The 117,922-nt window shown below is 38.7% G+C and overlaps 9 protein-coding genes, 2 long non-coding RNA genes and 1 pseudogene across 13 annotated transcripts; 7 read left to right on the forward strand and 5 right to left on the reverse strand.

Moving 5' to 3' along the window:
- The first annotated feature begins 7,031 nt into the window (after window positions 1–7,031).
- LOC121749636 (serine/threonine protein phosphatase 2A regulatory subunit B''beta-like) lies at window positions 7,032–17,259 on the forward strand. 2 transcript variants are annotated; one of them, XM_042144228.1, is made up of 14 exons: window positions 7,032–7,200; window positions 7,304–7,495; window positions 8,600–8,839; window positions 8,963–9,068; window positions 9,359–9,458; window positions 11,366–11,471; window positions 11,567–11,657; window positions 12,512–12,653; window positions 13,385–13,532; window positions 13,671–13,780; window positions 14,469–14,625; window positions 15,063–15,188; window positions 15,310–15,460; window positions 16,761–17,259. In XM_042144228.1, the coding sequence occupies exons 2-13, from the start codon at window positions 7,346–7,348 to the stop codon at window positions 15,448–15,450; spliced, it is 1,617 nt and encodes a 538-aa protein (XP_042000162.1). In that variant the 5' UTR covers window positions 7,032–7,200; window positions 7,304–7,345; the 3' UTR covers window positions 15,451–15,460; window positions 16,761–17,259. The 2 variants fall into 2 exon arrangements, with proteins under 2 accessions (XP_042000162.1, XP_042000155.1); XM_042144221.1 differs by having other exon boundaries at window positions 7,032–7,495.
- Window positions 17,260–18,187: 928 nt separating this feature from the next.
- On the forward strand, window positions 18,188–24,308 carry LOC121749653 (diphthine--ammonia ligase-like). Its single transcript, XM_042144238.1, has 12 exons — window positions 18,188–18,457; window positions 18,559–18,630; window positions 18,856–18,935; window positions 19,591–19,816; window positions 19,944–19,976; window positions 20,218–20,300; window positions 20,378–20,450; window positions 20,602–20,947; window positions 21,051–21,382; window positions 22,444–22,787; window positions 22,963–23,290; window positions 23,941–24,308. Exons 1-12 carry the CDS (start codon window positions 18,377–18,379, stop codon window positions 24,154–24,156), a joined length of 2,214 nt encoding a protein of 737 aa, XP_042000172.1. The 5' UTR covers window positions 18,188–18,376; the 3' UTR covers window positions 24,157–24,308.
- A 2,066-nt stretch (window positions 24,309–26,374) lies between these two features.
- Window positions 26,375–30,084, forward strand: LOC121749660 (ankyrin repeat domain-containing protein 13C-A-like). The gene is made up of 2 exons (XM_042144250.1): window positions 26,375–28,605; window positions 29,444–30,084. Exons 1-2 carry the CDS (start codon window positions 27,016–27,018, stop codon window positions 29,828–29,830), a joined length of 1,977 nt encoding a protein of 658 aa, XP_042000184.1. The 5' UTR covers window positions 26,375–27,015; the 3' UTR covers window positions 29,831–30,084.
- Window positions 30,085–36,090: 6,006 nt separating this feature from the next.
- On the forward strand, window positions 36,091–39,788 carry LOC121749671 (ankyrin repeat domain-containing protein 13C-A-like). The gene is made up of 3 exons (XM_042144260.1): window positions 36,091–36,260; window positions 36,393–38,283; window positions 39,133–39,788. Exons 2-3 carry the CDS (start codon window positions 36,694–36,696, stop codon window positions 39,517–39,519), a joined length of 1,977 nt encoding a protein of 658 aa, XP_042000194.1. The 5' UTR covers window positions 36,091–36,260; window positions 36,393–36,693; the 3' UTR covers window positions 39,520–39,788.
- A 4,567-nt stretch (window positions 39,789–44,355) lies between these two features.
- On the forward strand, window positions 44,356–46,941 carry LOC121799904 (glucan endo-1,3-beta-glucosidase-like). Its single transcript, XM_042199425.1, has 4 exons — window positions 44,356–45,189; window positions 45,285–45,597; window positions 46,325–46,595; window positions 46,675–46,941. Exons 1-4 carry the CDS (start codon window positions 44,435–44,437, stop codon window positions 46,701–46,703), a joined length of 1,368 nt encoding a protein of 455 aa, XP_042055359.1. The 5' UTR covers window positions 44,356–44,434; the 3' UTR covers window positions 46,704–46,941.
- A 5,050-nt stretch (window positions 46,942–51,991) lies between these two features.
- Window positions 51,992–52,718, forward strand: LOC121802778 (zinc finger protein ZAT12-like). The gene has a single exon (XM_042202474.1). It carries the CDS (start codon window positions 52,129–52,131, stop codon window positions 52,624–52,626), a length of 498 nt encoding a protein of 165 aa, XP_042058408.1. The 5' UTR covers window positions 51,992–52,128; the 3' UTR covers window positions 52,627–52,718.
- Window positions 52,719–67,523: 14,805 nt separating this feature from the next.
- LOC121804556 (cytochrome P450 78A9-like) lies at window positions 67,524–69,726 on the forward strand. The gene is made up of 2 exons (XM_042204156.1): window positions 67,524–68,459; window positions 69,094–69,726. Exons 1-2 carry the CDS (start codon window positions 67,524–67,526, stop codon window positions 69,724–69,726), a joined length of 1,569 nt encoding a protein of 522 aa, XP_042060090.1.
- Window positions 69,727–78,062: 8,336 nt separating this feature from the next.
- Window positions 78,063–78,160, reverse strand: LOC121758312 (annotated as a pseudogene).
- Window positions 78,161–78,794: 634 nt separating this feature from the next.
- LOC121786100 (extensin-like) lies at window positions 78,795–79,796 on the reverse strand. The gene has a single exon (XM_042184669.1). The coding sequence runs from the start codon at window positions 79,794–79,796 to the stop codon at window positions 78,795–78,797; it is 1,002 nt and encodes a 333-aa protein (XP_042040603.1).
- Window positions 79,797–85,036: 5,240 nt separating this feature from the next.
- LOC121805464 lies at window positions 85,037–87,508 on the reverse strand. Its single transcript, XR_006051484.1, has 3 exons — window positions 87,361–87,508; window positions 85,693–85,752; window positions 85,037–85,085 (listed from the first exon to the last, which is right to left on the reverse strand). It is a non-coding gene; the product is annotated as an uncharacterized LOC121805464 (long non-coding RNA).
- Window positions 87,509–91,177: 3,669 nt separating this feature from the next.
- On the reverse strand, window positions 91,178–93,649 carry LOC121805474. Its single transcript, XR_006051490.1, has 3 exons — window positions 93,502–93,649; window positions 91,834–91,893; window positions 91,178–91,226 (listed from the first exon to the last, which is right to left on the reverse strand). It is a non-coding gene; the product is annotated as an uncharacterized LOC121805474 (long non-coding RNA).
- A 6,022-nt stretch (window positions 93,650–99,671) lies between these two features.
- On the reverse strand, window positions 99,672–115,641 carry LOC121749682 (calcium-transporting ATPase, endoplasmic reticulum-type-like). Of its 2 annotated transcripts, XM_042144279.1 has the most exons (8): window positions 115,469–115,641; window positions 102,241–103,760; window positions 102,040–102,161; window positions 101,552–101,830; window positions 101,069–101,452; window positions 100,831–100,940; window positions 100,520–100,748; window positions 99,672–100,446 (listed from the first exon to the last, which is right to left on the reverse strand). In XM_042144279.1, exons 2-8 carry the CDS (start codon window positions 103,718–103,720, stop codon window positions 99,874–99,876), a joined length of 3,177 nt encoding a protein of 1,058 aa, XP_042000213.1. In that variant the 5' UTR covers window positions 103,721–103,760; window positions 115,469–115,641; the 3' UTR covers window positions 99,672–99,873. The 2 variants fall into 2 exon arrangements, with proteins under 2 accessions (XP_042000213.1, XP_042000205.1); XM_042144271.1 differs by lacking the exon at window positions 115,469–115,641 and having other exon boundaries at window positions 102,241–103,867.
- Between the last annotated feature and the right edge of the window lie 2,281 nt (window positions 115,642–117,922).

The raw sequence follows: 117,922 nt of genomic DNA on the forward strand, positions 1-117,922 counted from the left end.
AGACTCTCCCTTTTCCCCGGAAAGTTGAAGTCTAAATGGACCGGCCCTTACATGATCAAAAAATCTATGATAGTGGGACGGTTGAGTTGCTAGCTCCGGATGGGACGTTGTTTCAAGCCAATGACCACCGTGTGAAGAAATACTATAGTTCGGACTAGGTGATGAAAGAGGAAGTGACACTAGAAGAACCACCCAAAGAGTAAAGAAGGGGCAAAGTCAAGCTAATGACTATAATAGAGCGCTTGTTGGGAGGCAATCCATCCATTTATTTTTGATTAAGTTTTTAAGTACTTTTTGGTTTATTTTTCATTTTTGTGTTAATGAAAATTTTCGCAGGTTACTGGACTTTTGCCAGCGACCGCTGCAGAGTCCGCAGCGGCCCGCTGGCCACCTACTGGAAAGGTTCTGACTCGCCGCAGCGACCGCTGGTGGACTCCCAGCGACCGCCCTCCAAATGCAGTTTCCAGCGCGATTTTTTTGAATTTTTCGAATTTTCACCCTGTCTAGCCACTACGCGAAAATATTTCAAGGTACATTTTCTTTTTAGTAGTTTACTCACGTCCCTACCGACTCTACAAACTTATTTTACACTTTGTTGTAAATAAGTTTGGGGGGATGAAGTGGTGGACCGTGAGTTTAGGTTTTTGTTTTGGGTTTTTAGTTTAAGTTTTTGTTTTAAAAACCTGAAGTTGAATCCATGTCATGAACTTAGCATGAAGAACTTAGAAACACGCATGCTTAGGGATGCATTAGACTGAGTTGCCGATGATATTTAATTCCATCTATGTTTAAGTATGGTTTGACGTCTTGATTTGATGGTTTGGTGAAAAGGTGCATAATTAGTGAATTGCTTGTTTGCTTTGAATCATGCTTATACCTTGTGAGATTTGATCCTTAAATTCTTTCTTGTGTGATTATTTGCATTCATGTATATGTTTCTAGAACTTGCTTCTAGTCTGTCTAAGTTTACATAGTGTTTAAATTGATTTAGGAGGATGTTAGACCATCTTTTCTTAGCTACTTTTATACCCAAATTTTCGACCGTCTCAAAATTTTCCCTTTGGAGCCAATTTTGAGCCTTTAAGCCTATTCTTTGGAAGCTAAATAAATGGGGACAATTCATTGGGTTAGTTTAGTTTTTGATATCTTTTGTAAAGGAATTGGAGAGATAAGGAGGAAAGTATAAAAAGTAGTGTGCTTAATGTAGAAAAGTGCAAGTTGTGAAATAGAAAAATTCAAAATATGTGCTTGATCTAGAAATGATGTTTATGAGAAGAATAGAAAAAGAAAAGAAAATGAAAAAGAAAGAAAGGTTGTGAAAAGAAAAGAAAAATCAAAGGATTGGAAAGTGAGTTGAAGGAGAAAAATAAGTGTTAAAAGTGTTTTGGGTCTTAGAAAAGTGGAGTCAATTTAACTCTACTTGTGATATTTTTACTTTAAGTCACTCTTTAGCCAAATATTTCTCACCTACCAAAGAGCCTATATTACAACCTGAAGAGATTTGGCTAAGAAAATGTAGTGTAATTGATATTTCTCAATCCAACAGGTCCAGGGGATTCGCTAGATCACATCGTCTAGGAGATCATGAATCTATCAGAAATGGTCATTGGACACACTTTTCATGCTTCAAAAACCTCAACCTACTATACTATTGGCTAGCATAAGGAAGTAAATGATCGATCCCACGAGGACAGACGTGCTACGAAACTGCATTCGAGATGTTTTGGGAGGGGTTGGCTGCTGCCACGCAACAAGTGGGTCGAGTATTTAAATTACTAGACTTGGGAAATAAAAAGTAGACTACTCTATCTACTGGGTCCAGGAAACGAACACGTACGGCGCATGTATGACTCAGAATGAAAAAAATTAACTTGAGAAACAAAATCAAATAAACTGGAGACTAAACTGACTTTCCTAAAGTGGCCAAACAAACAAGCACAGAGAGTGGGGACCAAATTTTCCTAAGTGACTAGGTTTTGGAAAAGCTGCTGAAAGCACAAAAGACAAGCAGAAAGCACAAACATAAGCAGATCTAATCCTAACTACCAACAAACTTCATCTTCTTCAGGATTTCAAGGGGAAAACAGAATAAAACAGAGTAATAAACACCATGAAAACAGAGCAAGTTCCAGATCTGAATTTAAACAAGAAATTAAAGACTAAACTCAACAGATCTAAACTACCGGGCCTAGCAGATACGAGAATAAACAGTAAACAGCCATAACCATGCAGAATTTAAACAGCAAACTCCAGATCCACTACGATTCACAAAATCCCAACGTCTCCACAATCAGATCCACAACCTCCAACAATAATCCAACAGATCTCAACTCCAAACATCCAACAAACAGCAAAAACGAGATACAAAAACAACAAACAAACATCAACTCAGCAAGATCCAGCAAAAACCAACGGAAACTTCCATAATATTTAGAACTAAGTTTGATTCCAACAGATCCAAGTCAGAAACAGAAACTACTAAGCTAAAAACAGCAAGTACTTAAATATGAAAAGTAATCTAAAGCAGGAAATGAAATATTGTTTCTTCGCCCACGTAGGACGGTGTTACACAGCAGCAAAACGAACTAGAACCATCACGGTAGCGGGAAATCACCCCATATCCAAGTGCGTAGTAAACTGAAGTGTATTTTTGAAGTGAATGTGTGGAAATGGATGAGAGATGGATGATGGTTGAAGAGAAACATCATGCCTCCTTCTTCAATGTTGAGGTCTTTATATAGGTGAGGCTCTGATCCCTAAGGTATCCTCTCCATGAATTGATGCTTGTACCCCTGAGTAGGATCTTTTAAAGCCTGCTCTTGCTCCATTCTGCTTCTGTCGCCATCTTCTTGATTCTCCCAGGTCCGAGCAACGACTTCTAGTTTTCCACTTCAAATTCAACTCTTTTGCATCTGCCAGGTCAATCAACACAAACTCCTAGGTCCGACAGATTTCTTACGCACCTGAACTTAGAAACATACATTAGATTCCAAAAAGATGGAATTTTAACCAAAAACCAATGCATGAGACGAGCCTTATCACAATAAAAAATAAAGACCTTTCAGACTTTTGATGCTTAATCACATCTAGTAGATGATGGATTAGACTTTGAGCAAGCCTATGGTAAACTTTGCATGATGCATGACTTGAGTGCTTATACACTTTACCTTTATACACTTTGAGAGTGAGAGAAAGAATCACTTCCCATATTTGGAAGTTTGCCACATGTGAGTGCATAAATTCAAGGTGTTCCACGAGTTAGTAATGAAAGTGCACTAATAAGCCTTGCTTGATTTGATTGCGTTAATTCATGCTTAATCTATTCTTTCATCTTTTGAGGCAATTACGACGTCTAGTCCTTGTGCATTCCGTGTGTCTATTTTGTGTCTTTATTGTTTTGTTCGAGGACAAACAAAAATGTAAGTTTGAGGGAGTTGATACGCTCGGATTTTGTACTGTTTTAAGGCCTTTATTTGGTCTATTTTAATGTCAAAATCACAATTTATGTCCATATTTTACATATTTTCTCTATTTTGGTATTTTGACGTGTTTTGTGAGATTTGTGCATATTTTAACCTAAAAAGACAGGAAAAAGTCGAAGTTGGAAATCTGGAGCATTCGAGATGCCCAGCGGTCAACTGCAAGATTTACCAAACTTAGCAACTTTGCCTTATTTGATGGAGCTCGATTTTCCCTCTATAAATACCCCCTAAAACCTCTTCATTATCATTTTCTTTTTGCCATATAATTCTAGAGCATAAATTTGAGAGTTCTTCATTATGCAAGAGGTTGAAGAAGGAATCAAGAGAAGATCAAGGCTACAAGGATTCAACCTTCGGGTTTTATTTGCTTTAGTTCTTATGTTCTCATTGTTTTCCCTACAATCTATGTTTTTAGCTTATTCAATTATGTGTAACTAAATTAATAGGATTCTAGAGATGTGTTAGTAACGACTTTGGTTATATAATTCCGTTTTCTATTTAATATCCTTTTTGTTTTTACTTCGTTTCTTCCCTAAGTTGTTCTATAATACTTCATGTTTGAGTGACACATTCGATGATGATTTAATATAACTTGCTACATAATCGTGAGAGGAGGTTGGCGAGTTAGATCCACTTAGTAGACACTACAATTAGCTTTCCTTAAAACGACACTGTTAATTGAGAGTGATGACTTTTCAAGGGTCTTAGGAGCTTTTAGGAGTTACGGATGTAGGATTGACAACCCTAGTGTTAGTAATCTACGCTTGTACCACATGGACAAAACTTATGTGACTCGTTCTATCGAAGTATAAATTGTGCTAGAGTATTGTAGTTGGAATTTGTATAACCATAACTGTGAACACACATCCCTGGAATTCTCTTATCTCTCATACTTTTACCTCTTTAATTATTTGCAATTAGTTGTTTTATTGCTTTCAAATTGCTTTTAGTTTTCAAAATTTCCAAAATTCTCAGTTTTCCAAATAGTGAACGAAGCTTAGTAGAAGGTAGCCAGTCTGTGACTTTATTCCCCGTGTTCGATATCATGTACTGACATTTAGCTATACTATATATACTCTGTATACTAGCAGGTTTATTTAGTGCTAATAAAAAGTGCATCAATGATGGGCTAGGATGTACAAAAATATAGCAACTTGCTCATCAACTGCCAGGTTATTCCTAGGTCTTAGTCATCCAATAGTTCCAAGAATGTGAACTAGGCGCCTAAATGTATATCTATCCATACGTAGTTGTACATGACACGTGGTATCACTCTCATAGATCAGTATGTGAATGTAACATGATCGGTCAATCTCATTCACAGAATATGGGGTCTTTAAATAATATTTTCGATAGTGATGTGCAACAATAGCTCTAATCATAAGCATCATTAGATTCAATGTATCCATTATTTTCATATGCATACTAATTAGAAGGAAAAGATGTTTTCCTAAATTTGATTTTACTTTCATCATCCTTCCCAACAGACCCTGAGAAAGTAAAGCTAGACATAATAATTTTTTAAAACTAAAACAAAATTATTTCTAAGCAAGCCTAATATAAAACTGATAAGAATAAATAATTAGAACTACAACAATAAACTTGCACATGCTCACCAGGAATAATCAGAATTGAAATATTGTGACATTTAAAAGCTATGCACCAGAAGATCTCATGGATATAACACATTTTATATACATACAATACAAATACGTGCATATATGAAAACACACAATAGAAGCCGTCATATGCATATATATGACTCAGCGCACAATAAAATTGCAAAAACCTAGAATATAAATCATAAATTTCTTGATAAGAAGCAAAATCTTACTCCCCGTCCCATAGTAGATGTCACACTTTCCTTTTTAGTTTGTCCCACAAAAGATGTCACATTTCTTCTTTTGGAAAAAGTCCCATCTCACATCAATTATAAAATTATATTTTCTCTCATCACTTAACACACAAAATAACATCTCCTAAAATCCCGTGCCATCCCCCAAGTGTGACATCTACTATGGGACGGAGGGAGTACTTGTTATTGAAGAATTTGTACTAAAATTGGACTGACTGCAAATCAAAAGTGAAGGTGTGGAGGATAGAAAAGAACCGCGAATAAATAGAATAGAAGAGAGAAATTATTTTGTGTATATTTTTTCCGTGTCTTTTAAAATCCTCATATTTGGAAAAAGAATAACTAGGTTAGGCTAGGAAACAAAATCCTATTATTTTGCCGAACTTTCCACATTTTTAGGCTAATTTCTTTAAAAATCAAACAAACATTGGAATTAAAAAATTGAGGATTCAAATTACTTTCCCTGCCAGAATCCTGGCAACTAAACATGGTCTTTGAGATGTCCAATCATAAGTGAGCCATTTATATTTTAAGTAAAAAAATCTCTTCTGTTACTTTATTTTTCCACCTACTTTATTCTTTTAACTCATCTATTTTTCCCCTTTTTCTCACTTCACTTTTAATCTTTAAATACCACTTTAAGTGGCTCACTTATGGCGGGACGAGGGGAGTAGTATTTCTGACTTAGAAAGGAAAGTCTTGGAGAAAAATATATCAAACTCATTTCGCCACCAGCTCTCAGCGGATCAATGAGATTGTTTTGGACTTCCTCAGACACTTCTCGACGGTCGTTTGTCGTAACTCCGTTGCAAGCACAAATTTCGAGACAGATCGTTGGCTGCTCGACGACCACTGATATGGTCAGTTTCCTCCACTATTTATTTTTTACCAATTTTTTTTGCCTTTTTATGTCTATTTTGCACATTTATCACAAAACACGTCAAAATATCAAAATGTATGGAATATGCAATTAAATGGCATAATTTGCATGATTGTCATTTAAAATTGGCCAAATAAAGGCCCTAAAATATGCAAAATCCGTGTTAATCACTCACCACACCTTTGGTAACCAAAACATACTTCATTTCCAACCGTTTTTCATATCAATCGTAAGAACTGTGTTATATGAGGAATGAATCGTATATTAAATCGATTATTCGTCATGTTGAAATCCATGCGAGAAAGATCTCTGTTATGTCTAATTGCAGTCACTATCCTAGTTTCCGCATCGACTTTCTGGGCCTTATCATTATAATCAAGTCAACCTACCAAGCTCAGCAAGACTGCAGAGCATATTTTTGTGTGTCCAAAAATACTCTTCATGCCTTCAAGGGTGTTTTAGGCCAAAGATTAGCCTTAGGTATTAAAAATATGATTTTTAGATACAAGAAATACTACTATAAAAATCATTTAAAAACTATTCATATTCATTAGCTAAAGCGAGAGTATTAACGTAATTCACTCTTAAAATTAAGATAAGATACTCATATTTCATAATTGTCGTAATGAATTTGATGAAGTAGGTGAAGTAGGCAATTGATGGAGTTGTGCAAACCCCAATTGGTGATTTGATATCCTTAACCATAACCATAACCATAACCATAACCATAACCATAACCATAATAATGAGATTAAAAACAATAATAAAGACTAATGAGTGGCACGTGGGGATTCGCAATCACCCAGATTTGGGCTTACGCTTCAATTCAAGTTATTGGTTTGGTTACATCTTGCGTTAATTCACTTGTTTTAGATGCTATAATTGTCATCACTACTCCCCCTTCCCTCTCTCTCTTGCTCCAAGGGTTTGCAATATCAGCATCTATTCCGTCCCTCCGATCTCAGTTTCGTCCGGAGTCTAGGGTATGCTTACATCTGGAAATATTTTCACCATTCGCAGATTCTGAATCTACCAAGATCCGTCCGGGAAAGAAAGCTCGTTTAAGGGCTCTGATTGATGGTGCAGAACATCTGAAGGCATATCATAATTTGAGGAATTTTTTGAGATATGGATTTGGATTTCAATGGCGACGTCGCGAGCCTAGATGCCGAGCTCTTGCAGCTCGGAGAGGTGTCTCCTTTCGCTATCAAGGCCAATCCTTGTGTTGCGGTGAAGCTTTTCGATCAGTGGCTATCTCTCCCGGAAACCAATTCTCTGGTAATCCTTTTTATTATTTTTTTTTTGCTACTTCTTGTTTTACAGTTGGATGGTGACTGTCGTCGATATGGGTTAGTATGTTATATGCTCAATTTATTGGATATATTAAGCTTGGTTGGTGCATGTAAGGATTGACGTTCATAAAAGAGATGTCGTTCATCTCCCACGTTAGTCTATTTAAGGGAGATACAGACAAAAGGATCAAAGTAGAGAGCTTTCATGCGTAGTCTGTCTGCATTTGTGAGGCTTTCTCTCGTTGTAGAATGAGGTAAATCTGTTTGCAATATGTATTGAGCAATATAAATACATGGTGTGCAGCAAGAAAAGGGAAAGGAGAATATTGATAACACGTCCAAAATGAATGTGGGCTGCGTTTCAATCATTGCGTTTATCAGGGATCAGGGGGTGTTCACTGAAAAATCTTAGCTTAGATGGACCACAATGAGACCAGTGATGATTAGCTTAGACCTCTAAAATTGTAAAATGAGGTCCAACTAAACTAACTACTCTGGCTGAGTTACCGGTTTGTCTCACTTACATCACTTGAATTAGCAGTAGTAGCTTGCTAATGATAACCATGGTCTGTTGCTGTTGTTTCTAGATGGGTTTGTGCTTATATGATTAATTGTATGGAAAAGTTGCAAGTTATACTACATATATTCACAGAGTGTTAGATGATAGTTGGAAATTATTTTGATGCTTAAATAATTCCTAATGAATTGCAAAACATGGATACGAGTCATATGACTGATCAACATCTGTGAGAAAATATATGTGATCTATTTCTTTTTTTCCTCCATAACATAAGCCAATAATGTACCTGACTGCTTCAAGATACCTTGTGCAGTTTTAAAACCTATGTTTCTTAGATTGTTTTGCAATTCAACTTTCCTATTACTTTAGCAAGTATAAATTGAAACTGTACTCCCGATCATTAAGCTGCATGAATAATTTGATCCTTTAGAATATGCGAAATTTCAGTAGAAGTAAGTTAGCTGATGGCTGCTTACAGGCTTTCCTCTATGTATGTATTTGGGTTATTCGTCATTTCATAGTTGAAGTGATACTCAAATGTATGTATAAAGGTCATCCTCTGACATACAGGTAAAATCCTTGCTTAATAATGCTAAAGGAGTAGGTCCTGTGAATGTAGCTGGAACATCCTCTGGTACAAATGCTGTGGCAAGCAATACATTGCCTTCAATGTTTCCTGCTGGCAGTACGCCACCACTGTCACCAAGAAGTTCATCAGTTTCGCCCCGGCATACGAAGCAGAGAGGCCCATCTGCGTTTAGGTCACCCCTGAAGTTAGTGAATGAGCCAGTGAAGGAGCATATACCACAGGTTATTTAGTTGAATTTTTTATGCTAGTGATATTATTCAATTTATCTCCAGCTGTTTGTCGCTGGTTCTACTTTGTTTTGGTAATAGTTATTGATACCATGATAATACTTTTAATAAGTGCAGTTCTATTTCCTTAATGGCCGTCCTCCACCAAATGAATTGAAAGAACGGTGTTTGTTTAGAATCAATCAGTTTTTCTATGGTCACGTGGATGGGCTCCAAATGCATGGTGAGATTTTACACATTTGTTGCACATATTCTCTTCTAGTTTTATTGTTACGTTGTATGTGGAACTTACAATTCAGATGTGAACATATAATCTATAGGTGGTTGTCGTATATATATGTGTGTGTGTGTATGTGTATGAGTGCATGCCTCCAATTCCTTATTCTATTGACTTTGTACCCATCTGAAACATCAATATTCATGTCAAATAACTCTGGAACTTACAACCTGGGATATAAACACTTCACCTGTCAACTGGTTTTGTTCATAAGCTTACATTTTCTTGCGGATCAGAATTCAAACCAGTGACAAAGGAAATTTGCAAGCTCCCTTCATTCTTCTCTGTTGCACTTTTTAGAAAGATCGATACTGATTGCAGTGGAATCGTGACCAGGTAGTCGCTGTGTACCTTCCTCTTCTTTTTTCTTGATTTAAATATTCCTTCTTGTATTGGATATTTGTCTGCTCTTTGATGCATTCGTCAGAATGAGAGTAAGCTAGTGTAATACATAGAAATAATAATTAAATTACATCTGATGTTTGCATGACTGTCCAATTCACAGCATCTCTAAATTTTTAATTATGTAATGAAATCTAGCAATGGTGATCATTTTTCAAATTTCACTTTGAAGTAGAGACTCCAATCAGCATAATGTACACATCTTGTAGGCTGATCTATGTTAATACAATAGTACTCAGGATTGATCTGGATTTAAACCTTTGTAGCTAACAGCCTAAGACTAACTACACTTTGACTTCTTTCTTTGGATCAACTTGCAACTAAAGGGCCATTATTATCTCTGATACATCTATCTTACGTCTGCCTATACACTAATTATTATTGGGATTAAAAGGAACTTAAAAAAGGAACATCTTTGTCATATGCAACTATCACAAGCTTTCCTGTTGCATCAAATGATATACTGGCTTAAATATGAATTATCAACTAAAATGAACAGATAGAAACTCTATTAATTTAATGTAATTGTAGAAAATCAATTTCCATCAGACATCAGTTATTATCTTCATATCCTTTTCTATCTGGGCAGCACAATCAACATTCGTTGTCTTTTAGTTGACCAAGCTCAACCTTGACTTTGCAGCCTTATTGGCATATACAATTAATATGTTTTCAATCTGCAACAATGTTATCAATCTCGTATGGCGGCTTATGGCGGTTCGCCTAAAAACCGCCACAGGGATATGGCGTATTACTATGGCGGTCAATAATTAAATAAATAAAATAATACTTATATATTTATATATAATTCAGAAATTAGAAAATAATTAAAATATAACATTTAAAACACTTTAAACAATTAATAAAGTATAAAATACACATGCAATGTTGTCAAAAGTCGGATATGGCGGTGCTATGGCAGCGACATGGTGCTATGGCGTTTCCACCACTGAACGCCATGCCATAGTGCCATGGCGCTGCCATATCCGCTATTTGATAACATTGATCTACAAATATTTCTTTCTTCACCTTCGGTTTATGCCTCTCTTGAAAGTGTGTTTGTAAGACCATCCGGTCGCCTTGTGACTGTATGCTTGTTAGCATGAAGAACCACTCTCAGTATCTGCCTGCTAGAATAACAGTTTCTTCTCCCTTGAATATTGTCATCCATTTAAGATTTACCCAGACTACTGTAACATAAGAAGGAACTTCGATAAGCATATACTTTCCTTAAGAAAAATATAGCTACTTCAGATATCAGTCATTTCATGGTACCGTCTTTCATTTCTTTTCGAATTCATTTTTCCAACATCAAGTTCTGCTTCATCACGAGGAGCCAGCATGTCAAAGGGATTGATATTCTCCATCATTGCCACCTCTAGAAGGCTAAAGGCTCAGATTAGCCTCAACTTTGTGAGTTGTTACCCATCATCCAAACAGCTTTCATGTGCATCCACTGGTCAATACTGCTCTGGTGGCAAGTTTTGTTTGTATATGAAACTCAGTCACTTGAGAAATGTGAGAGCTAACTTTAATCAGATTCAAGGAGATGATGCAATTAGTTGAACTTGAGTTTTCCGATCTTAAGGTTATACCGAAGTGATATTTTACTGACAACAGATAATACCATATGGCAGAATTATGCAAGAGAACATAAAATACTATGTTATCTGATTACGAAATTCTGTAATGTTCTATTCTGAAGCACATTTTCATCAAGCATTCCTCTCTGAGCACTCGTGGTGGTTGATCTGTACAAGAATTTCTGATTTTTTTCTTCGTTGCTGTGCCTTGGTTAGTGTTACGTATCTACTGTTACTGAATTAATGAGATGCCAACAGGGATGCATTCGTTGATTATTGGATTAATGGAAACATGTTGACTAAAGATTTAGCAACCCAAATTTACATGATCTTGAAGCAGCCAGGTGTCAGATACTTGGCCCAGGTTACATGGCTGCCTTTAAGGCTATCATTCGTACTATTTGGTGAAAATTTGAGCTTGCTTATTGTTGTTGTTGCCTTGTTGTGTACTTGATGCAGGATGACTTCAAACCTTTGCTTCGGGAACTTCTAACTATTCATCCCGGGTTGGAGTTCTTACAGAGTACACCTGAATTTCAAGAAAGATATGGTATGTTTTGAACTTAAAACTTATCTCTTATTCTTTATCCTAGTTTATTTGGCTGACTGAATATTATGTGGTTTACTCTAACTGCTACATTTAGATATACTCTTGGTAGAATAAGCATGAGTGGTGGTGCTAAAAATACTGCAGAAGAGGTAATTAGAAAATGACAAGATATTGATGTCTAGTTATGTGGTCATATAACTTACAAATAATTATTGGGCTTATAAAGTCCTTAATTCCCATTACTATGGTCCGATAGGACTTCAAATATATCCAAATCTCCTGAAATTTGTTCACTTCAAGAAAAAAATTGTGTAATTGTCTTATTCACTTTGGTTAATTTTGCAGCCATGGCTTGAATTTTGAATTCGTAGCTTGAAAAACATTAAATTACTTCCTTTTTGCAATTTAAACCTTTTTATTTGGTAATATAGATCCAGTGTGCATGACAAAACATGGTTGTTTTTGGATATGTTCATCACATCAATTGACAATGTTTTGGCTTAGTTTGCCAACTAGTTTTGTCCTTTTCCATATTAATGCTAAAGTACTACTGGTTTGGTATACTTTGGTTATTGATTTGTATCTTTAAAATGTTACATTAATTGCCGAAAGGACTGATAGATAGAGTAAGACACAGATCAATCTTAATGATTGTTTGGTAGTTTGTACAGAATTCTTATGCTTAAGTGCTTCTTTTATACAAATATTTTGCTACTCAAAGAACGAGCATCAATTCATTTTCCGGGCCTAACTTTATACGACCTGCTGATTTTAAAGTTAACTTTGGTTTCTATTTTATTGACATAAGGTTCCCCTTTTGTTATTTGATTAACTTATTCTGTTGCTATCTCCAGCTGAAACTGTAATATACAGAATATTTTACTACGTGAATAGAGCGGGTAATGGTCGTCTATCGCTCAGGGAGCTCAAACGTTCAAACTTGATAGCTGCAATGCAACATGCAGACGAAGAAGAGGATATTAACAAAGTTCTGAGGTAGTTGAACTACCTTACTTCATTTTACATTAGATGAGTATTATTTTCTGAGTGGTTATAATATAATATAATGCAAGAATCTGACCGAATTCTTATGTTATTGGCTATACACAAACATAAACTGGCCTGACAAAATGAACCTGAATTTTTGGCATATGAGACGAACAAAGTAATTGCATATTGGCCGATTCCAAAGAATAATTTCATTTAGTTGAGATTAGTATGTTAGAGATTCAGAGAAATGGCATGATATCATTTTTTGCTGGAAAGAAATGATTCTAAGTGCAACATGCTTGTGTTACTGCTCATATGTTTGTTCTGGACTTGTTTTTTTATCTGCTGCCACTATTCCACCTCCGATAGAGTGGGGTTTGGGGGGGGGGGGGGTTTACTCATACTATGAATTGAGAGATTAACACCCAATTAATACTCTTTGTATTCCACTGTTGTTGATGCATTTCTTTTTGGCACCGAGATTAAGAAAAAAATGTTTATTGTGTTAAGTGGAGAGATAATAAAGTAGGAAAGAGAAATGTGTTAATTATTACCATATATAGAAACAACTCAACTATGGTGGAACATCCCAACATGGAAAAAACGACTCAACTATGGTGGGATGGAGGGAGAACTTGGCAAGAGATTAACTCCTGATACTTGGTTGATTCAATCAACATCTTTGGCACTACTGTTCGTCATTCATTTCAATTTGCTACCTCATATTTTTACTGCAGGTACTTCTCTTACGAACATTTTTATGTGATATACTGCAAGTTTTGGGAACTGGATACCGATCATGACTTTCTGATCGACAAAGAGAACCTTATCAGATATGGTAACCATGCACTTACCTACAGGATTGTTGATAGAATATTTTCTCAGGTTTGTTTTGTATTCTTGTCTTTGTTTTCCCCAGTTATTATTATTGAAGTCGTATTCTTTTCTGTGAGGAGAGACTAATCTCTATACATTAAGATGCTTCACTCAGCTCTCTAATGTTACTTACTTGAAATTTGCTAGGTTCCTAGAAAGTTCACCAGCAAGGTTGAAGGAAAGATGGGATATGAAGATTTCGTTTACTTCATATTGTCAGAGGAGGACAAATCATCTGAGCCTAGTCTCGAATACTGGTTTGTATCTTTATTTCTAGCCAAGCAAAAAATAGTAATAATTCTTTAATACTGAACCTGCATGTTAGTTATCTTCCAAAATGACGAGTTATTGAAACAAGTTTTGTTTTACGAAGAAACAGAAGCTTATTTAATTGTTGAAATGCATGATGTAGGGTCGTTGAATTCATAAGGGAATTTTGTAATCTATTATGTTCTTTTTTAAATCCCCTGTGTAAACCTAGTTTAGTAGGTTTTGAAACTATGCTAGGCTGCTCCTGTTATGCCCTACCGTGAAAACTCTGATAATGCTCAACTTCTTTTGTCAAGACCTGCTACATAGAGGGTACTGAACCTAAGAAATAATGGTATGGTATCTGAATTAAAAGCATATCTGCATGTACATATCTTTGAGTCCCTTTTAGTGGCTGATGATCAAGGCTAGTGACTTGATGTGAATTGTGAGCTTGTATTCTACGCTGGTGTATGGGAATTTAGGTTTGAAACTTTGAATGTTTTTTTAATGTTTTGATTGGTTAAATTACTGCAATCAAGCTACGGGGACACAGTTCCCTACGGGGAGGCCTTTTCTTGAAGTTGCTTGTTTATTTGTTATATGTATTGATTCCTGTTTAAGCCAAACGGGAGTGGTTGGAAGGTCTATCTGTGTGATCCTTATGAACTGTATGTTACTCTCTGGATCCCTCAGGTTCAAATGCATAGATTTAGATGGCAATGGGATTATTACGAGGAACGAAATGCAATTCTTTTACGAGGAGCAGTTGCACAGAATGGAATGCATGGCCCAAGAGCCCGTGCTTTTTGAGGATATTTTGTGTCAGATAGTTGACATGGTTTTTCCAGAGGTAAACTCCCAACAAGATTGTAGATGTCTTTGAATCTTCCATTTTTCCATTTCTGTGGTCTCTATATTTATATTTATTTTGTGCTTTATCTGTATGAACTATGAAGGAGTCATTGCCTAGTGGAATCAATTGTGCTACTTTAAGACACTATAATGTGAATTGTCATGCTCTTAGGTTTCTCTCCAGTTTCTAGAAGTGTAAAATGCATATTCCAAAACCTTTTTCTTATTCTTTTTCAAGCATTTGACATGTTTTCATGGGTATCTTGTTCACTTGTTAGCTTCCAGTATCTTTTTATAAAAATGTTTCTTTGTTAGCAAAAAAACTATTATAGTTGAACTTGTTTCTGGGGTTGGTTTCATGGTTGGTTCTTGGCTGTATATAAAGCATCGACCTACTTTGTCATCTCATAAAAATCAACCTGGTCTGTTTTGCAGGATGATAGTTATTTTACATTACGTGATTTGAAAGGAAGCAAACTCTCTGGGAGTGTTTTCAATATTCTCTTTAACCTTAATAAGTTCATGGCTTTTGAGACTCGTGATCCATTCCTAATTCGGCAGGTATAAGTCACACAACTTCATTGTCTTAACATGAAGGATTTAATTTTCAATATGTTCTGGACATCTGGTCATAAAGCTGAGGTGTAAGGTTTCTCCCTTTTCTCACCTAATTACTGGGCAGGAGCGTGAAAATCCAACTTTAACAGAGTGGGACCGCTTTGCACACAGAGAATATATTAGGCTTTCAATGGAGGAAGATGCTGAAGATGCTTCTAATGGAAGTCAAGATGTTTGGGATGAATCTCTTGAGGCTCCTTTCTGAGCTCTGCTTGGTAAGATCTCTATTGATGTAAAAGGATATTTTTGGGTTCTGTGAAGCAGATGTGATTGTTTCATACTCCCTCCTCCGTTCACAAAAAATAGACAAAGTTGTGAATGACACGAGTTTTAATGTGCAAATGATAAAATAATAGAGACGTCCACAAAAAATAGACAAAGTTGTGAATGACACGGGTTTTAATGTGCAATTGGTAAAGTAATAGAGAGATAGGAAAAAGTAAGAAAGATAGAGCCAGAGAGGGAAAAGATAGTGGAATGAGTGTTAGTGGATTGTGGGGTCCACATTATAAATGATGTGTAAGATTATTATTTGTTGAAAACTTTCCATATTTAGACTTAGTCTTATTTTGGTGGACAGCCCGAAATGGTAAAACTAGTCTAGTTTTTGTGGACGGAGGAAGTACATGTTGAGTACAAACCCATGCAAACTATACAAATTCAAAGTATACTAACAGTACAAGATTTTGTGCATTGTCATACTGTATATTTATAACCACCTAATTCTGACCTGAGTTGGAGTAGTCTAATATCATATCTCCTCAACTGAATCCAGTAGTAGATACAGAGTGGTAGGCGAGCGTACCATAAACATTCGCTAGTGTCTCAGCATATGAAGTGTATCACACAGTTGACATGATAACAATTTAGAACCTGCTGGAAAATAATAGAGAGCAGAAAGATAGAAAAAAGAGATAGAGAATAAACAAAGATAAATATAATTAAAGAAAAATAACTCGTCCTATGAATAAGAGATCATCCTCTGAAATGGCCAAGGCAAAAAGTAGCTGAACTAAACTTTATACCTGAATACTGCAAAAGTAGGGAGCAAAGTCCTATTTATATGACTCGATAAAACTTGAATAAAACTCTAAAAGATGAATACTAGACTCCTAAACCAAATCAAACTCTAAGATATAAACTTATCTCTAACAAACTAATAACAACTAAATAATACTCCCTCTGTCCCACTATAAGTGAGACGTATTCCTTTTTGGGCCGTCCCACCATAAGTGACACATTTTCTTTTAGATTTGGGTTCCTTCATAATGCATAATTATCCTTTTCACATACATGCAAAGTGATAGAAAAAATGGCCAAATTGTTGTTAGAATGGATTGTGGCCAAATCAGATGATCTTTCCGATGACTGACACTTTCCAGTGTGTGATACCTGATTCACTTTGCTACGAGATTAGAAGTTAAATGGAACATGTAAATTGTTATTTACCTGATCTAGCCCACATACCATTGTCATGACATGTTGATACTTTGTTAACCTATTTCATTCATTCAGGTGTCTACTAGTGAATTCTTTGTATCAAAATGGCTATGAAGCATAAAGCAAAAGTTTACCCATCTAATGGGCTTCAGCATTCATCTCAGTGCAATCAGCGAAACGTTTAAGGTGTCTGGAAAATTTTCAGCTTGTGCATGCAGCATGCTTTCCAAGCTGAAGAATTGTTAATTCCATCGAATGGGGCTCTGCGAAGGCTTGGAGGGAGTGCACCAATTGTTGACTGGCGACTAACTTGCAACGGGGTATGTTAGTTCACAGCATCTAGGAGTTCTCCTTTGCATAGCTGTAAGAAATTGTTTGTTAATTATTTATGTTTAGAGCAAATGTCTGCCGGTACATTTTTCAGGGTGGGGTTAGTCTGGTAAATCTACGGTGTCTGTTTTGCTTGTTTGTTTGTCCTATATCTTGATTTCTTTTGGAATTGTTAATCTTATTAGTCTGTGCATCTTATTGGTTTTCATCATGTTTTATATATGAAAAACAGTTTTCTCGAGCACGTCTCTTGCTCTGGCTGGTTAACTAATTTGCAAAAACGGGGAAAACCTAGTGTGATGCTTCGATTTGCAAGTTTGAGGTATAAAATTTGTTACTAGGTCATTAGGAATTTAGATTATGTCCCATCTTTTTGTGAATAAAAAATATATTAATAATAATTCCTTTGAGATTAATGGTAATGCTTTTATAGATATATACAAATTCAATAATCGGACCCACCCAAATATTTATGAAAGTAAAAATATCTTAAAATGTGTAAAAGTCTCCGGTGATATAATATTAAAGGTTAATTGTTTGAAGATATTTTTAAAGAATAGAGATTTGATTTGATAAAACTGCATAGTTCAAGGACTAAAATTTGTAGTAGTCTCTAAAAAAATGACCAAATATATTTGGATATTCTAAATTTCAAATGAATGTTGATGCATATATGATAATTTTGTCATAACGTCTTGTGAAAGTAATTCCATGGATAACAAATTATTTCACCTAATTGTTGATTAAATAAAGATCAAAGTTTGAGAGTAATGTTGAAAATCTTAAAATTCATCATTTTTTCATTTGTGTCCATATATATATATGGGGACAGAGGATAGAGAGTGTAACATTATAGAGTATATTTACATTGATGAAATAGAAGAGAGAAAGATTGGACATTATATTTATATGAGTAGGTATATGTATATGGAGGAGCAAGAGAAGATAGATTGAACATAAATAATTTAAAATGATGACAAAGACAAGAAATAAAAAGGCCAAGTCTAAAATACCCTTTAAACTTTAAAGCGAAAGAATGAAAAATGACAAAAAAATATTTAGAAATAGTGTAAAAGTATCTTTCTATCATATAGTCTGATCCTTTTAATTTAAAAAGGTACAGTAGACTATGAGAAAATTTTCTAAACTAGATAAACATCAATTTTGATGAATGAAAGAAAATAATCTTCAATAAAGCTAAATAGACGGCAAATACTACCATTCTTCCAGTTTTCAAATAAAGAAGGATATATGACGTGGCTCAGAACCTTTGTCTGAAATGCAATTGGTCTCCTCCGCTGAAACTGTAGGTGGACTGTAAAACCCTAGTCAATTCAACCGGCGAAACCACGCCGGCGCCGATGATGAATGTGGTTGCGCTAGTCAGTGGCGGTAAGGACAGCTGCTATGCAATGATGAAATGCCAGCAGTACGGCCACCAGGTTTCCTTCTCATCTCCTCCCTGTCTCTGTCTCTCTGATGTTAGTGAGTGTGAAATTCTGCTCCTATTTTAGTTTTCTCTAAATAAATTTCGTAACTTCAGATTGTGGCGCTGGCGAATTTGATGCCAATTGATGAAGCTCAGGATGAGCTCGATAGTTACATGTATCAAACGGTAACCCTTTTACCTTAAATCGGTTTATTCTTCGTCAATTTTCGTTTCGATTCGGAAGTCCTCTTATTTACAAGTTTGATATGTGAAATTAATCACCGAATTCTGTTTGCTTTTACACGCCTCTGGTGATCAGACTACTAGATGCGAATCATTGTCTTCTAATGAAATATTGGCGTTGACTAATTATATTTGTGATTTCACAATGTCTGTATATTACTTTTGCAGGTGGGGCACCAAATAGTTGTAAGCTACGCAGAATGCATGGGGATTCCACTGTTTAGGAGACGGATTCGAGGAACTACTAGGTAGGTCCTTCCCGTTAGGACACTTGGTGTCTACTTGCACATCAAGACATACCTTTTTCTTCGTGTGTATAGTTATTAGATTTCCTGATGATAACGTAAAATACTTGGTTGCCAATTTTTATTTGCTATCATGCTTCTCATTTCCAACTTCATGCCAGTATCAGCAATAAACTTGACATCTTTGACAAAGATGTACTCACAATTTAAGATTTATAAGGTGCTGATAGATAACCTCAGCTGTCACATTGTATAAGTTATATCTGCCTATCCTTGTTTTAGGTCAGTGAAATCTGACATATGAGTGAGTCATCACTAATTAACAGCCTAATTCCTGGAAAATCAGTGATACCGATACCATGTCGTGCTAATTTAAATTTAAAACCACCTTCTGGTGGTGGGAACTATAACAAGTCTATTGCAAGTGCGCTAAAGTAAAAAAAGTAAAATACGTTAGAGACTAGATTGCCTTCCCTTCAAAGAATACAAATAATATATTTGTAGATTATCATCTTAGATTCTTCATTACTTATTTTCATGTTAAAATTCTGTTAATTACCATTTACCATGACATCGTTATCTATAAGAGACATATCAAGTGTAGGTTTGCTAGTTTCCTACCTCTTTGTTTGATAATTCGGTTTGTTGCGCTCCACAGGCATCATGGCCTTAGCTACAATATGACTCCTGGGGATGAAGTTGAAGATATGTTGATCCTCTTAAAGGAAGTTAAGCGTAATATACCCTCTGTTTCAGCAGTCTCATCTGGTGCAATTGCTTCTGACTATCAAAGGTTGCGTGTGGAAAGTGTATGCTCTAGGCTGGGGCTGGTTTCTTTGGCATATTTATGGAAGCAAGATCAATCATTGCTCCTTGAAGACATGGTAGAACTCATTTCATCAGTTCTACAATCAACATTGAATTATAAATACTTCTCTGTCTCTCTCTTTCTGTACCCAAGAGAAGATGTTATTTTTATTCGCATTAACTGAATTTTTCTTTTTTTTTCAGATAAGTAGTGCAATTATTGCCTTCACAGTAAAGGTATAATATGTGTATGCACATCTTATGTACAGTCTTCTGGATCAAATTACTATTTATTCAAGTTTGGTTAACATTTAGGACATCAAGGGTCTGTAACTTAAAATTTCCTATTTTTTTGCAATGATTTTGCAGAAAATTATCTATGATCATCAGTTTGACGACTAACTTATATGTTTCAACTTCATCTCGCTATCAGTAGTATTTAACTCCTATGTTTTGCTTCTATCACTGGTTCTATTAGGTAGCGGCTATAGGGTTGGTTCCTTCAAAGCACTTGGGGAAGGAATTATCACAATTACAGGCCCATCTTCACAAGCTAAAAGAGTATGTTAGCCAACTTATATCTAGTTTTCTGTGGTATTTGACTCCACAGCATTTCTGGTTTGCTAATTTATTGGCAGGTTGTATGGGATAAATGTATGTGGTGAAGGAGGAGAATATGAAACATTAACTCTGGACTGTCCGCTCTTCAAAGTGAGCTTGCATCTCTCATTAACTTTTGAATTCTTATGTAACTTTTGCATCTCTCATTAACTTTTAAATTGTGCTTTTCTGATGGATGTATAACATGTTCTTAACCCTTTTCCCTTCTCCTTGGAATACTGACATGTGTATGTCTTACCAGAATGCTCGAATAGTGCTCGATAAATATGAAGTCATATTACATTCATCAGATCAAATAGCTCCTGTAGGTGTTCTACATCCCCTAGAATATCACTTGGAGAAGAAGTTGGTTCCCTTGTCTGAAACTGATAATGACAAAATCAATGAGGTACCTGTAGGGGAGTCCAACTTAGTGCATGAAGTGGTGGGAGATTTCCTGGATATCTTGGAAGCTGCATCTCCAAAAAATGTTATGACGTCCAACTTAGGAATAGAAACAAAACAAGAAATCCATATCTCAAAATCCAAGAAGAAAAATACTTTTTCCATTACTTGCTGGCTGCAAGATGCCTCCAAAACCTCAGTAGGTAAGAAGATGAATTCTGATGGACAATAGTTTTGGCTAAATATATCTCTGCTTCCCTCATGAATTCATGGTTTATGTACTCTTAACCATATTTGATTTTACAGATTTGCGAGAGGATCTGCGGGTGGTTTTAACAAAAATACAATTGTTGCTTAGTGAAAACAATTTATCTTGGGAGAATGTTCTTTATATACATCTATATATAGCTGATATGAACGAGTTTGCACTAGCAAATGATGAATATGTGAAATTCATTACTCAAGAGAAGTGTCGTTTTGGTGTGCCATCACGGTCGACTATAGAACTTCCTCTTTTGCAAGCTGGTCTTGGGAGAGCTTATGTTGAAGTCTTAGTTTCAGACGATAATACTAAAAATGTTTTGCATGTTCAAAGTATTTCAGAGTGGGCTCCGAGTTGTATCGGTCCGTACAGCCAGGTTAGATACCTATCGTGAGTAAATTATTATTTAGTTAACTATTTTTCCCTTATCAGATCAGACGGTATGAACTCCTGTTAGACAATTCAAAGCTAGTTTTATTGTATTGTATATTGATAATATTTTACTTGTATAGGAGATGGTATATATTTTTATTTGGCAACCATCACCTTTCCCTAACCAAAGGAGAAATTACATTATTCAGTGTCTCTATGCCCTATGGGATATACATAACTTAATTATAATTATGAACAAATTATAGTAATGGTCTTTTGTCCCCTCTAAAGCATTTTAACGCACTCTCCATTTCTGATTTTTGTATATGTGGTGCATTGAACTATATTCTTTATTGCCAGAGCAATGTACAGCTATAAAGATGAATTTGGGTTTTCCATATTCTTGTGATAGAGTGATATTTATTATTGGAGAAGAGATTTCTTAGCATAACAATGATTTTCATCTTTCTCCATCAACAACCATATGGAGTTTTTTATTGTTGTATTTCTTAGTACACTTTCTATTAAAATGAGCAGAGTACTCATACGTGTATGTTATTCTGCATACACGTGTAAAATATGTATTATTGTATCAATAGTTGAATAAATAATGTTAGCTTATATTAGATGAGCATTGCAATTGGAGTGCAACAGCTTGGTATGAAGATGGTGCTCATAGATAAATTGGTTGTAGCTTTATGGGTTTCCATCTTAAGACATTTCTGCAATGAATTCTCATTGATACTCATGAAAAACCATGTTGTTTCTGTTCACTATTTTTTAATTAAAATGACTTAGTTTGTCCATATTCTTCATAAATTTAGTCGTGATGCTATACAAGAACTAATGTTGGGTTGTGAAGTTTCATGAGCTGATGACCACATTTATTTAGCCAGAAAAACATATCAGCTATGTATTTTTAAATGTTTAGTGCCATATGAACTGAAGTCTTCGAAGCTAGGATCTTTTATAGTTCATTGCAGTATATTTCATGGTTTTCAACTTTTGAAGGGGAAACACATGTTGCGACTTTCATCTTATTACTCATTTACTTACATTTTTCAGGCAACCTTGCATAAGGATGTTCTGCAAATGGCTGGCCAGTTGGGGCTTGACCCACCGACAATGTTGCTCTCTGTTGAAGGTCCCACATTGGAGTTCCAACAAGCGCTAGATAACAGTGAAGCTGTTGCAAAATGTTTCAATTGTTCAATATCTACGAATGCTATTTGCTTGGTTATTTATTGTTCGGCATCTTTGAGTTCGTCAGACCGAGTTTCTGTTAATAATCAGATGGATGTTTGTCTTGCACAAATGAAGTTGCGGTTGAATAATGGAAGCAAGTCGAATACGCTTGTACTGAGTGATCCTGTTATGTTGTACATTCTTGTTCCTGATTTGCCAAAGAGGTGACTTACATAGTTAAATGCTTTGTAGTTTTTATCATTACATCTGAATATCTCATGCAGCAATTAGCATAACTCATTCTGTAGATGACACACAAGCAACATGATCCAAAATAATCATCTAGTATATAACTCAATTTATGGGCCTGATGGCTTTATTTTTTTTTTTTTGTTTCAGAGCTCTGGTGGAAGTGAAACCCCTTCTTTACAATGGGGAGGATATGGAGATCCCAACTCGTGTCACCAAACAAGATTTATGTGCGAAACAAGCTTATTGGGGGTTTGAGCATGAAAGTTGGCATAATGGATGTCATCAGAAATGTATTGTTGGTGGTAGAATATGTGCAGCTGTGATATCTATCACGCAAGAGATAGTGGCAAAGATCTGTTACAATGAATCAGAATGTAAAGCTAATATTCAAAAGCTTGTAAGGGCAGCTGAGTTCTGCATCTATCTGCTCGATGAAGTTCTTCTTGAGAATGATCTCTCCTGGGATGATATATTGGTTAGTTATCTCTTACATTACACTGAATCTTATCTTATGATGTGTTCACCTGTTTCTCTTTTACTTGCTTTCCTTGTATTCCATACTTTCAGTTTCTACTTCATATTCAGTCGTTAACTTGTTTTATTGAGTTGATTCTTGGGCGGTGGACTAAGCTTAATTGTTTAGATGCATTTTTTTTTATCAACATTTGTGATGGTTAGTCTCCGGTCACCTTTAAGTTGTCAATATCAACCCCGATAAATGGTTGCTAGATAGTATTTTGAATATGAATTGATTGTTTGTGGAGATGGATTGAGTTACGTGAAAAACGACTTGCATAAACTATTGCTCGTAGTTTGAAAATGCTAATGATTTGAATTTGCTCATAAATTTTTTTATCAGAATGAAATGAATGAGTAACAACTCAAAATACAGATTGAAAATCATCCTAAGAAGTCATTTAGTATTTTTTTGTAATTTGAATATCGAACTTAATTTAAAGAACTTCAGTGAGTAATCTTATTCAAAATTGAGTAAATACTACTCCTACTCCATTTATCTTGCAATTTTTTATATGCATCTTAGTCTGTCAGTCGGTCTTGATTCCTGTATATGCATCTTAGCAAAATTATCTCTTACACATTTCTCATCAACGTCTGTGGTTTCAGAATTTGAGGATCTATTTCTCAACAAGTCCTGAAACGAGCCATGGAGCGTTGTCAACGATCTTTACCAACGCATTTGCTGAATTTGCGGAGATGAGCAAGAGAATCGATAAGGACACGGAACCATTCTTTACCCTAGTTCCAATCCTGGGAGCTGGAACTTCAGCAACGAGCATGGACAACATACTTACCTGCGAGTTATTTGCCAGAAAGTTTTAGTGTTGTAAGTTATTTCTGTACATATATAATTATTGGGCGAAGCTGATTGCTAGTCCATTCACATTAGATAACACCACAACTCACACAAAAAAATTTATCTCGAAAGCTTGTTTTCTTATTAATCATTTTGGAGCACAGCTCTCTCATTTCAAGTTGCTATATTCTTTTTACATTACTATTCTCTCTATTGTACATCTGCCATTTTCTTTGGGTCTCGTTTCCAAACACAGTTTTTTTTCCCTGACGTATTGCATGCTCTTTTGTGCCTTGATGTCATATGAAATGGGATAAGTATTATTTACAAGTACAATGTCCTATCGTTTTTTTCTACTAGTAAAAGAGTTGCATATATGATAACCCTAAAAAAATCTAAATAAGAAACATGTCCCAAATCCTCATTCTCAACACTGACTTGCACACCCACTCCCAATATCATTTATATTGTGTATATTAGTTTCGTCCTTTATTTCCAAGTAAAACACATCACTCAATTGTTAGGCCTCAACGATGATCTAGATTCTGGAGCATTCTGAGGAAATATTCATTTACAAAGAGTTAAATATGGAGTACTACTATTTCTGGCTTCTGTAACATGGGCCTGTATCAGGGGTACAAAATTTCTCTACATCACACATGGATGAAAAAAAAAGGCAGAATGTGATTTATTTCCATTTGTTTGTAAAACACATGCAATTATTAGTGTAATCCATTTCACCGAGTGAAAATACATACGCAAAATCAAAATAAACGATTAAAAAGAATTGAAAATGTACTTGTGAATCTGTGATTCAAAATGTCTTTTTCTATGCAGTCATTTTCTTCTCTGTCCTTTTTCTTAATCTTTTTGTACTTCTTACAAAAATACTATGAATTTAAGGAAGATGGATAACCAAAAGCAACACAGTATAATACGTCAAAAGAGTAGAGACTAAAACTGGTGGTGAACATATGACCATTTTATGATTTTGGTCTTATACTTTATCGTTTGAATTTTTGCATCCTGAACATTTCAACTTGGATCACAATTGGTCCTACATTAACAATTTCGTCAATTTTTAAACGGTTTTAACCTAATTTTGACCGAGTTTGATGGTTTTAACAGTCTCATTCGGGTTAAAACCGTTTAAAAATCAAAATCAGGTTAAGACCGTTTAAAAATTGACGGAATTGTTAGTGTAGGACCAATTGTGATCCAAATTGAAATGTTCAGGATGCAAAAATTCAAAAGATAAAGTATTAGACCAAAATTATAAAATGAGTATATGTTTAAGACCAGTTTTGACCTTTACTCTACATCAAAATGGTTGAGGAATGCTTGTGACTAATTTCCGGTACAAAAATCACAAGTGAAGGCACAAACGTCCAAATTTGACATGTATAAAGGCATATTTGTCTTGCCAAAAACAAATAAATCCCATACTATCACAAATCAAAATATTCATTTTTACCCTAAATTACAAGACGGAGTGAACAAGACATTTTTACCCAAATTGGAAGACATACCTGTCTGTGTACAGCATAAATCTGACCCAAATTAATACAATACAACCTTTAGAGCTAGATGTATATTTAGACCAAACCTCACCCTTTATAAGTTAGATATTTTTACATTCTACCAAAGTATCCAAGTTTATTCGTACAGAACTAAATTTTATTCAACTCCTATTATTCATAGTTCACATGGTTTAGTTTACACTATTTAAATTCAGAGACATATCTGACAATTATGTTATAGTTATAATTATAATAATAATAATAATAATAATAATAATAATAATAATAATAATAATAATAAACAAACAGCCAAGTCCATCATTAGAGCATCCACAATGACGGATGTCTCAGCGGACGTCGGACCGGTGTGCCGGACGTCCGCCATTAGGCTGCATGCATACGGATACGAACGTCCGCTGCGAACATCGGAGTTCCGCGGCTTTTCGGGACGTCCGTCATTGCGTTGACACGACGGACGTCCCGGCGGACGTCTCGATTTTTTTATTATTTTTTGTGGATATCCTTGGAGATGTCCGTCATTATGTAGTGGGATGTTCTTAACGTGACAGGAGGTGTTTTTTGGGAGTCCGTCGAGATGTCCGCCGAGACAACCGTCCCATTGTATGCCCTTGACATTTTAGAACGGTCGATATGTAGATTAATATCACGCCAGTGGCAGTTAAGTAATACAGTTCCAATCTGAGGGTAGTTATGAAACCTCTCTCCAGAAACAGCAAACAGTATGAGCAGGCAGCAGCAAGAGCCAATTTTTTTCATTCATCACAATACCCGCCTTTCTCTCTCTTAATCTTTACAGGAATCCTGCATTTTTTGAGAGAGAAGCGCGGTTAAGAGATCTGAATCCACATCAATTTCAAATCTTGACTCTCCTCAGTCTCTGGCTCGCCCGGAAGCTTCGTTTCCGTTTCTTCGGTAATTTCGTTTTATGTAGTAGTGTGTGATTTGTGCTTCTTTTTGAGCGTTAGTTAAATTCTCGAGCTCAGATTGGAGCTAGATCGAGTGTGCTGGACTAGTCTTGCTGCGACTTGTTTATTTGTTTTCAGAATTTGTATTCCTGGTGTTGCGAAGTTGGAATCAAGAATTTGGGGGATATTGGGTGTTGGCAAGTTCTTATTTCGTGTAGAAGAATTGAATTTGTCGTTGACGTAGATGATACTTCAGCTTCATAGTCGGGATCTTTTAGGTGCTAGGAACTGTGATGGTTTCTTTTCATTTTCTGTGCACTATGGTGGAGAGCTCGTGCTTTGAGATTCTTCTTAGAATAAAGTTTTGGCGAAGTTCCAAATTAGTTGAATTGACCGAGTGAAAGGGGAAAACGAAGATAGATATTAGGAAGACTGAACAATGGAGGATTTGTCAAAATATGCACATAGTCCTGCCCATTTGGCAGTGCTTCGGCATGATTATGCAGCATTGAAACGGATAGTGGAAGGGCTTCTTAATTTGGCAAAGGCGGGGGAGGTGAATAATGAGGCTGAGTCCATGGCTGCTGAAAAGGATGCTGATGCTGTGTCTGCAGTGATTGACAGAAGAGATGTTCCGGGCAGAGAAACTCCTTTGCACCTCGCGGTGCGGCTGCATGACGCATTGTCAGCTGAGATGTTAATGGCAGCAGGTGCTGATTGGAGTCTACAAAATGAGAATGGGTGGAGTGCACTCCAGGAGGCAGTTTGTACAAGAGAGGAGAGTATTGCGATGATCATAGCCCGACATTACCAGCCTCTTGCCTGGGCTAAATGGTGCCGCAGGCTTCCCAGGATCGTGGCATCAGCAGCTCGGATCCGTGACTTTTATATGGAAATTACCTTCCATTTTGAGAGTTCGGTGATACCCTTCATTGGTAGAATTGCCCCTTCAGACACTTATCGTATATGGAAACGTGGTTCTAACCTCCGAGCAGATATGACCCTTGCAGGGTTTGATGGATTTCGTATCCAACGCTCTGATCAGACTTTTCTCTTCCTTGGAGAGGGTCACAGCTCAGAAGATGGAAATATATCTTTGCCCCCTGGATCTTTGATTGTGCTGTCTCACAAGGAGAAAGAGATCACAAATGCTCTGGAAGGAGCTGGTGTTCAACCATCAGAAGCTGAGGTTGCGCATGAAGTGGCTCTGATGTCTCAAACTAATATGTACAGACCTGGAATTGATGTTACTCAGGCTGAGCTTATCCCTCATTTGAATTGGAGAAGACAAGAGAGGACCGAGATGGTTGGCTCTTGGAAAGCCAAGGTTTTTGATATGCTTCATGTACAAGTGAGTGTGAAGTCTAGGAGAGTTCCTGGTGCTATGACTGATGAGGAGCTTTTTGCAGTTAACGATGATGATAAATTGGCAAATGGGGCTGAAAATGATGAGTTTGATGATGTACTGACTGCTGAGGAAAGAAAGCAGTTAGATTCTGCACTCGGGATGGGGGATGGATTTGTTGAGGACGAAGGCTGTGAAGTCCAAAATTGCCATGAGAACTTTGATGCTGGTTCACTTGATAGTTGTGAATCAAATGGTACCTCCAAAGAGAAGAAAGGTTGGTTTGCTTGGAACAAAAAAAGCTCAAAGAACATTGGAGATGATCCTGATGACTCAAAAAATCTGAAAAAGTTTTCAAAGTTGGCACCTGATGATAGCAAGCAGAAGGCCAATGACAGTCACAGATCATTGTCTGAATTTCCTAGGGAAGATACGGGGGACCTTAAGAAGTCAAAAGATAAAATTACCAAGAAGAAAAAGAAGAAAGGAACGACTGTTGAATCAAAGAATGAAAGTGAATATAAGAAAGGTCTGAGACCTGTTTTATGGTTGACACCAGATTTTCCCTTGCGAACCGAAGAACTCTTGCCTTTGCTCGACATATTGGCTAATAAGGTGAAAGCTGTCAGAAGACTTCGCGAGCTTTTGACTACTAAGCTGCCCCCGGGAACTTTTCCTGTCAAGGTACTAAATACAGATACATTTGCAATTTTTGATGCTTTAGTTTTCTTCTCGTGGCTGTTTAATGTGCTATATTATATGCCTTCTGTTTCCAACAAGAAGGGGGCCTCATTTCCATAGAGATTCCACTTATTAATCTGAAATATTTGGAGTTGATTCTAAATAATCCTTGTAATTATGTTATGAGTGTTGCTACATGCTACTGTGAATACCTGAATCTCCACTATTTGCATTTAGCAGTTAATGAATAAGTTAACTTAGGGACTGAAGAAAGTCTACACTGCCATAATTGATTCATTTGCAACTTGTTCTACCAAGATTTACTTAGTATCAACTTGCTGAATCTTTTAATTTAGATAGTGCTTGGATAGAAATTATGTGAATATGTTCAATATGTTGGCTGTCCCTTGGATATCCTTAATTTTGTTTATTCTTGATTGTGGCTAACAACTAATGCTTACAGTAACAACATAACGGAAGCTTTAAAATAAAAAATACCCAAATCAAAAGTCTTGTAAAGAATTTTCCATTACCAGATCAAATTTGTTAGTACTACTTTTTAAGATTATTTAGAAGATGTGGCCCTTTCCCCACACTATATAATGATTGAATACCACTGCCATGATGTGCAAATGCCGTGTGCTTGGAGCTTGTAATTGAATCATATTTTTGTATAAGTCTGTCATTTACGCTTATTACTTCAAATTTTGCACGAAGTGTTGTTGTCTTGAGTATAATCTAAATAGAAGCAGGGAGACACAAAGGTTGTGATCATATATTTAGCTTGGACTTGTCATCTTTATTTTCAAATGGTTTGGGTGCTGATGAACAAATTGCGCAGATTGCCATCCCAATTGTCCCCACAATACGCGTGCTGGTGACATTTACGAAATTCGAGGAGCTTCAGCCAATAGAGGAGTTCTCAACCCCTCTCTCCAGCCCTGCTCATTTTCAAGATACCAAGCCTAAAGAATCTGAAGGTTCAACATCATGGATTTCCTGGATGAGGGGAAGCCGTGGGGGCCAGTCGAGTGACAGTGAAGGCCGGAGCTTCCGTGATGAAGCTGATCCTTTCAACATACCATCGGACTATGCATGGGTTGATGCGAATGAGAAGAAACGTCGGTTGAAGGCCAAGAAAGCAAAGAACAGGAAACATAAAAAGCATGCTAGCAGCAGACAACACCCAGACGGTGCACGGAGACCCAACGCTGAAGTGGTGGAGTAGTAGAGATAGAGGGCGTCGTGGAGGTCAGATCTTGCTACTTGAAAACACATCCATCCGCCTAATGTTTTTTTCAAGCGTGGTTGTAGATTGATGGCTATATCCATTTGGGGTTTGCCTCATTGTTGTACTTGAAAATTTTCATCCTCCTTCCTCATGTTTGTATTGTTGTTCCCACATTGAAATTGATACAGTTGGTGTTTTATTTTTTCTAGGATTGCTGTTTTAAATGTATCTATAGCTAATTTTGCATCTTATTTCTGGATTGTTAGCTTCATTACGCATAACTGATTAACTGTTATTGAGAAATCCCATTTGCGAACGCAAACAATTGAATTCAAATCATAGTGTTCAGTTTGCTTTGACAAATTGAGTTAAGGCAAAAAGCAATTTTGTCACGACTTGTGTCATTGGATTTGCTGACGAACCACACAAAATCAACCCATGCCCATATTAGGCCATTCATAACCCACCATCTTTTAACGGACTCTTAGGTAGGCCATCATCACATTTTTTACCCTGTCTCTTGATTAAGACCATCTAATCTTCAACGATTCACTATAACCTAAACTATGATACACAATTAGATTCAATTATACTCTAAAACCAATTTTTTTATTTTTTAGTATAAATATCTACTTTTAGGTTTACACTAAAATAAAATCAAAAGCATATTCATATTTTGTGAGAAAAATGCATAATATAGAGAATATTCTTTTAAATTTAAGTTTAGTATAAATGATTGGAGTAAAATCATATTTGATGTAACATTTACATTAAAATAGGTTTGAGCTTAGTGTAAATGGTTGGAGATGCTCACTATCTTTTTCCTTACACTATTATTGAGTTTCACCTTTAACTTTTTCTTATCATTTATTATATTTTTTGTTTATTATAGTATAATTTAATTAAGAGTGAACTACAAAAATGGTCCCTGGACTATGGGTTTATCTCCCCCATAGTCCCTGGATTTTAAAAATATCGTCAGACATCCCTGGACTAAGGGTTTATTTCGAAATTGGTCATTTTGACTATTTTTTATCCGAAAATGCCCTTTTGAGCATTTGGTTAATTTCATCTTTTCACATTTTAACTGGTTCAATATGATATTATTTCAATAACGTACTAAATCTGATATTATTTCAAAATTATCTTCTTCTTCCATTTGTCATCCTTCACTTTGTTTTTTTATTTCAATATTTGATTTAATTTTATAAAATTAAATTTAAAATTTAGATTTTTAAATATCAATAAATTATTTTAATTAAAATTATTAATTTATGTATTCTTTCTCGTCTCATAGGTATATATATAGAAATAAAACTATGCAACCAACTCACACAAAAATCTTTTATAATTAATATATAAATTAATAATTTTAAATAAAAATAATTTATTGGTAAAAATCCAAATTTTAAATTTAATTTTATAAAATTAAATCTAATATTGAATTAAAAAAATAAAGTGAAGGATGGCAAAGGGAAGAAGAAGATAATTTTAAAATAATATCAGATTTAGTACATCATTGAAATAATATCATATTGAAACAGTTAAAATGTGAAAAGACGAAATTGCCCAAATGCTCAAAAGGGAATTTTCGGATAAAAAATAGCCAAAATGACCAATTTCGAAATAAACCCTTAGTACAGGGATGTCTGGCGATATTTTTAAAGTCTAGGGACTATGGGCGAGATAAACCCATAGTTCAGGGACCATTTTTGTAATTCATTCTTTAATTAAATTAAAAATGTGATTTAATTAAATATTCAATTTATTAGTACAATTTAAAAATTACTATATAGAATTAAAACCCTAAAAAATCTTATAATTATATGAGTAAAAGTTGTTTGACTCAACAACTATCTCCAATAAGCCTTCACTTTTTGGTCATTTTCGACATTCGAATCCTCAAAGGTGTCGACGTACACTTCAAAAATTTATTTCTTTTCTCTTAGCATGTAAAATCCAAGAACATCGGATTTGTCATTGAAAATTTGGACTTTGTCCAATGACTAGGTAGGGATGTTGAGTGTGTGGACACCTTGGTGCCGATAGATGATTAGCAGAACCGACAGTACCCACCGAAATGATGTAGTGAACCAGCCACACACAAAAGAAGGTATTTATAGGTAAGAATAGAAGAGGCTAGAGGTTAAAAAAATTGAATAGGGTAAAAAAATTGTTCGGAATATATATTTTTAAATAAAAAATTTTGAATTTTTAAAAAAATAAAATGAAAATAAAAGATGCAATGTGGCTCACTCGCATGCCCACAAGTAGGCTGCACGATAACCAGTGATTGAACAAGGAGCGGGGACGCTCGACGTGACACCCTCCTTTGCTCCATCTCATGATGTTTGTCCCCCACCCCACCTATTGCGTCGCCGTCCCTTCCTCTCTCATGGAAGATAAAACCATCTCTAACAGTACACTAATTCATAAAAAGGAATAGACAATTAGTTTTAATTATACTCCAAAATCAATCCCATTTTTGGTGTTTGAGTAACAATATACCTATTTTAGATTTGCACTAAAACCAAACCAAACCAAAATTTTGTTTTAAATTTTGTGAGTGAAAAATGCATAGTATAGGGAAAATTAAAATAATTTTGAGTTTAGTGTAAATGGTTGAAGACTTGGAGTAATATCATACACCCGAAGCGGACGAGGCTCAACGCCTCCGGCAAGTACAGCAACAGTCCCGGTTTCCACAACCTCCCCGACGATGCCGAAGAGACCCCTCCACCGGCAAAACATGAACGCTTCAAGCTCGCAGCGGTTTTTCTCCTTCTGGAAGCTGCGGTGCAACTCCGTTGCCTTCTTGTTCTGTTGTCATGTGGAGCGTCCCCAAAAATAGATTAGTTTTACCATTTTGGGCCGTCTCCCAAAAGTATATAAAGTCTAAATATAGAAAAAATTTCAACAAATAATATTTCTACACATCATTTATAATGTGGATGACTCAAGCTAATTTTGCATTAAAAAGCATCACCCACAAGTGTACGGGCTAAATAGCATATGACAAGCTAAAATTATCGATCCTCGAAGACTAAAAGCTGGTTTGAGTATTACGATGCAACTTTGAACACTATTTAGACTACTAAAAGGGGTTTTTGGTTTTCTATAACTAAGATCAAAGAACAATTAATCAAGTAAAGACAAATAACTAAGCAAGACAAACAAATGATGATTTTTCGCACAAATTTGGAAAGGTAGGGATATGGATCTGTTAGTATGGATCACAGATTTCACCTAGGGATCATGCTCATCTATTAGTTCTCATGTGTGGCTAGGAAGGTCGGGTTAATTGGTTAGACCCCCTCTCGGTGCATCTAACTCGTGGATTAATCCCTAATATAGGAGTCTCTTCCATACACTTCAAGATTAACTTCCTAGAACAACAGACCCAAGTCCTCTTTCTAGCTCATGCATGTCTCGATTACATGTAACGCACGTAGTTGTTGATTATCTAATCATTTTAAGCATGCATCTCTCAATGTCATTAATTAGAACAAAATATATCAAATTGTTAGCTAGGTAATTGGATAATAAGAGCTCAATAATCAACAAAAACCAACACAAGAAATAAATAGCATAAATCAAGGATCAACCCATGGATTCCATACAAACATCACCACATCCCTAAGGAAAATCTAGCTACTCATGTTCAAAGATGAAACAAAAGGAAAAACAAAGCAAATAAAAGAAGACATGGATAGAAAATAGAATCTAGAACTCCCTATGGTGGGGAGTCTTCTCCTTCAATCTCTTGAGAGGGGAAGCTTCTAAGCCTTCAAATCCTCTTCAAAACCTTGCTCTCTTGCTTAGAATCGTCGTGTGGGAGTTTGGTCTCAAATGTGTAGAGTCCTCTTTTATATATGGAGTGAAATGAAGGAGAAAATGGGCGTCAGCAGAAACTGCCCGGCCGGGCGATTTGTAAGTGCAAAAATGCCCGACCAGGCGAACTCTCTGGATCGGCTCTGAAACGCCCGGGTCGGGCGTTTTGTCTGGTGAAACGCCCGGCCGGGCGAACTCTCTGAAATCAGCCTCGTCCGCTCCGTTTTAACTTAAAACTCCAACAAACTAATTACTTCATCTAATTGTTGCCTAAATGGGTGAAAACCTATAATAAACACCTTAATCCAATAAAAACATGAGTTAATCACCTCTAAAACCGTCCTAAACCATGAGTTTGTCAGTGGACCCCACAATCCACTAACACTCGTTCAACTATCTTTTTCATCTCTTTCTCTCTCTTACTTTTTCTAATTTCTATAATACTTTACTAATTGCACATTAAAACACGTGTCATTTACAAGTTTGTCAATTTTTTTAGGATGGAGGGAGTATTTGATGGGACATTTATAATAAAATGAGTTTGAGTTTAGTGTAAATGTTGATGATGCTCTATTAAATCCAAAAAATAAAAATAAAAAAGCCGACGGCCAAAATTATTTCCAACAGTGTGATAATTTATTGCAGCCTTCCATGCATAATCTAAAAAAAATAAAGATATTATCTAAAATAAATTATTTTGTAACCGTAATTACCAACATTCCTATTTAGAATCAAAATGTAAAATTCGTTCGATTTTTTTAAAAAAAATCTAATGTTCGGATTAGATATTTCAAAATCCAAAGTAATTCGAACGTAGAAATATATTTATACTCCTACTAGAATGTTGGGATCAGATATTTCATGATTGAGGACACACTAATACTCCCTCCGTTTTTTTAAAATAGCAACTCTTTCCATTTTAATCCGTTCTTTAAAAATAACAACTTTCAAACTTTCTATTTTAGAAAATCTTTACACTCATACACATCAATTTATTTACCACTTATATCACTACAATTAACAACTTAAAGTGGATCTCTTGATCCACTAACATTAATTTCATTACTTTTTTCTCTCAATATCTCTTACTTTACTAATTTTTTTCTCCATCTTTCTTACTTTATCAATTTTTCTCCCCATCTCTTTTACTTTACCAAATTATGCAATAAAAATCGTACAGTTTCAAACCTCCATATTTTAAAAAAAAGGGAGGGAGTAAAAATTATAGAATGCCTGTGGAGAAATTTACCGGTAAAAATCACAACTGAAGACACAAACGTCCAAATTTGATATGTATAAAGGCATATTTGTCTTGTCAAAAACAAATAAATCCCATACTATATAACAAATAAAAATATTCATTTTTACCCTACGTTCAAACACTAAATTACAAAACGGAGTGCACAAGATTTAATTTTTACCCAAATTGGGAACACATACCTGTGGGCTGTGTACATAGAGCTAGATGTATTTTCAGACCAAACCTCACCCATTATAAGTCGGATACTTTTACATTCTACCAAAGAATCCAAATCATATAAAGTTTATACCTTCAGAACTAATATCATTCAAATCCTAGCATTCATAGTTCACATGGTTTACTTTACACTATTTAAATCCATATACATATAATTTCAGTGACATATCTTATTAGGTTGAATTTTCTTTTTCATTCCTCCCGTTCATATCTATTTGCCAAAATTTTTTCTCATTCTTTTTTACTTTATCATTTATGAATCTCACTATCCACTATATCATTTCAACTACTTTTCTTTTTCATTCTTACTTACTAATTACGCATTAAACTCATGTCATCCTCGTTTAACCAATTTCTATGGGACGGAGGAATAAGTACTCCATCCGTTACACAGTAGTAGTGTCATTTCATTTTCTGCACTCATTTTGAGAAAATGATAATACATAGTTAAAGTGAATAAAAAGTAAAGTAAGAGAAAGTAATGTAGAAGAAACTCTTATCTACATTATTTTTTTTTACTTTACTCTTTCTCTATTTTAATTATTTATTGTTATCATTTTCTAATATCAAGTACAGAAAATAAAATAACTCTACGAGTGTCTGACGTGGAACGGAGCGAGTAACAAACAAATACTCCTTCCGTCCCCAAAGAATATGCACTTTGGATTCGTCGCTGGTTTTAATGCAAAATTAATAAAGTAAGAGAGAGATAGAGAGAAAAAGTAATTAAAATATTGTTAGTGAAAAATGAGTCCCACCTTATTAGAGATAATTTTTTTTTAAATGAGAAAATGTATATTTTTATGAATAAGCTAAAAAGAAATGGGGTATATTCTTATGGCGCGGAGGAAGCGCTGAACTACTAGTAATCAACCAATATTATCATTTAAGAACCGTCGATATAATAACCAGTGGCAGTTTAGTAATACAGTTCCAATCTGAGGGTGGTTATGAAACCTCTCTCCTGAAACAGCTACAGCCAGCAAGAGCCAATTTTTTTTCACTCATCCAAAATCCTGCATTTTTTGAGAGAGAAAGCGCGGTTAAGAGATCTGAATCCACATCAATTTCAATTCTTGACTCTCCTCAGCACCCGGAAGCTTCGTTTCCGTTTCTTCGGTAATTTTCGTTTTATGTTGTAGTGTGTGATTTATGCTTCTTTTTGAGCGTTAGTTAATTTCTCTAGCTCAAATTGGAGCTAGATCGAGTGTGCTGGACTAGTCTTGTTGCGTCTTGTTTATTTGTTTTCAGAATTTGTATTCCCGTTGTTGCGAAGTTGGAATCAACACTTTGGGGGCTATTGGGCGTTGGCAAGTTCTTATTTTGTGTAGCAGAATTGAATTTGTCGTTGGTGTAGATGAAACTTCAGCTTCATAGTCGGGATCTTTTAGATGCTGGGAACTGTGATGGTTTCTTTGCATTTTCTGTGCACTATGGTGGAGAGCTCGTGCTTTGAGATTCTTCTTAAAATAAGGTTTTGGCGAAGTTTCAAGTTAGTTGAATTGACTGAGTGAAAGGGAAAAACGAAGATAGATATTAGGAAGACTGAACAATGGAAGATTTGTCAAAATATGAACATAGTCCTGCCCATTTGGCAGTGCTTCGGCATGATTATGCAGCATTGAAACGGATAGTGGAAGGGCTTCCTAATTTGGCAAAGGCGGGGGAGGTGAATAATGAGGCTGAGTCCATGGCTGCTGAAAAGGATGCTGATGCTGTGTCTGCAGTGATTGACAGAAGAGATGTTCCGGGCAGGGAAACTCCTTTGCACCTCGCGGTGCGGCTGCATGACGCATTGTCAGCTGAGATGTTAATGGCAGCAGGTGCTGATTGGAGTCTGCAAAATGAGAATGGGTGGAGTGCACTCCAGGAGGCAGTTTGTACGAGAGAGGAGAATATTGCGATGATCATAGCCCGACATTACCAGCCTCTTGCCTGGGCTAAATGGTGCCGCAGGCTTCCAAGGATCGTGGCATCAGCAGCTCGGATCCGTGACTTTTATATGGAAATTACCTTCCATTTTGAGAGTTCGGTGATACCCTTCATTGGTAGAATTGCCCCTTCAGACACTTATCGTATATGGAAACGTGGTTCTAACCTCCGAGCAGATATGACCCTTGCAGGGTTTGATGGATTTCGTATCCAACGCTCTGATCAGACTTTTCTCTTCCTTGGAGAGGGTCACACCTCAGAAGATGGAAATATATCTTTGCCTCCTGGATCTTTGATTGTGCTGTCTCACAAGGAGAAAGAGATCACAAATGCTCTGGAAGGAGCTGGTGTTCAACCATCAGAAGCTGAGGTTGCGCATGAAGTGGCTCTGATGTCTCAAACTAATATGTACAGACCTGGAATTGATGTTACTCAGGCTGAGCTTATCTCTCATTTGAATTGGAGAAGACAAGAGAGAACCGAGATGGTTGGCTCTTGGAAAGCCAAGGTTTTTGATATGCTTCATGTACAAGTGAGTGTGAAGTCTAGGAGAGTTCCTGGTGCTATGACTGATGAGGAGCTTTTTGCCGTTAACGATGATGATAAATTGGCAAATGGGGCTGAAAATGATGAGTTTGATGATGTACTGACTGCTGAGGAAAGAAAGCAGTTAGATTCTGCACTCGGGATGGGGGATGGATTTGTTGAGGACGAAGGCAGTGAAGTCCAAAATTGCCATGAGAACTTTGATGCTGGTTCACTTGATAGTTGTGAATCAAATGGTACCACCAAAGAGAAGAAAGGTTGGTTTGCTTGGAACAAAAAAAGCTCAAAGAACATTGGAGATGATCCTGATGACTCAAAAAATCTGAAAAAGTTTTCAAAGTTGGCACCTGATGATAGCAAGCAGAAGGCCAATGACAGTCGCAGATCATCGTCTGAATTTCCTAGGGAAGATACGGGGGACCTTAAGAAGTCAAAAGATAAAAGTAGCAAGAAGAAAAAGAAGAAAGGAACGACTGTTGAATCAAAGAATGAAAGTGAATATAAGAAAGGTCTGAGACCTGTTTTATGGTTGACACCAGATTTTCCCTTACGAACCGAAGAACTCTTGCCTTTGCTTGACATATTGGCTAATAAGGTGAAAGCTGTCAGAAGACTTCGCGAGCTTTTGACTACCAAGCTTCCTCCGGGAACTTTTCCTGTCAAGGTACTAAATGCAGACACATTTGCCTTTTGATGCATTAGTTTTCTTTTCGTGGCTGTTTAATGTGCTGTATTATCTGCCTTCTGTTTCCAACAAGAAGGGGGCCTCATTTCCATAGAGATTCCACTTATTAAACTGAAATATCTTATCATAGACATTGCTGATCATATTTGGAGTTGATCCTTAATAATCTTGTAATTATGTTATGAGTGTTCCTACATGCTACCGTGAATACCCGAAACCTCCACTATTTGCATTTAGCAGTCAATGAATAAGTAAACTTATGGACTGAAGAAAGTCTACACTGCCTTGGTTGGTGCATTTGCAATTTGTTGTACAATGATTTGCTTAGTATCAACTTACTGTATCTTTTAATTTAGATAGTGCTTGGATAGAAATTATGTGAATATAATCAATATGTTGGCTGGCCCTTGGACCTCCTTAATTTTGTTTATTCTTGATTGTGGCTAACAACTAATGCTTACATTAAAAAGTGGCACAATTATGGCACAGTAACGACATAAAGAATGCTTTAAAAAAAACCAAATAGAAAGTCCTGTAAAGAATTTTCAGTTACTAGATCAAATTTGTTAACTTTTTAAGATTATTTAGAAGATGTGGCCCTTTCGCCACACTATTACTGATTGAATACCATGCCATGATGTGCAAACGCCGTGTGCTTGGAGCTTGTAATTTAATCATATTTGTGTATAAGTCTGTCATTTACGCTTCTTATCAAATTTTGCATGAACTGTTGTTGTCCGAGTATAATCTAAATAGAAGCAGGGGCCAGGGGGACACAATGGTTGTGATCATATATTTAGTTTGGGTGCTGATGAACCATTTGCGCAGATTGCCATTCCAATTGTCCCCACAATACGCGTTCTGGTGACATTTACGAAATTCGAGGAGCTTCAGCCAATAGAGGAGTTCTCAACCCCTCTCTCCAGCCCTGCTCATTTTCAAGATTCCAAGCCTAAAGAATCTGAAGGTTCAACATCATGGATTTCCTGGATGAGGGGAAGCCGTGGGGGCCAGTCGAGTGACAGTGAAGGCCGGAGCTTCCGTGATGAAGCTGATCCTTTCAACATACCATCGGACTATGCATGGGTTGATGCGAATGAGAAGAAACGTCGGTTGAAGGCAAAGAAAGCAAAGAATAGGAAACATAAAAAGCATGCTAGCAGCAGACACCATCCAGACGGTGCACGGAGATCCAACGAGGAAGTGGTGGAATAGTACAGATAGAGGGCACCATGGAGGTTAGATCTGCTACATGAAAACACATCCGTCCGCCTAATGTTTTTTTCAAGCGTGGGATTGTTGTACTTGAAGATTTTCATCCTCCTTCCTCTTGTTTGTAATGCTGTTCCCACATTGAAATTGATGAAGCTGGTGTATTTTTTTAATTCTAGGATTGCTGTTTTAAATGTATCTATAACTAATTTTGCATGTTATTTCTGGATTGTTAGCTTCATTACTCATAAATTTTTGGTCATTTTTTAAAACTTGTATGGTGTTGGCGTTCCTGATTTTTGTTCTATTGCTGTAACATCCCAATTTTTTTTTCGACTTTTATTTTAATATTTCGATTGGGAATTTCATTATGAAATTTAATTGTTGCTACGTGATTGAGTTGACTATGTGGAATAAATTGTCATGGGTGATTTGGAATGAAGTGTTATTTATATTTTTCAATGTGGGAAATTAATTTAAATAAGAGCATGCATTTTGTTCTAGCCAAATAAAGTGGCTATTTTCGGCCCCTCCAATTATTGGAAATTATATTCTTTTTCTTGGATTTAATTAATTGTTTTTGGATATTTATCCAAATTAAATCCAAAACAAACTATTCCAAACTTGTACTACATGAATTTCGAACCCTAGCCTATTCCTGAGGGATTTCGAAAAATCCCCTAATTTAATTAGGAGGATGGATTATTTCTTTGATTTAACTGGTACCTAGTTGATTCCCTTCATTTTTTTAAATCCAATTAAATCTTGTCACATTTTGTTTCCTCACCATAATTTGATTAATATTCGAATTATTCCCTTGTGGGAATAATACCCAAATTTTCGGCCCCTTTGATTAAGAAGGAAATAATACTTGTTTCCCTGCTTTGTGGAATTCATTCTATTCAAATAAATACCAAATTAATACCTAAGTCAAATTAATTGGGAATGTGAATATTTTCCTTGTATTGTGCTCTCCATATCACACGCCCCTTATGCTTCAAATTTCCTTGTGGAAATTTATTTAATTGTTACCTATTTTATGAGAGTCTTTTCCTATAAAGAAATTACCAAATTTAAATCCTATTCTTATTTAATTGAGGATTTAAATAATTTTCCTTGTGCACCCATTAAATTTTCGCTCTCCCCCTTTTATTTCCTACTTGGAGATTTAATTTATTTTGTGCCCTTGTTTATGAAATATTCATTGTTTTAATTCCTAAGTTGTGAATATATTTCTCTCGAAGTAAATATCAAATAAATTCCTTGTTAATTTAATAGCCAATTTTCAAAAATTCCCTTCTTTTAATTGTGGGATTTTATTTATTAGCCTCTATTTTATTCCTCCACAATTAATTAATAAATTAATTTAGTTGGGGATTAAACCTACTATAAAATCACCTAAACCTAACCCTAGCCCCCATATTTTTCCCCTCCCAACCTTCTACCTCTCTCTCCCTCACTCTCACACGCCTCCTCCTCCCTCTCTACATTCTCTCCAAAAACTCTTCTTCAATCCCTGTTCTTGCATCCATTGGAGTTGGAATTTCAAGAGTTTCCGAGGAATTGCATCAATCCTTGTTTCTACCGTTTGATTTTTATTCAAGAAGGTATAATTTAAAATCTTTTCCTCATCCTTTCCATTGAATCGTTGTTCTTGAATCCCTCATGCATATAGTGAGTATAGGAATCATAGATCGCAAAATTAATCGGTGGGAATTTATGTTTGTGAGAGAAAATTTGTGGATGTGCGATTTTGAATGAATATGTGTGAAGTTCGGATGATTCATTGGTGAATGATGTGTGAATGTATGAGAACATGATTGTGAGAACTTTTTGAAGCATGATTGTGTCTTGGAAGCATGAATAATTGTGTTTGGATGAATGAGGAATAAACCCTAATTTCGAAATTGTGAAGCCTGAAAACTGTGGCGTTTGGACAGTGGATTCCGACGTGTGTTTGACCAGCCAAACACTCATATTTTGACACGAATTTTTAACTGAGTAAATTTTGAGGTGTTTCTGTGTTGTGTGTGAATTTCATCCCCTTTTGACTAAAGATGAATTTTTCATAAATTTTTGAAGTTGACCGCGCAATTATGCCAGAAACTTGTATTCTCGCCCAGAGAGTTTCGTTTTTGATTTGACCGACCAAATGGCCTTATCTTGATGTGAATTTTTGACTGGATGAAATTTGAAGAGTGTTCTGTGTTTTGTGAAAATTTCAGCTTCATTGAACATCGGATGAATTTTTGGTAAATTTTTCAATCGAACCGCACAGTACAGCCAGAATTTTTATGTTCCGACCAGAGGGTTGCATTGTTGTTTTGACTGACCAAATGATATGATATCGGTGTGAAATTTTAACTGGACGTGCTTGAATGTGTCTACTGTGTAGTGACCAAAATTTAGCTTCATATGAGGTCGGATGGACTTTTGGTGATTTTTACAAAACGACTGCGCAGTTCTGCCAGATTTCTGTTATATCAAAATAATACTTGTTGTCAAGTTTGAGTGAATTATATGATGCATGTATGATCAAGGAATGTATCTTATGACGTGATTATGTGTGATAAGTTGAGAGATATTATGGCATGTTTTTCCTTATGTTGATGAATGTTGGGTGGGTAATTTAAGAGAACGATGAAATGAACGATATGACATGCATGATAATTTGTATTGATTGAAGGCTGATTGTGTTGTGGTGTTGGCAAGGGGATTGTGTGTACGTGAGCACAAGGAACGGGGGTTGCTTTGAGTTGGGTATTGTGTTGTTTAAGCAAACGAGGTGGGCTTTCTTTTACAAATATTTCATTTTCTGAAAATATGATGTGATGTTATAAGGGTGGTTTAACTTGTTATGTCATGCCATGATGTTTTGTTTATGAGATTGTTTCCTGATGCCTAGTTCGTCCGAGCTTGCTCCGTTAGACTATATGGATGTGTTGTGAAACGAATTCGGGTCTGAGTAGGGCAGCAAACCCTATCAGGCTGTGTACACTGGTGGGATCGTGAGTCGTCCTTACTAGTCGGCCGGTCTCGTGGGCTAATAGTGTGGCCACACTTTCGTCGCACATGGAATGATGATTGTGATTGATGGATTGTTGAGAAAGTGGGGAGATTATTTGACTGGCCAGTCTATGAAATATTTTTGTGTTCTCGTGATATTTCTTAACTACGTGTAAAACTCGAGATCACTGGTATGTATGACATAACTATATATAAAATATTTTCGGCATGAGCCCATTGAGTACAACAAGTACTTAGCCCTGCATGTGTTTTCCCTATGTGCAGGTTGAGCGGGATGTTGCGGTGGATGTTGAGTCGACCTAGGGAATTTTTTAATGCGTTGTGTCTTCATACATAGGCGTCATCCTTGACTCTCTTTGAAACCTTATTTCCGCTGCTATACTTTTTTTATCTATGCCCCAAGAGTTCTTTACTTCGTACTATTTTTGGCATGTCAAATCCTTTTAGACGTTAATCCGCTGTTTACTTCGTTACTCTAAAATGGGTTTTCGTAAAGTAAAACAATTGTTCTTTTGCAGGTTAATTGGATTTTGATATTTATTTTTCCCCGCCGCTTCCTTTGAAAAATAGTTTGCTATAAGTCTTTGCACTAATTGATAATGAATTTATGACATTAAGTTTCTTTAAGCTAAAAACTCGTTGTTTAACTTCTTTAATGAACTAATCCAAACCCCCTAGCTTAAGTGGTTGAGGAGGGAGACAAGGATACCGCGCTATCCTACAGGTCACGAGTTCGACCTCTTTTGAAGCATGTTTATGTTTATATATTTTTTTATTTTAAAATGAATAATACATATTTGCAAGCTGAAGCATGTTTATATTTTATTAATGAAGCTAGTGCTACTTAAATATTAATATAATATTTATTTATTTTATTATTAAAAATAGTATTAAATTAAATATTTAATATTTAAATATAAGTTCCGCCCCTGTCATTTTCGGATCCTGGATCCGCCACTGCCACCTATTGCGTCCGAGCCTTCATGGATGTTCTTATATAAAGTAAAACTCAAATACAGTAGTTGTTTATATCAGTCTGCCGCTGCAGAACATAAATAAAATGACAATTTTATCTAAAATAATTTATTTTGCAATTGTAATTACCAACATTCCTATTTAGAACGACAGTAAATTATTAGTGCAAGTATTAGACTTTATCGCTCTCATATGATCATATCATTGATAACCAAGGGATACTGTACAGTTAAAACGTCATAAATACTTTAGAACAATGATAAAGTATATAAACTGACCCTAAATCAATGGACAAAAAGGAGAATCTATGACTAAAATAATCTTTAATCTTTATAATGTCGATAAATAAAGTGCGCCATTGTTTTGACTCATATTGTCCTAATAATTACCCAAACTATTATGCTTTTTATTCTCGGAACCATATCAAAATGTAAAATTCGTTCTATTTTTTTTTAAAAATTTTGAATGTTCGGATCAGATAATTCAAAATATTTGTGTTAAATATTTCTAAAGGTATTTGGTAATTTTATTTTTGGATGTTGATACATAAATTTTCAATTTTTCGAATTTTTGGTAATGAATTTTCAATTCGTTTTTTAATTTTTTATGCAATTTCAGAATTTTCGAATCAGATTAAATTTCATAATTCAGATTTTCAAACAATTCAAATCAAATTCTTATTCATAAAATTTCAGATTTTCAAATTAAATTAAATTGGAAATAAACTCTCATACAAAATCAGAATGTTAACTTTTCAATTTTTCCCCTTTACTAAAGGACGGAATTTAGCTAATGTTTTATAAATTGTGAGAGAACCACCTCATAAATTTCCAAAATTATAGGCATATCTCCCACTTATTTAATCCTTTCTCCCTCCGCCAATACATTCCTCCTAACTTTCCTCCTCAACTCAACAATGCCTATCATGTTTTCCTATCCCGCCGCCGCCCTCCTCTTCCTCCTCCTCCTTTCCGGCGCCGCCACGGCCGTCCATTCAATCGGCGTGAACTACGGCACCCTGGGCGACAACCTCCCCCCACCGGCCCAGGTAGCCCAATTCATCAAGGACAAAACAACAATCGACCGGATAAAAATCTTCGACGCGAACCCGGACATCCTCCGCGCCTTTGCCAACACGGGCATCCTCGTGGCCATCACCGTCCCCAACGGCGAGATCCCCTCCCTCACCGACCCCAAATCCGCCCTCCGCTGGGTCACCGACCACATCAAGCCCTTCTACCCTGACACCCACATCAACCACCTCCTCGTCGGCAACGAGGTCCTCCACTGGGGCCCCCAGGAACTCATCGACAACCTCGTCTCCGCCATGTCCTCCCTCCACAACGCCCTCATCCAAGAAGGCATCACCGACATCGCTGTCACCACCGCCCACTCCCTCGCCATCCTCGAGCCCTCCGACCTCCCCAGCCTCGCCCGCTTCCGCCCCGGCTGGGACGTCGGCGTCCTCGCTCCAATGCTCGAGTTTCACCGCCAGACCAAGACCCCCTTCATGGTCAACCCCTACCCTTACTTCATGTACTCGCCGGAGAAGGCCGACATGGCCCTCTTCCGCCCCAATAAAGGCTTCTTCGACAAGTACACCCGCCGCACCTATGGCAACCTCTTTGATTTCCTCCTCGACTCCGTCTACATGGCCATGAAGAAGCTCAAGTATCATTATTAGTCAAACTTACTAGTATTTCATTTCAGTTCTATGTGTACACCAATGTGATATAATTATTCTTTTTTATTTATTTGTGAACAAGGTATGCTGACGTGGAGATTGTGGTGGGGGAGACGGGGTGGGCCTCTCTGGGGGAGGTCTTCGAGCAGCCCAAGTGCTCGGTGCCGAATGCAGCCGACTACAATGGCGGCCTAGTTAAACATTTCGACGCCGGGAAGGGCACGCCGCTCATGCCGAAGAAGAGGTTTGTGACCTACATTTTTGGGCTATTCAATGAGAATCAGAAAACGGGCTCGCTCGCCGAGAAGAATTTCGGGCTTTTCAGGCCCGATTTTAGCCCCGTCTACGATGTTGGGATCATGCGGGCCGGGGGTGCACCTAATAAACCTATTAAGGTAATATTATCTCTAAATAACTTTTAATGATTCATAATTTTTATGTGTGTGATTGATTCTGTCAAAAGATTTAATGATATTTAAGGAAAACGGTATTTAATGCTACCATCTCAATTTTGGTCTGAAAATCTGAGTAATATAATAAATTTGTAAACATGGAAATAACTTGTCAGTGTAAGCTGTAAAGTTATCATATGGATGTGTATGTCCTTGCTTTACCATTGTTATAACATGTTCAGTCTATTTTGAAATTTATGTACAATATATGCAAAATAATTTCAGTAATCGTATATATTGTTTGACAAATAACAGCAATTAATTATACTACTATATAGAAGGATGGAAATTAAAATTTTATAATCAATACTTAATTACTATGATTATGTTTCCACATGACGGTGGTTGTGGGTCTTGTGGCATGGGCGGCAAATGCAATCATCTTTATCAATTATGAACGTTAAGCAGTCAAAAGTTGCATGTGCCCATTGAATTTTTTTTATAACACATTTTGCAGTTGGCATATTTAAAAAAAAAAGTGGTTTACCAAATTTTGTGAATTTTTAATTTCCGAATCTTGTGACATTGCCCGTTATATATGTCTTTTCCCCTTTATATATTCCCCTTGCTGTACCACATTCTTTTGCTAGCTAAATTATTCAAAGATGATAATGAACCAGTATTCGTTGATTCTTTTCGATGTATATATAATTCTTTTTGTTATATACAGGATATTCCGGCAGGTCCAGCATTGACGGTGGGAAAGAAGTACTGTGTGCCCAAATCGGATGCGAGCGACGCTGCACTGGAGAGCAACATTAACTATGTGTGCGGCCAAGGCATCGACTGTGCCCCCATTAAACCAGGCGGCTCATGCTTCAAACCGGACACTCTCAAGGCCCACGCCTCCTACGTCATGAATGCTTACTATCATGCTAAAGGCCTCGATGATTTTAACTGCGACTTCTCCGGCAGTGCCATCATCATCTCTACCGATCCCAGTAAATAAATTCCTCTCTCATTCTACAACCTAATACTATATTTTCTCCATATTAATCCATATTACTTTGTTTTTCTCAGGTAACGCATCTTGCAAATATGTTTCTTGAGAGAGCCCCCCCACTTTTGTCGACTTAGTTTCTAGATTTAGGTATTTATTTGTAACGAGGTTCATTTGTACGAGAGAGGAATTCAATGTCCTTAAAAATTTTACTATTATTCTGTTTGGACAATTTAAATGTGATACATTGTTGTAATCTATAGTTATAATGGATTAATTTGTTGTAATCTAGATTTAGGTATTAATGTATTAAAGAAGAATGCGTAGTAGTAGCAAATAATTTCGTATGCATATTGAGTACTATAATATAACCATATACGCGTTTATGTTTGATCATATGCAATTTTCCATTTAACAATATGCATTAAAATATGAACCGTATGAGGGAATGAGATTGAATACTACATACATTTTTTTTTTTCATTTTAAAGATGATAAATAACTTCATATGGCTACTCGAACTCTTAACTTATTATATTACGAAAAAGTTTCTCATCAATTATGTTGAGCTTCATCATCTACATACTATACCGTATAAAGCTTGGATACTACACAATCCCACCTCTCTTAACATATATGGAGTACTATTTAGAAAAGGTAAATTGCTACAAGATTCAACAAATTTCGATTCGATATATTTTGTGAATTGTTGCAACAATAATACTCTCTCCGTCCGCCATTTAAAGACACGATTTGACTCAGCATGAGTTTTAAAAAATTTATTTATTTATTTTTAAAAAATGAGCGAAAAAGTTAGTGGAATGTCCTATCTTATATACTCCATCCGTCCCAAGTTAGTTGAGTCATATTCTTTTTTAGTTTGTCTCAAGGTAGTTAAGTCATTTCTTTTTTGATAAAACCTTGATTTCCTTTCATAATTTACTCTCAATCTCTCTTACTTTATTCTTTTTCTTACTTTCCTCTCTCCATTTTAACCTTTAACAAATTAATTTCTTAAATTCTGTGTCCAAAAGAAATGCCCCAACTACCTTGGGACGGAAGAAGTCTTAATTTTATAATAGTAGAATGTAAGTATAATGAGTTAATGGAATATAGAATTCACTTACTAAAAATGAAAAAAAGGTAATTGTGATTTAAAATGGCAAACATCTCAAAATGACTAAAAATGAAAAAAAGGTAATTGTGATTTTTAATGGCAAACATCTCAAAATGACTAAGAGCATCCGCATCGCGTCTCGATGCGGGCTCGATCTCGTCTCTCCGAGACGAGACCGCATCGAGACAGCGATGCAAGATCCCGTCTCGTCCCCATCTCGTCCCGTAGCTCGCCCAGAAGAGGAAGCTGGCGAGCCAGCTCGCCACACGCCTTGTCCACGTGGCGAGCTCCTGTTGGTCCGTGACGCCCACTCGCCGGCCCGCGAGTGGGCGTGTTTAATTTCCGTTGAAAATGTTTTTTTTTTATTTTTTTTTAAATTCGGGAAAATTTCAAAAAATAAAAAAAATCCCAAAAATATACTAGCCGTTTTTTATAAATTTTTAATTTTTTTGTATATGTTTAAGCCCCCAATCAATTCTATAAATATCAAATATTCCCACAAATTAATCCACCATGAAAAAACTCTCTATTCTCACTCAAACACTCTACATTCTTCATCTCAAAACATTATTATTCTCCCAAATTTAATCCATTCATGGATCCATTTGAGCAAATGCGTCGAATAATGGAAGAATCGCTAGAAGAAGATCGACGTAGGGAGGAGGAGGAAGCCGCAGCGCCTCATAGGCGATCCCGGATTTACATCCATCGTACCTGGGAGGAAGCCACCGCAAGGTTGGTACGCGATTACTTCTGTGAGAACCCGGTATGGGGAGAGACCTACTTCCGTCGCCGTTTTCGCATGCGGAAACCGCTATTTATGCATATCGCAAATACATTGGCAGCCCGGGAAGAGTACTTCCAAGAATGGGTTCGATGCCGTTGGCCGTCCCAGTCACACGACGCTCTAGAAATGTACTGCAGCAATCCGTCAGCTTGCTACTGGACAAACGACGGATTTGTTCGACGAATACCTGCACATTGGGGAAAGCACTGAGAGACTGTCTTTGATGAACTTCTGCAAAGGCGTCCGAGCAGCCTTCACCGATGAATTTCTCCGGAAGCCAAGCACCGCAGATTGTCAGTTTCTGCACCGACTTCACGAAGAAGTGCACGGATTCCGCAGTATGCTTGGCTCGATTGCATACATTGGCAATAGAAGAATTGTCCTGTGGCGTGGAGGGGGTTATACACGAGCGGCCACAAAGGCACCCACCCCACCGTTATACTTGAGGTCGTTGCCGACTACCGGCTATAGATTTGGCATGCGTATTTCGGGGTCCCCGGATCGAACAACGACGTCAACGTGCTCAACCAATCCGACCTCTTCAGCGAAGTTTTGAATGGTAAAGCGCCGGCCATAAACTTCATCGCTAACAACCGCCAGTATAAAATGGGGTACTATCTTACCGACGACATCTATCCGAAGTGGCCAATCTTCGTGAAGACGTTCAACAGGCCGATGAACGAAAAACATGCTCTTTTTGCGCAGAAGCAAGAGACTGCTCGCAAGGATGTGGAGAGAGCGTTCGGGGTTCTCCAAGCTCGATTCAACATTATCAAAGCCCCGACTCGTACGTGGTTTATGGAGAATATGGTCGACATCAAGTATACGTGCATAATCTTGCACAACATGATTGTCATCGACGAAGGACCTGAGGCGGGAAATTGGTTCGACCCTGAAACCCCGGGAAGCTCTACCGCAAGTAGTCCGCCTCGCAGTGGAGTGCATCCGTTTTTGCATGAGCGGCTGTCTGTTCGGGCAAGGACACGTGATTCTACCGCCCTCGCCCAACTCCAGGAGGATCTAATGGAGCACAGTTGGGCAAAATTTGGCAACCAATAGACGCACATGATAATCATTAGACAACTCTTTCTTCTGCTTCTTTGAGTTTTAAATTATGTATTTTTCATTTTTTTAAGGATTTTTATTAATGTGGTTTTTTATTTTTTTAGAATTTGAAGTTGTAATTTTATTTTATTTAATGAAGTGTGTTTTTATTAATTGAATTTGTTGGAAATAAAAATAAAAAATGAAATTGAATGAATAGTTAAGAGATGAGATGGTTAAGAGACGGTTAAGAGATGGAGGGATGCAGGTGTTTTCTCTTAATTAAGAGATGAGGTGAAAAGTACAGTAGGGTCCATAAATAATAAAGAGATGAGACGGTTAAGAGATGGATAAGAGACATGGATGCGGATGGCCTAAACATGTTTTAACGGACAAAGGGAAAATAACTTTTCAAATTATACTAATAAAATAGAGACGCTCATTCTAACAATATTGATATAGTTGTAGTACTACTACTAACTACATGTACGATGTTGTTTCCCCAAGTAATTACAAGTAGCGACGCCGGTAACTACCTACCTTGTGGAGTAATACATGTTAGATTATCCGTCAGCATGCAAAAAGATGAAATGTCATTTTTCTAATCGTCGTTAGAGTCAAGTGACAAGTTTGTCCCTTCAACAAAATTTATTACTACTATATAAAAAACAAAATATTAAACAAATCCAAATTAAATTCGAGGCCTTTGCTGAATCGGCAACCACTCTCCCCATACCCAGTTATCACCAAACCACAATATTTATGATTTTGGGCATAAAATACTATAAAGGGGAGAACATCTTTATACTTTCGACAATTTTAGTTACCATACATGTGTTTACAAACGATATTATATTTATCTATTACCAATAATCCATAATTTTAATTATGTATAAAATTGATAAAGTAGAAATGAAATAGAGAAAAAAAAGTAGTAATTACAATATTATATATGGAGAATGAAAATCACCTCATGAGAAATAAACTTTGGCTAGAAGATGACTAATTTTATAGACGACACATAATGAATATACATGACTATCTGATTATGATGGAGGAATGCTAAAATGAAATTTCCCATATCTCTAAATTTCAATCTCAATTTTTAGGGTAGTGCAATGTTAATCTATTTTTCTTTTCTTTTTTTTTTTAAAAGAAGGTTTGATCTCGAATATATAATTGTAGTTGATTTGTTAGGGTAATTTCCACTTAATTGGGTTTTGAGTGAAGGTTAGGAAGGAAAAAGAAAGAGAGGAATGCGTGCGTGGACACACTACCTACTTGTGGAATGTATATATGTTCTACTACTAACCAACTACTACTAAATAAGATGGGATATGTATTGACCTACTTGTGTTCCACGCCACTATGTCATCACTTTGTTATTTATTATTCCTCTCATTCCCACTACAAATTTCATGCCAATATACTTATAGTTATAACTCATCATTATTATGACTACTTATGTTCTTTAGAAAAATATTAGTCAGACTCACATTTTCAATTACTATGATCTTAATATGCAACATTGAGATATTAATTAGTTCAATAAATATCCATTATTTTCTTGTAAGGAGTAAGTTAATTCAATAACACATGAACGATTATTGTTACAATGTTCCTAGCATAAATCTAGAAAGGTTGAAAATGATAGTATTGAATCTTGTACGGTTAATTGAATTGTGACGTGATCTAAAAGTATACTGTATTAGCTAGCGTGTACAAGTGAATTAGTCTAGAAGGAAGAACTGAGCTCGCGCTCGCCACACACGACTCTCCTACTAATATTGATTTTACGCGCTCACTCACGCATTCTCACTACCTTTCACACTTAACTTTCTTTAATAAACATAATTAATTTTCCTTAGTATCCACACTAACTGCACTACCCACTACTACTAAGTAATAATACTCCCTCCCTCTGTCCCCGATTAATTGTCACTCTTTGACCGAGCACGAATTTTAAGAAATGTAAAGAAAGATTGATTGAAAAAGTCAGTGGAACGTAAGATCTACTTTTTTATATTGATTTTATAATAAAATGTGAGTGAAGTTAATTAGTGGAATGTGAGACCTATTTACCATTTATGGTAAAAATGAAGTGTGACAATTATTGAGGGACGAACGGAAATGGAAAAGAGTGATAATTAATGGGGACGGATGGAGTATTTTTTACTACTACTCCATTATTTTAGTCATCAACAACTTGAGCAATACTAATCAAGTAAATTAAATAGATGGCTAGACAATAGACATTCTCTAAATTACTTTCAACTTTCAACTTTCAACTTTCAACTTTCAACTCATAACTAATACTTACTGCAAGTAGAAGAAAGATGGTAAGTACTCTTCAATTAATCTTGACTTAGCTTCTCGAAAAAGAAACAATGAAACATCCCCAAAATTTCCCCTTTGTGAAAGGTCACTCAATTGTATTAAACAAAGTCAAACTGTCTAATCTACTAATCCATCTACCTCAACCTAAGTTTCCATTATATATATAGTACATCCAATTTGCAGTCATTATGCATTACTACTTAAACAAAAATATCAAACATCTTTTCAAAACACAATTCACACGACAAAATGGTAATGAAGAGAAACAGAGAAGGATCAGATCTCGAAGACATACACACGATGGCCAATTGCTTGATGCTATTATCCGGCAGCAGCAGCAGCAGCAGCGGCGGAGGAGAAATTAACCGCGTTTTCGAGTGCAAGACATGCAACCGGCAGTTTCCGTCGTTCCAGGCGCTCGGCGGCCACCGCGCGAGCCACAAGAAGCCGAGGCTGGCGGCGGACTACCGAGAGGCGTCGCCGCCGAAGCCGAAGACGCACGAGTGCGCCATCTGCGGCCTGGAGTTCCCGATCGGGCAAGCGCTCGGCGGCCACATGAGGCGCCACAGATCCGAGACCGTTCAGAAACTGTTGCCGTCGCCGGAGCTGTCACCGTCACCTCCAATTGTGAAGAAACCGAATAGCCGGAGAGTTTTGTGTCTGGATTTGAATCTGACGCCCTCGGAAAATAAGTTCATGTTCGACACCCATGGATTCCGTCATTTATCCTTTGTACAGAATTTTTAATTTCTTTGTATTTAGCACATCTTTTTGTTATGATTAAAATGAAGTATTATTTCGTTCGTTTGAGAAATAATCGATGATTACTTTGTGTTTAAGATGGTCTTTAATGATCAATCTATAGAATGTCGAATAACTTCTGACTTTTTTGGGCAACAGTTAATTTGGTGACGAACAAGATAGGATAGCGGAATTTTGCGAGTCGTATGTCGGTGCTCTATAATTCTAATGTTGAATGCTGTGCATTTTACTGAATTTGTTTACTCCATCCGTATCATCAAAGCACATACTTGGCCCAATACGTGTTTTATTCCCCAATTATTATAAAAAAATAGTGTGGAAAAATAATTGATTGAAATATGTTAGCGGATAATGAGGTTACCTATACTAAAAAGAAAAACTTACTAAGAAATGAAAATATAATATTTTTATAGGATGAACTATATAAACTAAAATAAACTATTTTTATGAGATGAGAATATTGTATTCGATCTTGGTAAGTTAGATAAAACTAAGACTTAATTGTGACTAATATTGTCAAGAATAGAGATTAAGAATGTTAAATGGGTTAAATGAAGATAAGATAGAAATATGAGACATAACAGATTTAAAGTAAGAGAGAAAATAAAATAATATATTTTGATAATTTTTTTATATATAAAAAATGAAAATGACTCTATTAATGGAAAAAATGATTTTGTACTTTTCCTTTTAAATTATTGCATTTTGCCATTAGTGTTTATTTCTCGATTGCAATTAATGGCTTTTTAATTAAAATTTAATTATTTAAAATGGCAGAATTTAAAAAGTTGGCTGAATTTGGGGTTGGCTGCATTATACTCCCTCCGTCCCCGAATAAGAGTCGCTAATTTTCATTTTGGGTCGTCCCTCATTAAGAGTCACTCTTCATTTTTACCATAAATGGTAGTAGGCCTCACATTCCACTAACTCACTCCACTCACATTTTATTATAAAATCAATATAAAAATGTGGGTCTCATATTCCACTAACTTTTTCAACCAACTTTTCTCTACATTTCTTAAAACTCGTGTCCGGTCAAAGAGCGACTCCTATTAGGGGACGGAGGGAGTAGCTTTTTGGGCTGGAATTTGAAAAGCTGACATCATAACAGCTGAAAAATGGGGTTTCTAGTTGGATTTCTAATCCATCACTATGGATGCTCTTAACGCACTAAATAATACTCTCTCCGTCTGTGAAATGTTGTCCACTTTTACCATTTCGGTTCGGACATGAAATGTTGTCCAGTTTTTTATTTTTATTTTTTTTCATTTTTGGTAAATGGACCATATTTTCCACTAACTCATTACACTCACATTCTATTACTCCCTCCGTCCACGAAAAATAGGGCTATTCCATTTTTATCTATCGTTTTGAAAAAATGATAATAAATATTTAAAGTGTAGAGAAAGAAAAGTAAGAGAGATAATAATATAGACAAGAGATTTCTCTATATTATTCTCTCTCTTACTTTTCTTTCTATCCACTTTAACTATTTATTACTATCATTTTTCCAAAACAAGGGATAAAAATGGAATAACCCTATTTTTCATGGACGGAGGAGGGAGTATAAAACTAATATATAAATGTGAGGACTACGTACATTCCACAAATTTTTTCCAATCACTTTTCTTCAAATTTAAAATCTGTGGAGGGAGTAGTAGTACTAGTATACAAAAGAGTGAAAAAGAAATTGTACTACTAGTTAGTTTTATATGGTACGAAGTGAGTATTGCTTATCATACAACTTTCATACTCTTTAAGATGCATTTGATAACTAATTATATTCCACTAGGATAATTTTTTGTGTGAGGCTCTATTTATTGTTTGGTTTGTTAAATTAACATGTCTATATTATTTCTTCAGCCCGAGTATACCCACACTAAATTTCACGTTTTACTGGTCCAAATAGGTGAGTTTATTGAAGAATCTTGGAATTCTAACAATGTTAATTAATTAATGTTTTGCAATTATCCAGTTTTGCAAATTTTGGATTTTTGACTGACATTGGTTAACAATTGTAAATGTAATTGATTGGGGTCAACTTGGTAAAATTACTTTTGCTATTAATATGGGGTATAATGTGTTTGATTAGAGGACCTATGCTGTTTCATACTCACATGGTAAATGATGATATGCAGGCAGTTCTAACTCCCAACATTATATGGCTTTTTATGAATTCAGAAATCATGACACAATTATCACATTATGCTGTTCATATAGTATAGCCTTTTCACTAATTAATTATATAAATCTCATGAATTATTTAGTTATTAGATGTAATATTTTACAATTAAGATTGAACTGGTGTGAGATTCTCATGACTTACTCACGAGCACTGTGTTGTAGCTCCATTTTCTTGCATTCAAAGAGTTGTGTTTGCTTGATTGCAGGTCCAAATTGTCCTTGGAATTATGCATGGGTATATTCATAAACCAGGACATATTAGGAATTGTATCCCGATCTGGTACACTGACTTATGAAGCGCTGAGATACGCCACACATATTTCTTGAAACTGTCACTGATTGTTCATATGCTTCATCCAGGTTTTCCAGACTACTGCTGTTGGCCTTAGGCAGATAACATGGGAGGGAATAGGTGGTGATCCTTTCAAATGAAACAAATTTTGTTGATCCTCAAACAATAGGTAAAGTTTAGTAGATTCTTATTTATTTACTACCCTACCTACTACTACTTTGATCAATTAGCATTCCTTATTAGCAATTTAAGGGATAAACAGAGTCACAGTCAATGAATTAATGAATGTTGGATTCCTTTTATTACATGTAACTATTGGCAAGGTCAATCTCTTAATGGTTGTCTTTCTGTCAGAATGTGTAATAGCTTAGTACAAGATGGTAGGCATGCTTGCAATTCCATGATGAGTCCCTTAGTTAGATGATTGTTTTAAAGCTTCATAATAGTGATAAGTTGGGAAGCAAGAGCGTGCACTCATCTGTTTGTCATTGTGCATGAATCTGAAATTCCATTTCTGTTGATATATATGTGCCCTAATTAGAACCCAGTTGTAAATCCAAACATTTGTGTGATATAGATTTATAATTGAAGGCTTCATTTTTAAATTCAGTCCTCTACGAAACACACCCTAAGCATGTTTTAACGATAAGATCCCTCTGGGCCTCCAGGCCCATAAAAAAAGTCTTGGTATGTAACAAATTTCCAAGTCAGATGGTCTATTACATAATTGTAAAATTTTACATACAGTTAATTAATTAATCTATTTGATAAGATTTTTAAGTTCAATAATTGTTATGTTTAGAGCTACAGAATACATAGGTACGTATTTATTTATATTTCTTGTACATTTTAGCTGTGATGCTGAACAGTTACTGAATCCACACCAAAATCCTATAACATCATTATATTAGATGATTAAGAAGGGAACCATATCTATCGCGGATTTGTTCTAATATTTATTTGTGCCTCTTAAATTAAATTCATTTATCTGAAATTTTGCTATGTCACAACCGCATTTAAATAGGGCCGAGTAATATTCTTTAAACAATTATTTTAACTTTTGGATATCATTATTAACACAGTATTAAATCTCAATTATTATAACCCATGTATCTCTATTGGAATTGACTGATTGATTCCTCCACACCCTTCTTTCTTTCTTTGCTATATCAAAGTCATCTTAGTGACCACATTTTATTATTATTATTATTATTATTATTATTATTATTATTATTATTATTATTATTATTATTATTATTATTATTATTATTATGTTAGTATGAAAAATGAAAATACATCACACTGCTAATTTAAAATGTCAAGTGCTCGCCGTTTGGGTGGAACAAGTGGAATTTAGATGGGACGGATGAGAACACGTCTTATAAGGTATAAGGTGGATTCATTCTACACTAACAATATTATAATTATGAAATACTTTTTCTTTCTATTTCTCTTACTTTACTAATTTTGTATTAACTCCGGTATCATCCCAAATATTCATATTTTTATAGAACGAATTGAGTATTATTTTTCTTATAAAATAGTACTAGCAAATACTCCTAAAAACAAATTATCAGTAGTCTGCTTCTGTAACAACTTACACAACCCATACTTTATGTTTTTAGGTAATGCATTATACTCCTCCGTCACAAGATGTCTACCTTTCATTTTTTGTTTCTCTTATTTAAAGTGTTCACTTTCATTCGTGGAAATAAATTTCTCTCCTCACTCTTCATTAAAATATTCATTCACATTTTTCACTCTAATTTACCATATTCAACTATCTCACTATGTCATTCAAGAATGTTGACATCTTGAAGGAGCACGAGTGAGTAGTTATATGGGTCATTCATAGAAATGTAAACTAAAATGCGTCTTACCTTTTTTTCAAAATTTTAAAAAAGTCACTCAAACACGTAATCCCATATCATATACTATATATTAGTCTACTTCCAGAAAATTTTCTAAATTTTTGATCGTTTAAATAAATGCTTGCCAATAACGCCATTCATACCTTTAATTACATGGCCTAGCTTCCAAAAAAATATTAATGAAATATAGTAAGACAATAAGACATAAATTTCATATATTTAGTGATTTATGGACTACTTAAAAACTGATATAGATGATCAGCTGTCCCACGCATTGAGATGCCTACAAATCAGCGCGAGAAATAGTCACTGGACTCGTCAGTGGATACCCTTGATAATTACAAAAAAAAAACTAATACAGATGAAATTTTAGCGAAATAGGCGCGAGTGTAACTGACGCATGTGCAGTCACCCCTAATCCAAACTAGGACTGACAATTTTAGATACGATACAATAATTTGGCATGAATTTGCACGAAATTAGTGAGTTTGGAACAAACTTTATTTGGTTTGTGTCCTTATCGAGTTGACTGCTAAGACATCAATAATTTTGGGTTGGGTTTGGGTTGGATATGGATAATCAACTAAGAGATAAAATTATTATTCTTATTATTATTAAAAAAATATGTTTTACTTTAATTCTTTAATTTTTTTTGTAAAAAAATGTGTAAACCAAATTTTTATCGTGTAAATCAGGTTTAATCGTGTAAAATCAAGTTTTAATCGTGTAGTAATAGGTTCAGATCGTTATCATGTCGTGTCAACCCATATTATATCGTGACGTTAACGAGTTCGTGTCAGGTGCAAGTTGTGTTCAGGCTTAAAGGTAGCAGGTCAGTTCATATTCAGGTTTATAGTTTCCTTAACAAGTTAGGTTCAGGTTAGGCTTATTAGATTGAGTCGTTATCAGGTTGGCCCAATAACGATCAAACTTACCTAATTTGTCACCACTAATTTAAACATTGGTAAGAGGTATTCTATATTATTTGAAAAATATTTTGAGTGTTTTAAATTATTGATAGTACTTTTTTTATAAAAAATAATAAAAATTTGAAAATTTAAAAGAAATAAGTTTAATAAAAGCTTAAAAGCTCCTTGTGGTCTCCATTAGAGCATCTGTAACCCTTGGGGCCGGGCCGCAAATTGCGAGTCCCGGCCCGTCCCATGCATTACACGGAAGGGCGGCACGGCTCTGGCCCGTCCCGGTGACGCGTGACCGGCCTGGGGAGCGTCCCGAGTCCCGGCCCGGGACGGGGTTGCAAGGAGACGGGCCGCAAGTCCCGCGTCCCGGCCCAGCGTTGCACGGTGACGGGCCGGGCCGCAACCAAATTTTTTTTTTTTTATATTTTAAATTCGAAATGTCATGGCTCGTTCAGCTGTTTAGACTCGCAACAACGTTTTCCAGCATTGACGTTATGTTTTCATGTATTTTATTTTCAGTTTGAAAATTTATATCTTGTAATTTTGCAGTATTCGATGAAATTAAATTTTCCGTGTTATAAATTTACAGCGTTTTTTTATTTTACTTTCAAAATAGGTTGGAGTTGTGAATAGTGTCATTTATTAGTTGCGGCCCGGGCCGCAACCTGCAGGGTTACAGCAGTTGGGGCCTGGGCCGCAACTGTAGAGGAATGATGACGTGGAGGGGACTTGGGGCCGGAAATGGGGACGGGGTTACTGATGCCCTTAGAGCATCAATAACGCGTCGGGTCGGGCCGCAAATCGCGAGTCCCGGCCCGTCCCAAGCGTTGGATGGAGGCGAGTCACGGCCCAGGCCGGTCCCGGGGCCGCATTTGAGGCTCGGTGACTGTCCCGCGGCCCGGCCTGGCCGGCGTTGACGCGTCACAAGCCGCATCCCGCGAGTCCCGACTTGCATGATCTTCGGGCCGGGCCGCAAGTCCCCAAGAATTATTTTTTTTATTTTGTGTCTATAAATACGAGACTATCGTCCATCATTCTTACGTGCATTATCCATTTCAATCCTCTATTATACCCTTTGTTTCGGCGTCAATGGAGTGGTTAAATAGCGATGAACGTCAGATGGACGAGTTCGTTAACTCGAACAATTGGTACATGCCGGCGTCGCCACCATCGCAGCCGACGCCTAGTCCGGGAGTCGGTAGCAACGTCGACGTAATATCGCAGGTCAACATCGAAGAGTTCGAGATCAGTGAGATGGAGCCCGCTCAAGGGCGGGGCAAGGGCAAGGTCGGCGAGGAGGATGAGCCGAAGAAGTACAGTCTGCAAGAGACAATGTGGCTTGCGAGGAACTACATCGACGTCGCCGAGGATCCTATCATCGGCAACCAGCAGTCCGGCAAGGTTTTATGGGAGCGGATTGCTGAGAGGTATAACGCTGGGCGTCCTAAAGGGTCGATCGAGCGTAGCTACGTAAAGCTGGGCAAGCATTGGGGTCGGGTCCAGGCGGATATGAGCAAGTGGAATGGAAAGTGGGCCAACGTAGTCCGGATGTGGCCGAGCGGGCACAGAGAGGCGAACCTCGTCGAGAAGGCAAAGGAGGTGTTCTTCACTGACGGGAAGAAGGCCTTCAAGTACTTCGACGTTTGGAAGCTCGTCGAGAAGAGCCCGAAGTACACCAGCGGTGCCAAGCCGACGACAACTGGGGCGGCGAAGAGAACCAAAGTTTCCGCCTCCGGAAACTACTCTTCGAGTGAAGGAGGTCCGGCGATCGACCTCAACGTGACGGACGACGACGTCTTCGGCTCCTCTCCTAGCATTCAAAGTCGCCCGATGGGAACAAAGACGGCAAAGAGGAAAGCAAAGGGGAAGGCAACTGCGAGCAACTCCGCCATGGTGCCACCGCCGATCAATCCGTCTCTGGATAAGATGTCCGACTCTTTGTCGGAGATGAGTATTACGTGGCGGATGAGCCAACTGACGGAGTTGACATCGAGGGATACCTCGACGATGTCGGAGTTCGATCTCGAGTTGCACCGTGAGATGATCGCCTACCTTCGCGCTCAAATGAAGAAGTAGTAGTTGTGGCTCGGGTTTCTAGTATTTTTAATTTGCTTCGTCTAGGAAATGTAATGTTAATTTCTAATGAACAATGCATTTTCTCGGTTTCAATTGTTCAACAAATTGCATTTACGAGTTAAATATGTTGAAGTTGTGAATAATGTCATTTATTAGTTGCGGCCCGGGTTGTGGCCTGCAAAGTTAGAGCAGTTGGGGCCGCAACTGTAGAGGAATGATGACGTGGAGGGGACTTGGGGCCTGAAACCGGTCTGGGGTTATTAATGCCCTTAGATTCGCAACGAGTGGGGCCCACCACCTAGCACTAATTCCGTGACTAATTCTAAATAGTTTTAGGTTAAAATTATATAACTAATCTTTAAAAAGATATTATTTATTTATTAACTAATTTTGAGAATGTTGAATTTATTTTATGTTAGAGATATAATCACATGAATAATTTATTTCTATATCTTTCTTATTGCTTTTTATTGTAAGATTAATATTAATAATATTAGATTTGAAGATTTGTTAGTCTTTCTTTTATAAATCGATTTTAGTATTTATTTTGATTTCAAAGAAAGGTTGAGTAGACTATGAACAATATCTTTTTAGTTCTCTCGGTATAAAATGTATGGCTCCGCCACCAACAACAACCCTCCGTTTTTAGATAGACTATATTATCAACCTCTCAATATTCTCTCTTATATAATTGCACTTGTGTTAACTTTTAATTTCATTATTTAATAAAGTTTCTTTTGTTAAAATATAAGTTAATACTACTATTATTATATTTCGGAGCTTATTCAAAATTTGTCACACCAACGGTGACTCGGTGTGATCGAAGATTTAAAATATACGCGGATTTGGTCTCTCAATTACTTGACATAACGTCATATGATCGTTCAATTAATATTATTTTCTTGATCTATTTGACGGCATTTAGTATATTCGTAGGAATATCTAATTATGTGTCTAAAAAGAAGTTCGCCCTCCCTTAGATTGAAACATTTATTTGGATTTGATGTCTATGCATTCAACAATCTCCATTTTTTGGTTATTAAAGTTCAAAAAAAAAATCCCCCCAAAAAAAGATAAATTTAAATTTAGGGATCAAATTTTACATATTTTTTCTCCATCATTATGTTTTAGAAAAACGTTACGTATAATACTTTGGCGTTGAAAACCAAAATTTAGCATGAACTCTCACTAGCCATAACCACACAATCATATAACCAATATGTGATGTGATGAATAAATTTAAATTCTAAATCTACAAATGTATAATGGTAGGAGTCTGATCATCATGTCATTCATTTACTAATTTATTGATCAGTGAATTTTGACGGCCCCCTACACTCTCAAACATTTTTATAAAGACACCGCCTCCTTGGAATTCAAACTCAATGAAAATTAGAAAACTATTTAGAGTCATGACTCACATAATTAATAGTATATGTTTGAATGTGGATGATGTGAAAGCGAAAGCACAAATGTATTCTTGTTGTCGACGAATCCAAAATAAGATTGAACGTCTTCAAACCGTAGTGAGTGATATCATCATGGAAACTCATGTGTTCATGTTACTAATGAACACGATGTCAGAAACACACTTGCACTTCACCCACAAACACATACTACGTCTATGTCAGTATTGTAAAACTTGCAAGTAAAAACCGACGGACGTGTCCATGCCATTTAAAAAATAATCAACATGAATATCCAACATTATATTTTAAATTTTAGTTTCTATATATTGATGTTTATTGACGACTGTTGTCTGTTTCAGATAGGAAGATGGACAAATTTATATATAAGGAAATTTTAAAAATTTGAAGAGGGATATTTAGTGAGAAATTGAAAAAAATAAATTATAAAATATACTACAACACGATATGGAAATATGAGGTGCTCTTTTAAGTTTTAATCCATGTAGATCCGCCCCTGGATATCAGGTATGTTTCAAATAATTTAATCGTACTAAACCCTATAAAAATCTAAACATATTCTATATTACACGTTTTACAGTACATAAATATACATGCAGCTCCGTACATTCACCAAAAACATTAATTTCGGGTCACCTATACATCCATAGAACATCACGATAATAATATAATTAGTCCTTAATGTTGAACCACCTATTCAAACTTCCTCCAACAAAATTTTAATTTGATTTGCTTTGTATTAAACTAACACTGGCTAACACGCTAAGCAACTTCCGGCTGCGTGACTCAATTTATTTTAAACATAAATATACCTGCAAGTGTATGGGATTAATGTAGCAAATAACAAACAAGAGTATCGTATCCACATAGACAATATGTATCAACCTAAGTACCACAAACCAATCTCAACTACTATCTAGATGATTCAAAAGGATTTTGAAATTCTAGTTCTACTTAAAAGCAAAAACATAAACAATAAATAAAATAACTAAAGTAAACAAATACAATTTAAAATAAATAAGAGTAAAGAATTGATGGAAGTCAAGAACTGGGGAATAACAACTCTCATATATTCAACTAAATTCCAAACTATGCTAGCAAAGGGTCTCAAAGGTTACTAAGCTATCACTAAGGTAAAACTATCTTCTCCCAAAGTATACAATTTGTAGATTACTACCTTGAACCGAAATCTAATTCCTAGAACTAAGGCAACAACTCCTAAAAGCTCACAAGATAATTGACTTCATTCAAAGGCTCAAATCTCTCGATTATATTGGCAAAGACGTCAATTTCTCTTCTTTCAAATTAAACTACCCATCTGCCAATTATTGTAGTTGAATTCACATGCATTATAAGGTGATCAGTCAAATAAATGTATAAGTACAAGAGAAATTAAAATAACCACATTAACTAAGGCATAGAAAAAAGAAATCAATTAAACATAAGAATAATTGTATCTTCCCCGTAGAACTATACGAAGGATTTAGCTACGCATGGTCATCAGAATAGTCAAATAAATATGAACTACTAGGATTGGAGGCCTCGTCTTCAATCTTGCGATGAATATTCGTCCTCTGCTTGTTCTTCTCTTCTTCTAGGTGGAAAATTGAGATTTCTGTGTTGAAGGCTTGTAAAAATTGTGGGAATTATGAATGCTAGTGTGAAAATCGCCCAACAAGTTATATATTTCGTGCTCTAAGTTTCCAAACGTGATTAGACATCAAAATCCCTCAAAAAAGGTATAAAAAATCAGCGTTTCTGCTTTTCCAGAGCGGGCCGCTCCATGTTTCTGGATAGCGCGCAATCTTCTTAAAATGTGCATAACTTTCTCTACAAAACTCCGATTGAGAAGTACAAGATACCCACGTGAAACTCTTTCGAAGACAAAGAGAATGATATGAATTAAGGACTTATTGGACTTCAAAATAGCCAGAAAAATGTCTTGAACCAATGCTGCTGCACATCCACATATTTTGTACCTTTTTCTACACATTCTTTACAAAATAGTCAATATACCAACTTAATAGAAAAGTAGATATAAACATGCCTCATAATAGATGAAATGTGATTGGATTCACATAAAACTACCCTGTAAAACTATGCAAAATCCAAGTATGTAACTACATTATATTTTCAATTCGTATACTCTGATTATTCATCCTAAAAAATTGTTAGGATTGTTGAGTGCAACATTAGTTTGATATTGTCCGCTTTGGGTCAAGCCCGCACGGATTTGTTTTTGGGTCACTCCCAAAAGGCCTCAAACTAATTAGGGTTAGACAGGAATTATATACACCTTCCAACTTCCCTCACTCATCCGATGTGGGATGGGTTTGTAACCCAACAAACCTCCCCTCAAACCGAGACCATATCGGAAACGAAGTTGACACGAACACGGGTCGTTCCAACCCTCGCCCCTGGGTCATCCAGTGCCCGACTAACACGGGCCATTCCAGCTCTCGCCCTTGGGTCATCCAGGGCCCGACTCTAACCCGAGTCTTTCAGGGCCTGACCTTAACCGAGGCTCATCCAGGCACGACCCAAAGACACCTTGGCTCTGATACCACTTGTTAGGATCGTCGACTGCAACATTAGTTTGATATTGTCCGCTTTGGGTCAAGCCCGCACGGATTTGTTTTTGGGTCACTCCCCAAAAGGCCTCATCTCTGACCCCCCGGCTCGATCCGCCAGCTTCCGGGCCCGATCCGCCAGCTCCCGCACCATCTCCTCCAGGTGCTGGCGGAGAAACTCCGAAACGAGGTCCTTCTTTCACCAACAGTTCGTGTACGAGGTCGACCATTTTTTTGCCAACTAGAGCATACAATTCTGATGAGCCTTCACCTTGGAAAGAGTGAGTTGCCTTCACCGCTGTAACAAAGAACACCGCCATACTGGCTATCGCTTCCTCACTCATCCCCAGGATAGTGTCCAGGGAAACTTGAGCCGAGTCAGTGTTGGGCGGAAATGGCTCCGAACCCGACGATGAGAAATCGTCTAGGCGGTCACGTCGCTCATCCAGCACCATTGTTGGAGTCTCAGTTGAGAGACCTCCAGCCGTCATAGAGCCTAGGGAGCCTTGGGATAGAACACCTTCCAAAACTCAACAATACTCCAGAAATATTTAAAAAACACACTCATACAGTCATACACCCAGAAAATCCTAATATGACCTTCAATCCCTTCAACAACAGTAACAAAGGACACCGCCATACTGGCTATCGCTTCCTCACTCATCGCCAGGATAATGTCCAGGGAAACTTGAGCTGAGTCAGTGTCGAGCGGAAATGGCTCTGAACCCAACGATGAGAAATCATCTAGGAGGTCACGTCGCTCACTCAGCACCGTTGTTGGAAACTTGGGATAGGAGGTCACGTCGCTCACGTCGCTCACTCCAGCCGACATAGAGCCTAGGGAGCCTTGGGATAGAACACTTTCCAACCGCCATACTGGCTATCGCTTCCTCACTCATCGTCGGGATAATGTCCAGGGAAACTTGAGCCGAGTCAGTGTCGGGCGGAAATGGCTCTGAACCCGACGATGAGAAATCGTCTAGGCGGTCACGTCGCTCAGCCAGCATCGTTGTTGGAGTCTCAATAGAGAGACCTCCAGCCGACATAGAGCCTAGGGAGCCTTGGGATAGAACACTTTCCAACCGCCATACTTGCTATCGCTTCCTCACTCATCGTCGGGATAATGTCCAGGGAAACTTGAGCCGAGTCAGTGTCGGGCGGAAATGGCTCCGAACCCGAAACTCAACAATACTCCAGAAATATTTAAAAAACACACTCATACTGGGATAGAACACTTTCCAACCGCCATACTGGCTATCGCTTCCTCACTCATCGTCGGGATAATGTCCAGGGAAACTTGAGCCGAGTCAGTGTCGGGCGGAAATGGCTCCGAACCCGAAACTCAACAATACTCCAGAAATATTTAAAAAACACACTCATACAGTCATACACCATTATCCGCTTTGGGTCAAGTCCACATAGATTTATTTTTGGGTCACTCTCAAAAGACCTCAAACTAATTGGGGTTAGACATGAATTATATACACCTTCCAACTTCCATCACTCATCCGATGTGGGATGGGTTTGTAGCCCAACAAAAAATTTACTCTAAAACTTCGAATAATAAGCTAAGAACAAGTTTATAGATTATACATTACCAAATGGGATTATTCTTCATCAATATATATTTCTTCCATCGACTTCCACCCACGCAAGTTCTCTAAACACTACACAAAATACAGTTAAGAGTATTTCGCAATTAATTAGCTTGATAAGTTACGTCATCCGTGACAATTTATAAGATGCCACGTTAATTATATGTCATTTACATATATTCTACTTGAATTTTTAATTATTTTTTTTGTTTTCGACGAATTGATTGATTCATCAAATTGTTATATAGCATCTTATAAAAATAAGTTAATGGGATTGTTCTCATAATTAATTCTTTTCACTTGGCTAATTAACAAACAGTTAATGGGATTGTTCTCCTAATTTTAACCTTTAAAGGTATGATTAACAGATCGTTTCCTTTATTTAAGAATTTCAATTGGAGAAAAAATGTGTTCAAATTATAAAGAAGATAATATATACAGTAGCAGAAACATTTTTATGCTTTTTTCTGTCCAACCACTATATAATAAATTCGAAGAGGAAACAGTGGCAGCACGGCCATAAAAACGAAAATAACTTCAATGACTAAGTCGAGAAATATTAACACCCCTTCAACAATTTGATAATAGACTACATTGTCATTTAGTCCCTAGAAAATTGGTTTGCACTTTTAGTTCCATAAAATTTGAAATGTATCACATGCCATTTTTTCCTATTCAACCCATTAATAACATACCACTCTAAAAGTCAATTATGAAGAAAGTAATTTGATTTATTCTGTATTTAATTATTTTATAATATGGAAAATATTTAAATATTATTTAAAATTTGAATGACATTCTTTTGAGTAGATTTTATACTCAGCTATATTTCAATTTATTTATTAGTGTTTAATGAGTTATAATGATGGACTATAGTGATATAAATTGTAACTAAATTGATGTATATGAATAATGAGTTAGAGACAACTTTCTAAAAGTAGAAACGCCCATATTTTTATAAGACGGATGAAAATAAAAAGTACATATATTTTTATGAACGAAGGGAATATATGAAGTGCATTTGATGACTATTTAACCGTTGAGGCCTTGAAAAATGTATACATGAGTTTGTTCTATCCAATTATTTATCATCATTCTTGTAATTAAAAAAATGGATATCTTATTTTTCTATCATAACATAGTAACACTAATGCAAGACTTTTGGTTGTATCACTATAAGTAATTGATTTTTATTTTTAATTAAAAATAAATTATTTAATCATTCATACTTTATTTTTTTTTATCATACTTTACTTTTTATTATATTTTACTCTTTCTTTATCTCTCATACTTTATTCTCTCTTATATTTTATTCTCTCCATTTACTCGGCATCATTTTATTAAATCCTTTGTGATGAAAAGAACCCAATCAAATATAGTGGGACGAATGAAATACTAAGCTATTGTTAGTGTCAAACTTTTGTCCACTGGTAAAATCCGCCACTAAATAGCGAGATTTTTGTAGTGTCTTTTAATGATACAAAAATCGAGACGTAATTACATGCGTTGAAAATTTTAAAAATAATAACAATATACGATATAAAAGAGTGTTTCTAAATTAATAATGACAAAATAATTTAATCTTTTATTTTTTAGGAAATTTCTATTTGTATCCTCTAATTTTAATTGGTACATTAACAGTAAGGATATTTTTTTTGAAACGTTGGTACAGATATATTCAGAAACACAAGTAGCTTACTTAATTGTATTAAAAAATGTACACCACTCCACTTAATGGTTTCTTTGTTATAGTCATAAAATAACACTAAGTACAATCGTATGACAAAAGGCAAATGTTTCATATTTAATGGAGTAGGATGGAAGGAGTATTTACTGGCGTGCTCAGTGTTATCACTATATAAACGAGCGTGTATGTCTCCTCGTTCAGCCTATCAAAAGCATTACTACTGTATCCTCCTCCTCTTCTTCTTCTAGTCTTGACTAAAAATGATGAGCACAGACGTGCATAGCCTGTGGTTCTTTACTTTATCTTCGAAATGGCAATCTCTGTCTCTCATTAACATCATGCCTCTCGCATTTCTCGCTCTATTATCATACATGATCATCATCTGGTCTCATCCCGGCGGCCAAGCCTGGCGTAATTCAAAATCTCCCCCAATTCCAGGCCCCAAGGGCCTCCCCATCATCGGCAGCATGGGCCTCATGTCCGGCCTCGCCCACCGCAAAATCGCCGCCGCCGCCGCTTCCACAAACGCCAAACGCCTGATGGCCTTCTCCCTCGGGCAGACCCGCGCCATCGTCACCTGCAATCCCGACGTGGCCAAAGAGATCCTCAACAGCTCCACCTTCTCCGATCGCCCCGCTAACGAGTCGGCCTACCACCTCATGTTCAACCGCTCCATCGGCTTCGCCCCCTACGGCGTCTACTGGACGGCGCTCAGGAAGATGGCGGCGGCGCACCTCTTCTGCCCCAACCAACTCCGCAAATCGGAGAACCAGCTCGTCCGGATAGCCAACCAGGTGGCGGCGGTGCTCGCCGCCAACCGAGGCGGTCGAGTGAGGGACGTGCTGAAGCTGGCCTCCCTGAACAACATGATGTGCTCGGTGTTCGGCAGGGAATACGACGTGAGGGCGGTGAGCGAGGAGGCAGCGGAGCTGTATGATTTGGTGGAGGATGGCTACAGTCTTCTCGGCCTCGTCAACTGGTCCGACCACCTTCCTTTCTTGGCTGATCTCGACTTGCAGCAAATCCGCCTCAGGTGCTCTCGCCTCGTGCCAAGGGTGAACCGCTTTGTCGGCCGGATCATTGCCCAGCGGATGGCGGATGGTGGTGGTGGCGGCGGTGCTGATTTTCTGGATGTTTTGCTGTCGCTGGGGGGACCTGATAAGTTGTCGGATTCAGACATGATCGCCGTTCTTTGGGTAAAAATATCCCGACACTTTAATTTTAAATATTTTTAAGTAATTTATTGCATAAGTATCTTTCACTTATTAATCAAACCTTAATTCTTATTAATAAAGCTAAGTATTTAGCTGACCGTATGAATATTTTATAAATTTTACATAAAATATGCTAGTAATAAATTAATAGTACTCGTTTTATTTAACATAAAACGAGTATAATAATACTATTAGTCATAGGAAAAATAATGATTTAAGTGAAGTAAATATTTACTAGTAATTAAATTACTAGCAAATGAAAAATTATAGCATCCCTTATTTTATTTTTATGCTCTTATGACTGTTTTGTACAACCAGAAAACACAATTTTTTATCACCATAACTTACATACTACTCCTATTTGGGAGTAAGATGGAGACCCCATCCATCTTCTTATCATGCCAAAGCTAGCATTATTTCAAACATTTCCCGTCGCTAATTAATGGAATATTTGTTACTCGTAAGAATAAAGAAGAAAAAGAGTGAAAGTAATTTTTTATAACCGAGTTTTCTAGGCAAGCAATGATTCTCAGATTATACAGCTATAGAGAAAAGAAAAAAATTGAAGAAGATTCCATGTTTGAAAACAACTTATAAAGCTTGGGTTTGATGACAGGAAATGATATTTAGGGGAACAGACACAGTGGCAGTTCTGATGGAATGGATTTTGGCAAGACTAGTATTGCACCCTCATATCCAGTCAAAGGTCCATGATGAGCTAGATAAATTTGTTGGGGGATCACGTGCGGTCAAGGAATCGGATCTAACCGAGCTGGTCTACTTAACGGCGGTGGTCAAGGAGGTCTTAAGGTTGCACCCTCCGGGCCCCCTTCTCTCCTGGTCCCGTCTCTCCATCAGGGACTCCCTCGTTGACGGTTATCACGTTCCTGCAGGGACCACATCCATCGTCAATATGTGGGCCATCATGATAGATCCTCAAATTTGGAAAGACCCTCTAACATTTAACCCGAATCGTTTTCTCGACCCCAATTCCTCTACCGACTTCCCCGTCTTCGGGTCAGACCTCCGAATAGCGCCCTTTGGGTCGGGTCGGAGGTCTTGCCCTGGCAAGAATTTGGGAATGACCACAGTCAACTTTTGGGTGGCTACCCTTTTGCATCAATTTCGATTTGAGTCTTCTAGTGAAAGCGTTGACTTGTCGGAACTGCTGAGACTGTCCTGTGAAATGGCTAATCCTCTCGCGGTCACAGTCCAACCCAGGCACTGTCTTACGACTTCTCTCTATTAGCTTGAAAAAATATAAATATGTAGCCACGCGTATACATAAGATTATGAAATTCAATATTCATATATATTTATATTTGTTACTTTTATAAAAAATAATAAGAAAAATATTGAATTTCATATCTTACGTATATGCATGGGTTGTAGCTATGCTTCATCTATGCGAATGTCTTGAATTTATAGAGTACTTACTTGTTTTTTCTTTTCCTTTAAGTTAAAAGAATTTACGGCCATAGCAAATGACTCAATTTATTATCTTTTAAAATAAATGAACTAGTCTATTTTACTTGTGAGTTGAGAGAAATAAATGAACTAGTCTATTTCCATATTGATTTTTTTGTAAATAGGTATGTAGGATTTTGATCTATGGAAAACTAAATTTAAATATAAAAGCACAGAATAAAATCATACGGAGGGCATATTTAGGTCACTGTTAGTTTATTTTTAAGTCATTTTAATAAAGGATGACCTAAAAATTAAAATGATCTAACAATGACATCAAACTCAAATTTTATAAAATGACATAAAACTAATTAATGACGACTTTCAGTGTTTTTGGTTAATTATTGATCATCAGATTGCCTAATCTTAGGGCCACGATTTGGACTGCATTTTTAGATTTAGATGCATTCTTGTTTAGATTAAAATCCTAGGTAGTGTAAAATGAAAATTAAGAAGTGTGCGGGAGTGGACACTTGAGAATGAGAAAATGTGATTATCATTTGGGACGAATAGAATATATACAAAAGCAGGTAATGAATTTGAAGTGACGACAAACAAGAGTAGAGATCTACAAAATTATATGATCTCCGATTTTGTGTCAAATAAAAGTGAAATAACACACACACTTTATTAGCAAGATTTTTATTAAGGTTGTTGCGAGGACAAGTAGTGTTAGTATATTATTTGCAGAGGAAAGGATCCCAACGATGTCAAGTAAATCACGCACACATTCAGTGATTCAGATGTGTGAAGTTTTCATTTGTTAGGGCATGTCTCGTGGCAACATATTAATAAATGCAATGATTTACTTCTGTGGTGTAATCATCATATAGTAATTTTTTAACTTGTAGTATATGATTAAATTGAAGGCTGGTTCTATTCAATGTCCACGCTCCCATACACGTGTTGCAATTAAGAGGACAACAATTTGGGATTTTGAAGAAAAAAGAAGATATAGAGTATTACGTATCTATATTTCCAACTTTTAAGTTTACGTTCAACGCCCAATCATATTGTGTCACAATAAACAATATCAATAGTAAAAGATTGAGGTACATATACACCGCCTATTCCTACCATAGGGAAATCGAAAGTGTAACCAATAATCGAAAGTTTCCAACCTTCTGGGGTTGCAATTTAATCATGAGTAATTGAGAGGGACTTATTTCATAGAATTTTAAATATAGGTATTACATCTAGTTAAATAACGGCTGCTGTCTATGACCAAACTGATGGAACTTGGATGTTTGGAACAATCATTCATATTTTTAATACTATATATATTTTTAACTTGTAATTTTTTGGTTCGATAAATTTATATTAGTGGCACTAGACTCTTGGTCTTTACTAATTATAGATAGCATAGTGCACTAATTAATTAGTTCTTCAACTTATCTGAGTTTATCGTTAATGATTCATTGCAACGTGATATTTTCAATTAATTTTATATACTACTACTAATAATAGTTGATTTAGTATGACAACTGTATAGAACGGTAAAGGTATTCAATCTTTCTTATTCAAAAAATGTACAAGACTTGATACATTATATAGGCTAGGTTATATCTATACATGGTAAACCTAATTAACATTTAATTGCATTCTATCTATGGTATGATTTGATTCTATATCAATCACACATATTACGTCCCTGATTTCGTGTGATCTCTTCTCAACACGCCCCCTCAAGTTTAGTAACGGGATTTCCGATACTCAACTTGCCTAGTACTTCCCGAAATGATTTCGAGTTCACCGCCTTTGTCAAGATATCAGCCAGTTGATCTTCGGACTTGACATATGGCATCTCGACTATTTTTGCTTCGATGTTCTCCTTTATGAAGTGCCTATCTACTTCAACATGCTTAGTTCGATCATGCTGCACCGGGTTCTCCGAAATGCTAATTGCCGCCTTGTTGTCACAAAAGAGTCTACACGGTTGGATTGGGCACATGTCCAATTCGTTCATTAGTTTTCTTAGCCACAATACCTCCGTCAGCCCACTTCTAATTCGTCGAAATTCTACCTCTGCACTGGAGAGTGCCACAACTTTTTGCTTCTTGCTTCTCCATGTAACCAGGTTACCTCCAACAAAGGTAAAATATCCCGCAGTTGACTTTCTGTCGTTTGGATTCCCTGCCCAATCTGCATCAGTGAATCCATGTATCTCCATGTGCCCGTGTTTTTCAAATATGAGCCCGTGCTCAGCCGTCCCCTTCAAGTATCGAACAATTCTCAAAACTGCCTCCCAGTGTTCTTCTTGAGGAGCGTGCATAAACTGACTCACAACTCCTACAGTATAAGCGATGTCCGGCCTTGTGTGGGAAAGGTGGATCAGCTTCCCAACTAGTCTCTGATATCTCCCTCTATCTGTTGGTTTAGCTCATTCCTTCATCTGTAGTCCATGATTCTGGATCATCGGAGTGTCTGCTGGCTTGCAGTCAAGCATCCCAATCTCGGCCAGCAAGTCCAAAACATATTTCCTCTGATTGATAAATATCCCCTTCTTCGATCGTAGAACCTCTATTCCCAAGAAATACTTCAAAAGTCCCAAGTTTTTCATCTCAAATTCTTGAAACAGGTTTTTCTTTAGCTCGGCTATCTCCTCTGTATCATCTCCTGTAATGATCATATCATCGACATATATAATGAGACACGTGATCTTACCATCTTTCTTCTTTAGGAACAGAGTGTGGTCGGAGATGTTTTGTTTGTACCCATATTTCTTCATCACTTCGGTGAATCTTCCGAACCATGCACGTGGAGATTGTTTCAGCCCGTACAATGTCTTCTTTAGGTGGCAGATCTCTCCATCTTGGAATTCTTCCGTGAACCCAGGTGGAGGTTCCATATATACTGGCTTTGGCAACTCTCCATGGAGGAAGGCATTGGTCACATCAAACTGATGTAGTGGCCAATCCTTATTTGCGGCAATCGAGAACAGAACTCTTACGGTGTTAATCTTTGCCACTGGGGAGAATGTTTCATCATAGTCTATGTCGTACGTCTGGGTGTACCCCTTTGCCACAAGTCGGGCTTTGTATCTTTCTATCGTGCCATCTGGCCTTCGTTTAATAGTAAACACCCATCTGCACCCAACAGTCCTCACTCCTTCGGGTAGCTTCCCTTTTACCCACGTATTATTCTTCATTAATGCCTTCATTTCAGTAAACATTGCTTCTCTCCAGTGCTTAATTTTCATAGCTTCCTCAGTTGACTGTGGAACCTCTTCCTCTTCATATAATGCAGCCTCAAATGCTCGAGCCATTTTGGTTAGATTTCCTTCCACAAAATTCGCCACTCCATAGCGACTCTTCTTGCCAATCTTTTCTGAGGAATATCGTTTTGGTGGTATTCCCCTTGTACTCCGATGGGGAAGTGTATATCATCCTGTGTCTCCATCAATAACATTATCCTCATCTCGAGGTTCAGTGTTAACTGAGTCAGTGGAAACAGATATGGAAGTGGGATCGGGCTCAGGAATTACCTCAGGAATTACCTCAGATATCGTCGGAGGAAGAGTCTGGGGTGGATGAGTTGGCTCTTGTGGAGAGACCTGCTCGGCGGTAGTGACAGCGGGTTCTGATGGATCCTCAATCGAAGAGTTTGGAACTGGCACAACCCAACTTAGATAGTCTACTGTACTACCTGGATCACTCCCCCCCTGACTACTAAGGTGGGATTGGTGGTAAAAGAATTCGGTTTCCAAAAAATTGCAATTCATGGTGGTAGTGACCTTTTTGGTAAGAGGATCATAACAACGATACCCCTTTTGGTTTAGCCCGTACCCCACGAAGACACATTTGGTAGCACAAGGTGATAGTTTAGATCTTTCATGTTTTGGGATATGGACGTAAACAGTACATCCAAAGACTTTGGGTGAGAGGTTTAGGTAGTCTAGAATTTTGGCTAATTTGGATAGGGTATCAAGCGGGGTCTTCATGCGAAGGATTTTAGTAGGTAAGCGGTTTATAAGGTAGATAGAGGTAGCATTAGCTTCGGGTCAAAAGTGTTTCGGGACTTTGGATTCGCTCATTAGGGCTCGAGTTATCTCAAGTATGGTTTGGTTTTTTCTTTCGGCAACCCCGTTCTGTTCAGGTGTATAGGCACAGGAAGTTTGGTGGATTATTCCCTTGTCTTTGCAGATTTGGGTCATGGCACTGTTAATAAATTCTCTCACATTGTCGGACCTAAGGGTTTTAATGGTAGTATGAAACTGTGTTTGGACAAGTTTGAGGAATGAGACAAATCTATCGAATACTTCAGACTTATGTTTTAAAAAATAAATCCATGTCATCCTAGTACAATCATCAACAAAAATCACAAAATATCTAAACCCATTTCCACCAATAATCGGGGCAGGCCCCCACACATCGGAATGTACTAAAGAAAACATGGAGTTCATTCTAGTATTTGTAGGTTTAAACGACTGTCTGCGGCTCTTGGCCAAAACACAAGTTTCACAAGCAAAATCAGTAGGAATAGAAATGTTCGGAAAGAGAAGTTTAAAATAACCAGGGAAGGGGTGTCCTAGTCTTCGGTGCCAGAGCCAAGTCTCTTATTTCGTGGATCCGTGAGCCAGCATCGCACTACCAGTTTGAGCTATCTCGTCCACGTAGTAGAGTCCATGCTTCTCAGTGCCACTCCCAAGAATCCTCCTCGTCTGAATATCCTGCAAGATACAGAAATTTGGATGCATCAGAAGAGTACAATTCAATTCCTTGGTTACATTACTAATAGACATCAATCGTTGAGACAATGTTGGGACATATAGACAATTCCTAAGACGAAGTGTAGGAGATATCTCAATAGTCCCGGAGCCCTCAACAGTAATTAAGTCGCCACTAGCAGTCCGAATAAATGTCTTAGTAACTTCATCATTAAAGTCAACAAAATCACTCTTTTTCGGAGTCATAGTATCAGTCGCCCCACAATCAAAAATCCACCCCCTCATATGCGTATCAGTCATATTTTCAACAAGGAATGCAGCGGAAATATTTTGTAAGGATGCAAAGGGGTTTTCTGACACATAATTACATGTATTGGGGTTCCTTCGGATTTTCTGCCAAGGTTTGGGGTCATTTATATATTTCAGCAAATCGGGGGGGCCATTTTTCACAAAATGGGGTTGTTTTTCTAATATATCGAACTTATGTGGTATAAACTGTAAAGGACTAAAGTTATTAGGGTTTGGTGTTTGACCAAACCCTTTACCTCCTTGTTGATGCGCCGTCGTCTGGTTTTCGCCATTTCCAAATCCTGTCCGCTCGGCGAGGTTTCCGGCGCCTCGTACGCCGCCGCCACCGGAGTATCCTTCCTGACGGATTCCTGAGTAGCCGCCACCGATTTCCCTCTGATTTCTGGTATCTCCTGGTCGCGACTGGCCCTCGCCGTCGCTTATTCCCGCGGCGAATTTCGCCTGGGCAGGTGCACCTCTTGCCTTCTGTCTCTCCTCCCACCACTCCGGATACCCCAATCGTTTGAAGCAGGTTTCCCATGTGTGTTTTTGTTTTCCACAGTGAGAACACCATAATCTCGAAGTGTCGGGGCGGTGGTTTCCTGGTCGGCCGGTGGCTGTGGTGGCTGTGGGGCGTTGTGGTGGCCCGTTTCGGTGCGGTGGGCGGTTGCTCTGTGCAGCTAGTCCGTGTCCGATTCCCCCAGATGATGAATCGGCTCTGTCGCCGTCGGCATCTACGGTGGGTGCGGCGGACGTTGGTGGCATGATTCGACGTCGAGCCGCCTCCGTCTTCACCCACCCTTAGGCAGCCTCCACTGATGGGTAAGGGTCCTCCTTCAAGATTTCTCGTCTGATTGAATCATATTCCTGATTCAACCCTGTTAAGAACTTCACCAAGCGTTTCTCGTTCGAGTGTACTCTGTATTGGTCGATCCCATTGTCGCAGCAGGTCACGGGTTGTCTCTGGCAACGATCTATGTTGATCCACAACCCGTGGATTCTCCGGTAATATGTCTCTAAATCCAGATTTCCCTGTCTGATTGCAATTACTTTTTTCTCTAGATCGTAAATCAAATACTTATCCGCCTTGTTTTTGTATGTCACGGCGAGGCTATCCCACAACGCCTTTGATGTTTGGTGGTGTGCAAAGTCGGAGATGATGTCGTCCTCAATGTTATCCACTATCCAGGAGAACACTATGAGATCATTCTCCTCCCATTCCTCGAAGCCCTTGCTTCCGGGGCTCGGAGGTTCGTTTTTGATGTAGGCATAGGCCCCCGGCCTCCTATCTTCACCTTGATCAATCTTGACCATAAGGGGTAGTTTCTGCCGTTCAGTTTGAACGCTACTGTGATACCCTTACTGTTTCTCAAACTCTTTGTCTGATCGGTGTTGGTTTGTTCTGGATCGGGTTTGGTTTCTTCCTCTGACATGTTTTTGGCTGTAGGGATCGATTTCTGGATTTGTTCTTGGCTGAAAAAAGGTCGAGAATTGGTATGTTTGGGCTATGATGAAGCTTTTCTGAGCCTAGGATCGTTTTTCTGCTCTGGTGCCATGTAGAGAACGGTAAAGGTATTCAATCTTTCTTATTCAAAAAATGTACAAGACTTGATACATTATATAGGCTAGGTTATATCTATACATGGTAAACCTAATTAACATTTAATTGCATTCTATCTATGGTATGATTTGATTCTATATCAATCACACATATTACGTCCCTGATTTCGTGTGATCTCTTCTCAACAACAACAGTTGAGACAGGGTTTGTCAACAACAGTTTTGATTGTCTCTTGAATAGACTTTGCTAATCCCTGTAGTTAGTTTCTTCTACTGCTGCTGCTTCTTTTCTATTGCCGGGTACGATCTAGCTAGGTATTCCATGAGAAAATTCTTGACTCTACAAATCATATAAAAATACTGAAATTGGTGAACTATATTAGAACTTTGGTTTTAACTGATAGACTATATCAGAGAATTTAATTAATTCTCAGTCAAATTAACAAAACTTGAAGCTGCAAAGAGTTTTTAGTTTTAAGCGATAACCTATATCAGAAAATTTAGTTAATTACTGGGAATATGTAGAATATACCCTAAAATTTGGCAGGTGATGAAGAAAATTATCTGTATCTGTCATTTGTACATTTTGAATATTGACCATGCACTCAAAAATTCAAAATTTGTCAATTAATTATGGATGGTATATTATGAAATAGTATGCTCTAATTTAAAAAGGATTTAAACATATAATGGCTTTTCCACTCATTTATGGGGCACGTTATGGAAATTAGGTTTGGGCCCCAAACATGAATATTTATGTTTGTAATAATCTTACTTGTTATGTTGGATTCCTCTTAGTACAAGTACACCTGGAGCAGCCCAAACCTACTTGCATAACTTGTGGACTATCTTTAAAAATTGCTACTTCATCAAATCAATTAATATCACATAAACTACATTTGGATAATGATGTTCATGTGATTATATCCAAGTGTATACCTAGGATTATTTGATGACTAGAGTGACAAGAATAGAGCGTGAGATTTGAATTAATAAGTCTGAGTCAGTTACTGATGTTGATAGTACTTTGAATAAGGTGGAGTTGCATGTGAATACTCAACCTATGTTACTATCTCCCTCCATACGGGTGGGTGTTTCTTCTTGTTTGAAGAAGTTGAGCTCCTCTGCTTTCACCGGCAATGGTGGTCACTCTCATTCCAAATAGTTTCTTGATTGTGCCTTTGTCTTTGGTTGGATGGATGGGATGGAATGGAGGGTATGACCTTTGTTAGGCTTTTCGATGCTTTCTTTCAATTGTTATTAGGACTGTTAGGCTTTCTTGGTAAGACCTAATTCCGTATATCATTTTCATCGAAAAGGATTTAGGATTGAATTACTCCGTTTAATTCAATTTTGTAGAATTCTAATTTCAATTTCGTGTCGTGTATACAACGGACATCTTAACTTTTTGAAAAACTTTGATTTTATGTGGCTAGGTCATGAAATATACGTGGCTTAACTTTAATATATCTATCTTCACATTTTTAGGTTGGGAGAGCTACCCTAGCATTTGGGACTACTCCCTGTTTTTGAGTCTGGGGCTGACAAAATTTGCATGCTGCTCGAATTCCCAAAAAATAAAATAACGACTTGACTAATATGAGCAGGGGCCGCGCCCCTTCTGTCACAAATTATGATGGAGATCGCCAACCTAGGCCATGGGTCTTATGGATCGCCCATCGACCCCCGTCCAAGTAAGTATGTTTCTTAGACCCAATCACCCCTTTTTTATAACCCAACTTTCTCTCCCTTCTTCTTCCCTCCACCGAAGTGGGATACGGAATATCACAATTTCCTTCTCCAAACACAACTGAGCTTCGAAAATAAAGAAAACATAATGATTATTGCTAAGTTGCTACTCATCATGTAACACAAAAAGGTCAATATTTTCTTACAAGAGTATGTAATATTTGAACTTAATTGATATGTCAAACAGGATAGAACCGATTCCCATGGTTGAATGACAAGAAACGAATATTGCGTGGGGCGATTAAACTTTCATTTTATTCCAATTATTAAGTTACTCTTTCAATGGATCTCTTGTTCCACAAATGTCTACTACTACATTTAGAATGTTAGTCAAATGATTGGAGGTGCTGCATCAAAATAGCAGTTTTATACTGTATGCTTCTCCAAAAAAAAGTGACACATTTTATTGAATCACACAACAAGAAGAGCATATATCAGCTGCCCCCCACTTTATATAAACTGGCTTAATAATCAGAACCCACATATATTTTTTTTTATGTTTTTGCAAAACAAGATACTCCTCTAACTTATTGCAGCATTGCATGACAAACACAATAAAAACACTAGAAAATATGATAAAAAAAAGTTCAACCATGGTGGTTTCCTCTGCTGCCATTGAGCTTCCTAACGAGATTTAAATGGATCCCGGGATCGTTGTGGTGGCAGCTGCTGTTGAACACAATCGAGTTGTTCACTCCTTGAACGTTGCTGTTCAAGAACGTCGCCATGGGCGGCTGCGACGGCCCCACCGAATTCTTATCCTTGTGGTCACTGGTGGTATCGTTTGCGAGGGTGTAGGCGGTGCCGTGAGGGTGTTTCTTCTTGTTGGAAGAGGTTATCTCCATGAGGGCTCCTCTGTTTTCACCGGTAATGGTGATCACTCTCATTCCCAAATCTTCAGAATCGGAGAGTTTCTTGATCGCGCCCTTGTCTTTGGTTGGAGGCTCCCTTTTGCCTTTGGATGGGAGGGAATGGAGGGTATTAGCATTGTTGGGTTTGGTGGGCTTTTCGAAGCTTTCTTGTACGAGGACACTTTTTTGCTCGATCTTGGGCTCGCGGTCCTCCTGCGATGGCCTGAGCTGGGCGGGGGGTAGTTGGAGGGGGGAAGGGGGATGAGATGAAGCCTTGATTTCTTGTGATGGTTTGGGAGATGATAGGGGCGTGGCTTTTTTGGGAATGGCTGTTTCGGCAGTTGGGTGAGGTGGTGTAGGTTTGGAGGAGGGTGGGGATGTGGTTTGAGTCTTGATTTGAGGGGACGAGGTAGGGACAGTTGCTGGTTTTGTGACCGGGGAGGGTGGCGGGGGTGGGGGTGGTGGTGATGTTGCAACTGGGGCCCTCGGTGGAGAGGGCCGGGGTGCAACTGGTGACCTAGGTGGGACAGGGGAAGTTGGTTTGGGTGGAGCGGGAGGCGATGGGGGGGCAGTGGGAGGCTGAGATGCAGGAGCTGGCTCTTGGGGCGGCGGAGGAGGCCTGATTGGGATTGCTGGCCGCACTATGGCCGGTGGGCGGGGCGTTGGTGTTGGTGCTGGTGCGGGTGCTGGTGGACGCGCAGTGGGCAATCTGAACCATGGTGGACGTTGAGTGGCCATTTGCAATTGAAGTTAAAGAGGAGTAGTAGTATGTAGTTATGAGTTATGAAAATTAGGAAGAGTGAAAATGAGAAATATATAAAGGATGAAAGATGGTATTTTAGAATAGAGAAGAGATTTGGAAAAGAAGAAAGGTATCGGATTCAGGTGCGATAAAAGGTTTAAGGATGGTGGTATATGATGGTGATGGGTGGTTGATTTCATTGAAAACACAATGCATCTTGCTCTGCATACAAAAAATACTGTTCAAAATTCAGCAATTTTTTTTGTTTGTCGGATTCAAATTTTGGGTATCTTCTTGTTCATATGGTAAGTTGTGATTGTATTATAACACAATCTAAGTGGTATGAAACACACAAATTGATTGCAAGAGGTTGCTTGTGGTGACGTTGATTCGGTGCGCTTTAGTTTCTGCTTTAAATTTTTGTAGGCCACTTACTTACGGCTTTCTTTCTTGCCTTTAAAGCAGCCCAATTCATAACATGGGAGAATGTCACGTGATTTTCATTTGGCTTATTCTCAATGTGGGTCTCCTACTCCATTCCAACTCCAACACTCACGCTACAATAAAATAATATTATAAAATCTCACCATCACTTACATGTTTATAACATTATTTTATTGTGTCGTGACTATTGGAGTAGGAGATCATTTTCGAAATTCTACCACTTTTGTGATTTTTTAGTTTCACATGACTATTTTTAAGGCAGCCTATACATAAATCTAGTATAGCTCACGTTAAAGTTTTTTGCCAACAAAAAATGATGTGTTTTATCGGGAGCTTATTTAGCAGGAAAGTCATTTTTTCAAATAAATACACCAGTGTCATTGATATCTAATGTACTTGAATGACAAATCAGTTTCTATTAATTCATTTGGCAGAAAAATTGACTCAACAATTACTTGAATAATGAAGAAAAATACAGTATAATTTCTAATAATTATATACTCCTATTATTTATATTCACCAGAACTTTTTCTTATTCAATATTAACATTCTTTTAGAGCATGCACAACGGTGGACGCCGGCCCCGTGTCCGTCCGCGCCGCTGGCAAGGACGAGGCTCTCCGCTGCTGCGTTAGCGCCACTGGCACGGCGCTACTCGATGCATCGAGCAGCGCCATGCCAGCGAGCAGGCGACGTGGCGGCACGCGATTGGGCAACGGCATAGCCGTTGCCTTTGAATTTTTTTTTATTATTTAAAATTCGTTATTTAATTTTTAAAAATGATAAAAAAAAATAAAAAAAAATATTTTCCAAATAACAAAAATATGGCCGTTTTTTTGCCCATTTTTCTGATTTTTTTTTTATTTTTTCCCCCAAAATCATCTATAAATACACACATTCATCATCCATTTATCACTTCAATTCATCTCTCATTCATAATTCTCATACAAACTATCAACACATTCATCACTCACTCAAAACCTCAAATGGATTTCACTCGTCTTATGGAGGAAGCGGAGCGCGAAGAACAAGAATACTACGAACAACATCGGGCCGCTTACGAAGCATATGTCGCGGCGAATACCCCCGCTCCTCCTCCTCAACGAACTAGATCAACTCGCCGCTACATCCATTGTGACCGGGAGGGAGCTCACGAAAGGGTCGTTGCCGACTATTTTGCCGACCAGCCGCGGTTTCCGGCAGATTACTTCAGGCGCCGTTTTCGCATGTCAAAGCGCCTATTCATGCGAATTGTCAACACATTGTCCACACGTGTTGAATTCTTCCAAACAGGTGCAGATGCAGAGTATCACGCTGTTGCAGAAGTGTACGTGTGCCATCCGACAACTCGCTACTGGGAAAACGGCCGACCTCTTCGACGAGTATTTGCATGTCGGTGAGTCCACTGAAATCCTTTGTCTAAAGAATTTTTGCGAGGGCGTTCGTTCAGCTTTCGGTGATGAATTCCTTCGGGTACCCACCACCGATGATTGTCAACGGTTGCTTCGTCTTCACGAAACAGTCCATGGCTTTCCCGGAATGCTTGGCAGCATTGACTGCATGCATTGGAGGTGGAAGAATTGCCCCACTGCTTGGAGGGGGCAACACTTAAGCGGTAACAAAGGCGGCGGCCCAACACTTATCCTTGAGGCGGTCGCTGACTACCGCCTATGGATTTGGCATGCATATTTCGGCATTGCCGGATCCAACAACGACTTGAACGTGCTCTATTCTTCACCACTCTTCAATGATGTGATGAATGGTGTAGCACCGGCGATCGACTTCACCGTCAACGGAACTACATACCACATGGGTTACTATCTCGCTGATGGTATCTACCCAAGGTGGTCGACTTTCGTGAAGACGCTTAGCAACCCACACGACCCGAGACGGGTTCTTTTTGCGCAGCGTCAAGAGTCCGCGCGGAAAGATGTCGAAAGAGCCTTCGGGGTCCTTCAAGCCCGATTCAACATTGTGAAGGCCCCGGCTCGGCTGTGGTACGTGAATAATATCGCCGACATCATGTTCACGTGTATTATCTTACACAACATGATTATAACCGACGAAGGACCGAGGACGGCTAGCTTCTACGACGAGGATGAAGCCGAAAGCTCAACCGCGAGGTCTCCCCCACGCCGAGGTGCGCATACGACGGTTGGCCAGAGGATCGAGACAAGGCACACATTGCGCGATACCCAAACCCACATTCAGCTACAAGAAGACCTAATCAAACACATGTGGGCGAAATTCGGCAACGAGTATTGGTTTTTTTAATTTTAGGATTTTAATTATGTAATTTTTAATTTTTAGGATTTTAATTATGTCTTTTTAAATTTATTTGTAATTTGTAATGTTATTTCGGTTTTTTAATGAATTTTCATATTATGGAAATGTTTTTGTTTAATTGAATTTTAAATTGAATTGTGCTCGTCCTTGCGGAAGAGCACAGCTGTGGGTGTTGTGCTCTTGCCAGAGAGCAGGCAGGAATAGTGGCGTCGGGCCCACAACCGTGCTCGCTAGCAAAAGCACGGTTGTGGATGCTCTTAATTTTCATGTAAGTAGTAATCAATTGTGTTTGCAATTATACTTGTCATATGATTGATATCTTATTTTTGTGTATGTTTATATACTAGGAGCAGTACTTAGGAATATAAAATATACCAGGCATAAGTGTGAGGCCTTATGCGGGGCCTTGAGATGTGGGCTTCTCGCAGGCAGTGGGTTAGGCCCTCCTCTTAGCGGGTCACTGCGTATCCTGATTTAACACCCTCACAATACTGTCGGACTCGGATATGTGGGCCCTTAGGGTTGAGGTTTCAACCTTTTTTGTATGATAGGAATATAAAATATATAAAATTAATTTTAATAGCATTTAATTTTTGGCCAAATTAGACCCGAAATTTGAACGTTTATAATTAGGGGTAGGAGATTTTTAATCCATTAAAATTTTACCTCAATTAGCTCCCAAACGAAATATGGTTGACCCAAAATCTGATGAATTTACCGATTAACATTCACGTACTTAATTTTTAGAACTCCTTAATTGTGTTGTAGCAGTGTAAATGGTACCTGATGTTTCAATTTCACACGTAAATAGTACCTGATTTTTATTTTATACTCTCTCTGTCCCCAAAGAATATACACTTTGAGTTCGTCACGGGTTTTAATGTAAATTGGTAAAGTAAGAGAGAGATAGAGAGAAAAAATAATTAAAGTAGTGTTAGTGCAGAATGGGTCCCACCTAGTTTCCAGTATTAGAAAATGAATATTCTTGTGTGATGGACTAAAAATGAAAGAATGCATATTCTTGTAGGACGGAGGGAGTATCGTTTTTGTACCTATAAATCACATTTTTGGTACCTTGTGTGATTTTCATCCCAAAATACCCTCTAAACAAATACATTTTCTCATTTGTGTCATAGAGGATAATTTGGGTATACACAAAACTAGTACCAAAAGTGATATTATAATATTTTCTCTCATTCTCCTCACATTTTATACTACTCCCTTCGTCCCCAAAGAGTATGAACATTGGGTAGTTTTAATAAATAAAGGGAAAAGTAAGAGAGTGGGAGAGAAATGGTAGTGGAAATAATGTTAGTGGAGAGTGGAGTCCACATTATTATAATGGTATAAGTGTTAATGGTGATGATATAAGTGGTAAATAAAATGATGTTAGGGTAGTATGTGACAAACACGAATTTTGCATGTTTTTAAGGGCAAAATTTGACTCGTTTTAAATGTTAATCATGCAAATTATGTTCTTAAATTGCATATGTTATACATTTGGTATTTTTGACATGTTTGTTAATAAAAGGTAGAAAAGACAGAAAAATGTGCAAAAAAAGGTCAAGGTGCAGCAGCCTCAGTTCAAGCCAATTTTCCCAGCGCCGTTGAAGTCCAATAAATGATTAATTCATACAATTCTCTTCGTCTTCGAAAGAGCTTCGCGTGGATACCTTGCACAACTCGATCGAAGTTCAGTGGAGAAAGTTATGACTATTCTACGAACATTGTGCAGTGCAGTTAAAGAGGGCGCAAATTAGGCGGAAATTCAGGAAAGAAAATAAATTATTGCCCAAATCTCTCCCATTTCTTGAAGGCCACGAAAATTATAAAAAATAAACCTTTTTTTTCAACCTATAAATACCTCTGAACCTAATTCATAATCTTCATAGCAGAGCCCCCAGTCCTTCCCTCTCTACACATTCTTCCATTCCATAAATCCACACATAATTTATCCATCTTCTATTGGAGCGGAGCTCTGCAAATCCAAGCAAGAGAAGACTGAACATTGAAGATTCAACCTTGGGTTTTATTGATTTCTTAATTTTTAGCACTTTTATTGTTTTTACTACTTGTCTATAAGTAGTTAAACATCATTTGTGGATTTTTTTATGATGACTATTATGAATATGTTTTGATTTATTGAATTGAACATTTTTCCTAGCTCTTGTGATTGTTTTGCTTGTTCTTGTGATTGTTTTGTTTGTTCTTGTGATTTTATTGTTCTTTTGTCTAGCCAACTTTAGAACTATGTCCGTTTATGTCACGACCGCATTTTCTAAGGATAGAAAACACGGATGATCGCGACTAGGGGAGGATTAAAGAAGCGGGGAAGAAAGGGGAAAAACACAAAACGACCATAGCTCGAAACAAAGGGGGATAGCTCGAAATAAAATCAGAGTTTTGAACAAAATAGACTTGAGTCTTTTCAGATGCACAACGGAAGCAAATGAACGCGGTTCCATGTATGAAGACATGAACCTCCGAGAGTCAAAATCTGACTGAATTAAATGTCCTGTTTCAATAGCACTTCCTCCACCACTTCGCTACTCAACCTGCACATTTACAAATATATGCAGGGCTGAGTACAAAAAGTACTCGGTGAACACATTGCCGAAAATTACACATATACATTTGAAAATATTGTCAAGCCATCATCACAGTAACACTCAGGGGTTTTATTTAAAAGACCCGAGCTTACTAAAAATCTTTATTCGACTGCGCAGTCTAAGTTCTTTCCATTCCTTGCCATATCTGATCACATTGTGCCGTGGAGATGGTGTTCTCCCACGGTCACCTTACATTCATGTGCCGGGAAGGTGGCCACCTTCCGCGGTCACCTGCTCTGCCCAACATGACAGAGGTAGCTTGTGCCGGGAAGGTGGCCACCTTCCTCGGTCACCTGCTCTGACCAACATGTCAGAGGTAGCTTGTGTACACTAGTCCGAGCGGGGACACCACCCTCACTGGGACCCGAATTCGACTTATATCATCATTCATAATTCCTTTGGCCTTAGCCAAACAGATAGGCATCATACAAAAACATTTATGGCAAGACAACATCTTTAAGAATCACGAACATGTGTTCGTGTTTTCATAAAATATCACCTCAAAATAATTTGCATTTTTATCCACATTAGTATGTAGGATAGGAAAGTTCACCTGGTTCGTTTAGTTCCTTTAACTTGAATTTCTTACTCCGACCTTACTTGCGGAGATAACCTTTTTGAAAACAAACAACGTACTAATAAGACTCGAGAAATTCACATACTTATAAGAATGCATGCCCCTACTTTATTTCTTTTATCATTTGTTCACCGTTAGAAAATTTTAGAAACTTGCATATTAATTAAATTGGGAAATTTAATTAATAGCACTTCTTTATTAAACATAATTATTTCTGTGACTTAAGAACTTCGGCTCCCTCTTTCCTTCCATTTCCTTAGCGGCCGCCCGAGGCGTCGCGGGGCGATGCCGGTCGGCCGCTTACGCCCATAATTCCTCCGTTAGCTCCTCGTATGTTCCATAATAAAATCGAACAAAAATCCTAAAATTTATTTAAACGCATAATTGAATTATCGCAACTATTTCCCTTTGTTAAGAAAAATTATATGTTTTCCGGGCTTGGGATAAATTATTCATACTTTAAAATTATTTCAAAATTAATTAAATAACTCCTAAAAATTTATTCAATCCCATGATTAACTTATCGTAATATTTTCCCACCGAGTATTTATATTTATTCCGGCATTGGAAAATATTCTAAAATTTATTAAACAATTCCCCACAATTAATTCAATTATCAACCCAAAGATTTATTTACAAAACCCAAATTCTCCACATTATCTCTCAAATGATACCATTTTCGAAACTGGGCCAAGTTTCTTTCCCATTTTTAGCCCACAATGATTAAATCCGAAAATTGGGCCTCCTCCAATTAAAACAGCCATTATGATTTTAAAAGAACTGGGCTCATCTTAATTTCCTCACTCATTTGGCCCAAGTAAATAAAAGAACTAGCCCAATGAATAAGCCCAAATCTAAGTTTAATTCAACCATGTACCCCCCCTCAACTTATCGTCTCTCTCTCTCAATCACAATTCACCCCCTTCTTCCCCAATTGCACAAAATAGGGAAATCCCTCCCCCAATTCGAAATTCCCGTCGACCAGCCCCTCCTCTAGCGCCGTCGCCGTCGAGACGTCGCCCTACCAGCGCCGCCGCTCCGGCGGCGCCTCTTTCTCCCTCTCTTCTCTCCCTTCTCTACCTCCCTCAGCCTCATGTGGTCGCCCGCACCAGTCGACCCGTTAGAGCAGCAGCTGCCGCCGGTCAGGGTCCCGCCGCTGCGGTCGTCGCCGTGTCGGTTCGCCCCTCCGTCGCACACCGTTGTACCGTCGGCGGTAGCGCCGGTTCGCCGCCGTGGAGTCACCGCAGCAGCGCTGAGTCAGGCGTCTGCTGTCGCTGCTCCGTCGCCGCCGGAGACGCTGCTGTCGCTGCCGGGAGACGCGACGCCGCTGCTGCCACGCCGCGTCCGTCGGTCAGTCTCCTCCATCCGTTGCCCCGATTTACCCCGAAACAGTCCCGATTCTCTCCAATCATCCCCGAATTGTCCCGGAACTAACCCGACTACAACCGAACAGATAAGTTCTCAAACAAATTATGCCTCTTTTCGTTTTTTTAGCTTTCAATTACTGTGATGGGTGTTCGATTGTTAGAGTTTGAGTGTTGATGAGAGCTTATTCGCATTAATTGTGGGAGATTGGTGTATGATGCTATGTTGGGAGCAAAGGCATATGTTCATGATTTGAAATTGAGTAGTGAGGATTCATACCTGCTGTCGATCTGAATTTGGGGTGCAAAAGGAGTAATTCTTTGGACTTGATATTTGTTTCCTGAATTGAACTTGAAAAGAATAGGTCTTGGATTTTCTTACTTGCAGAGAAAGATAGGAAAATGATTTGTATAAATGTACATGTACAGAAAAAGATGGCAAGTGGGATGTGTATCTTCCAACCGAAGGATGATATCCATCTGTGTGAGAGGAAGATATGATTGGAGGCTAAGAATTAAATGCAGTAATGAATGCTGTGTTAAAATAATTATTTATTGAAATAATTATATTTTATTTCACTTGTTCATTTAATTTGGTGTAGGTATAATCGGTTCAAGTTCGTGGCCGTCCGCGTTGAAGTACCACTTTCTTAAAACATACGATGTATAAATTAAATTTTGTTGGACTTTTGTTGGATGTATCGAACATTAAAATTTGGATTTTGGAATCTTATTTATTTATTTAAATTTATATTATATATGTGTAATATGTATACATTTACGTGTTCTATTCACTTGCCTAACGTCAAAACAAACAACAACGACCATCTATCGAAACTCGGATTTAAACGCATAAAAGTCATTTATATAGGTAATCAAGCTAATAAAATAGTTTCTAATAATATCGGTTTAGCGGGTCGTTACATTCTACCCCACTTAAAAGAAATTTCGTCCCGAAATTTAGGAAGTACTTAGACAAGCTCGGGATATTTCTCATTTATTTTCTCCTCTAGCTCCTATGTTGCATCTTCTTGTCCGTGGTTTTTCCACAAAACCTTCACTGTAGTAGTCGACTTGTTTCGAAGCTGCTGCACCTTTCGGTCTAGTATTTCTACCGGTTTTTCTTCGTAACTCAGGTTCGGCTCTAGGGCGATTTTCTTCGTGGTGAATCATATGTTTTGGGTCGAACACGTACCTTCGACTTGTCGTTCTAGTCTTGACACTTTTGGTCGGCGCATTATTTTTATGGATGTCAACTTTAGTTTTTTTTTTTTTTTTTTTTGGGCGTTTTCTGCGGTGGTCAAAGTCTTGCCTCCCATGAGGGTCTCACGCAAGGAAATATAGAGTTGATCTAACCATTTTAACTTTGATAGGAACTGAATTTGGGATCCCAAGAGAAATATTCGAAACGTTCTTGCTTTGTGTAGGCTCCAAGGTAACCGTGGAAACAAATGACTTAATTAGTTCGATCACGTGAACAATTTGGTTCATCACAAACTCTCACCGATAGCTTGCAACAAAGGTTTTCATGAAGTGCAAAGACTAGGCTCAATTGGGCTCATTATGCCCACTCCCAGAAAATAAAAGATACAACTTCAAAGGGCTTGAGCTATACCCATAGGGTTTGAAAATTTTATTGTGAGAAGAGCTTGGCATATGGAATAAATAGCGAATGTGAGGGTATGATGAATAGAATGTAGATGTCAAAAATAGGTTGCCAATAATATAATCAGAATGAACAGTGAAGTAGAAAAGTTTCATGTATCCCCAGATGATAACAGGAAGACTCGATGGTTGGTTACAAATGGATTTGAAAGGAATAGGAAAAATAAACAATTGCAATTTGCTCAACAACACTGTGATAGGAGATCGTATCAACGAAATTTTTAGAGTTTATAAGCAGTTCAAGAAAACTAACTAATAAAGAGGGCAACAAGAGGAAACTAGCCAAGGGAGAAGCAATGTGTCAGCTTTAACATGGAGCTGCAGAAAAGCTCAAATCAAGAGACAACAGTCATATTTGAATCCAGAAAATAAGAGTACTCACGTAAAACAAATAGCTTGTCAATAAGTATGTCTGAAATCACAAAGGGTCAAATTAAATGGTTTAAGGTCTCACCAGATGGCTACTCCAATATAGTAAGACTGAAAATGATTGGGCTCAAGTGGATTTGAGAAAGAAGAATAACAAGGAACTACCCTTTTGGGTCAACAACATCGTGATACTATATCACGTTAACGAATTTACAAAGTTTATAACCAAGTCACGGAAATTAATTAGTAGAGAAGACAACCAGAGCAAACTAGTTCGGGAAGAGAGCAAATTACTTTAGACTTGGAGTTGCTAAAGAGCTCAAAGCATGATGGAATAATTATAGTGGGATTAAGAAGAAGTGACTATTCTTTATAAATTAATGAGTGTCAGCAAGCACATTTGAAAACACTAAAGATCTACTAATGATCTTTGAAGAATATATTATCATTGAAGAGACAATAGTTTAGGGAAACATGTTCATTATGAAGGCTATAAATAAAGCAGCTCCTAGTATAGAAGTTTGGTGGCAAGAATTCAGAGAGTCAAAGTATTGCTTTTATACAGAACGAGTAAAGAAGGACCGTAGTCACTGGTGGTTATCAGAAAACATGAGGGAGCAAGCTCAAAACTGAAAGTGATTCACAACCTTGACATAGAAGAGGGAAAATAATGGCACATTACCTTGCAAAAGAAGGCATTTAATATCTTAATTCAACAAAAAGTATTTTGATCAAGGGGTGCGAGAAAATGAAATTCATGGGAATCCAAGTAAGCGTTGCTGATGAATCTTCTTGGTTAACTACAATGGTGATACTCCCTTGTTTAATTCCTTATAGAGGATGGTAAATGAGTTATGGGAAACTTTCGTCACAAGCTACTTTCACCTTACGATCACGTCAGATGACCATATGTGGAGATTATGACTCCTTGGTACTCTCGGTTCGTCAGAACTGTCATCCTCGTAACACGCCGTTTCTGTTTACTTATTATTGTAAAGCTAGATTCTTTGTTTACATTGTAATCACATTCTCTTGCCATGTATGTGTTCATCGCTTAGTTGGATCAAAGGTATGATCCTTTGGAGTGATTGGATTGTCAAGAAAGACAATGGCTAACCCAGATTATTCATGTCATTGGGACGTAAAAACATCGTTTTGTTCTATGTTGAATTACTTTTCTCGTGACGAAACTTCTTTCTTATCGTGTACTTTCTTATCGTCGCTCGGGAAAGCGAGAAATGTTCATACTGTACTTCTAAGTTCGAGTTCATATTGTGTTCTAGAAGGAACGCATAACTAAGTATTCTAAGTTCTTGGAAATTTTGATTTCCCCATTCTAGCAACATGATTCAAAGACTACTCAAAAAGCGATATCATTTTACCAACTCAAAAAGAGACATCCTTTCAACAATTAGTTCCAGACTTAAATACTTTATACTTTCATATTTCAGTACCTTTCTCCATTCAAGAAAGTTACTTCTTTTATTCATACATTCACAATCTTTAGCCAAGAAAAGACATACTAACTCTTTCTTTAAGCACGCTACCAAATCAAGAAACACCAACTCTTTCTTTAAACTCAGTATTTTCATCTGTTGACTCAAATTAACTGCATGAGTTATTTCTCCATTTCAAACTTTCAAACATCTTGACTTTCTTTTGAAAAAGAACAAGTTACCTTTTTCCTCGTTGAGTGCGATTGGTGGGAGTGCTAAGAGCATTTTCATTGATTAGACAGTCTAGTGGAACAAGGCTAGACCAAAGATTTTCAAAGAAGACTCTCGGGTTCAGAGCGGAAAGAATGCTCTGATACCACTCTGTCACGACCGCATTTTCTAAGGATAGAAAACACGGATGATCGCGACTAGGGGAGGATTAAAGAAGCGGGGAAGAAAGGGGAAAAACACAAAACGACCATAGCTCGAAACAAAGGGGAATAGCTCGAAATAAAATCAGAGTTTTGAACAAAATAGACTTGAGTCTTTTCAGATGCACAACGGAAGCAAATGAACGCGGTTCCATGTATGAAGACATGAACCTCCGAGAGTCAAAATCTGACTGAATTAAATGTCCTGTTTCAATAGCACTTCCTCCACCACTTCGCTACTCAACCTGCACATTTACAAATATATGCAGGGCTGAGTACAAAAAGTACTCGGTGAACACATTGCCGAAAATTACACATATACATTTGAAAATATTGTCAAGCCATCATCACAGTAACACTCAGGGGTTTTATTTAAAAGACCCGAGCTTACTAAAAATCTTTATTCGACTGCGCAGTCTAAGTTCTTTCCATTCCTTGCCATATCTGATCACATTGTGCCGTGGAGATGGTGTTCTCCCACGGTCACCTTACATTCATGTGCCGGGAAGGTGGCCACCTTCCGCGGTCACCTGCTCTGCCCAACATGACAGAGGTAGCTTGTGCCGGGAAGGTGGCCACCTTCCTCGGTCACCTGCTCTGACCAACATGTCAGAGGTAGCTTGTGTACACTAGTCCGAGCGGGGACACCACCCTCACTGGGACCCGAATTCGACTTATATCATCATTCATAATTCCTTTGGCCTTAGCCAAACAGATAGGCATCATACAAAAACATTTATGGCAAGACAACATCTTTAAGAATCACGAACATGTGTTCGTGTTTTCATAAAATATCACCTCAAAATAATTTGCATTTTTATCCACATTAGTATGTAGGATAGGAAAGTTCACCTGGTTCGTTTAGTTCCTTTAACTTGAATTTCTTACTCCGACCTTACTTGCGGAGATAACCTTTTTGAAAACAAACAACGTACTAATAAGACTCGAGAAATTCACATACTTATAAGAATGCATGCCCCTACTTTATTTCTTTTATCATTTGTTCACCGTTAGAAAATTTTAGAAACTTGCATATTAATTAAATTGGGAAATTTAATTAATAGCACTTCTTTATTAAACATAATTATTTCTGTGACTTAAGAACTTCGGCTCCCTCTTTCCTTCCATTTCCTTAGCGGCCGCCCGAGGCGTCGCGGGGCGATGCCGGTCGGCCGCTTACGCCCATAATTCCTCCGTTAGCTCCTCGTATGTTCCATAATAAAATCGAACAAAAATCCTAAAATTTATTTAAACGCATAATTGAATTATCGCAACTATTTCCCTTTGTTAAGAAAAATTATATGTTTTCCGGGCTTGGGATAAATTATTCATACTTTAAAATTATTTCAAAATTAATTAAATAACTCCTAAAAATTTATTCAATCCCATGATTAACTTATCGTAATATTTTCCCACCGAGTATTTATATTTATTCCGGCATTGGAAAATATTCTAAAATTTATTAAACAATTCCCCACAATTAATTCAATTATCAACCCAAAGATTTATTTACAAAACCCAAATTCTCCACATTATCTCTCAAATGATACCATTTTCGAAACTGGGCCAAGTTTCTTTCCCATTTTTAGCCCACAATGATTAAATCCGAAAATTGGGCCTCCTCCAATTAAAACAGCCATTATGATTTTAAAAGAACTGGGCTCATCTTAATTTCCTCACTCATTTGGCCCAAGTAAATAAAAGAACTAGCCCAATGAATAAGCCCAAATCTAAGTTTAATTCAACCATGTACCCCCCCTCAACTTATCGTCTCTCTCTCTCAATCACAATTCACCCCCTTCTTCCCCAATTGCACAAAATAGGGAAATCCCTCCCCCAATTCGAAATTCCCGTCGACCAGCCCCTCCTCTAGCGCCGTCGCCGTCGAGACGTCGCCCTACCAGCGCCGCCGCTCCGGCGGCGCCTCTTTCTCCCTCTCTTCTCTCCCTTCTCTACCTCCCTCAGCCTCATGTGGTCGCCCGCACCAGTCGACCCGTTAGAGCAGCAGCTGCCGCCGGTCAGGGTCCCGCCGCTGCGGTCGTCGCCGTGTCGGTTCGCCCCTCCGTCGCACACCGTTGTACCGTCGGCGGTAGCGCCGGTTCGCCGCCGTGGAGTCACCGCAGCAGCGCTGAGTCAGGCGTCTGCTGTCGCTGCTCCGTCGCCGCCGGAGACGCTGCTGTCGCTGCCGGGAGACGCGACGCCGCTGCTGCCACGCCGCGTCCGTCGGTCAGTCTCCTCCATCCGTTGCCCCGATTTACCCCGAAACAGTCCCGATTCTCTCCAATCATCCCCGAATTGTCCCGGAACTAACCCGACTACAACCGAACAGATAAGTTCTCAAACAAATTATGCCTCTTTTCGTTTTTTTAGCTTTCAATTACTGTGATGGGTGTTCGATTGTTAGAGTTTGAGTGTTGATGAGAGCTTATTCGCATTAATTGTGGGAGATTGGTGTATGATGCTATGTTGGGAGCAAAGGCATATGTTCATGATTTGAAATTGAGTAGTGAGGATTCATACCTGCTGTCGATCTGAATTTGGGGTGCAAAAGGAGTAATTCTTTGGACTTGATATTTGTTTCCTGAATTGAACTTGAAAAGAATAGGTCTTGGATTTTCTTACTTGCAGAGAAAGATAGGAAAATGATTTGTATAAATGTACATGTACAGAAAAAGATGGCAAGTGGGATGTGTATCTTCCAACCGAAGGATGATATCCATCTGTGTGAGAGGAAGATATGATTGGAGGCTAAGAATTAAATGCAGTAATGAATGCTGTGTTAAAATAATTATTTATTGAAATAATTATATTTTATTTCACTTGTTCATTTAATTTGGTGTAGGTATGATCGGTTCAAGTTCGTGGCCGTCCGCGTTGAAGTACCACTTTCTTAAAACATACGATGTATAAATTAAATTTTGTTGGACTTTTGTTGGATGTATCGAACATTAAAATTTGGATTTTGGAATCTTATTTATTTATTTAAATTTATATTATATATGTGTAATATGTATACATTTACGTGTTCTATTCACTTGCCTAACGTCAAAACAAACAACAACGACCATCTATCGAAACTCGGATTTAAACGCATAAAAGTCATTTATATAGGTAATCAAGCTAATAAAATAGTTTCTAATAATATCGGTTTAGCGGGTCGTTACAGTTTAACTTGATTAATCGAGAGATAGCTAGTTTTAGGTGGTAAAATGAACGAGTACAACACATAGGTTTATCTGCACTCGAGAGAGAGGACCCTTTGTGAGGGCTTGAGTCTTAGGAACTTAAGGAGTTAGAATCTAATCTATTGGAAGGAGACTTTGATAGTTAGAGTCTAATCTACTCGATAGGTGCACTCAAGAGATGGCTTATTCTAGAATCGCGACTTTCCTAATAATCTTAGAGACACATAAAGGTAAAGGTTCTGTGAGATTAATCATCACTAAGCTGTAGTAGTTGGATCCTAAAATTCTACATTCATTCGCATGCTTTGTATTTTTTTGGTTTTATGCTTTCTTTTATTTGTTTATATTTATGTCTAGTTTGTAAACCCAAAATGAAAAATACTTCATGTCTCTAGATAGTATATGACGCTTAGTATATGATAGTCATTTGCAATCTTATTCCATGTGTTCGATATCCCGGTATTGACTTTTAGCTATACTAGATCTACCCTGTAAGCTTACAGGTATTTTTAGTGCTAATAAATAGTGCATCAGTATGTTGTTTTAATTTTTCAAAATTAGAAAGTTCATACTCTTTAGGGACGGACGAAAAAGAAAATAGTCCATACTCTTTGGGGACGGAGGGAGTATTATTATCAATCAATATTAATATTATTATTTTCATGTTATACATTAATAATTAATTTATTTTTTTATATTATTCAAATATACTTAATTATAATTATAATTATAATTAATTATTATAATAATATTATTGTTATAATACTAAAAATCAATAGTAATTAATAAATAATTATAGTATAATTATTTAAATTATGAATCATATAATAAGCATTGTATAATAATAATATTATTATTTTATATTAAATTAATAACTAATCAATATAGTCTTAATAAAAATTTAAAATTGTGAATTGTATTTATAATGATATAAAGAGTTGAATATTTTTAGTTAAGTGTTTCAATCCTAAAATGAGTATAAAATAATTTAATAAAAAATATTCAATTTATTTAATTACTTTAAATAATTAATTTAATTAGGTGTTTTGTTCTTGATTTATACTATTATGAATGCGATTAGATGTATGTATAAAGAAAAAAGAAAGAAGAAGAAAATAAGAAAGAAGAAAAAAGGAAATAAAGAAGAAAATAAGAAACTAAAGAAGAAAAAAGGAAATAAGAAAGAAAAATCTCATGTTTGGTACTCCCTATTTAATTGAAATTTCTAAAAATATCCTCCATAACAAAAAAAATCACATGTTTGGCACCTAGAGTTATTTTTGTTACTGAGTACCAAAAATGATACAAAATAAAAATCAGGCACTGCAAAAGTGAAAGATCATGTACTATTTATGTAGTTCACTCTAATTTTTAAAACTCCTTAATTGTTAGTTAGAAATTCATGGATTTTATGCTAAAACCAATTGTTGATAGGAGGAGAAGCTCATGAGACTTATATAGTCATTTCAATTCTCTTTGTACACCTGCGCTGCGCGGGGTAATTGTAGTAGATTCTTTTAGTTTCAATTGCCAGTGGAATATAGCCGTGAACTTTCTTTTGCACTTGTAGTTTTCTTTTGTTCTTTCCATGTACTACTAGCATCTTATAGGATTTACGGACACATCAAAATCCCCTCAAAGTGAAGGTGTTCCGTCATTGATGCGCTGAGGCTAATTGAATCTGATTTTCTTTTTTTTTATACTAATTGATTATGATAAGAAAAAAAAATATTTATGCTCAACGTACGTCAAAGACATCCCCCTGTCCCCACCTTGACCATAATTAGTAGATAGTCAGAATTGGCAATCCTGCTCAACTATAATAATCAATCTTAAGATTAAAATATGTAAATGAGTAAAGTATAATATGATGGAATTTATTCTTAAAGAGAACAAATTAATAATTTTTTAGTTAAGAGTGTTCCTTCTGAAACATACTAGTAGCTAGGAACAATGTTTTTGGCAGACAACTTGAGTTGTAGAATAAAACAAATACTGTAGGTAATTGCATTTTTTGATTATGACAAATTGGTATTTGCATTTGTTTACGGCGACCTAGCCTGGCCACTCTTCAATGCGCACCAGATGCCTTCATATGTAGAACATAATTAATTGGACCTTTTGTCTATCCTTTGTATAGACTACAGTAGACATGGTAGGTTATAGTTATTCATTCAAAGCAATCAAGCCCATTTATAATATGGCCCAAACATGGAGTAGTATTTTTTTAAAAAAAATTGTACATCCAATCTGTCAGATTTCGAATAAGCTAGCTATACATATATTGCGAGTTAATCATAATGTAGAGTTAGAGATTTCTAAATTTAACAAAATATTCAAGTCAATTTACAAAATTTGACTACATTAACAACTCGGCAAGAACTAAGTAGAAATATAGAATTTCCAGAAGTGGCTGCTAATGCTAATGCAATTAGTGTCATGCATAGTGCGTACCTGCTGGGGGCGAAAAGCTCAATTAATGGATAAGTTTTATGTGATTAAGAAATTACTACTTATTTAGATTAAAATTGCGGTGCACTCCATTAATTTACCTGCTTCCCACTCTTATTAAGTCTTTTTTATTGTCACGTACACTACCCTTCTCGCATTCGGAAACTGTCTTAACAAATTCAAGAACATATAACAAAATTAAATACATTTTGCCCTTTGACACCCAAAGAGAAGATGGTTTCACCGTGCCTGCAAAATAGTTAGCCTAGAATTGCTATTAATCATATTTAAACGTGTTAGGATAATTAAGTGTTTGCTTGATTAGGTAATGCTTATATTTGATTAAGTGTCTAGTGTGGCACTCATGAATCAATAGACGTGGCGTGAGTAGTATTAGTATGTAAGTACTAGATTTTAAGTATACATGATCAAACATAAACATCATTTAGTTTAGAATGAAATACAATAACCAGTAATCCATAATCACGCCACATTTATTATTTGTGCCCGGGCTCCTGATTTTGAGTATCAACACATCACATCGCATTGTTTTTGAAGCCAAATTAAGAAGAAACTGAGTTCTTCGAGTTGGGGATCGATGGTGCACACCCGAACTCCACATTAGTATGATATTATCCACTTTGGACAAAAGTCTCACGGTTTTGCTCTAGGGGTACTCCTTAAAATGCCTCTTACTAATGAAGTTGGGGTAGCATGCTTACAACTCTTGTTCATTCTCCAATTTGGAATATTGTTTCCCCTCACAATTTGTATTTCAATTTTTCATATTTGGAAAATAGCATTAGTAGTATTTTCCTGCACTCATATTCGGCAAATTCCTTTTTAGATCATACTCATATCCTTACCCGCAACCAACAACCATTACTACTAGTCTAAAAGTTATTTTCTCCCCTGCCGATGATCAGCTCATCCCCGACACCTCCTCGGCGCCCGCATCGACAGAGACCACACCAACAGCATCGTCGCCCGGAGCTTCGTGCTCAGAATCAAGAGAAGGAAAAGCGCCAGATTCTCAAACCCTATCTCCATCACATCCACACCGTCGCCGATGACGCGGAGGAGCGCGGTCGCGAGATGAGGATCCACACCAACGGCAATGGCCGCTGGATTAGCCAGGATTTGAAGAGCAGGATTCAATTGGAATCGGAGCTACGGTGATTTCGGCGTTAAGGAAGAGTAGGAAGGTGGTGCCCGTTCGTCTCTGACGGCGGAGGACTGTGCCTGGAAAGAGTTCCGTCAAGTTGTACGGAATGTTGAGGTTGAAGAGCGGAAAGAAGTTTGCATCGTTTGAACGTGGACATGAAATTGTTGAACCATTACATATTTCCATACACTACACAGAAATACACATATTTTTGTCTATATGTAAATGAAAACCATTTCGATTCATTACATATAAATAGCTAGTGATTATGATTTTTTTTTCATCTATGATTCTCAATATTAATCATATGACGTGTTTAGGTTTCAAGTAAGGCGTTGTTGGTTTGGGGTGAAAAGTGTGAAGTTGATTTTGTGAGAGGGAGAGGTCCTACATTAGGTGAGTTATTATTGGTGAATGGTGGTGATTGTAGGTGTCATAAATTATTGAGCTGTCTCATTCCTTAGATCTTATAATACGATATTAATTAGTTGGAAGCAGTGGCCATCCAAATTAGACAGCAATATTATATGCAAGTTGTCTCAACAGAGGCCAAACTGTTCAACTCCATGATTGTGTTCAAACCAAGTATTCAAATTTTGTCAAGTTCAACAACCACATGAAGCCATTAAGATGACAATTTTAATTGGACAGCGATGGATTTAGCCTCATTCATAAATACATACATACATACAAACACATGAATATTTATAGTAGTGGAGTAGTATACATTTAAACTATTTGAGCTCATCTAAAACCGCAATCCAAAACACAAGAAGCATCAATGAAAATAGGAAGAAATCGTGGATCTAAAAAAGGTCAGCAAGATTCTTAAACTCACTAACTTCAGAGTGAGCGGCTTCAATCTTGAAGCCTGACAAGAGGGGCTTGACCAAATTGGTGGTATCCAGCCGGCTCCACATTGTCTCCGGTGAGCGCCGAGGTTTTGTGTTTCCGCGAATTCCACAGCATCCTCAGTGGGAACCGCTGTGGAGTGGCGGAGATCAGCATGATGACAATGGAGGTATCGGCGTGAGCCCTGAGCTCATCCACCCATCCATCTCGCCACGTGGTCGAAGCTCTGCCGCTTCGTCACGTCGTATACCTGACTCAAATACATTCAACTGTCACCATCTCTTTAGAGAGAGACACACACAAAGTGAGGAAAATGATGTTTTGAAACCTCTCCTGGCCGGCGGTGTCCCAGATCTGAGCCTTGATGAGTTTGGAGCGGATGGTGGACTTGGAGTCAAGACAGAACTCGTTCTTCGCGAACCTCGACAGTTTTCCCCACCGCGGAGTCGCCGATCACCACCCCTTTGAACACGTACGCGATCTCCTCCTCGCTCATCTCTTGATTCATTTTTTCTGTACAAAATTGATAGATAGATAGAGACAATTCTGAGAGTAAAGCGGTTAAGTTAAACAAATAAGGCGGAAAATGAAGTGTACACTCTGCTCAATCAACTGTTTTCACTTTCACTAATTTCATTCCCCACTTATAATCTTGAATATCGTCAATTCTGCACCATGTTATAGAGACCAACTCATTTCGACTTAATAGCAAACTCAACTGTGAGCTCCCTAGTATTGTTTTACTGCCGCAACAACACAAGCATTCAAGAGTAAGAATGTGGTGATATCAGCCCCATATGTAGAAACTGCATTCACCCCAATGTCATGATCCTATCCTATCCTATCCTATCCTATCTCGGAAGATCTCATGGCACCAAAGCCATTGCTGCTTCTCTGCATAACTCAGAAGTCAAGAAGACAATGGAGTCTGTGAGGCCTCTCATATAGTTAGAAATATCCATGTAGGATCAAGAATTCATTTCAATAATAATTCAATGCACGAATTATTGAGCTTTTAAAGAAAATGTCACGTACTATTATCGAATCATAATTATTCAGCAAACAAATTTTGTTTTTATCTTTCGACTTTGAGCAATTACAAATATAAAAGCAAAAGATTACATTCTCTAAAATTGTAAAAAAATAAAATAAAGTAACATATGCAATAGTATTACAGAAACAGGCTTCTATATCCACAAAAAAATAAAACCATGATCACCATTTTCTATAAAATAAAGATCATAACAGCTTTTGTTTTGGTGTGAATCTTCTCCTCCTCCTCCTCCTCCTTCCCACATACTTGAGAAGTTCATCTATAAAAATGACTGGTGCCGAGAGCAGCAAGACGAGGAGCCATTCATTCAAGCCTAACGGAACCACACCAAACACATTCGCCATGAAAGGGACGCAGAGAACAAAACAGTGGAGAGCGAGAGAGGCGGACATGGCCACCAGCAGCCAAGGATTTGTCCACGGCGGCATTCTCACAAGGCTATTGTCTTCCGACAGTGCGTTCAGAGAGTTCAACATCTCAATAGCAACCAGCACAGACAGCGACAGAGTCATCGCCTTCACCTTACCCACCGAGAAGTAGTCACAGGGGTCTGAGAATGAGATGGCCCCGCCACCACTCACTGTGAAGGGAGACGCAGTGAAGTTTGACCATGTTGAGCACTCCCCCCAGCTGCGCAGTTGAGATAACTCAACCAGGGTGTGCCCATCCGCGACCAGGTTTATGCCTAGAAACGATGCCTGTGTGTACCACATGACGAACACTCCAACTGTTGCAATGCCAACATAGGACCCTATCACCTGCAAGGACAACCGTGTAAGAAAGTAGTTCTTGTCCTAAAATGAAAGGACAGCACAAAAAGAGCAAGCAGACCATGTAGCGGAAGAGGATCCATGAGTCAATGAGAGCTTCACTGCTCTTCCGAGGTGGTTTCTGCATGATATCAACATCAGCAGGGTTGAATCCGAGGGCTGTTGCAGGCGGACCATCCGTGACTAGATTCACCCACAGAAGCTGCACTGGTATCATACATTCCGGTAGTCCGAGGGCGGCAGCCAGGAATATGGATATAACCTCCCCTACATTTGACGAGATCATATACCTGACAATCAACACAACTCCATTAGTAATAGATATGGAGCGTATTTGAACCTTGTCTTCTAATATAATGACACAAAGCATACCTGATGAAGGCTTTCATGTTATTGTAGATCGAACGGCCTTCTGCAACTGCTGACACAATTGTGCTGAAATTATCATCGGCTAACACCATATCTGATGCTTCTTTCGCTACCTAGTAATTGGCAACGTTTCTTGGATTAACTTCTATGATCACATTTCCAACTATATAGTTGCTTTGTACAATAAGCAACATGTTTTTAGATGAAGTAATGGGAAATGCATAACATATAGCTCTGTTACCTCAGTACCAGTGATTCCCATCGCTATTCCAATATCAGCAAGTTTTAAGGCAGGTGCATCATTCACTCCATCACCAGTCATTGCAACAATTTCTCCCATTTCTTTGAGCAACCTCACAATATCTTGCTTGTGCCTAGGTTCGGCTCGAGAAAAGACCTTGCCCCCAGGTTTTGACAATAGATCAATTTGTTGTTGAGAAGAAAGGGCCATGAACTCTTTACCGGTGAAACTTCTTCCTTGGAGAACCTCACCTTCAGGAAACAGCCGTATTTCCTTACAAATGGCCTCGGCTGTGGACTTGTTGTCTCCAGTTATCACCATGACCTTGATTCCAGCTCCTCTGCAATCCTCGATTGCTTTACCAACTTCCTCTCGAGGAGGGTCCTGTATTTTGAATAGATTGTCATAAGATACAAATGCGAGTCCCTTTCATGTCTGATAAATAGATTAGATATTATGATGAGATAAGATATTAAAACTCACCCTTATACCAACTACTCCTACAAAAATTAGGCTACTTTCTATGGAGGAGTAGCACGAGGGGTCGAGCAACTTCTTGTGTGCTGGATGAGTCTCAGTATAGTAGTCTGAGAACTCTCCAAGATCATCTTTATATGCCAAGCCTAAGCATCTCAAACCCTTTGAAGTCATGTCCAAGAGCCTTGCTAACAACATTTGCCTGCAGGTTTCATCCATGGGGAAAGTTGAACCGTCAGCAAGTTGCACATAGGAGGTACGCTCCAGCAAACTCTCAACGGCACCCTACATGAGAAGTACACATCAAAGAAAAGAACGAATCAGTGCACATCGAGAACAGTAGGAAATAGTCTTGGAACATTTCAATTGTGACAGATCTACTTAGCCATGAATTTTTTAATATGTAAACCAAAATCAGAGAGGGTGATCTATTTCTCAGTGAGCGAGCATCCTATTGAAAAATGGCTGATGTGAGTGAGACGAATGGAAGTTACCTTGACAAGAAGTCGATTGCTACCATTTGCTTTGCGGACAACAACGCTCATAGATTTACGGACGCGATCAAACTCTAGTGTTGCAACTCTTTTTGATCTTTTAGCCCACCACTCGCAACATGCTGAAGTGAAATGAAAATGTTAGAAATGACATACACCGAGCAAATGGGCAGCAATAATGAAGATAAATGATAGGCTTACCTAATTTAACTGCGCTGCGATCAATCAAAAGATTGGACAAGAGCTTCGAATAACGAATCTTATCCTTTACCTCACTATCAGGAACTCCCATCTTCTCAACCAAAACCTTAAGAGCAGCTTCTGTGGGCAATCCCGTTGCTCTAAACAAACGACCATCGCAATATATTCCAGCATCATTACAAACTGCACAAATCTCAGCCACTGCTTGCAAATTGGCATCCATATTATAACAGTTCCAATCCACTATCCCTCCATCCTTGGGGTCATAAGTTGTGCCTTTGACATGGAGAATTCTAGAAGCTGTAGTCTTACCTCCCAGAGTGAAGAACTCTGTTACTGCCATCTGATTTGTGGTCAAGGTCCCTGTTTTATCCGAACAAATAACAGATGTGCATCCTAATGTCTCCACACTAGGAAGCTTGCGTACTATAGCATTCTTTTGAGCCATTTTCCGGGTGCCTAAAGCTAAGCACGTTGTGATCACAGCAGGGAGGCCTTCAGGGATTGCAGCAACTGCGAGGGCAATGGCTATCTTGAAATAGTAAGTACATTTATCGAAAGAGAACTTGAAATTCGAAGGCCATCCATCGACAACCTCCCACGAGAGGAAGTATTTGTAGTTGATAAGCCATACAACGAGGCAGATGATGCCAATAGCAGAAGTAAGCCTATTACCAAACTCATCAAGCTTCTTCTTCAAAGGAGTGTCACTCTCTTCCAACGAAGCCTCGTGTATTTGAGCTTGTATCTGTCCGATCTCAGTCTGCATCCCAGTGCTGACAACTATGCAAGTGCAGCTGCCATTAACAACGGTGGTTCCAGCAAAAACCATGTTCTCTTTCAACTGCAGTTCACAATCATCCAAGAATACAGGATTGGTGCCTTTCAACACTGGCATTGCCTCTCCGGTCAGAGAGCTCTGCTCGACTCTTAAGGTAGAGGTTTTTAGCACTGCCACCCTCATGTCAGCCGGCACTTTATCCCCTACACGCAGTTCCACAATATCACCGGGAACTAGCTCGCGTGCAGGCAAATCAGGCACCAAATATCCGTCTCTCAACACCTTGCCAGATTCACATTGCATCTCCTTCAACGCTTCAAGGGCCTTCTCTGCATTACCTTCTTGCCAAACACCAACTATTGCATTAAGGACTAGTATCAAGACTATGACAAAAGGTTCAACATATGCCTCAAACCCCGACTCCTCCTCATCACTTCCTTGCAAGAAAGCCAGAACAAATGAGATGAAAGCAGCTAATAGAAGGATTTTGACAAGCATATCATCAAATTGCTCCAAAACAAGTCTCCATAGGGGCTTCCCCTTCTCTTTCTGGAGCTCATTCCATCCAGATCTCTCTCTCCTTTTTTCTGCCTTGTACGTGCTCAACCCTTTGTCTAGCTTCACTCTGTACTCCTTCAAACACTGCTCCACAGACCATGACCATGCCTTAAATGGCTTCTCATCAATTCTTTCTTCCATTTGCAAACAAAATATGAAGAAGATATCTCACTAAAAACTCCTACACAAGAATAAACGCAATTACAATTAGCTGCTTCAGAAAATAAGCAAGTAAATAGAGGTATAAACGGAAAATAAAATGTAATCTTAATTTGGAAGAGAAAGAGACACTTGATAATATCAAAAGCCTAATTCAGCTATACCAAAACTTGGCCCGCAGATGTTAACGGAGACAATAATTCATCTTGGTTAACCGATTTTAATTTCCACCAACTAAAGCAATAAATTCCCCTACCAACTTAATAAACACAACTACAATGATGGATCCGCGAATTTCTGATGTTAGTAAAAGCTGGTAGAGAATGAAAACTACAACACACAGAATTTACGTGGTTCGATTTACTGAGGTAAATCTACGTCCACGGGGAGAAATGGGGGCAGGTTTGTATTGCTTGATCTGGGATTACAGCTTACAACACAGACTTGCTATATGATTTTATCTCTAGAGAGCTTAACCTTCTTCTATCTGATCTAAGTTCTATTTATATCTTGAACTAAGATCGTGGCTTGCATCACCACCCTAAGTCGTGGATGTCGTGCAGGTCATGGCCTAAGATCGTGGATGTAGCGTAGGTCATGGCCTACGATCGTGGCCTGAGTTGACACCACGTGGTAGTGGGTGTGTTGGACATCCTGTATGGGTCCACTAACTCCTTGTTCGGTCGAATACTGAGACCGAACTGCTTTGGTTGCCGATCTGAGAGTAGAGCTTGATGCCGACCTGAGAGCAGAGCTTGATTGGATGGCTTTTACCGAGCTGTAGGCTGAGGCCGAACTCTTTGGTAATGCCGAACTCATACTCCTGCTTTGGTTGCCGATCTGAGAGTAGAGCTTGATGCCGACCTGAGAGCAGAGCTTGATAGGTTGGCTTTTACCGAGCTGTAGGCTGAGGCCGAACTCTTTGGTAATGCCGAACTCATACTCTTCCTTGGGCTTTGGGCTGATGGGCCGTCATTGCTGTTGGGCTTGTTTAGTACGCACCCCATCACTACCCCCCCCGAAAAGCGAAGTGAATCACTTCGGCGAAGCGAGTCACTTCGGCATTCTGAAAAAGGGTACGGGGGAGGCTGAAGTCAGGGGACGTGCCCTGCGCGTGACTGCATTAAATGCGGCATTAAATGCGACAGTAAAATCCGGCCGTCGAATCCTGAAAAGGTGGGATATGAAACGGTGCGATGATTTGAAATCTTTTCCAAATCTGATAAATACCGCCTTTCTTCATCATTTGAACACCTTTGCTATTGGCTTCTTCTGCACTCTCTATCTTTTGCGTGAAAAATTTCCTTCCGCTTTCAAAAATTTCCTCAGGATTTCTTCAACTTTCAAAGAGTAAGAACCATGTCTGCTTCTTCTTCGTCTGAGTCTGGTAGCGGTAGAAAAGGGGGTAAGGGGTCTTCTAGCCGGAAAGAATCCGGGGAGAAGACCGTAGAGTATTTTCACAGTATCTTGAGTAAGGATACTGTGATATCCCTTTACGAAAAATACTCTTTTCCTGGGGGGAAGGCGGTGGTACCTGACGGTGATCATAGGGCTGACTCCCCGCCGGAGGGTTACGCCACCGTGTACGAGGCCTGCTTAGAATGCGGGCTTCGTTTCCCCCTCCCTTCTGCCATTATAGATTTACTAGATTTTTTTCAGCTTCCTTTAGGCCAGGTGACTCCGAACTCTTGGAGGCACTTGTCGGCCTTTGCTGCCGAACTCCGTAGGTTAGGAAGGGATTTGTCTTTGAAGGCGATCCTTAAATTCTTTCAATTTAAGAGGAAGGGGTCTTGGTTTTACTTGATCCCTGTACAGCCCTTTAGGGCCTTTTGTAAAACGAAGTGGCCGAAGTGGCAAAACCGCTTCTTCTACTATGATAGGACTGCGGCTCCTAGTTTTCCCTGGAGAGGGCCGAAGTCCGTTATCCGTCACCCTCGGCCTGAACCGTTGGACGAGCTCGATGGCGAGCTCAACAAGATTCCCATAGTTAGGAAACAATACACGGAGTCTGAGCTCGTCAAGGGCGACGTCGTGTTCGACATCTCGTCTTCGGACGAAGAGGCCGAGGGTGAGGATTTCTCTTTATCTTTATGCTCTACTGCTTTAGCGAAGAAAACTAACCTTGCTTTCTTGCTTTTTGGCAGTGTACATGCTGAATAAGGCTATCCGAAAGTCCTCCGAGCTTGTGGAGCCGGAGAGGCAGAGAGCCCCTCGCTCGGCGTCTGAAGCCGAGAAGGATCCGAAGAGGCAAAAAACCTCTTCTTCGGATCCGAAAGAGCCGGAGTCGTATTCGGCTAAAGGGAAGGGGAAATTTCATGAGTCCCCAAGAGTGCCGGGGAAAGACCTGGTCATCTCCGAGGTGGTTGCAGACATCCCGGAACACGTCCCTGAGCCTTTTCAATGGCCGACGAATTTTGTGGAGGTAAGCTTTCTGACTTGGCTTCTTTTCCACATTTTTTGATGGCCATTCTGTTGAGTTTTTTCCTTGTTCATCTTCAGAGAGCCAAGCTCGTCTCCGTGGAGCTCTCCAAAGCATCCCACGACTACGAGGAGATGCAGAAGGAGTTGCATCTTGCTCGTAGTCTGGCCGAACAGGCTGAGGCCAAATTTGAGAGGGCCCGAGCTGCTAGGATCTCGGCTCAGGATGAAGCCCGGTCAGCCAAAAACCAGCTCATCATCCTGCAAGAGCAGACGAAGCACCGGGAGGCTCAGAAGGAGGCTGCCGCCGTGGCTGCCCAGGGGGAGGCTCTCCGTGTTTACACGGAGAAACTCTTTTTGAGCAGCCAGTTCTCGGCCTTTGTCGGTAGTCTGGTAAGGCTAATTACCGATAAGGGCGAGCAGGGGGCCGACGTCGTGCTGCCTCTGTACAGCCGAGAGATAGCAGCTCGGCTTCAGAATCTGCCGCTCCTTGAGGAGCTCGCTTCATCCTCGGTCCTGCTTTCTGCAGACCGAGTCCGGAGTTGTCGAGCTGATCGGGACGAGAACCTGGAGGCTATCTTTGCCTCCGTGGGACCCGTTTCACCCGCTTCGACTTACAACGGAGAGGATGAGGCCGAGCCGCTGGAGCCGGAGGCCGAAGTCGAGCGGGCCGGGCATCCGGAGAAGGAAGCCGATCAGGAGGCGGAGGCGAGGCCGGCAGGATGCGAGGCCGAGGCTGAGGTAGCTCAGGAGAAAGAAGCTGAACCAGAGCGAGGAGCCGGAGACGAAGCTGGCGGAGTATGATTTCGTCTCCCTTCTCTTACTCTGGTTTCTTCCTTGTAAAATGGCCTTGAAGCCCTCCTAGTGTAAAAAATTTTCTCTGTGAATGAAAAATTCTCTACACTTGTCTTCGTATAGCTTTTCGTACTCGCCTTTACTCCTGTTGTATTTTACTATCTGCTCGGTACAGCTGCCGAACTAATATAGCTGCTTTGTACTCAAGGAGATGGAGATACTTCACTGGAAACGGCTGTACTCTTCGGCTTTAGACGAAGCTGAGAAAAGAGCTATAGCCGATCAGACGAAGAATGACGAGCTTCTGGCTCGTTTAGTGAAGCTGGAGGCCGATATCAAAGACTTAGAGTCCGATAAGAAAGATCTGGAGGCCGAGCTGAATACGGCCATTGCTGAGAGGACTGCGTATGAGGATTACATCCGTGTGCGCGGGGGAATGACCATATCAGATGTTCAGAGTCGAGTTGACGAACTGTGGGAGGAATATCATGTACTCCGTATGAACAATGTGCTGGAGAGCCCGGCTTGCCAACAAGTTGTGACATCACTGCGGCGTTGGGCTTCTCGGTACAACATTGTTCTTTCTCGGCGCCCCTCCATAGAAAGATTCCTTCGTCATATCGCGCCAACAGATGCTCGCACTCCAGATCAAACCTCTGGTTCCCTTGTTCAAAATCCTACTCCCAGCCAACAACGAACTCCGGAACAGCCGGAAACGTCAAGACGAGAACGGGCTCAGGAGCAACCGGAATCGTCAAGACAGGGACGGACTGAAATTCGCCGAGCAGTTGTGACTATGAGCGAGCAAGATCAGCAGATGCTTATTGCAGAGACTCTTCATCGCCGAGGTGTTAGGACTTCTCGGGCTCGGGGAAGAGGCGTTGGGTCGAGGATAGCATCTCGTCGACCTGCTTATTCTTCATCTGCTCGGAACAACCGAACTCGGCTTCCAGAGGATTTTGCAGATAGGTGGCTTAACTTCAGCAACTCTGGACAGTAGAATAGTCCTTTGTAATAGCGTAACGCCATTTTGTAGGGTAGCTGAGTTGTATGCCGAACAAGATTTGAAAAATGAAATTTTGTTTTCGCTTCTAACACTGTATTTACAGCTTAGCGAAAAAATTTCATCGTACTCGTCCTCGGTCTTATGAAGTAAACTTCTTTGACCGGACTTGGTCCTTGGTCTTATGAAGTAAACTTCTTTGACCGGACTTGGTCCTTGGTCTGATGAAATAAACATCTTTGACCGGACTCGTCTTTGGTCTGATGAAATAAACATCTTTGACCGGACTCGTCTTTGGTCCGATGAAATAAACATCTTTGACCGGACTTGGTTTGTGTTCTAATTTGGCGATTTTTGTCGCCGGGATCGAACTTTCCCTTGTCCTAATTCGGCGAGTTTTATCGCGTGGATCGGACTTTCCCAGTTAACCGAAGTGGTCTTATGCAGTAAACCCCTTTGACTAGACGTGGTCGTCCCCGGTCTTATGAGGTAAACTTCTTTGACCGAACTTGGTCGTCCTAATTCGGCGAGGTTTATCGCGTGGATCGGACTTTCCCAGTTAACCGAAGTGGTCTTATGCAGTAAACCCCTTTGACTAGACGTGGTCGTCCCCGGTCTTATGAGGTAAACTTCTTTGACCGAACTTGGTCGTCCTAATTCGGCGAGGTTTATCGCGTGGATCGGACTTTCCCTTATTGCAGTTCGTTTCAGACGAAGTGCTTATTAAGCTGAATTGCGGTCTTGTATCCTCCTTGGAAGCTTGGACTCACAATCGTTGGCTTATTGCAGTTCGTTTCAGACGGACTGCTTGTTAAGCTGAATTGTGGTCTTATATCCTCCTTAGAAGCTTGGACTCACAATAGTCTTTAATAATCGATCTAAAAAGGGGATCAGTCTTTAAAGAACGATATACCTTGGTACCCTTTGTAAGAGACGACAAGCACATAGAGACAAAACACATAGAGAAAAAATGAAAAAGACGAAGGAAAAAAACTTTAAACCCTTTTTTTTTTAAAAAACGACAAGTAAAAGGTACAAGTAAAAAACAAACAAATAAAAACACATACCCCTATGACCGAACTAGACACGAGACGGACTGACCGGACTTTTGTCTCTTACAAGTGGAACTTCTTGAGGTTGGAGACGTGCCATGTTCGGGGTACTTGTTCTCCTGACATGTGAGTCAATTTATAAGACCCTTTGCCGAGGACTTCTGACACCCGATATGGACCCTCCCATGTGGGTTCGAGTTTGCCCAGCTTTTCTGCTCGGCTTACTTCGTTGTTTCTCAAGACGAGATCTCCCACTTGAAATTGAAGCTTTTTTACCCTTTGGTTATAATACCGGGCTACTTGCTCCTTATACTTGGCTGCTTTTATGCACGCCAATTCTCTTCTTTCTTCGGCGAGATCTAGTTCTGCTCTCAGTCCGTCGTCATTCATTTCTGAGGAGAAATTTAGAGTTCGGGGACTGGGTACGCCGATCTCCACTGGAATTACGGCTTCAGTGCCGTACACCAGACTATACGGAGTTTCACCGTTGGAGGTTTTGGGTGTAGTTCGGTAGGACCATAGGACTTGAGGGAGATTTTCTACCCATTGTCCTTTGGCTTGTTCTAACCGAGCTTTTAACCCTTTCACCAGAATCCGGTTCGTTACTTCCGTTTGTCCGTTTGCTTGGGGATGGGAGACCGAAGTGAACCGCTGTTGAATGTTCAGCTCTTGGCACCAATTCTTGAACGTCTTGTCGGTGAACTGAGTCCCATTATCCGAGATGAGGATGTGGGGTATGCCAAATCGGCACACTATGTTCTTCCAGACGAAGTCCAATGCCTTTGAGCTCGTTATTGTAGCTAATGGTTCAGCCTCCACCCACTTCGTGAAGTAGTCCACGGCAACGATAAGGAATTTCATTTGCCGAGGAGCTTGAGGAAGTGGTCCCACTATGTCTATGCCCCATTGCATGAAAGGCCAAGGGCTTTGCATAGTGTATAGATCGGTCTGCGGCATCCTTGGGACATTTGCATGAATTTGGCACTTCGTACACTTCTTGACGAGCTGCACTGCCTCTTGTACCATGGTTGGCCAATAATATCCCCATCTCAGAACTTTTTTAGCTAAAGCTCTGGCTCCGATGTGGCTACCGCACGATCCTTCATGAACTTCTCTGAGGATGTAGTCCGTCTCTTCTGGTCCTACGCACCGCAATAACGGCTGGAGGTAAGACTTTCTAAAGAGGACTCCTTCATGAAGTTCGTACCGAAGAGCTCGGCACGTGATCTTCCGAGCTTCTCTCTTATCCTCGGGCAATTGTCCTTGATCCAGATACTGCAAGATCGGCGTCATCCAGTTCGGCGAGCTGGATACTGAATGTACCTCGGCTTCATCAATGCTTCGATGCATTAATTCTTCCGCCTTTGAGCTCGGATCTGAGGCCAACTTACTTAAGGCATCTGCTCGGCTATTTTCCGCTCTGGGAATGCGGATTATCCGAAAATAGGAGAAACTTCGGCTGATGCTTTGCGCTTTGTCCAAATACTTCTTCATTCTCTCGTCACGAGCTTCACTTGTACCCAACATGTGATTTACTATGACTTGTGAATCACAATGGACTTTGAGAGATTTGACGAGCAGACTTTGCGCTAACTGGAGTCCGGCCAGGAGGGCTTCGTACTCGGCTTCATTATTAGTAGTGGGGAATAGGAAACGAAGTGAGTAGGTTACCTCGTGTCCGTCGGGAGCGACAAGTAAAATACCAGCTCCACTTCCCATCTTGTTTGAAGCTCCATCTACGAATCCGCTCCAGCAGTCCGGCGGCTCTACTTCGGATTCCAAGGGCTGTGCTAGTTCGGCATTGGCAGAATTCTTCTGTTCGGCAATAACGGGAATTGCTTGATCGAACTTCGCTTCTGCAAGAAAATCCGCCAAGGCTTGTCCCTTGATGGCTTTCCGAGGTAGATATTCAATTGTGTGCTCTCCCAACTCTATAGCCCACTTGGCGATTCTGCCTGATGCTTCTGGTTTGGTCAACACTTGCCGAAGTGGCAGATCAGTTAAGACGCATACCTTGTGAGCATAGAAGTATGGCCGCAGTCTCCTTGCTGCATTTACTAATGCTAGAGCAATCTTTTCTAGAGGTTGATACCTGGTTTCTGGACCTCTTAATGCTCGGCTTGTAAAATAGATGGGAAGCTGCTTTAGGCCTTCTTCTCGTACAAGCACCGCGCTGATGGTTTGATCCGATGCCGCTAAGTATAAGAATATTACTTCGGCTTCGGTTGGAGCAGAGAGAATAGGAAGCTCGGCTAGATAACTTTTGAGCTCGTCAAAGGCCCTTTTCTGCTCGGCTCCCCACTCGAACTTTGGTGCCTTTTTCAACACCTTGAAGAACGGCAGTTGCTTTTCGGCTGCTTGGGAAAAGAATCGATTCAGTGCGGCTAGACATCCGGTTAGCCTTTGCACGTCATGTATGGACTTCGGCATTGCCATGTTCTGAACGACTTGAACTTTTGAGGGGTTTGCCTTGAGTCCGTCCTTTGAAACCCAACAACCCAGAAACTTTCCCGAATCTACCAAAAAGGTACACTTTTGGGGATTAAGTTTGAGGTTGGCTTTCTTGAGCACGTTGAGAGTGGACTTGAGGTTGTGCTCGTACTCCGAAGTGCTTTTGCTTTTGACGACTATATCGTCAACATATACTTCGACCTCCTTTCCAATCAGGTGCCGAAAAAGCTTGTCTACCATCCTTTGATAAGTGGCTCCGGCATTCTTTAAACCGAATGGCATCTTTTTATAAGCGAAAATGCCGAAATCAGTAATGAAGGCCGTTTTTGAAGCGTCAATCTCATCCATTAAAACCTGATGGTATCCTTTGTATAGATCAAGAAAACAAAAAATTTCAAAGCCTATCAGAGCTTCTACTTTTTTATCTATGTTCGGAAGGGGATAGCAATCTTTGGGACAGTGCTTATTTAGATCGGTGAAATCTATGCACATCCGCCATCCTCCTTCCTTTTTCTTGATCATGACAGGATTGGCCACCCACGAAGGATACTTCACTTCGAATAACACATCCGCCTTCAATAATTGACGGACTTCGTCATGGATGACTTGACTTCGTTCTGCCGCAAAGAGTCTTTGCTTCTGTTTTATCGGCCGGACCGAAGGATCAATATTTAAACGATGAGTGATTACCTCGGGGGGCACTCCGGTCATGTCCAACGGAGACCATGCAAAGACGTCTTTGTACTCCTTGAGGAGCTGGATGGTTTTTTTCCCGAAGTAGAGGCGTTCCCGCGAAGCCGATCTTAACCGTTCTGGATGGATCGTCTTCGTACAGCTGAACTGTCATCGAATTCGGCTCCGGTATGACTTCGGTCATTGCCTCTGACTCCGGCTGCTGTGATTGCTATGCTTGGTGGTGCCGATCTGACTGCTCGGCACTTCTAAGCGCAATTTGCAGACATTCCTTTGCTCTCTTTTGGTCACCTCGGATGACCGCTATCCCTCCTTTAGTAGGGATCTTGATGGTGAGGTGATAGGTGGAGCAAACGGCCCGAACTGTGTTGAGCCAGTCTCTTCCCAGGATGACGTTGTACGGGGACCGAGCTTTCACCACGAAAAACTCAATCATCGTACTGGAGCTAGTAGGCGCTTTCCCCACCGTGATCGGAAGGCTGATAATACCTTCAGGGCGGGTGTCCTCCTGGGCGAAGCTCTTCAGGGGAAGCGGAGCCGGGCTGAGCCGAGCTGGGTCCACTTCTAGTTTGTCGAAGCACTCTTTAAAAAGAATGCTGACTGACGCTCCTGTATCCACAAACACCCTGTGGATCAGTTTGTTTGCCACTCCGGCTTGGATGACAATGGCGTCTTGGTGAGGAGAGATGGCCGGGACGGGATCAGCATCCGAGAACGTAATCACTTCGTCCTGCTTCAGCCTTTTATGCGTTGGCTCTTCTCGATTGGAGCCTCTGCGCTCTGACTTCAGGGACGACTTGGTCTTCCCGGCAGGGAGAGCGTCAATAGTCAGGATTACTCCATCATATTGCGGTTCGTCATCGTCTTCGGGATCCGGCTGCCTTTTCGGATCCTGAGGAGCGCAGTTCGCACCTCTCTGCTTCTTATTCTTCTTTGACTGCTTGCTTTGGTATTTTTTCAATGTCCCTGCCCTCACAAGAACATCGATACCTGCAGCCAAGTTTCTGCACTCCTCGGTATCGTGACCGTGGTCTTGATGGTAGGAGCAGTAGTTATCCTGGGGTCGGCGCGCGGCAGATTTCGTCATCCGCTTTGGCTTTTCGAACAGGTCAGAGTGTAGTTCGAAAATTTCCGCTCTCGGCTTGTTCAGCGGTACGAACTGAGCGGGCGGCTTCTCGGGATTGAGACGGGGTCCCAATCTGTCTTGCACCGGAGTCCTTTGAATCCTTTCAAAAGGAGTTCGGCGAGGATGTCCCTGATCGCCAAAAGGAGTTCGGCGAGGATGTCCCTGATCGCTATGATCGGGCTTCCTCCTGTCTCCTCGGGACGATGAGCTGTCTAACGACCGTTTGCGACGGTCTGCCTCATCGGCCCGGGAGTACTGGTCCGCAATGTCCCACATTTCCTGAGCTGTCTGCGGACCGCACTCAACGAGCTTCCTGTAGAGAGCTCCGGGCAGGATTCCATTTTGGAATGCCGAGATGACAAGCAGATCGTTGAGATCGTCTACTTGCAGGCATTCCTTGTGGAATCTTGTCATAAAGTCGCTGATTTTTTCGTCGCGACCTTGACGAATGGAAAGCAGCTGAGCCGAAGTGATTCGGGCTTCCGCTTTCTGAAAGAACCTCCTGTGGAAGGCATCCATTAGATCTCGGTAAGATCTGATGCTGCCCTGGGGGAGGCTATCGAACCACCTTCTCGCGTTCCCGATGAGCAGCTCGGGAAACAGCTTGCACATGTGGACCTCGTTGAGACCCTGGTTCGCCATGTTATACTGATAGCGCCCCAAGAAATCGTGAGGGTCCACGAGCCCGTCGTAAGTCATCGACGGAGTTCGGTAGTTCTGTGGTAGGGGAGTTCGGGTGATGTCGTCCGAGAACGGAGTCTTCAGTGCACCGTACACGGCGAATCCGATATCTCGTCGGTATGGAGGAGATTGAGTTCTCCTGTGATTCCGGTACCGAGGAAGAACAGGAATATGTCGGGGTTGAGGATTCTTCTTCCTGGAAGACACGGCACTACTGCGGTAGTGACTTTCATGTCTGGATGAGGAAGGAGAATCCTCCGCTTTCGTCTTCGGCTCTTGGCTCTTTTGCAGGAAGGCTAAGAACTCATCCTGCTTCTCAGCCAAGAACAGCTTGACAGCCTCATTCAAATCAGGCTGCTGGGAAGACTCAGTGGGACGATTTTTGGAGCGGCCTGTTCCTTCGCCATGAGAACTGGTGGTGGATTTATCCCTAGGCTGTTTTCCAGACCTATGGGATGGATTGGCTTCCTCCTGGTTCTCACGGGCAGGAATACGGGTACTCTGCGATCTGGTATGCATTTTTTGGGTGGAAAAAAATGGATCAAAAATTCGCTTTATCACAAATTTTGTTCTCTGGTTCCCACAGACGGCGCCAGTGATGGATCCGCGAATTTCTGATGTTAGTAAAAGCTGGTAGAGAATGAAAACTACAACACACAGAATTTACGTGGTTCGATTTACTGAGGTAAATCTACGTCCACGGGGAGAAATGGGGGCAGGTTTGTATTGCTTGATCTGGGATTACAGCTTACAACACAGACTTGCTATATGATTTTATCTCTAGAGAGCTTAACCTTCTTCTATCTGATCTAAGTTCTATTTATATCTTGAACTAAGATCGTGGCTTGCATCACCACCCTAAGTCGTGGATGTCGTGCAGGTCATGGCCTAAGATCGTGGATGTAGCGTAGGTCATGGCCTACGATCGTGGCCTGAGTTGACACCACGTGGTAGTGGGTGTGTTGGACATCCTGTATGGGTCCACTAACTCCTTGTTCGGTCGAATACTGAGACCGAACTGCTTTGGTTGCCGATCTGAGAGTAGAGCTTGATGCCGACCTGAGAGCAGAGCTTGATTGGATGGCTTTTACCGAGCTGTAGGCTGAGGCCGAACTCTTTGGTAATGCCGAACTCATACTCCTGCTTTGGTTGCCGATCTGAGAGTAGAGCTTGATGCCGACCTGAGAGCAGAGCTTGATAGGTTGGCTTTTACCGAGCTGTAGGCTGAGGCCGAACTCTTTGGTAATGCCGAACTCATACTCTTCCTTGGGCTTTGGGCTGATGGGCCGTCATTGCTGTTGGGCTTGTTTAGTACGCACCCCATCATACAACAATCTCCAAAACAACATAAGGATATGAAAAATCACAGTAATTCTCAACACTCCTGACCTCAAGAAATCCAACGCATGATCCAAATTCACATAAAAGCTTAGATGTTTCAAATCACAGTATAAATAGAGAGTGAAATGAGAGAGACAAGAAGACCCCAGTTGAGAGAAGTTCACAAATACCTCAAAACGAAGAAAAGTCCATGGGTTTAACTCCAAGCAAACAAGGAATTGCTTTTCCCAAATATACAATTGAAAAAGAAGTGGAAGAATTTCAGTCAATATATGCTTTTGTTTGAGAAAGTGGAGAAAATCTTTGAAAGAGTGGGGTTGGATTTGCGTGGGGATAAAATAGTAGCACTATCTTCTTTTGAAACTGCTTTCTTCAGTTTAGGACAGAGTGCATATTTTATAATTGAAAATCGGGATAAATGAAAATCCTTCGATACTGGTTTTTTCTTTAATTGGGAGGAAAGAAAATGAAGTTTCACTGACTTTGTGCCTATGAAAACTTGAAATATTGAAATCTCAAATCTGTTCCAACAAACAAAACAGACTGGATTCTTTCATTTTCCTTTGTTTTATGTACAATAATTAAGATAGAAAAGTTGGCAAAACAAGAAGGCCAGCACCTGCACCTGCACCATATAAATAAATTAAGTAAACTTGCAAGCTACGAATATTTTTTTAATCTTGTAGAATGTTCTTTTAAACTATTTGGACTTGGTAAATGTCAATAAATCTTAAAGAATGGGAAATAAAGGAGGAAATGTTGTCTAATTAACAATTCTAGAGTGGGCTGCCTTAAATATTAGTACTAGCTTCGAGTTTTAAATATCATTAACTTTCCTTCTTCTTGCAGATTAAAAATTCGAAATTTTTTGGGATTAAACATGTAGAGAAAAATGTTATACATAACTCATAGTGGTATTTCGAAATTTGTACAATTGTACAATCTCATATTCTTAACTAGACGAAATAACCGATGGCCATTCATGTCATACTATTTTGTACGCACCCTCACTACTCACTAGGGTATAAAGATAGTAAGTACAAACACTATATTCACATTATCTAGATGGTTGTCTTGTCAGGCTCCAAAGTATAAAAAATTGTTTAAATGAATTGTTAACTTGTAGTAGGGCTGGCAAATCGTGCGGATTGGGTCGTTATCGGGTCAACCTGATAATGACCCAACCCAATAAGGCCTAACCTGAACCCGACCTGTTAAGGAAACTGTAAATCCGAACACGAACCCGACCTGCTACCTTCAAATCCGAACACGACCCGCACCCGACACGAACCCGTTATCGACACGATATAATATGGGTTGACACGACACGATAACAACCCAAACCTGATATTACACGATTAAAACCTGATATTACACGATTAAACCTTAATTTTTAACCTAATTTACACAATTAAAATTCATTTTATACTATTTAAACCTAATTTATAAAAAATTAAAACATTAAAGTAATATATATTTTTTAAATAATAATAAAAATAATAATATTATTTCTTAATGGGTTACCCGTATCCGACCCGCATCCGACCCAAACCCAACCCGAAATTATCGGGTTCTTAATGGGTCAACCCGATAAGGACACAGATCCAATAAGACTTGACCCCAACCTAATAATTTCGTGCGGATTCGTGTCAGATTATCGTGTCGTGTCGAAAATTGCCAGCCCTAACTTGTAGACTACTCCAGTTTATTTCATATCCAATTATTAGTTGGATCATTTTTATTTATAATAAAATAACACATTTAATATCTTTTATTTCCAAGGATGACGGAGAAAATAATATTGATAGGGGTTAGGTTTTTAAAATTTTATTTAAAAGTATAGTTTTGGTTGATTTAGATGATTGATAGAGGCTTTGCATAGTAATTTACACTCAAATTTAGACAAACATAGAAATTTCATAGAAGAAAAATGTTATAATAAAAATTATTTTTAATTTTAGCCCCTTGTTGGCTTCATTTGGGTTCCGCCCATGCTTATTTCTTCCACAGTTCTCTATTTTCTTTCTCTTATGACTTATTTCATCGTCACTTAATTATTAAACATCTTTTCTAAATCTTATATCTAAGAGAAAAGATTCAAATAATGTGAGACCCAAGTAATAATAAATGAGATCAGTAAGAGCATATATAAACAACTCACCATCCTTTAATCAAGTTCAATTAGACTCAGCAACGGTAAAAAAAATTATTGATATTATAATTAAATTAATATTATAAATGAATTCATGTGGTAAAAAAAGTAAATATAATATTTTAGACAAAAAAAAGCACTAAGGCCATCCGCAATGGGGCGGACGATGGCACGCCCGATGGCGCGCATCGTCCGCGCCCGCCATCGTCCGCCCCATTGCTGGTGCGTGACATAGGCCGCGGACGATCGTCGCGCCCTATACTAAGGGCGCGGAGTATAGGGCGGACGATGCCCATCGTCCACCCCATTGCGGCCTACGCGGACGATGGCTGCGGACGATAGGCCATCGTCCGGCCACTATGGGCTACGCGGACAATCGACGCGGACGATGGCACGCGGTTTCGTTTTTTTATAAATAGAGTTCATTTGTAATTTCATTTCACGATTTCAGTTTCGAAACTTATTATTACAT

This window comes from Salvia splendens, chromosome 1 (assembly GCF_004379255.2).
Source record: "Salvia splendens isolate huo1 chromosome 1, SspV2, whole genome shotgun sequence".
Taxonomy (NCBI): domain Eukaryota; kingdom Viridiplantae; phylum Streptophyta; class Magnoliopsida; order Lamiales; family Lamiaceae; genus Salvia; species Salvia splendens.

Bases quoted from the DNA above. Each gene is read 5' to 3' on its own strand.
- LOC121749636 (XM_042144221.1), top strand. From the start codon at position 7,346: ATGGATTTGGATTTCAATGGCGACGTCGCGAGCCTAGATGCCGAGCTC. The intron at 7,496-8,599 runs GTAATCCTTTTT...TCTGACATACAG, and splicing joins TCCCGGAAACCAATTCTCTG to GTAAAATCCTTGCTTAATAA. The intron at 8,840-8,962 runs GTTATTTAGTTG...TAATAAGTGCAG, and splicing joins TGAAGGAGCATATACCACAG to TTCTATTTCCTTAATGGCCG.
- LOC121749653 (XM_042144238.1), top strand. From the start codon at position 18,377: ATGATGAATGTGGTTGCGCTAGTCAGTGGCGGTAAGGACAGCTGCTAT. The intron at 18,936-19,590 runs GTAGGTCCTTCC...TGCGCTCCACAG, and splicing joins CGGATTCGAGGAACTACTAG to GCATCATGGCCTTAGCTACA. The intron at 19,817-19,943 runs GTAGAACTCATT...TTTTTTTTTCAG, and splicing joins CATTGCTCCTTGAAGACATG to ATAAGTAGTGCAATTATTGC.
- LOC121749660 (XM_042144250.1), top strand. From the start codon at position 27,016: ATGGAGGATTTGTCAAAATATGCACATAGTCCTGCCCATTTGGCAGTG. The intron at 28,606-29,443 runs GTACTAAATACA...CAAATTGCGCAG, and splicing joins CGGGAACTTTTCCTGTCAAG to ATTGCCATCCCAATTGTCCC.
- LOC121749671 (XM_042144260.1), top strand. From the start codon at position 36,694: ATGGAAGATTTGTCAAAATATGAACATAGTCCTGCCCATTTGGCAGTG. The intron at 38,284-39,132 runs GTACTAAATGCA...CCATTTGCGCAG, and splicing joins CGGGAACTTTTCCTGTCAAG to ATTGCCATTCCAATTGTCCC.
- LOC121799904 (XM_042199425.1), top strand. From the start codon at position 44,435: ATGCCTATCATGTTTTCCTATCCCGCCGCCGCCCTCCTCTTCCTCCTC. The intron at 45,598-46,324 runs GTAATATTATCT...TGTTATATACAG, and splicing joins CACCTAATAAACCTATTAAG to GATATTCCGGCAGGTCCAGC. The intron at 46,596-46,674 runs GTAAATAAATTC...TGTTTTTCTCAG, and splicing joins CATCATCTCTACCGATCCCA to GTAACGCATCTTGCAAATAT.
- LOC121802778 (XM_042202474.1), top strand. From the start codon at position 52,129: ATGGTAATGAAGAGAAACAGAGAAGGATCAGATCTCGAAGACATACAC.
- LOC121804556 (XM_042204156.1), top strand. From the start codon at position 67,524: ATGATGAGCACAGACGTGCATAGCCTGTGGTTCTTTACTTTATCTTCG. The intron at 68,460-69,093 runs GTAAAAATATCC...GTTTGATGACAG, and splicing joins ACATGATCGCCGTTCTTTGG to GAAATGATATTTAGGGGAAC.
- LOC121786100 (XM_042184669.1), bottom strand. From the start codon at position 79,796: ATGGCCACTCAACGTCCACCATGGTTCAGATTGCCCACTGCGCGTCCA.
- LOC121749682 (XM_042144279.1), bottom strand. From the start codon at position 103,720: ATGGAAGAAAGAATTGATGAGAAGCCATTTAAGGCATGGTCATGGTCT. The intron at 102,162-102,240 runs GTAAGCCTATCA...ATTTCACTTCAG, and splicing joins TCGCAGCGCAGTTAAATTAG to CATGTTGCGAGTGGTGGGCT. The intron at 100,941-101,068 runs GTAACAGAGCTA...GCCAATTACTAG, and splicing joins TGGGAATCACTGGTACTGAG to GTAGCGAAAGAAGCATCAGA.